The sequence below is a fragment of the Thalassophryne amazonica genome, chromosome 3, assembly GCF_902500255.1.
Source record: "Thalassophryne amazonica chromosome 3, fThaAma1.1, whole genome shotgun sequence".
NCBI lineage: Eukaryota > Metazoa > Chordata > Actinopteri > Batrachoidiformes > Batrachoididae > Thalassophryne > Thalassophryne amazonica.
Window position 1 is genome coordinate 113597041 of NC_047105.1, and position 139174 is coordinate 113736214.

The window sequence follows — 139174 nt, forward strand, 5'->3', positions numbered from 1 at the left end:
CAAGCAAGAATGGGAAAGAATTCCACCTACAAAGCTTCAACAATTAGTGTCCTCAGTTCCCAAATGCTTATTGAGTGTTGTTAGAAGGAAAGGGGATGTAACACAGTGGTAAACATGCCAGTGTCTCAGCTTTTTTGAAACATGTTGCAGACATCCATTTCCAAATGACCAAATACTTGCACAAAAACAAAAAAATATCAGTTTGAACATTAAATATCTTGTCTTTGTGGTGTATTCAATTGAATATAGGTTGAAGAGTGTGACTGGACCTATTTTTGTGGCCGTGACGACAGTGGGATTCGAACACCAGACTGCTCAGACTGAAGACCAAAACTCTACCAGGTCAGCTAAAGGGAAATTCCCTGCTAGCAGGAACATCTTTTCAATCTGGACTTCACCTTGCTACAAGAGGATTTTCAAATAATTGTATTCTGTTTTTATTTTAATTTCACTCAACGTCCCAGCTTCATTGTTATTGGGGTTGCACTTAAAACGGTCTGATCTTGCATTTAAACACAAGTTGGAACACATTTTACTCGTGAACTGATTCCCCTTTCCCTTCATGATGGTGGAACACACACACACACACACACCAAACGTCGGTGTTGGAGTTAGTTTACTGCTGTACAGAACCAACAGATGTGTTATTTTAGCTTTGTACTAATGCAGTGCCCAGTGAGTGTAAATAATTTTAGAAAACCAGGTTCTTTGCCCAAAACTTTTATTCCCAACAGTGATTGTTCAGCCATGTTTACATTTGGTGTCATGGATCCTGGAACAATCAGAAGCCACAATTTAGAGTTGGAAAATTCCACTTTGACTGGAATGCAGCATCACATTTGCGAACACTTGCAGGTGTTGTCTGTTGTGCAGCACAGTGATGTTCTGGATTCAAAGCATGTTTAGTAGACCTCAGTTTGAGCTTACTGTGCATCCAGAAAGTATTCACAGTGCTTCACTTTTTCCACATTTTATTATGTTACAGCCTTATTCCAAAATGGATGAAATTAATAGTTTCCTCAGAATTCTATACACAGTACCCCATAATGACATTGTGAAAGTTTTTTTTAGATTTTTGCAAATATGTTAAAAATAAAAAAGGAAGAAATCACATATACATAAGTATTCACAACCTTTGGCATGAAGCTCAAAATTGAGCTCAAGTGCATCCTGTTTCCACTGATTATCCTTGAGATGTTTCTACAGTTTAACTGGAGTCCACCTGGGGTAAATTCAGTTGATTGGGCATGATTTGGAAAGGCACACACCTGTCTACATATAAGGTCCCACAGTTGACAGTGCATGTCAGAGCACAAACCAAGCATGAAGTTAAAGGAATTGTCTGTAAACCTCAGAGACAGGATTGTGTTGAAGCACAAATCTGGGGAAGGGTACAGAAATATTTCTGCTGCTTTAAAGGTCCCAGTGAGCACAGTGGCCTCCATCATCTGTGAATGGAAGATCAGATCCACCAGGACTCTTCCTAGAGCTGGCTACCTGTCTAAACTGAGTGATCGGGGCAGAAGAGGTGACCAAGAACCCGATGGTCACTCTTTCAGAGCTCCAGCATTCCTCTGTGGAGAGAAGAGAACCTTCCAGAAGGACAACCATTTCTGCAGCAATCCACCAGTCAGGTCTCTATGGTAGAGTGGCCAGACGGAGGCCACTCCTCAGTAAAAGGCACATGGCAGTCTGCCTGGAGTTTACCAAAGGGCACCTGAAGGACTCTCAGACCATAAGAAACAAAATTCTCTGGTCTGATGAGACAAAGATTGAACTCTTTGACGTGAATGCCAGGCGTCATGTCGTTCGCAGGAAACAAGGCACCATCCCTACTGTGAAGCATGGTGGTGGCAGCATCATGCTGTGGGGATGATCTCAGTGTCAGGAACTGGGACACTAGTCAAGATTGAGTGAAAGATTAATGCAGCAATGTACAGAGACATCCTGGATGAAAACCTGCTCCAGAGCGCTCTTAACCTCAGACTGGGGCGACGGTTCATCAGCAGGACAATGACTCTAAACACACACCCAAGATATCAAAGGAGTGGCTTCAGGACAACTCTGTGAATGTCCTTGAGTGACCCAGCCAGAGCCCAGACCTGAATCCGACTGAACGTTTCTGGAGAGATCTGAAAATTGCTGTGCACCGACGCTCCCCATCCAACCTGATGGAGCTTGAGAGGTGCTGCAAAGAGGAATGGACAAAACTCTCCAAAGATAGGTGCACCAAGCTTGTGGCATCATATTCAAGAAGACTTGAGGCTGTAATTGCTGCTAAAGGTGCATCAACAAAGTATTGAGCAAAGGGTGTGAATACTTATGTACATGTGATTTCTTAGGTTTTTTAATTACCTCCGCAAAGGAGGTTATGTTTTCGGTCGAGTTTGTTTGTTTGTCTGTCTGTTTGTCAGTAGGATAACTCAAAAGGTTTTGAACGGATTTTGATGAAATTTTGTGGCGTGGTTGGAAATGACAAGAGGAACAAGTGATTAAATTTTAGTGGTGATCTGGATCACGATCCGGATCCAGGAATTTTTAAAGGATTCTTCACCATTGCAGGATAGGGGGAATTTTGACATTCTAGTTTCTAACTCCACAAAAACATGGCAGAAAGGCTTGAAAAAAATTAGGGTGTAACATAGTCAAATGTTCTATCAAACAACAAAGTTTGGTGATGATCGGATCCGGATTCCGGATCTGGTAATCCAGAATATGCAAATATATAGGGAAAATAGAAAATGTGTCAGTGTGAGGTGACAAATGAAGCTAGAGATGCACAACTAACACCAAATTGTAGCTGAATCTGTACTGATTCAGTAAGGTGTCATCAGATTTGATGTAGCTTCAAATGTTATGGAGCTAGATCCAGAAGAAAACCACTATTACCGAAAAATCATTTTTATACAATAACCTTTGAACTAATAATAATAATAAAAGTGATTCCAAGTTCTAGTGGTATGTTTTCATGATCAAGGATGTCAAATATAAAGGAAAGAAAAGTGTATGTATCATAGTTTGGGTTGTAACACTGAATTGTTGAATAGATCACTGTGCCAAGGAGGGAATCTCTTTAGGGTCAGTGACCCTATGGCCTTGTTAGTAAACAATGTCAAATACAACACACTGCAAAGAGGAAATCCCTCATGACAAACTATACAGGGCTGGGGAGCACAATGAATTTATTAGATGAAGGACTATCATTTGGCATTATTATATTTAGTGGCAATGAATATCACTATCCAGATTACTTCACTTAGCAAAAGCAAAGTGATGAATCAGCAGTATACTCAGCAGTGGTTAAGTTCTGGTTCAGTGCACATCACTGAACAAAGTACACAAGGTACAAAACCCACTCCCAGGTGTTGATGAATCATGCCTTGGATCCAGAAAACCCAGAGGCTGACATCAGCACCTTACTGTCGCATATATTCTGCTTCGGTGCACTTCACTGAATATATAGAAGGTGCACTTCATTATGTAGCACATGCAACACTTAAAAAATAGTTCTTTTTTAGAATTTGCTGTTATTTATTTAGAGACGTGTTTCATAAATGTTAAAAAATTCATATATTTGCAGTTTAGTTGAATAATAAATTGAATTTTGTCTCTTATTTGTTTTTGTCTATAAGCACATGCAATATCAATATCAGTGCTCAGATGACAGTAGCTTCTGGGAAAGGTGCAAAGTTGCAATAAACTGTGATGCCAAGCGCTAAGGATACATGCTATCCAGTCACAGCAGATGAAACTGTTTTTACTACTGAGAAAACATCATTGTTAGAGTTTTTTAGGTTCAATGATTCCACGGCATGTAGATGTTATGGCGTCAGTGACCTCACAGCCTTGGCGGAGGTTTGCACTCTCTGAGTGCTTCTAGTTTTTAATAAATTTGCAAAAATTTCAAAAAACTTTTTTTTATGTCTTTATGGGGTGTTGTAAGTAGAATTTTGAGGGAAAAAATTAATTTGCTCCATTTTGGAATAAAGCTGTAACATAACAAAATGTATAAAAAGTGAAGCGCTGTGAATACTTTCTATATCCACCGTATTCATATCATGTTCACATTTGGCTCACTGAGCTTCCAAGCTGTGTGTTGTTGTCCATTCAAGATGCCAAAATGACATGTTTGCATTTCATAGTGCTCCTGTTTGTCCATAGCAATGGTTTATGTGGCCTCATGACGGGGAAGCGGCGCAGCTCCACCCACCTTGCTTCAGACTGTTTGCTCCATGTTATGACTGTACAAGCCTGAGATAGATGCAGCATGCAGGGCCTTCCACATACCATTTAAAAACAACAACAAAATACACGCAAAGACACCATGAAATGGTGTTAAAACCGAATTTAAAGGTGATTTTCCTGGTTCACACGTAATCATTTATATCAACTTATTAAACTCACCCCCCCCGCATGAATTGCCGAGTCACACACAGCAGGGTAGTGACACGTGATGTTCAAGTGTCACCGTCAGGGGTTCGCTGTGGAGATGATGACACATATGTTACAAAGCAAAAGCTTTAGGCATTAAAGTTGTTTTTGTTTGAACTGTATTTGATGATGAAGTCTTGCTTTATCAACGTTCAAAATAAATTCCTCCAAAGTTGCCTGATACTCAGATTTAGGATTCATTGACTCTGTCACTGCTTCACATTCGAGAAATTGAGATGTGCAGCAGCCTTCTTTTTAAAAGGAGGAATTGGAAAAAAGGGGGGATGGGAGTTGTACGATCACATGAATCCTTATATTACCTGTGTAGATGCAACAACGGTAATTTCATCAATTAATTTAACTATTCCTCCTAAAAAAAAAAAAATCGCAGAAGTTACGTAATTCCAAAACAGCTCACACTTACCTGACTTGTCAACCAGTTTTTTTTTTTTGTTTTTTTTTTTTTGCTGGTCTGAGTCACATTACAGCTTATTACGGACATAGCAATAAATAAATAAATTGAACATTACAGGATTTAAGTCGCAACTTAAAAAAAAAAAACCCAAATTTGTGAAATTGTTAGAATAGTAAGTCCCTTCGGCTGTTCCCTTGTTTATCTCTCGGGGTCACCACAGCAAATCCAAGGTGGATCTGCATGTTGAATTGGCACTGGTTTTACGCTGTATGCCCTTCCTGATACAACTCCACATTACATGGAGAAATGTGGCAGGGGTGGGATTTGAACCCTGTTAGAATACATTCACAAAAACAAAATCAAATATTTCGGCCGCTGATAATAAACTGGGGCAGGGCTTTCAACAGAATGGGAGCAAATGGATTATTTCAATAATTCCGGTTTTAGTTTAGAGTTTATCTGGATGGTCTATGTTTTAACATATTAACACGGACTCGTCAGTATGCACAGTACTGCAACAGCTTTGCATATTTTTTCATTTTTTTATGGGCTAAAAAGACGTTAGATCACCACAATATAATAGTCTAACGGAAAATAAATAAAATATAGGGTAAACACTGAAAGGGTGTGTTGGGAGAAGGATGCTGAAAATGGAGCTGCTTGGCCAAAGAGGAGGTTTACAGGTGTGGTAAGGGAGGACATGCAGGTGTTGGTGTGACAGAGGAACATGCAAAGGATGTGCGTGAGATGAAGACAGATGATCTGCTGGAATGTGAGAAGTCAAAAGAAGAAGAAATAATTAATGTAAAATTTGTATTTTCAGTTGAAAAATATCACGGCTTTGATAGTCAAAGAACGGCGGCACAGTGGCTCAGTGGTTAGCACAGTTGCCTCACAGTGTGAAGGTCCCAGGTTTGCCTCACACCCTTTCTTTTTGTGTGGAGTTTCATGTTCTCCCCATGTTTATGTGGGTTCCCTCACGGTGCTCCAACTTCCTCCCACATCTGAAGACATGCAGGTGAAGTGGTGACTCCAAAGTGACCGTATGTGTGAGTGAGAGTGTGAATGCATGTCTATATGCGTACCCTGCCCCTCACCCGGTGACTGCTGGGATAGACTCCAGCACCCCTGTGAACCTTAATAGATAAGTGTAAGTGAGTTGGGAATATGAATGAATAAGAGAAATGAGAGCAGTGGACAAAAAAAAGAAAGAAAAAAGAAAGAAAGTAAGACCCTTCGGCTGTTCCCTTGTTTTTCACTCCGGGTTGCCACAGCAGATCTGAGGAGGATCTCCATGTTGAATTGGCACAAGTTTTACACCGGATGCCCTTCCTGATGCTACTCCACATTACATGGAGAAATGTGGCAGGGGTGGGATTTGAACCAGGAACCTTCCGCACTTTAATCGTAATTGAGGTAGAAGTTTGTGATGTTGAGTTGGAGTTGTATCGTCCAGCTCTATAAACAGAATGTTGGCAGTGTTTCTCTGGGTATGATTCAGCATGCAGCGGACTCGGCGTCGAGGGCTCCAGCAGCTGGAAAAGCCCAAGGGGACGCCCACATCTCACCTGGTTGTGACAGATCGGTGGTTCATTTTGGGAAGTGGGGATGGGCTGACCTGACCTGACCTGTGAGGTCTTGACAGAGGCCTTTGATTTGCAGAGTGCTCTCGACATTCTTTTTTAAATTGGGGGTAGGCATAGCAGAGATTAACTCACTCCAGTCTGAGACCCATCTTGGTGCACGTCAGGACTGTTTGAACAGAAAAAAACAATGACACAGTGTTTAAAAGAGTTGAATGATTTGATTAATTTGAAATGCCATTTTTTTCATGGTGTCTGTAAACATAGAAAACTGAATGTGGTGAAATGCCAAAGAGTGAATTCAGCAAAGGAGCTTCGTACAGAATATGGGCAAAAAGAAAAAAAAAGTCTGCTTTTTTACCCTGTTTCCAAAGAAACATCTTATTTCCATCAATCTTTCAGTAAATTCTGGTCGTTGTTGGGGTCAGAACTTGTTCAATACAAAGTGGAGCTGAAAAAGGACATAAAAAGACTTTAAAAAAAACACACTGTGGCTGTACAAAAGTCAGACTGTCCCCTTTTTAAAGTAGCACTTGAGTGCTTTCACATACACATTTTAAAATAATCCTGGAAAGTACTCCCCCTCCCCCCAATAAAAAGATTTGTTTCTACAGAATACAGCAAGCATTATTGTTATAAATCACATCACAATCGCTGTTAGAACAACGTCATGACGGTCATTAGGCTCTATTTTAAGAATTTTATCCCAGAGTTTTACAAAGGTGAGGTTGTTCTCTTCAGTCAGACAGTTTCTGTGTATGAAGTCAGACAAACAGCTGAGCTTCAGCATTTGAGCCACAAACGAGGAGAAAACCTGAAGATCATTGCAGAGAAGCAGCAGGAGGAGTTACGCTTCTCAGTGGAACCGCTGGGCTGCAAATCGTGGACCTTTACTGTCCCGAATTTCAATCTGAAGAAAGAGAGAGAGAGAGAGAGAGAGAGAGAGAGAGAGAGAGAGAGAGAGAGAGAGAGAGAGAGAGAGAGAGAGAGAGAGCATTATGAAAACAGAACATAAAGAATACTTTTCAGCAGGTTTTATTGGTGAATCTGACTGAAGGGATTCAATGGGTCACATTTAAAGACTTTATTACATCCGCCAAGGACGCAATAAAGTTATTGCCGTTTGTTTATTTGTCTGTCTGTCTGTTAGCAAGATTACATCAAAACTACTGCATGGATTTTGATAAAATTTTCAACACAGATACAGATGAGGCCATGGAAGAAATTATTAAATTTTGAAGGTGATCCGGATCTGGATTATGGATCGAGATTTACCTTTATATAGGCTTTGAAGGATTACTTCAAAACTACTTCATGAATTCTCACCAAGTTTGCACGACAGATAGATAATAGGGCATGGAAGACTCAACTGAATTTTGGAGGCAGTCGGGCGCCTTGTGTTTCATTCCACACAAACTCTGCTGCATAAGCGTGTTCAGACACTGGCAATTAAAAAAGAAAGGAAAAAGAAAACAGTCTCCCATTTCATTTACTTACACTTCCATCTTGGGTATTAACTGGTGAATAGCTATGCTGCATTCTGCTGACACAACTCACGGCTGTGTGTGTGCGCACAGTAAGGCACGCAGCAGAACCTGCATGCAGCGCGTACAGATGTGTGTGCATCATCTGACACAGATTACTGTACATGCAGCGTGCACAGCTCGGAGTCTGTAAGGGATGATGTACATCTGTCTTGCACGCACAGGTAGCTGTGCACAGTGGTGGAACGCACAGATAGCAGGTTGTGTGTTGGTAGAATGCACAGCTGTATGCACTCTGTGTGTACAGTTGTTTGTACAATTTGGAAAAACCCTAAATTGCATAGTCATAAAGTTAAGTGGTCTAAATTGGCAATACGCACACATCAATAAGCTGTTAGCAGACATTTTTACACATGCAAACCACATCTAAGTCTTTGAGGTTCTCCTCAACCCCACTGACATGCCCTCCATTGAGGAGGCAGGGATGGAAGACTCAGGCAGGTCTGGTGCCATCACCCTGGCAGAAGTCATAGAGACAGTAAAAAAATTATTTGGTGGCAAGTCGTTGGGGGCAGATGAGATTCGTTCTGAGATGCTGAAGTCTCTGGATGTTGTTGGGCTGTCATGGCTGACATGCTTATACAATGTTGCATGGAAGTTGTGCACAGTACCTCTAGAGTGGCAAACTGGGGTGGTGGACCCCATTTTTAAAAAAAGGGGACTGCAGACTATGTTCTAATTATAGAGGAATCACACTTCTCAGCCTCCCTGGGAAAGCCTATGCCAGGGTACAAGAGAGACTTAGATCGTTAGTCGAACCTGAGGTTCAGGAGGCACAATGTGGGTTGCATCCTGGTCATGGTACGGTGTACCAGCTCTTTACCATAGCAAGGATATTAGAAGGGTTTTGGGGGTCTAAACAACCAATCTACATGTGTTTTGTGGATTTGGAAAGGTGTATGACCAGGTCCCTCGAGATGTCCTGTGGGGGACTGTGGGAGTATGGGGTACCGGAACCAGTGAAATGCACGATCCAGTCTCTGTATGACCAAGGTAGTAACTGTGTCCATATTCTCTGCAATACATTGGACCTGCTCCCGGTGGGTGTGACTCTGCCAGGGCTGCTCCTTGTCACTAATCCTGTTCATGATGTTCATGGATGGGATTTGAAGGTGCAGTCAGGGACCAGAGGGTGCCCCGTTTGGTGACCTCAGAGTTGAATCTTGGATTTTTGCAGCTAATGTGGTTATGTTGGCTTCATCAGGCTGAGTTTGAGGCTGAGTGCGAAGCGAGTGGAATTAGAATTAGCAACTCCAAATCTGAGGCCATGATCCTCTGTCAGAAAGGGTGTGCACCAAAACAATGAGGTGGTCATACGCGGATGTTCCACTTTTGTTAGTGAGCCGCCGATGGGAAAATCATGGACGTTTTATTTTAACGAGGGGAATCACCGACAGTAACATATGGATATTTTTAATTGCAGAGTCACCTCGATTTAAACAGGGAGGACCTTTTTCAAGTGTCTGCACCCCCAATTCCAATGAAGTTGGGACGTTGTGTAAAATGTAATTAAAACAGAATACATTGATTTTCAAATCCTCTTCAACCTATATTCAATTGAATACACCACAAATACAAGATATTTAATGTTCAAACTGATAAACTTTATTGTTTTGTGCAAATATTTGCTCATTTTGAAATGGATGCCTGCAACACATTTCAAAAAAGTTGGGACGGGGCAACAAAAGACTGGGAAAGTTGATGAATGCTCAAAGAACACGATTGGGTATAAAAGGAGCATCCCCAAAAGGCTCAGCCGTTCACAAGCAAAGATGGGGCGAGGATCACCACTTGTGAACAACTGCGTGAAAAAATAGTCCAACAGTTTAACAACAATGTTTCTCAATGTTCAACTGCAAGGAATTTAGGGATTCCATCATCTATAGTCCATAACATAATCAGAAGATTTAGAGAATCTGGAGAACTTTCTACACTTAAGTGGCAAGGCCAAAAATCAACATTGAATGCCCATGACTGTAGCGCCAATGCCTCGATTCACCCTGATTAAATAAATACATTAATGCTGTCTCAACAAAAATCTGAGCTTTCAACTGGAGACTGTGCTTCCACTCTCAGTTGAGAAATTCCTAAGCCATCTGGAGATCTTCAGATAAGTTGGCTCCCGGTTGGCTTCTGGGGTATAGTCACGGTTGGTGACACTGGACGTGCTTCCAGTTTCCACTGCGCCAAGGGGTTTTGTTTGTATGTTTTTTTTCTCCTTTTGTTTTTCCCCCCAGTTTCCGCCCTCAGGGTTTGACTGTGGTGTCCTCTGGGGGGGAAAGGGCTGTGGGTCCATCTAGCCATAGACGGCCGGGGCTGGGTCCGTTGGTCATGGGGGGGGCGTCTCCTGGGGTTGATGGAATGGTCCTCTGGGAGGCGCTGGGAGTCCCCGTGGGTGACGTTGGATCCCAGAGGGACCTCGGCTGTGGTTATTACTCCTGGAGCTGGCGGGATGTCCTCTGGGGGGTGTTGGTCCCTACATGTCATTGGGGGGGGGGGGGGTGTTAGCATTTTTATTTGCAAGCTTAAGTTTGGGTTTTTCTTTTCTCCCCTTCCCGGGGTTTGATGGAACGGTCCTCTGGGGAGGGGAGGGGGGGGGGGGGGGGTGTTAGCATTTTTATTTGTAAGCTTAAGTTTGGGTTGTGTTTTCTTTTCTCCTCTTCCCGGGGTTTGATGGGACGGTCCCCTGGGGAGGGCGGGGGGGGGGGGTGTTTTGGTTGTTTGTGTTTTGTCTTTTTTGTTTTATGACTAATCAGACTGTGAACATGGTTGGACAAAGGCTGACCGCACAGGTTCAAGAAGTCCTGGCCACACCTGTGCTAATTGACTGATAGAAACAAGGGCAAAGATGCAGCCAGAGGAGAAGACATCTACCGTTCTGTTAGATGAAGATTCTGTTGGAAGATGAATGCGGATACGGTTTCCAGCCATGGTCCCTGGAGGGGGGTGTTTCTCCTGGGCCAGGTTTGTGTGGTCGCCGGGAGGCTTCCCGTGAGGGTGGGGTACTGTTGTATGGCTGGGGGGGCCTGGCTGCCTTTTTGTTTCTGTCTTTGTTTTCCTTCCAGGTGGCTTGCATTGGGACCTGAGTGGCTGTGTAGCTGAGTTTATCAGGACCTCACCCTGATCACCTGCGGCTGATCACCTGCGGCTCGTCAGGACTCACAGCTGTGGTGCATCTTCATGGATTGGAACATGGTGGCATTTAAGACTGGAGTACACAGTGTGTATTGCCAGAGACTCGACCTTGTGACCAGACGGGTGAGATCGTCGTCTCGGGAGCCATCTCATCATCAGTGGATGCAGAGAACGTCCAGTTTGATGCATGGGTCTGTGAAAGAGGAGAGGGTGAGGTCTCACGCTCGTCAGCACACTTCCTGAGGTACGTTAGATTTTGTGACTAACATTTATACAGTCAGTAAATGTGGTGTCCCTCACACCTTATTATATTGAGCTGTATGTTGGTCGTTTAAATCAGCTTCCGCTGCAGTGAGTTTGTGAACTGGATGTTCCATGCCTGCAGGGTGGGAAGCTGATTAGTAATTAAGCCAGGAAGTGTTTGCTGTTTGTGCACCTTTGAGCGTTCTCTCTGTGTGTTGAGTGTGGACTCAACATAATGATTCCTTCTTTCACAGACTCGGTTTGTCGCGGCCCACCTGGGGGGTGTCGGGGGTCCTTGGGTCCGAACAGTTCTGGCTCCGGACCGTTAGCGCTGTGGGAGCACACCGCAATCCACCACGCCAGACCGCGCACTTTTATATTTTTTCACAGCACTGTTATGTTCATTAAACTCTGTTATCCTTTGTACGTGCTCTGCTTATTTTATACTGGGTCCTTCAAACGCTGGTCGGTCTCCGGGACTGCGTCCGACAAATAACACATGCATTATTGTTGTCTAGAACACGTTCACGTTATTCCAGTTAGTTTTTCTGTCACTACTTATCTTGCTTTGCCACCACTTGTTTTGCCCTCCTGCACTTTCTTCCCTCTTCTTTGTTCACTAAACCATACCTCCTTCCACACACCTGCTCCACATCACCCTGATTAGTCTGCTCCTATTAAAACCCTCACAGTTCCACAGGTCACTGCCGATTGTTGACTTTGATCACTTTCTCGCCTCTCGTCTTGTCCAGTTTATGCTCTAGTATTTTTGACCTTGCTTGTGTACTCCGTCCTCCGTCTCGCCATAGCCCTGAACTCTGCCTGTTTTTTTCACTCTGCCTTTGCTCTGCCTGCTATACTCCTTGACGCGTTGGTACGAACCCTGCTCGTTTCTTGGCCACGACCCTGCCTCTTCCATGTCTGATACCTCTGCCTGTATGTCTGACTTCATGTGTACCGAATCCACTGCCTGGTCATCAGATAAAGCTACTTATTCTCCACAACCAACCATGTCTGTGAGTTTGCATTGGTCTCCTACTACTTCTTGCATCAAACCATCACTAGCCCTGACAGTCTAATGTGAAAAGTAAAATAAACAAATGCTGCAGTCAGCCAGGCAGTATTTGTTGATAAAGTCAAACAATGCTTCAGTTACTGGATTTACTCAGATTTCATAAACAACATAAAAAAGCAATTACTTCCCTCAATGCAAAAATTAACACAAAGATGCAACATCAACTGATGCAAAACTGTATTACAAGACAGAAGAAACCCATTATGTTTGCAGGAAAATGAGCAATGTGACTACATATAGGAGTCACATGTCTGATCAACATGTCACATGAATGTGGAGAAATTCTGACTTACTCCATCCATCTGCAGAGCAGAGCCAAGGTGGAGCTGAAAAGACACAGGATTTGATTATGCTCCGTTCACATAAGGATGCTTTTTAATGTGTGCTCTTTACAATCACATTCATACAGATGAGCACATTCATGCTGCAAGCTGTGGAGAGTTCATCTATGGATTACACTCTAGATGTTTAAACAGTGGTGGGCCATGCGTTTTACTCCTCTATCTTCAATATTTTATGACCAAAGGTGTGCAAATTTCAAAAAACCCACCTCAAGAAAAACAAACTGCTTGAACATAAGGCCAAGGAGCTTGGGATGACTGCAGAGCAATTAGTTGTGTAGTTGAAATCTCAATGGATGATCTACCAACAAAGCTCACATAGATTTAGAGATGGAGCCTGAGGAACTTCACATTCCTGAAATCCAACATTGTGATTAGGGCAGAAAGAGCTTGGGACAATAACCCCGTCCAATGTCTGTGACATGAAGTGAGGAGCCAGTATCACGTGATGACTCTGCTGTGCCATTAATGTCAGCCAACCCAGAAAAGGGTCCCAGCACCCCACAAACATATGGTCCCACTCTGACCAGAGTAGGACCATATGTACACTGGCAATGTTAATTTAACACGTGTTAGTCTAAGTGCCAGGAAGGGAAATTTGTCATGTTGAGACTGTGGTCTGTTTCCATAGATGTATTTATAAAGAGTATAAAAGGTCATACTCAACAAAAATATAAACGCAACACTTTTGGTTTTGCTCCCATTTTGTATGAGATGAACTCAAAGATCTAAAACTTTTTCCACATACACAATATCACCATTTCTCTCAAATATTGTTCACAAACCAGTCTAAATTTGTGATAATGAGCACTTCTTCTTTGCTGAGATAATTCATCTCCCACCTCACAGGTGTGCCATACCAAGATGCTGATTAGACAACCATGATTAGTGCACAGGTGTGCCTTAGACTGCCCACAATAAAAGGCCACTCTGAAAGGTGCAGTTTATCACACAAGCACAATGCCACAGAGTCGCAAGATTGAGGGAGCGTGCAGTGGGCATGCTGACAGCAGGAATGTCAACCAGAGCTGTTGCTCGTGTATTGAATGTTCATGTCTCTACCATAAGCCGTCTCCAAAGTCGTTTCAGAGAATTGGCAGTACATCCAACCAGCCTCACAACCGCAGACCACGTGTAACCCACCACCCCAGGACCTACCACATCCAGCATGTTCACCTCCAAGATCGCTGAGACCAGCCACTCGGACAGCTGCTGAAACAATCGTTTGCATAACCAAAGAATGTCTGTACAAACTGTCAGAAACCGTCTCAGGGAAGCTCATCTGCATGCTCGTCGTCCTCATCGGGGTCTCGACCTGACTCCAGTTCGTCGTCGTAACCGACTGAGTGGGCAAATGCTCACATTCGCTGGCGTTTGGCACATTGGAGAGGTGTTCTCTTCACGGATGATGCGAAGGAGATGTGTTGCACTGCATGAGGCAAATGGTGGTCACACCAGATACTGACTGGTATCCCCCCCCCAATAAAACAAAACTGCACCTTTCAGAGTGGCCTTTTATTGTGGACAGTCTAAGGCACACCTGTGCACTAATCATGGTGTCTAATCAGCATCTTGGTATGGCACACCTGTGAGGTGGGATGGATTATCTCAGCAAAGGAGAATGCTCACTATCACAGATTTCGACTGGTTTGTGAACAATATTTGAGGGAAATGGTGATATTGTGTATGTGGAAAAAAGTTTAGATCTTTGAGTTCATCTCATACAAAATGGGAGCAAAACAAAAGTGTTGCTTTATATTTTTGTTGAGTATATTTACCTCTGCCACCAAAATTGGAGGAGGTTATACTTTTGCCCGTTTGTTTGTTTGGCCTGTTTGTGAACCAGCCTGGATAGCCCATGATTTTGATATATCATTATGAATTTTTACTGAAGATTCATGTCCTGATAGGCAAGAACTGATTCAATTTTTGAGGTCATAGGTCGAAGGTCAAAGTCAGGAAAAATCTTGGAATTTTGGAATAAATCCCTATTTTTAACATTTAAAAATTTTCAAAAATTCATAGCTCTGTCAAAAAAGATCAAATTTCTTTCATATTTGAGAGTGTTATGTAGGATTGTATCCTTTATCGACTGACATTGTTTGATCTAACCCTAAGCCTAACCCTAACCCCCCAAAAATGCACTCGCCGTGGTTAATGATCACTTGCGTGGACTCAAGCATAATACTAGATATCTTCAGCGCAAATGTCACCATTCTAACCTAAATGTCTTCCATGTTGGGAAAGTGTAGGTACACGGACCCACAACAGGGGGCGCAAATGAACGGACAATGGAGTAGGTCAAATAACAACACTTTACTGTTGTGAATGTGCACAACAAATACAACAGATTACAACAATAGACAAGAGTCAATTCACAAAGGTGTCGTGTGGGCAGGCTCGAAGATAGGAGACGCCTGTCCAAAGCAGAACCGTAACCACACGATTTCCTCCGCCACCAGACCCCGGGAATACTGGAGCCGCCAAGTCCCGAACTCCCAGGTGGCCACTGCCTCCGCGTGTCGGACCTGGTACTGCTGGCGAGGAACAAAAAGCAATTAAATGAGGGCGCGTTTGCACCCAGGAATCCGTACGGCAGGAAAGCTACCTCCACCTCTCGTTGGAAAAGTAGTCCACAATACAACGCACAAAATCACAAAAGAATACTGTCAAACAGTCTGCTGAGGTACGTTACCTTCCAGGTAGAATGATATCTCGGCAAAGAGGTGGAGATGACGTCTTGCTGATATACCGATGCTGATCAGATGAGTGGTGACAGCTGTCATAGGTGATGAGTGTCAGCTGTCACCCCGGCTGCTCCTGTGAGGCGGCAGCGCCCTCTGGTGCCTGGAGCCCGCACTCCAGGCAGGGTGCCCTCTGGTGGTGGTGGGCCAGCAGTACCTCCTCTTCAGCGGCCCACACAACAGGACCCCCCCCTCAACGGGCACCTCCTGGCACCCGACCAGGCTTGTCCGGGTGGCGGCGGTAGAAATCGGCCAGGAGGGCCGGGTCCAGGATGAGCTCCTCTTCACCCAGGAGCGTTCTTCAGGTCCGTACCCCTCCCAGTCCACCAAATACTGGAAGCCCCGGCCCATCCTATGGACATCTAAGAGCCGGCGCACAGTCCAAGCCGGCTCGCCATCGATGATCCGGGCAGGAGGTGGTGCCGGACCCGGAGTACAGAGGGGTGAGGTGTGATGGGGCTTGATCCGGGACACGTGGAAAACAGGATGGATCCGCAGTGAGGCCGGAAGCTGAAGCCTGGACTGAGTACCTTGATGATCTTAAACGGACCGATATACCGGCCCTGCAGTTAAGGGGAGTCCACTTAAAGGGGAATGTCCTTAGTAGACAACCACACTACTTGCCCTGGCCGGTACGTAGGGGCCGGGGTCCGCCGACGGTCTGCATGGGCCTTCGTCCTCATCCGGGCCCTCAGCAAGGCAGAACGGGCGGCACGCCACACCCGACGGCACTTCCGTAGGTGGGCCTGGACCGAGGGCACACCGACCTCTCCCTCAACCACCGGAAACAAAGGAGGTTGGTACCCCAGACACACCTCGAAAAGGGAGAGGCCGGTGGCTGACGACACCTGGCTGTTATGGGCATACTCAATCCAGGCCAGATGGGTACTCCAGGCCGCCGGGTGCGCGGCTGTCACGCAATGCAGGGACTGCTCCACCTACTGATTGGCCCCTTCTGCTTGCCCGTTGGTCTGGGGATGATACCCGGATGAGAGACTCACCGTGGCCCCCAGTTCCCGGCAGAAGCTCCTCCAGACTTGCGAGGAGAACTGGGGACCGCGATCGGAGACAATGTCTGTTGGGATCCCATGCAGCCGGACGACGTGGTGGACCAGGAGGTCCGCTGTCTCCTGGGCCGTCGGGAGCTTCGGGAGGGCCACGAAGTGGGCCGCCTTGGAGAATCGGTCCACTATCGTGAGGATGGTGGTGTCGCCCTGGGACGGCGGGAGGCCTGTGACAAAATCCAGGCCGATGTGGGACCAGGGGCGATGGGGCACAGGCAGCGGCTGGAGCAGTCCCGAAGCTCTGCGATGATCAGCCTTGCCCCTGGCGCAGGTGGTGCAGGCCTGGATATAATCCCGGACGTCGGCCTCTAGGGACGCCCACCAGAAGCGCTGCCGGACAACTGCCACGGTTCTTCACACCCCTGGATGACAGGAGAGCTTAGAGCCGTGACAGAAGTCCAGGACTGCAGCCCTAGCTTCTGGTGGGACATAGAGTCTGTTCTTCGGCCCAGTTCCGGGGTCCCGGGCTTCGTGCCAGGGCTTCCCGGACGGTTTCTCCCACGTCCAAGGTAAGGGTGGCCATGATAGTGGACTTCCGGGATGATGGGTTCCGGTGGATCCGACAACTCCGCTTTGACTTCTTCTTCATGTACCGGGAACAAGGCATCCGATCTCTGGTTTTTGGTCCGGGACGGTAGGTAATCCGGAAGTCAAAACGGCCGAAGAACAGTGACCAGCGGGCTTGCCTGGGGTTCAGCCGCTTGGCGGTCCTGATATACTCCAGGTTCCGGTGGTCAGTGAAAACCGTGAATGGCACGGACGTTCCCTCCAACAGATGTCTCCACTCTTCAAGAGCCTCTTTCACCGCAAGGAGTTCTCGATTGCCGACGTCATAGTTCCGTTCGGCCGGGGTCAACCTGCGGGAAAAATAGGCACACGGGTGAAGGACCTTATCGGTCTTCCCGCTCTGGGAAAGCACAGCTCCTATCCCTGAGTCCGAGGCGTCCACTTCAACCACTAACTGGCGACTAGGATCGGGCTGCACCAGAACAGGTGCAGACGAGAAGCGCCGTTTCAACTCCTTGAACGCGGCATCGCAACGATCCGACCAGGTGAAGGGGACTTTTGGTGAGGTCAGGGCTGTCAGGGGGCTAACTACCTGACTGTAGCCCTTAATGAACCTCCTGTAAAAATTAGCAAAGCCGAGGAACTGTTGGAGCTTCCTACGGCTGGTGGGTTGGGGCCAGTCTCTCACCGCCGCGACCTTGGCCGGATCAGGAGCGACGGAGTTAGGGGAGATGATAAACCCCAGGAAGGACAAAGAAGTGCGGTGAAACTCGCACTTCTCGCCCTTCACAAACAGCCGGTTCTCTAATAACCGCTGCAGGACCTGACGTACATGCCGGACATGGGTCTCAGGATCCGGAGAAAAGATGAGTATGTCATCCAGATATACGAAGACGAATCGGTGCAGGAAATCCCGCAAGACATCATTAACCAATGCTTGGAACGTCGCGGGGGCGTTTGTAAGACTGAACGGCATGACCAGGTACTCAAAGTGACCTAACGGGGTGTTAAATGCCGTCTTCCACTCGTCTCCCTTCCGGATCTGAACCAGGTGATACGCATTCCTAAGATCGAGCTTGGTGAACATTTGGGCTCCATGCAGGGGCGTGAACACTGAATCCAACAAGGGCAATGGGTATCGGTTACGAACCGTGATTTCGTTCAGCCCCCTGTAATCAATGCATGGACGTAGTCAGCCATCCTTTTTTCCCCACAAAAAAGAAACCTGCACCCATCGGGGAAGTGGAATTCCGGATCAACCCGGCAGCTAAAGAGTCCCGGATGTAGGTCTCCCATTGATTCGCGCTCAGGTCGTGAGAGGTTGTACAGCCTGCTGGACGGGAACTCAACGCCTGGAACCAAATCAATGGCACAATCGTACGGACGGTGGGGGGGAAGGGTGAGCGCCAGATCCTTACTGAACACATCCACAAGGTCATGGTACTCCACCGGCACCGTCCCTAGATTGGGCGGGACTCTGACCTCCTCCTTAGCCTGGGAACCGGGAGGAACCGAGGAACCTAAGCATACCCGATGGCAGGTCTCGCTCCACTGCACCACTACCCCGGACGGCCAATCGATCCGGGGATTGTGTTTTAACATCCAGGGGAACCCTAAAATCACACGGGAGGTAGCAGGAGTCACAAAAAACTCGATCTCCTCCCGGTGATTTCCTGACACCACCAGAGTTACTGGTGGTGTCTTATGTGTGATTGGAGGAGTAGGGAGCCATCTAGTGCCCGCACCTGCACAGGCGAGGTAAGCACCACCAGAGGGAGCCCTATCTCCCTGGCCCATCTGCTGTCTAACAGATTCCCTTCAGAGCCCGTGTCCACCAGTGCTGGGGCCTTCAGGGTTAAATCCTCATAAGGATTGTAACTGGGAGTCGTGTGGCAATGTGGTGTGTCCCACGTGAATGTCTCGGCCCACCCCTAGCCAGTTTCTAGGGGCGGGCGTTGGTGTTTACACCGCTCGGGGGCAGTCTCTTACCTGATGCTCTATCGAGCCACAAACAAAACACGCTCCGCGGGCCAGCCTCCTCTGTCTATCTGGTGCCCTAAATGTGGCCCTGCTCGTGTCCATAGCTTCGTCAGCAGGGGGAGCTGTAACCACACGGAGCGTAGGGGCCGTGGAGCGTGGGGAGGGCGGAACGCGGTCAGAACCGGAAGGGAGAGGGACGGCGCGTGCCCGGCCACGCCCTTCGTCTCGTTCCCGACGGCGTTCTTCTAACCGATTGTCTAATCGTATAGCGAGATCAATAAGCCCATCTAAATCCCGCGGTTCGTCCTTAGCCACCGGGTGCTCCTTTAGGACCAACGACAGTCCGTTTACAAAGGCGGCGCGGAGGGCAGTGCTATTCCAGCCAGACCTCGCAGCCGCGATGCGGAAGTCGACTGCATAGGCAGCTGCGCTCCGGCGCCCCTGTCTCATTGACAGCAGCACGGCTGAAGCGGTCTCTCCTCTATTTGGGTGATCGAACACTGTTCTGAACTCCCTCACAAACCCATCATATGTCTGAAGGAGCCGTGAATTCTGCTCCCAGAGCGCTGTAGCCCAAGCGCGTGCCTCACCGCGAAGCAGGTTTATTACATAAGCTATCTTGCTGGCATCAGTCGCGTACATGACAGGACGTTGTGCGAAGACGAGCGAACACTGCATAAGGAAGTCCGCGCACATCTCCACACAACCTCCGTACGGCTGTGGAGGGCTTATGTATGCTCCCGGGGAAGGTGGGAGGGGTCGTTGAACGACCTGTGGAACGTCACTGTTACGCACAGGGTCGACAGGAGGGAGAGCCGCAGCAGCGCCCTGAGGGCGCGCTTCCGACCTGCGCGGCGAGAGCTCCACCCTGCGGTTAAGGAGGACGTTCTGCTCGGTCATTAAATCCAACCGAGCCGTGAAAGCGGTGAGGATCCGCTGCAACTCACCGATCATTCCTCCTGCGGACGCCTGTGCGCCCTGTTCTTCCATTGGCCGTTCAACAGCCGGGTGACGCCCTTCGGGATCCATGATGGTGGCCGAGATATCCTGTTGGGAAAGTGTAGGTACACGGACCCACAACAGGGGGCGCAAATGAACGGACAATGGAGTAGGTCAAATAACAACACTTTACTGTTGTGAATGTGCACAACAAATACAACAGATTACAACAATAGACAAGAGTCAATTCACAAAGGTGTCGTGTGGGCAGGCTCGAAGATAGGAGATGCCTGTCCAAAGCAGAACCGGAACCACACGATTTCCTCCGCCACCAGACCCCGGGAATACTGGAGCCGCCAAGTCCCGAACTCCCAGGTGGCCACTGCCTCCGCGTGTCGGACCTGGTACTGCTGGTGAGGAACAAAAAGCAATTAAATGAGGGCGCGTTTGCACCCAGGAATCCGTACGGTAGGAAAGCTACCTCCACCTCTCATTGGAAAAGTAGTCCACAATACAACGCACAAAATCACAAAAGAATACTGTCAAACAGTCAGCTGAGGTACGTTACCTTCCAGGTAGAACGATATCTCGGCAAAGAGGTGGAGATGACGTCTTGCTGATATACCGATGCTGATCAGATGAGTGGTGACAGCTGTCATAGGTGATGAGTGTCAGCTGTCACCCCGGCTGCTCCTGTGAGGCGGCAGCGCCCTCTGGTGCCTGGAGCCCGCACTCCAGGCAGGGTGCCCTCTGGTGGTGGTGGGCCAGCAGTACCTCCTCTTCAGCGGCCCACACAACATTCCACCTTGCATGCTATTCTGGACTATAAGAATGCACTACTGGCTACAAAATGGGCCGATTATTCTGATTCACTCAACCAGAGCACGCATAATTCAGTTCTTGTTTGAAACTGTAGTGACACCTATTCAAGGACAACCACCTGTATGCCGCTTTCCCTTTACTGCCCAGGATTTCTTAGATTACTTTGAAGAGAAAATAGACAATAGTTGGTCAAATATATCCCAGCATGTCTGATACCCCCGTCACACATAAGCCGATTGAGGCCGAATGGTGTCAGAATGACACATCCGACCACAATCGGGAAGTATTGAGGTGGGGTCTGAAGATGTACGGACGGCAGTCTGTGAGCATCTAGATATTGGTCCCATTCACTTGGCTGTCCTGAGTGTGTTGCACATGTTCAAAACACTTTTGGCGCCATCAAGATGGAACGCACATCTGACGGAGGTCTATGTGCAGTTTTTTCATCATCTGATCGCAGTCTACATATTCTGGTGGCATCAAAACAACATCTGAAACAATCAGATCGTGGTTGATTGCACTCTGAGATGGATCAGTCACAGCAAAGCCTGCCGGCATGTTGTGCCACAGATGTCCACCTCCACTGGACCCCGGCCAGGGAGGACAAAGGAAATGTTGATAGGTAATAACATGTATGTGGCACACATTCATCATATACAGTAGTGTTCAGAATAATAGTAGTGCAATGTGACTAAAAAGATTAATCCAGGTTTTGAGTATATTTCTTATTGTTACATGGGAAACAAGGTACCAGTAGATTCAGTAGATTCTCACAAATCCAACAAGACCAAGCATTCATGATATGCACACTCTTAAGGCTACTCAAAACCTGGATTAATCTTTTTAGTCACATAGCACTACTATTATTCTGAACACTACTGTATAGTGGGTGTGAACAGAGTGCAATCAAACCGAAAGTACCGTGTTCCGCTGCACCTCTCTGTGTTCTCATGCACAGTAATGCATCATCGCACGTCAGAGCTGAACGGATCTCACCGCTGTAATATACATATTATTACCTGATCACCATCTAAACTCTGTAGGAGGTGTGAGTGGAAATGTATCCCAGGCCATGACAACGTTATTAAACATGAAACTCACCTCCAGCACAGAACCAGGACCGCACAGAGAACACAGGAACCAAACCACAGCCTGTAGTGAAAAGACTCTCACCAGGTGGCTGTGTGCTGCAAATAACCACGGCAAAAATTAAATCCCATGTGATAATCCAATGGACATCACGGTGTACAGAGTTGTGTTGTGCTCCTGAGGTGAACAAAAAAGAAAAAAGAAATTAATGTTTACTGGAAAGGCTGCATCTGATGCATGTTGTGACTGCTGCAAACTTTCAGTAAAAGTGTCCAGTGGTGCACACACGTGTGCCCTGCACACATGCACGCTGCTCACTCACATGGGGCTGGAGTGATCACTGTGTGTGTGTATGTGTTCATAACGGCTGCATGAGCCACTAAGCGTGTACGTAGGGCGAGCGTGCCACTGGAAACCTTTGCTGAAAGTTTGCTGGCAGTGGGCCAAGCAGTCACACCATGAGTCAGATGCAGCTTTGACACATATGGTGTGAGTCCGGTCCATACGTTGGTTGTACTCTGGTGTCCAGTACCGGAAGGGACCGTGCAAAGGGAGGAACAGAGCGCTGCCTCCCCCTACGGCAAACACGGGACATCAGGCATTCTTCAGTGTCTTTTATGGCCGTCTGTTGGTAGTCTGTGTCATCTACCCGTTGTCCACATATGCGTTTGATGCCATCGTGCAGGTGTGGACAAGGTAATCTGGATGCATTCTGACACGGCTGACCACACCTCTTTTCCTCCAGACTGCATCCAGCGATGGTAATTTTTGCTGTTTCAGCCTCGTTCCTGCACATTCTTGCTATGTGTGATGGAGGCTTTAGTCTCACCACTGAATCCTGCTACTGATGTGGATGGTATCTCTGATAAGATGCAGAGACTTACAGAATTTGATATTATTCTGCTGGGTGCACTGATGAAACTTGTAACTTCTGTTAAAAGTACAACCTGTCTCTTTGTCCTGATACCAACTAAACTGTTTAAGGACCTGTTGGCTACACTTCAGCCTACTGTGTTGAATTAAATTTATTGAATTCATTGACTGGCTGGGTTCAGTATGACAATGATATGACAATCAGTACTGAAAGACAGTAAAGGGAGACATTCAGGAATATTTTCCAGTAGAGATGGACACAATTACAACTAGTCCAGGGATTCAAAGTAGAGCAACTTCCAGATTAAAACCTTACTTCTGTCGTATTGTGGTGTCACACTTCTCCAAATAATAGGACATAACATGACATAACATGAGTTCAGGTGGACATTTGTTATGCAAGTGCATATAGTGCAACCCCAATTCCAATGAAGTTGGGATGTTGTGTAAAATGTAAATAAAAACAGAATACAATGATTTGCAAATCCTATTCAACCAATATTCAATTGAATACACCACAAAGACAAGATATTTAATGTTCAAACTGATAAACTTTATTGTTTTTGTGCAAATATTTGCTCATTTTGAAACAGATGCCTGCAACACATTTCAAAAAAGCTGGAACGAAGCAACAAAAGACTGGGAAAGTTGATGAATGCTCAAAGAACACCTAATTAGAAACAGGTGAGTGTCATTCACAAGCAAAGATGGGGTGAGGATCACCACTGTGTGAAAAACTAGTGCAACAGTTTAAGAACAATGTTTCTCAATGTTCAGTTGCAAGGAATTTAGGGATTCCATCATCTACAGTCCATAATATAATCAGAAGATTCAGAGAATCTGGAGAACTTTCTACACATAAGTGGCAAGGCCTAAAACCAACATTAATGTCCATAACCTTCGATCCCTCAGGCGACACTGCATTAAAAACTGACATCATTGTGTAAAGGATCTTACCGCGTGGGCTCAGGAACACTTCAGAAAACCATTGTCAGTTAACACAGTTCATCGCTACATCTACAAGTGCAAGTTAAAACTCTACCATGCAATGTGAAAGCCATACATCAACAACATCCAGAAATGCCGCTGCCTTCTCTGCGCCCGAGCTCATTTGAAATGGACAGACGCAAAGTGGAAAAGTGTGCTGTGGTCTGATGAGTCCACATTTTAAACTGTTTTTGGAAATCATGGATGTTGAGTCCTCCAGACAAAAGAGGAATAAGACCATCCAGATTGTTACCAGAGCAAAGTTCAGAAGCCAGCATCTTTGATGGTATGGGGTATGTTAGTGCCCATGGCATGGGCAACTTACACATCTGTGATGACACCATCAATGCTGAAAGGTACATCCAGGTTTGAGCAACACATGTTGCCATCCAAGCAACATCTTTTTCAGGGACGTCCCTGCTTATTTCAGCAAGACAATGCCAAGTCACATTATGCACGTGTTACAACAGCGTGGCTTCGTAGTAAAAGAGTATGCGTACTAGACTTGCTTGCCTGCAGTCCAGACCTGTCGCCCATTGAAAATGTGTGGCACATTATGAAGCGCAAAATACGACAACGGAGACCCCGAACTGTTGAACAGATAAAGTCCATTTCAAAATGAACAAATATTTGCACAAAAACAATACAATTTATCAGTTTGAACATTAAATATCTCGTCTTTGTGGTGTATTCAATTGAATATTGGTTGAAGAGGATTTGCAAATCATTGTATTCTGTTTTTATTTACATTTTACACAACGTCCCAACTTCATTGGAATTGGGGTTGTAAACGTCGGCTCTCTAAGGTCTTTCATTGTGAGTGAGGTCATGTCCCCGTACTTAACACAGGCCACATTTGAGCCCTAAAATGATGTACAGTCAACTTTTCTATGCTTTATTCCTGAATGAGACATGTTTTAATCATCCTTAAGCTCATACACACACATGCATACAGACACATTATGACATGTTTAAACTATAACAGCAATAACAGTGTGAACTTACCCTCGGCACAGTGAAATCTGTGAAGAAAAAAAAAAGAAGAATATTGTTTTATTTAGCCCTTAGCTCTCCTCCATCCTGGGCAACTTTTCATCATAGTTTTATTAATAGATGTTAACTTTAAAAGTGTTCTCGACAAATATATGCATATGTATATATGTATATCAGATTCAGAAAGCTAAGATTGTTAGAAACATTGTGATATGCAACACATGGGCATTGTACTTAAAGAAAGTACCTTAGGGCCCGGTCCCACTGGGGAGAGGATTAATTGCGCATGAATTGAATACACAAATTATGGGCATTCGTTGTCGTCCACAACAAAAATGGCTAAAAATGACAAATGTCCCAGTATGAATTATGGATATATTAATAATGTATAGCGAATATATGATGAACAATCATATATATAACGCATGTAGTGAGGAAACGGATCCGACGCATTATCACGGCAGTATTACGGGTGTATTATGAATGCATCACGCACGTGTTTGCACATGCACGGCATCTGCATTGTGGTCATAAAAGAAGCGCACTTGCTCCTTTCGGCATCACTATTCACACCAACATTACAGCCTCTGGAGCAATTGCTGGACTTGGACAAGTTGATTGGAGTAAAGAAGCAGTGAACAGGGCGAGTGGTGACGTCATTGGATCGCATCAGAGCGCAGCTCATCTGAACAATTATAACAAGAAGTTAAATCTGTTATAAACATAGGAATAAATACTAACAGCTGCAGACAAGAAGGAAAAAACACGCAACTGTTTTATCAAGCCTTGACAATGTAAGCAAGTCAAATAATTACCTTTTTAGACGGCTCAAAATGCTTTCTGCAGCTGGAGCCATTCACGAGCGCGTGAACAGCCCAGCTGCAGCTTCCCCTGTGATTCAATTAGGTGATTAGAGCCATTTTCAATGGCCAATTTGCAGAATAAAATGATTAATCCGCCATGATTAATTATTTTATATACACAGCGTCCAGCGCAGAGCGCGTGGCAGCCGGTAGACCAAAGAACGCCGTCCAGCTGTGAACACAGCACATCTGGTTTGCATCCGCCGCAATTCAGATGCAAAGCAGACGTAATTAAAATGCTTTATTCGTGGCCAATCTGTATGCAGTCGCTACAACTTATTTTAGTCATGATTTGGACATGATGGGCACGCAAAATATCCATTTTACACACTGTCCCAGTCCGCTGCCAAGCTGCAAATCACTGTCAGTTGCGGATATCAGCAGATGACGGCGAATATACAGCATATAGATTGAGTATGTTTGTGTATGTATGGAGTATGTATGGAGTATGTAAGGCGGATGTCATCCGCAGCCAAAATTTTGTGCAGCTCAAAAATCCTGCAAACGGAAAAACATGCCTCTGCAGATAATTGCGGACGTGTGTGGGTGTCAGTCAACTCATACAAGCATGTTTCACGCATATTGAAGATGTTAAGCGAATATGAACCAATTTTGTGCGCAATCCATACGCAAATCCTCCTAAACGCCATGGGACCGGGCCCTTACAAGGGGAATTTCTTACAGTATGGTAAAACTGAGAAATATCTTAGGGCTCTAAGGGTTAAAATAAAACTGAATTTCAATCTACCAATACACAGGACATACCCTTGTTGTCCATATGAGTCACTCTGGTGTCAGACAAAATCACTTTCAAACATGAAAGGTAACATAATGAAACGATCGATTACATTAAAAAAAGAAACTGAACTAGCAAGTAGGTTGTTTTTGGTGCTGCAAATTAAACTCATTTCTGTTTAGATTTTTATTTTGCACTTGTTTCTCCATTCTCTTGGGTATTTCTGCCTTGCCAAAGGATTCGTTTTCAGTTGCACATTGATGAATCCCAGTTAAGTGACAGCTTAACACCACATCACCCTCAGTTGGTTTCCAACTGGGTGACACCGGGCCTCATGTACAAAGCATGCTTATGCACAAAAACCTGGCATACGTCCGTCTCCACGCCAGTGTTCAGATGTATCGAAAGCGATATGACCGTGGAAATGCTGAGGTGCGTCACTCAAAAATCCTGGCTGTGTACGCACGTATCTACAGCTATTGGTCCACTGGTGCCACGTAGTGGTGATGCTGGGAAACCGTTAATAGTGTGAAAAGTCATCAGAGTGATGTGCACATCAGAAACACAGTGATGAACAATTAATACTCCCACACATTTGCAATTATGGATGAATATAAAACCATGCGCAAAGGGATGCATAAAATGGCACTAACAATGGCTGCGTTAGTGTTGTTAGAGGACTTTGTAAATGGTGCAATCTGACGGGAGCGTGTATTCAGGAAACGCAAGGATTTTAAATGATAATAATTGGCTTGGTAATCAAATCAATTTGATTACGAAGGCCACTGTTACTGGAACTGCACACAGAAATGCAGCTGTCCCAGAGAGCAATACGGCAAGTAGCCAGGCAGATGTCTCTGCCCACACAGGTGCTGACCACAGTGCGGTTCCTGGAAACAGGGGTATTCCAGCGTGAGCTGGCCGATCAGTCAGGAGTGTGCTAGTTAACCTTGAGCCGAGCCATGTCAGCTGTGTGGAACCCACTCATCCGAATATCATCAGATACATCACATTCCAACATTAAAGCACCATTTGCGGTGAGAACCGATTTCCCTAATATAATCGGAGTTATTGACTGCACACTTGTTCACATCATATGTGATGCGCAAATGCGCATCAGGCTGGTGGCTGGCATGGTGCAGGATGGCAGCTGCTTGCTGTGTAAATAGTTTATTCATCTAATTGTTTTGAATGAAAACCAGCACGGGCACATTTGGGCATGTGCACATTCAAATATATTTATTATTATTAATGTCTTTTTTTAACTTTTGCTTGATGATGAGATCTGCAGAGCTTAACAGGCTTCCTGTGTTCAGTATTTGTAAATAAACGTGCGTGTAAGTTGTGAACGTCACACTGTCAGTGGAGATGCACCTCACCTTTTTAAGCTCATAGTGTGCCGGCGTCACACACATGTTCCGTCGCTCCCACAAACATTCGCAGTTTCATGATTAATCTATTTACCAGCACACTGAATAAACTATCCCTGTGTGTCTCCATGTAATTTCCAGTCATCTATAGTATAATTTCTTTTCTGTACTCATGTTGTCTGATGTGATGTTGTGGGGAATCCCTGCTCAAAGGGCCTATTTACATGAAATTGCACATTTAAATGGGGCATGGCCAGGGAGGAGTTTGGTTCCACGTTCAATTCCACATTCAGTGAGATGTACAAACGGAACGTGCTTGGATCCATGCCTACGTACACTTTGATATATCTGAATATTTCTGTGCTTACACCAGTTTCTGGGTTTTGTGTACGCAATTTTTTTAATAGGAAATCCACGCAAGTCTTTGTACATGAGGGGTCTTAGTCTCATGGTACAGTGTGAACAGGGACATTTCATCATTGTGCTGTGGTGTTGCTTCAACTGTGGCTGAATCTTCAGTGAGTTTCAAAATTTCATCTTCTGTCGAGGCATTCTTATGCAGAAACTCCAGGTGTGCTACGGTGTCTATGATTATGCCACTGTCACTATTTCACACATTGCATGGTACAAGCATGGGTTGTTACATCATTACACTGTGCGTTAGGCTGACTTGTCACATCATCAAACCATGCACCAGCTCACATCCTGGGCAACCATGATCTTCACTCACCAGATTATCATGGTTAAAGACCGTGAGCTTTGACCGCGCATATTCATGACAGTGGAGCTTAATGTCATACCCGAGACAGACCTTTGGAAAACTTTCTACACAAGCTTTTTGTTGATTAACTGCAACCGTTGGTTCAATAAACTAAATAAGCGAGCATACACGCCCAACCACAACCGACCAATGAGTGTACTTGTAAGCTCACTTCCGGTTTCAACGCGGGAGGGAAAAAAGGTGGATATTTTTTCGCCGGCTGTGGGAGGGTTTGTACCCAATGGAGGGGCTGTGATCTAAAGCGGTTCTGTTTGGCTCATCACACCCAGGGAACTGTGTCAAACTAACACCATCTTACAGCCAACAAGCAGCATTTTGTTCAAAAACTGTTTCGTCGTCGTTAACAGGCTTCCGTTCAAAATGCTTATGAGGTTTGTCTGTTTTGATCCATTGTGGTGTTTTTGCAGTAATTAAAGACGGCGCTGTTAAATGTGTCAAACATACACCACAATAGAGCCTTACAACGTGGTGTAAAAAACGTAGTTTAGATTCGCAAAACGTGTCAAATACACGATCACGATTGGGCGAATAAGATAAGACATTATATTTATCTGCCCAACGGCTGGGCATGTAATGTTCAATGTATGACTTATCTGCCCAACGGTTGGGCGTATAGCCTTTGCCTTTGGTAAAAGAAGTGTCATATTTTCAGTGATGGGCACAGCTAACCAAAAAGTTAGCTCTGATAACCGCTAATCTGCTAACTGAAAAATTAACTTTTATAGCGCTAAAACCGACAACTGCTAAAAAGAATTTAGCGGAAGTTACAGCTAACAGCTAACTTTTAGTATTGCCTCGGTACACTGTCGGCTACTGATAATCCAGTTTCAAGTTTAAGCACTGCAGGGGCTTCTAAGTAAATTCAAAGACTATCACAAACCCACAATGAGCCAGAGCTTTTGTCTTTATGCACCCTGCCAGCTGCTGCAAAGAAATCTCACTTACTTTTCGCACACAACAACACATACGGTGGCAGGAGACATCAAACGGAAGGTACTTTTCACTCATGGTTTCATTTATAAACAAAACTAATTCCTGACCATTTATCGACATTAACGGCAACTCTGTCATTTTTACAAAGTGAAAATATCACATATCTTTAAAAAGTAATGCGCTAATTCTGAAGGTTTGAACGTCAACTGACACATACGCCAAAATGCATTATGGGAAATGAGTCTCCTCTCATCACTTCCCTCCCCCTGTCAAAATGAATAGAACACTGCCATCGACTGGATGGGAGTTTCAATAGACCAACATATTTGTGAATCTCAAATGCAGTTTTGCGCTCAGAATGTCTCAATACTGCGCAAGTGAGCAAAGTGGTGAATATGTGTTTTTGTTATTAATTCATTCATTAAATAATTTATTATTATTGAGACAATTTATCATTATTGAGACAGTGGATTAGTGAAACTGTGCCCACCACTGCATATTTCCAAACCTCACCTTTGTTCTCAGACTGGAGTTCCTCCTGCAGGAAGTCACTCTGTCGATTTCCCAGCACGAAGGCCAGAAAGGACAGAATGAGGGCATCCAAGATGCCGATGATAGCCAGGATGTAGGCCCAGCGCACTGAGCAGTTCCCCAGAGTGTACTTAGCGGTGTCCTCACCGCACATGTCCTGGATCGTTTCCGTGTCCCAACCATGAGGGAAGACCAAGCAGCCGAGCACCAGACACACGGCTGTGGAGCAAATAGACACATACGGGTGAAGGAACGAGGACTTATGGAGAGAGAGAGAGAGAGAGAGAGAGAGAGAGAGAGAGAGAGAGAGAGAGAGAGAGAGAGAGAGAGTACAATAGATCTCAGACTGGGGCAATGGTTCATCTTTTAGCAGGACAATAACCCTGAGCACACAGCCAAGATATCAACGGAGTGGCTTCAGGAGAACTCTGTGAATGTCCTTGAGTGGCCCAGCCAAAGCCCAGACCTAAATCCGATTGAACATCTCTGGAGAGATCTAAAAATGTCTGTACACCAACGCTCCCCATCCAACCTGATGGAGCTTGAGAGGTACTGCAAAGAGGAATGGACAAAACTGCCCAAAGATAGGTGCACCAAGCTTGTGGCATCATATTCAAGAAGACTTGAGGCTGTAATTACTGCCAAAGGTGCATCAACAAAGTATTGAGCAAAGGGTGTGAATACTGATATACATGTATTTTCATAGTTTACTAATTTCAATAAATTTGCTAAACCTTTTTCATTATGGGGTGTTGTGTGTAGAATTTTGAGGGGGTTAAATGAATTTACACCATTTTGGAACAAGAAAATGTGGAAAAAGTGAAGCAGTGAAATTGGGCCTCTTGAGTACTGCAACAGATTGTAGCCCCATCATCTGGAGACAAACTTCAGCTGTCCTGGACACCCTCATGTGTAAGCAGCATAGGAGGATATTATTTATTTATTCTGGCTGCTAGAATGTGGGGTCTGAGCAGCCCATCATCCGTCTCCACCTCACCTGACTTGGAAATATGGAACTATGATTTCTGTTATCTTTATACTCCAGATGGCACCGTTATATCCCCGGTATTTGGTAATGGATAAGTGCATCATGTGTGCAGGTCTGTGTCATGAAGTGCAAATGTGTCATCACAGCAGGAAAGTATATTTATCTCCCAGTACAATAATGTTATGCTTTAGCAACTTTGAATCAAACCCAAATATGCAGGCAGAGTTTGGGCTGATGGCAGGTGCAGAACAAGGTGATTTATTATTTTCACAAATCCCCCTGTAGTTACAAAACAGTAAACAATGTGAACGAGACATGAACAGCAAAAATCTAGAGAACAATCAAAAATGAAAACTAACATTAAGGGCCACAGCAAAAATGATCAAATACCAAAAACCAAATTAAGAAACAACAAGTAAAGACAGAGGAACACAAATTACTCACGGGTTTACTCACGGGGGAACCAAATGAAGGAACTTGCAACAAACAGGAAAAAAGGTGAGGGCTTAAATGCAAAATGACTAATCATAACAGGTGTGTGAAAAGAGAACAGGAAACAAAAAAACATGTGGAAGTATACAGAACACAAAGTAAAAAAAAAAAAAATCAAACAATTGCCGGTGTCACAGGCCGAATGGTCCCCCCTAAAAATCGGTCTGCCCTGCCTTCACTGTGCATGTGTCATCAGCTGCGGTTCACTGATTATAACCTCGTTTCTGCTTCAAACTGCACTCCAGTCATCATCTATCTCAGCGACAGATATCTGAAGCTTTTGTACAACAATCATTTCCACATATATTCAGCATTATGTCATCAGAAACAGGGTTGGCAACTTTGGGATCTTGGCTGCAGTGACACTGCGTGCGCATGGCACCCGTGCCAAATTTTTTTGTCACCCTAACCCTAATTTTAAAAAAAAGTCCATCTTTACTAATAGAAGTAATAATAGAAGAGAAACTGTGTTTGATTCTTCTCCTCTCCACGTCCATGATCCTTCCTTTTCCCAAAATATTTCAGTAAGTTCATCTACAGGGATGTAGGAGGCAAATAATGAAAAAAAATGCTTAAACTGGCTGGGGGTGACGTGGGCCCTGGTTGGAGGGTCTGAGGGGTGAAGCTCCCCAGAAGCTGAAGGGTTTTAGCCATGCTAATGCTCCCCAGAACCATTTTCTGCAGTGAATTTGCAAGAAGAGTTAGGGAGGATGGAGGCAGCGGTTTATCCAACTTTTTACAAGCTGGACAAAATCTATCTTCATATGCCAGCAACTTCTGTTCCCAATTAAATTTTCAATTCAATTTCAATTTATTTTCATTTATATAGCACCAAATCACAACAGAGTTGCCTCAAGGCGCTTCACACAAGTAAGGTCTAACCTTACCAACCCCCAGAGCAGCAGTGGTAAGGAAAAACTCCCTCTGAGGAAGAAACCTCAAGCAGACCAGACTCGAAGGGGTGACCCTCTGCTCGGGCCGTGTGTGAGGAACACACACCTCAGAAATGATCTTGTTTTTAAATAAAAACCTTTGAAGTCCCCAAATCCCTTTCATTTTGTATAACTATGGTCATAACAGTCCGTAGCTGAACAAACATTTCACAATTTATATCTTTATTACATACAGTATGTTATGACAGCACAATCACATTATAACGCAAGTATATTATTAATGTCTTTAAACACCTGACTGTCATCCTAGTGAATGACAATGCTGGTAAAATAAAATTATGAGTAAATCCTGTGTAAAATATATTGGTACTGACTTAGATCAGATCTTATCTTGTGATCTTTTAGCTGACAAAGTGATCAGCAAGTCAAATGCAAAATTAAAGTTCTCAGACAGGCCAAAGATTTGGATTTGCAAATGAATATAACATCTTACATCAGCCTTGATACAGTGTCACATGGACTCTGCCAGTGTATCCTGGTATTCTGGCCTGACCAAGGAGGTTGCAGATTATGCAGAACAAGATCATTCGCTTTCTCCTCTCTAGGGCTGTCACAATTAGGAATTTCTGGAGACGATTAATTGTCAGACAAATAATTGCGATTGACGAATATATTCTCTATTTTTTTTCTTTTTTTTACTTCTTTATATTCTACTATCGTAGTATAATTACACAACTCTGGAAGAACGTTTGGCTTCTGTGAGTGGAGAAACTGGGAATAGTGCAACATTTTTATTTTTATCTTCATTTTACATACAGTCCCAACTTTTTCTGATTTGTGTTTGTTTCTGTTGCATTTTTGAAATTGTTTCTCCTCATCAGTCACGTTTTGTGCTTAAACACTACATTAAGCTCAAAATTGAACAAATAAATACCTTTGGAAAATAACAGCTGTTAAAGTTCAGAGTTCTCACCTGCTTTTTGTGATCTGTGCATCTGAACATCACCACAGCTTCTCCATGTCAGGTTTTTTTAACTTGTGTATGCATATTTTTTTGCTCAGTTCATTCATATATTCTCATTTTTTAAAATACGTTTTTAAAGATATTTGACCGTTTATTTCATCTCATGCTCTCATAAATTCAGTATACGACGCGCACATGGTGTGAACAGGACGGTAACGGAAGAATCACACCGGGAGAGAAAGTCAGAGAGAAGTAAGGCAGCTCCACGGTTTGGTTTGTTTGTTCACTCGAGTTAAAATCCTCTCTCTGCTTCGTGCTCGCTGTGTGCACTGATGGTTCTCAGACTGTAACGTGTCGTGTCTCCATTCAGGAATCTCCCTCCCTCACCCACCCCCTCCCTTGCAGTCTGTTGACTCCGCGCGCAGACACACACAGACACACACGCCAACAGCTCCTTCAGTAAACTCTGCATTTTAGACGGCTTTGAGAAGACGGCCACTGTTTTAATCGGCCGTCTTATCCAAACGGCAGGACGGATCGCTCCTCACCCTCCATGTTATTGTCCTGCCTTAAGACGAGAGCGAAACAGAGTGAGCAAGGCTGCAGCACAATGACATCATATTCTGAGTCGTTTTATGCTTTGTGGATAAAAATGGCAAATATTGTAATAATTGTGACAGCCCTACTCCTCTCTGCACAACCCCGGACCCACATAGGCCTGACCAGAATTAGAATGGTCAGTATGTTGGCTGTTGAGCTCAGAGTTCAACAATTAAAATGAAATCATATGTTTAATATAGTGAATAAGCAAGCCCCGAATTACTTGATCACTTCCTTCCCACTGTCGCCAAGTGCTTGCTCACAGGGGGTCGTTTTGACCGTTGGGGTTTTTACGTAATTATTGTATGGCCTTGCCTTACAATATAAAGTGCCTTGGGGCAACTGTTTGTTGTGATTTGGTGCTATATAAATAAAATTGATTGATTGATTGATTCTTTTAAATTTACAGCTGCGCAGCACAATATTAATACTCGGCTGAGTACCTTGTCTCGGGTTATTCCTCAGGTGAAGACCTGTGGGGGGTCGTCCTTCAAGTACACTGGAGAAAAGCTATTTTATGCTCCGCCTCATCGAATTAGAATTTGTGAATTGCAGCTTCTTTTTAAAAACAGGGTCAACAGTTTTTAATTCCAAGAATTGTCTCAACAAGAGAACAATCAATTTATTTATTATTGAGAAAAAAAACTATATATTTTGATTTTATTAACTATTATGGGTTTGTGTATGTATGAATGTACGAGGTCTGTCCGTAAAGTATCGTACCTTTTTATTTTTTTCAAAAACTATATGGATTTCATTCATATGTTTTTACGTCAGACATGCTTGAATGTCTATCTCGGCTTTCAGTGCTTACCAGTCGAGTGAGTATAAAAGAACTTGTGGAGAGCTGGACATGTCCCAACTTGTCCTCTAACACGCCGAAACGGAGGTGTTCCTTTGTCTCGCTTCATCAGCGAATCGGTCGTGACGCGCGAAGCCTCCGTGCGGCTTTCCATGACAAAATCTCTTGTTAAAAGTGAAATCTGCCGGAAAATGGCTGATGTCCAGGTCTTGTGATAACCAGAGAAAGAGCACACGACGGTCTTGTATCCACAGAGCCATCAGCTTAGAAATGATCCAGTGGTTTGTGCCGCATCGTCGCAGCTCGCAGCGCGGCGCACCGACCGTCCTTTAAAGGGGTCCTTAAACCTGTAGTTAAAGTCCTTATTCTCTGTGAAGCCCGTAAAATTTTCACTGAAAGCCAGATAATTTTTCGAATGGTTTCCAGGTGCCAGTCTCTAACAGCTTCTGAAAAAATTCTGATGGAAAAAAGTCCTTTTCATTCCGCCATTTCCAGACAATGAAAATCCGACGAGGGGGCGGGACCACTCCTTCCACAAGGCGTGCTCACAGGCGAATGACGTCACCGACAGGCGTGGAAAAACTCACGCATGCGCACGAGGGTTCAAGCATGTCTGACGTAAAAACATATGAATGAAATCCATATAGTTTTTGAAAAAAATAAAAAGGTACGATACTTTACGGACAGACCTCGTATTTTTGCCTGTGAGTATTTTGTTGAGCCACAATGGATACAAGCTTTTTTTTTTTTTTTTTTTGCTTTTTTGTGTTATCCTGTGTTTCGTGTATTTATGTGTTCAGTTAATGTATTTATTTATTTTTTTTGCATGTTTACGTTTTATACAAACTCAAATTGTTCCAGGCAAGTGCTATGTTAAAGATTGGCCAGCAGATGTCGCCATATTTAATTGCTTCAAACAACCATTTCAACACAATTGATTCATATTGATTTAATGCTTCAAAACACTTCAGTTTAATTATCAATAAAATGCATCAACAACCACGTTTTCAGAGCATGTGCACGAATAGACTTACAACCATTAATACTTGCTAACCAGGACATTAAATAACATACCATATGTCTTTTAAATTACCTAGTTTGCAACTAGTTGAGTGGCCGACTGTCTCAACACACAATTAGTCTGATGAGATTCCATCTGTATCGGCAGGGACCCAAAATTAGATTTTTGATGGGCTTATCTTGTTATGCAAAAATTTTTAATGCCGCCTCAGTGGCTGACTCAGAACCATAAACTCCGAAGCTTTGTGCAAACTCTAGCTAAAGTTTTGACGAGGTAGCTGATGTAGCAGGTAACAGGTTTTCAGCGAATCAGCGATCACAGAATACTGCACTGAGAATGTTGTCAGCAGATGTTAACAGCTGTTTTGGGTGTGTGCCTTACACTCCTCTCTTTTCATTACGAAACAATGTGCCATGGTCTGGTCTGGTCTAATCTCGTCATCAACAGAAAATAAATGGGAGATATTTTTATTTTGGCGTGACATTTCTTATACTTGAGTGTGAGAGTATGAGATTGATGCTGAAACCATGAGTGTCACGCCAGATGCGTGAGAGTTGGCAACCCCGCATAAAAGGCGGACAAAGCAATCAAAGCGCCACAGCTGTTGCGTTCACTGCAGGCAGGGCAGACCAGTTTTTAGGGGGGAACGTTTGGTCTGCAACACCGGTGATAAATAACATAAAGGACATGAAAGGGTGAGTGAAAAATAAATCATCACAATAACCAAACATAATCGAAGAAGAAGAGAAATCAAAATATGGAAACTAACATAAAACTCAGAGGTGAACAAAGTGTAGAAACCAACATGAAAACTAAGAACGAAATCAGGAGGTGATCCAAACACAAATGAAAATCAGACAAGAACCTAAATCCAGAACTACAACCCCAATTCCAATGAAGTTGGGATGTTGTTTAAAATGTAAATAAAAACAGAATACAATAATTTGCAAATCCTCTTCAGCCTGTATTTAACTGAATACAATGCAAACACAAGATATTTAATGTTCAAACTGATAAAGTTTATTTTTTTGGTGCAAATATTTGCTCATTTTGAAACACGTTTCAAAAAGCTGGGACAGTGGTGTGTTTAACACTGTGTTACATCACCTTTCCATCTAAAAACACTCAATATGCATTTGGGAACTGAGGACACTAATTGTGAGTGTCATGATTGGGTATAAAAGGAACATCCCCAAAAGGAGCAAAGATGGGGTGAGGATCACCACTTTGTGAACAACTACGTGAAAAATAGTCCAACAGTTTAATAACAATGTTACTCAATGTTCAATTGCAAGGAATTTAGGGATTCCATCATCTACAGTCCATAATAGAATCAGAAGATTCAGAGAATCTGAAGAACTTTCTACACGTAAGCGGCAAGGCCGAAAACCAACATTGAATGTCCATGACCTTCGATCCCTCAGGCGGCACTGCATTAAAAACTGACATCATTGTGTAAAAGATCTTACCGTGTGGGCTCAGGAACACTTCAGAAAACCATTGTCAGTTAACACAGTTTGTTGCTACATCTACAAGCGCAAGTTAAAACTCTACCGTGCAAAGCAAAAGCCATACATCAACAACATCCAGAAATGCTGCCGCCTTCTCTGGGCCCGAGGTCATTTTAAATGGACAGATGCAAAGTGGAGCAGTGTGCTGTGGTCTGAGTCCCCATTTCAAATTGTTTTTGGAAATCATGGACATCGTGTCCTCCAGACAAAAGAGGAATAAGACCATCCAGATTGTTACCAGAGCAAAGTTCAGAAGCCAGCATCTTTGATGGTATGGGGTATGTTAGTGCCCATGGGATGGGCAACTTACACATTTGTGATGGCACAATCAATGCTGAAAGGTACATATAGGTTTTGGAGCAACACATGCTACCATCCAAGCAACGTCTTTTTCAGGGACATCCCTGCTTCTTTCAACAAGACAATGCCAAGCCACATTCTGCATGTGTTACAACAGCCTGGCTTCTTAGTAAAAGAGTGTGGGTACTAGACTGGCCTGCCTGCAGTCCAGACCTGCCGCCCATTGAAAAGTATGGCACATTATGAAGAGCAAAATATGACAACAGAGACCAACTGAAGTCATAAATCAAGCAAGAATGGGAAATAATTCCACCTACAAAGCTTCAATTATTAGTGTCCTCAGTTCCCAAATGCTTATTGAGTGTTGTTAGAAGGAAAGGTGATGTAACACAGTGGTAAACATACCACTGTCCCAGCTTTTTTGAAATGTGTTGCAGGCATCCATTTCGAAATGAGCAAATATTTGCACAAAAACAAAGTTCATCAGTTTTCTTTGCATATTAATGGTTCGGAATCATCTGCAGCTATGGTGTTATGTGGAGTCCCACAGGGTTCAATTCTAGGGCCACTGCTTTTTTTATTGTACAGTGGGGAAAATAAGTATTTGACCCCCAGTCATTTTCCCACCTACAAAGAATGGAGAGGTCTATAATTTTTATCATAGGTACACTTCAACTGTGAGAGACAGAATCTAAAAATAAATAAATAAAAAATCCAGTAAATCGCATTGTATGATTTTTAAATAATTAATTTGCATTTTATTGCAGACCCCCCAGGAAAACAGAGCTTAACAACTGGTACAGAAACATTTGTCTGCCATTACACAGGTCAGATGTTTCCTGTAGTTCTTGACCAAGTTTTCACACACTGCAACAGGGATTTTGGTCCACTCCTCCATACAGCTCTCCAAATCTTTGGAGTTTCAGCTCCCTCCAAAAATTTTCTAATGAGTTCAGGTCTGGAGACTGGCCAGGCCACTCCAGGACCTTGAAATGCTTCTTACGGAGCCCCTCCTTAGTTACCCTGGCTGTGTGTTTGGGGTCATTGTCATGCTGGAAGACCCAGCCATGACCCATCTTCAATGCTCTTACTGAGGGAAGGAGGTTTGTTTGCCAAAATCTCGCAATACATGACCCCATCCATCCTCCCTTCAATCCGGTGCAGTCGTCCTATCCCCTTTGCAGAAGAGCACCCCCAGAGTATGATGTTTCCACCCCCATGCTTCACAGTTGGGATGGTTTTCTTGGGGTTGTTCTCATCCTCTAAACATGGTAAGTGGAGTTGATTCCAAAAAGCTCTATTTTGGTCTCATCTGACCACATGACCTTCTCCCATGCCTCCTCTGGATCATCCAGATGGTCACTGGTGAACTTCAAACGGGCCTGGACATGTGCTGGCTTGAGCAGGGGGACCTTGCTGCCCTGCAGGATTTTAAACCATGACAGCATCATGTGTTACTAATGTAATCTTTGTGACTGTGGTCCCAGCTCTGTTCAGGTCATTCACCAGGTCCTCCTGTGTAGTTCTGAGCTTTCTCAGAATCATCCTTACCCCACAAAGTGAGATCTTGCATGGAATCCCAGACCGAGGGAGACTGACAGTCATCTTGTGTTTCTTTCACTTTCTAATAAATAATCATAACAGTTGTTGTCTTCTACCAAGCTGCTTGCTTGTTGTCCTGTAGTCCATCCCAGCCTTGTGCAGGTCTACAGTTTTGTCCCTGGTGTCCTTAGACAGCTCTTTGGTCTTGGCTATGGTGGACAGGTTGGAGTGTGATTGATTGAGTGAGTGTGTGAACAGGTGTCTTTTATACAGGTAACAAGTTCAAACAGGTGCAGAATAAGAGGGCTTCTTAAAGAAAAAATTAACAGGTCTGTGAGAGCCAGAATTCTTGCTGGTTGGTAGGGGGTCAAATACTTATTTTATGCAATAAAATGCAAGTTAATTATTTAAAAATCATACAATGTGATTTACTGGATTTCTTTTTTTTTTTTTAGATTCTGTCTCTCACAGTTAAAGTCTACCTGTGATAAAAATTACAGACCTCTCCATTCTTTGTAGGTGGGAAAACCTGCAAAACTGACAGGGGGTCAAATACTTATTTTCCCCACTGTATTTACTGCGTCTTAGATGGCATGGGATTTTATTTCATTGCTATGCTGATGATTACTAAATTTATCTTCCCTTAGGGTATGTCAGTTCCATAAAATACAGTAGCTCTTGGTATGCCTAGAGGACATTAAAGCTTGGTTGGCCTTGAACTTTTTAAATTTTAATGAAAAGAAAACAGAGGCGATGGTGTTTGGATCCAGTGGTCCCTGTGAGTCCTCCTTTGCCTTAGGACGTTTGGAGGTTTACTTTAGACCTGTTATTAATGGTCTTGGTTTTAAGGTGGACAATGATTTTAAACTGGACAGCCAAATTAAAGCTGTGGTTAAGTCTGTTTTTTATTTTTATTTTAATTTTTTTTATCATTTACGGCGGTTAGCAGCTGTGAAATCTTTTTTGTCTAGACCAGTGGTGTCCAAATTATTCCAGAAAGAGCCAAGAGGGTGCAGGTTTTCTTTGCAGCCACTGACTTCAGCTGATTAACATCCCTTTGAACAGATGGGATGAGTTCATCAGTGAAATCACCTGCTGGAGTCAATGGCTGCAAGGAAAACCTGCACCCTCTTGGCCCTTTCTGGAATAGTTTGGACACCACTGGTCTAGACAGCACATTGAAACAGTGATCCATGCTTTTATTTCATCTCAGCTGGATTATTATAATGCATTTTATGTGGGAGTCAATCAGTCATTTTGACAGTCATTTGATAGCGACAGCTAGCTAGCGGAACACCCTGAAAATTCTTCTTGGAGTGGAATAAACTTTACCCTTCCGTGGAGTGGTGTGTTTCAGCAGCAGGATTGTTTTCCACCGGCGCGGCTTTACCGAGGCCCGAGGCGCCAGCGCGGAGTTATCTGACCATGGGTCCGAAGAAGGCACTGACGGCGGAGGAGGGAGACGATATCAAAAAGTCCCTGGACTTTTTGTCTGAGGAAATCTCTGTTGTTAAAATGCAGCAGAAATCCATTATGGAGCTGGTGGAAGAAGTGAAGGCTCTCCGGATCCAGAATGCCGAGAAAGACCAGCGTCTGGTGTACCTGGAGAACCGTGTTGCGGAGTTGGAACAGTACACAAGGATGAACAACATTATTATTACAGGAATTCATATTAAACCTCGATCCTACGCACGGGCGGTGTCAGAAGACAGCAGAGGGGAGGCCAGTGAGCAGGAGGCCAGCTCAGTGGAACAACAGGTGGCAGACTTCCTGCAATCTAAAGGTACTCAAATGGACTGTAATAACATTGAAGCGTGCCACCCCCTGCCCAGGAGAGAGGATGGAGACAAGCAAGCAGTTATAATGAGGTTTGTCAACAGAAAACATAAAATGGCATTGTTAAAACAGGGACGGAAACTCAAAGGAACAAACGTATTCATCAATGAACATCTGACCAAAAGAAACGCAGACATCGCCAGGAAAGCTCGTTTCTTAAAAAAGCAGGGAAAAATTCAACAGACATGGACATCCAACTGCAAAACATTTATCAAATTGAATGGAACACCAGAACAAGCGAAGGTTATGGTAATCAGGAACATCGAGGAACTGGACAAATACAACCAATAAGGTATGAGGACACAAACACATCACAACACCATGACACAGACCAGAGGAACCTATTCATCTACTACATCATCTACATCTGGAGACAAGAAGGATATAACTCAAAGGATTGCTGATCATGGAAAAGTAGAACTGAGAACATTTAAATACACAGACCACAATGTACTGGACTTGGAGCACGATATAGACCCGGACAATAATTTCTTCTCAAATGTCAGTGACAGTTGTTGCTATTATACAGATGAACAGTTTAATCGGATCATTAAAACGGATAACAAATTATCAATAATCCATTTCAATTTAAAAAAATATTTAACATAATTGCTATATCAGAAACATGGATCAATGAAGATAAAGGAATGGATTTTGAACTGGATGGATATGAATTTAATTGTGTAAACAGAAAGAATAAGAGTGGAGGAGTGGCTGTGTATGTGGATAAGAACAGGGATTATAAAATAGCAGACAATATGACAACTGTGATTGATAACTTATTAGAATGTATAACTATTGAAATATGTGAAGAAAAAAGCAAAAATGTATTAGTCAGCTGTATATATAGAGCACCAGGATCTAGTATTGAAACATTCACTGACTGTATGGGAAAAATGTTCTCAAAAACTAATCAAAAAACTGTGTTCATTTGTGGTGACTTAAATATTGATCTGCTCAATCCAAATAAGCATAAAATAACAGATGAATTTATCAGTATAATGTACAGTATGAGTTTATATCCAAAAATCACCAGGCCAAGCAGAATTACATCCCATAGTGCCACCTTAATTGATAATATATTCAGCAATGATATTGAGAATAACACTGTGAGTGGATTATTAATCAATGACATTAGTGATCATCTACCAGTTTTCATCGTTTATAATAGAAACCATCGGCGGAATCAGCCAGAGGAGAAAATAAAATACAGGCGAGTGCGGACAGAGGAAAACATGAACACACTAAAGAAGGATTTACAGGAGCAAAACTGGGAAAAGGTATACAGTGAAAGTGATGTTGATAGTGCATATGAAACTTTTTTACAAATATTTACATCATTATATGATAAAAATTGTCCAATTAAACAAGACTACAGAAAACAAAACATCCAAGCTCGACCATGGATGACGAAAGGGTTACGAAATGCATGTAATAAGAAAAATACACTGTATAGAGAATTCATAAAACTAAAGACTAAAGAGGCAGAAAATAGATATAAGAAATACAAAAATAGATTAACTAATATTATACGGGTATGTAGGAAGGAATATTATAGTAACATATTATATAATAACAAAAACAATATTAAAGGAATATGGGATATATTAAATAGCATTATCAAAAATGGTAATAAAAAACAGAGTTACCCTCAGTATTTCATTGATAATAATGTCAAGAAGGAAAATAAGGATGAGGTAGTCAACGGTTTTAATAATTTTTTTTGTAAATATTGGACCAAGCTTGGCAGAAAAAATTCCCAATTCCCAACCTGAGGATTGGGATAATAATCTCATAGAAAGAAATCCCTGTTCAATGTTCCTCACAGCAGTGGATGGAAAAGAAATTATAGACATTGTGAATAATTGTAAATATAAAACATCTACCGATTTAAATGAAATTGATATGGTGGTGGTAAAACAGGTCATTGAATGGATTATAGAACCATTAACATACATCTGTAACTTATCATTTCAAACCGGTAAATTTCCCAATCAAATGAAAATAGCTAAGGTTGTGCCGCTGTATAAGACTGGGGATAGACACCACTTCACAAATTATAGACCTGTTTCTTTGCTTCCACAATTCTCCAAATTATTAGAAAAGTTATTCAATAATAGATTAGACAAATTCATAAATAAACATAAATTACTTACTGATAGTCAATATGGATTCAGAGCACATAGTTCAACATCACTTGCATTAATAGAATCAGTTGAGGAGATTACAAACGCCATAGACCACAAATTACATTCAGTTGGAATATTTATAGACCTTAAAAAGGCTTTTGATACAATCAATCATGACATATTAATCAGTAAACTTGAACAGTATGGGATTAGGGGGTTGGTGTTGCACTGGGTGAGAAGCTACTTAAGTAACAGAAAACAGTTTGTGAAGTTGGGGGAATATACATCATCATGCTTGGACAATGCTTGTGGCGTCCCACAGGGGTCAGTATTGGGTCCAAAACTGTTTCTAATTTATATAAATGATATTGTCAATGTTTCCAAAATATTAAAATTAGTATTATTTGCAGATGACACAAGCATTTTTTGTTCAGGGGGGGGGATTTGCAGGAGTTACTGAGGAGGATCAGTATAGAAATGGGAAAATTGAAAATATGGTTTGACAGAAACAAATTATCATTAAACTTAAGTACAAAATACATGTTATTTGGCTATTGTAATACAGACATACAGGTTCAGTTACAAGTCGAGGGGGTAGATATTGAAAGGGTACATGAAAATAAGTTTCTGGGGGTGATAATAGATGATAAGATAAACTGGAAGACTCATATAAAACATATACAAAGTAAACAAAGCAAAGTAAACAAAGCAAAACATATTCTGGACCACAACTCACTCCGCATTCTTTACTGCTCACTGGTTTTTACCATATTTACAGTACTGTGCAGAGGTATGGGGTAATACTTATAAAGGTACAACACAATCACTATCAGTAATGCAGAAAAGAGCTATAAGAATTATTCATAATACTGGCTATAGAGATCATACAAATCCACTATTTTTACAATCCAAATTCTTAAAATTCACAGACTTGGTTCATTTTCAAACAGTACAAATCGTGTATAAAGCAATACACAATTTACTTCCAGCAAATATTAAAAATATGTTTTTTAACAGATCAGGGGATTGCAGTCTGAGGGGGAAATTTAATTTAAAGCATCAGTGGGCACGAACAACATTAAAAGGTTTCTGTATTTCTGTCTGTGGGGTGAGGATGTGGAACAGATTGGGAGTGGGGCTCAAGCAATGTCCAAGCATGAACCAGTTCAAACAGCGGTACAAAAATATGTTTTTTTCTAGGTATAGGGAGGAGGAAGGGTAATGAGGGTTAGGGTGTTTTTGTTTTTTGCTTCGGCTTGTAAATATATAGTATTTTGTATGTAAGTAGGTATGTGTAAGTGTATATTTATGTTTGTGTATATGTGTATATATGTATGTGTATGTATATGTGTGTGTATGTTGATGTATATATATATATATATATATATATATATATATATATATATATATATATATATATATATATATATATATATATAGATATAGATATAGATATCAATTTAGGTGTGTAGGAATCTATGTGTATATGTGGCAAAGGGTATTACTGGTTGTGGGGAAGAAGGGGTAGGGATAAATAAGCTGATGCTTCACCCTACCCCTTTTCGGACATGTTGGGTACACAGTAGGAACTTTTTTGTTGTTGTCTTTACTGATCTATCTTGTAATTGTTGTTGTATCAAATGTTCGAAATAAACAGTTTTCATTCATTCATTCATTCAGTCATTACCTTCGCATCTGCAGTTGGTTCAAAATGCTGCTGCACGACTTTTGACAGGAACTCGAAAGTGAGATGATGTATCTCCTGTGTTGGCCTCACTTCATTGGCTGCCTGTATGTATTGCCCTGCCTTACCTCTCTGAGCTTCTTCATTCTTATGTACCATCTTGGTCTCTTATGTCAGCTGACCAGCTGCTCTTGGAAGTACCGCAATCCAGAAGGAAACTATTCCTTTTTAAAACCCTATTAACGCAACCAATAAGTGGCATCACTTTTTTAACCAAAATTTTGCCAACTTTTGACCCATGCACAAACTGACTCTGATCTTTGTCACCATTTTTTGTGTTTTTACCCCATAACTCCATGGAATTCAGTCATAGATAGTCCAAACTATACCTTTTAGGAATTGTTATCAGACAAATAATGTGGTATTGCTTTCAACATGACTGGAGCATTTTTTAAATTTTGACCCCTGTGTAATTCTTCATTTGACCCTTACCTGGCTGCCTATTGAAAAATTAGGTGGCTAACATGCTTTTACAAAAGAGTAATGTCTACGCAGTATGTGTGCCAGTTTTGGTGCTTGTTTCCAGAAATTAACAATCGTTACAGTTATCTGCCGCACCATACAGCCCGAGCGTGTTTTCACCGAGCGGCCAGTCACCGAAGTACAAATTCTCACCTTCGGCTTGGCCACTTCACCAAAGTGTCGTGGCACCAACCTCGAGAATATTGCCTACCTGCCAATGTGTCTTTAACCCCATCGCTTGGCTGGATGCTCTGACTTCCTCCCACATCCAAAGAAACTTTAAATTGACTATTTATATATGGCTTTCCCAAGAATCAAAGCATTAAACAAAATAAAATCCAATAATGAAAGAAAAACAATACCATTACTAAAAAATTACTGTGCAATAATAAAAATTACAAATTAACCCCTTAAACCCTAGAGCCTATTTCACCTAAATCACATACCCATACATTATGATTTATTTCTCAGCTTGTACAAGGTAAAAAATGCAAACATTTGGATCAGCTAAAAGACAGGCCCTAGGGGATGTTGTGGATGCAAAAAAATTGAAAGTAAATAATACTTGGTAGGAGTAAATGAGTTTTATTTTTCCAAAAAATGAATTCTGATTTATGTTTTTATTTGCTTGGCGTTTCAGCTGTGGTTAGTTGATATGTGATTGAAGTGGATACCTTTGTAGAGGAGACTTCGCTTGACATTTTGATGTATAATAAGTGTATGTTGGTGTCAGCATTGGTTAGTTATGAGTGTTCAAATGTTCCAAAACAGGGCATGTCCCCAAATTTGGGGACTCTATACAGAAAAATGTGCAATGTATATGCCAGTGCAATTAATGTATGTTTTTGTATCTTCAAGAGGTATTTTCTGATGGGTGCAACTTGTACACTGGAAAATATGTTAAACACTTCCTTCATCTCTTCTGTTGTACTTGTTGTGATACAAGAGTGTGTCACAGTCCAGTCTCCATTTTGATGGTGCCTTCCCTAATATGTTTCTTTACTTCCACTTCTTTGCCTGCTTCCTCATTGATTTGTTTGCCCAGTAATGAGTTATTCTGCTGCTTAATCCCTCATGGTTACTTTTGACTTACTGGTGTACCTCCTGTGCATTTTGATCTTGGGCCACTGAAAAAAACTCTGAGCAAACAAATCTGGACTAACCACTGTTGTTGTCTTTGCATTGGTTTCAACAGTTGCTGGATCAATACAGTGTCACCTGACTGCAGCCAATTCAAGTAGTCATACTCTTTCAATGTGCTGCACAGGCAGTTGTGTGTGTATTGGGGGGGGGGGGGGGGGGGGGGGGTGCAAGACAATATATCAAAAATCCTCTGCTATATTTGATTACTCGTAATTCTTTTCTCTGCATCAACAAGAGGCGATGCAGACATGCAGGAGTAAAAACCAACCTCTACACACATCTGCGTTCATACACAAATATACACAGCTACAGACGGGTTGTCTCTGATGCTGATGCTACCTATCATACCCGGGAATACTCTGGTCTCCGGATCCACAAATATATTTAGTTACATTCCACAGTAAGTGACAGATTTCAAACTGTTCGCAAAGCTGTTGTTTAGTGTGTGTGTGTTTGTGTGTGTGTGCTCCCATAAGGCTTGAGGGCTCTCTTGCTTACTCTGGACCCAACTGAGTCCAGGCTGTCATGAACAGATGGGTCCCTAGATGCCTCATTTACTGGACCACTGCTACTGGCCAGAGGTTTGCACAGACCAGATGATGCACGGCCTCAGTGTGGACAGGGACAAACAGTCCTGGAAGCTTGAAATACACATGAAGGACAAGAAATCCCTGCAGGACTCCATCCCGTTTACTCAAAACGGGGCAAACCTGAAAACCTTGAGACCGTATGGTGCACACCAGTTATACCCTGATTCCACAGAGCGCCATTCCCTCCCGTTTCATCCTGAATAGCAAATCAAGGTGCATTTTTGAAGCATCACTAACTTCTTGGTCCATCTTTTTAAAATTTTTAACAAACTTGGTATACGTAGTAGTTACTGCCATCATCGGCACCAGTTTTGAAATCGGGGTGAAATTTTGAGCTGTTCAAAAATTTCATCCCGATTCACCAAATCTCCGTCATTATGTGGCCACTTCCAAGTGTTTGCAGTTTTAACAGCTTCAGTAATGTGTAAACTAGGGATGCACCGATCCTAATACCAGTATCGGGTACTCGTACTTGTAATCAGAAAACTAGTCCGATACTACGACACCCGATACCCCTTTACAGCAGCGTGATGTCAACCTCTCAATGACGGATTTTCACACACATGCTCCATAATTTCCGAACTATAAGCCACTATTTTTTTCATACATTTTGAACACTGCGGCTGAAACAATGATGTGGCTAATTTATGGATTTTTAAAGACTTTCATGTAATTTACTCTTAAGTCGAAATACGTCCATCAATGCTGTCCACTGATTGACTGAAAGCCGTAGTCTATCATGGAATTCATCATCATTCATCTATTGTAGAATTCTTTATCACATGATCCTGAAGGAAAATTATCCACATACAGCCTCCTGTGTTTGGAAAACAACATCTGAAAATACTTTATTTCCTTGTCGTGGCTGAAAGAAGTTCCTCTTTGACTTTGGGACTTCGCACCACAGTTCCTCTATCAGAACTAGATCATGGTTTCAGTGGTAGAGGTTGTCCATCAAGTTGGTGAGTTTCAGCCCTTGGTGTGGCTATCGAGGCTCGGTCCGCTACAGGTGTAATCCCTTTGTTGGATGTGGCGCAGTCAGCAGAACCTTCCCACGAGCCTTACTTTTGTACCAGAAGTTGGAAGAGTCACTGCGTGCCTCATTCATTAACAACTCATTTACCACAGGCAACAGGCTATTCTGTGTGCACGTGATGAAATTATACCATGATCACAAAGGAAAAAAAAAAACTATAAAATAATGTTAAAATGACTCCATTTTGCCTCCATGTGGTGCGGAGATACTGCGTAACACCGTGTGTATGTGTGCATGCGATGCCGTGCTCCTCCAATATTTACATGTTCCACCCTTGGGGAGAAAAAAAAAACATGCGGTTTGTATTTGTGTATGTTACTGGTACATATTTAAGTAAAAGTAAAAAAAAAAATAGTGCAAAGAGTGAAAGGCTGTTTAGCTCAGTGTCACACACTGTAGATAAAAACAGAAACAGGCTCACAGCTGATAATGCAGGGAAACTTCTTTTCATCAAAAATAATCTGTCACTCACATTTTCAAAAAGGATTTTAGTCCTCATAGACATAAGTAAATTTAGTGATGGATGGTTTCAGTTCAGTTCCTGGGCTTGGTTTCATAAAACAACCTAATCTTTCAGTCTACTAAACTTTCTTAGTGGACTAGAGTTAGTCACCCAACATTATCCGTCTAATCATCGTTTCACATCGATGGCTAAACTTGAAGATTAGCTGTCTTACCTTAGTTGACTGTTTTCACAGGCATAACGGCCTCACACCTGCCGTTGCCAAGACACGGCTCCATGCGTGACAGTTTTGTTTACTTCTGGGTTGGTTGTTGTCAGGAACTATTCAGCCTTTGTTTTGTTAACTGGCTTTATTAATATTTACGGATCCATACAAACTGAAAACAACGTGCATAGCACTTAGCCTAGCAGTTTCACTCTTCAGTTTCTTCTTCTACACTTTCGTCAAGCTTTTTGTGCGCACAACACTGCTCAGTGTAACAGTGACGCCCGGTGGCTCGTGTGAGAACTGTCACAAACACATCATGACAGTCGTCTGCTGCAACCATGGCCAAAAGCAGAGGAAGCTCTCTTTTTGAAGGAATACGAGCGATGTAGGGGTGCTTTTGAGTGCTCCATCAAGTGGGGGTACATGATAGCTGCCATTTTTTGAGGTAAGACCTTGACGTTTTATCGACTAAAATAAGATTAGCCTCCTCTGTACCAGGCTAAAAAGTTTAGTTGGGTAACATGAAACTTCAGCCGACTAAACTCTTTGTGCAACAACTAACTAGCAACTAACTAACTAGTCAACTATGTGAGTTTATTTGACTGAACAAGATTAGACTGCTTTATGAAACCGGGCCCCGGTGTTGTATATTTTGTAGTGCTGAAGTCCACAGGTGAGATTTCAGTGTGGTTTCTGGCAGTGTCATGTTTGTTAAGAAACACGATTAATGTTAAAGGACAATTTGTTTTAGTCAAAAAGTGAAGTCACATGATTTAAGTGAAATATTTGTAAATAAAAACAAAGCTAATGATATTGTACCAGTTACAGTCAAAAAGTAAGGAACAACTGATGAATAAAACATGTTTTCAAAGTAATCATAAAACTGTAATGGTATCATTAAGTATTCGTATCGGTACTCGGTATCGACAAGTACTCAAATGTATCTACACGTACTTGTACTCGGTCTGGAAAAAAGTGGTATTGGTGCATCCCTAGTTCAAACATATTTAGAAACGGTAGTCTGAGTGCGTACAGCTTGAAACCTATTTAACTGTGCTCCACTGGGTTAAAATGCAATGTCCACATTGCATTTTGTTAGGTGATCATTCAGATAAATGTCTGAACCCTTCAGCTAGTTTCCTTCTGTTCACAAGCCTTATAATGTTAGCCGGCTTAAATCGGTCCAGTTTTTTGGTGGAAGTGGATGACATACATCTATGTTGTTATTGTCAGCTTCAGTCCCCATGGACTGAAGGAAAGCTGTTACCTGCTGTTCTACAGAGAGAGATTCTCCTGCTCGCTGACTTCCTTGCTGCTCATTCTTGGCATAACTCCAGGGTTTTGTCTCCAGTCCACAGATTATGATGTCGTTCATCCGTGTGGCCTGTTCCAAATCGGGCACTTGATTCTCCAGAAAGATGATCCTCTTTTCATTTTCTGCATTTTTCTGTCTCAGTGCCTTGACTTTAACTAATATTGCCAGTGTTGCTTTCTGTTGCAGTCTGATGGCTGTAACCAGCTCTGTGAAGAAGTCAAGCGACCTTTTAATTTTGCTGATTTTTTCAGTGGTGGGGCTCTTTTTAGGTTCCATAGTCATGCGCCCTTTCCAAAATAAACAGTGGATGGTTTAACTTCTTCCAACTTCTTCAAATGGATTGGTGTCTTACCATTAGTACAGACTGTAGTGGTCAGCAGCGAAGGCCCAAACTGTGCATTAGTTGATAAGGGTGAGCAGTGGAGATTGAGGCTGCAGCTGGGGGTAGGTGGCTGGTAATGGTTAGATGTGAAGGTGGAAACCTAACAGCTAGCTGGGAGATCCTAAAGCTCCTGCTAGAGTGGGTGTGTGGTTTCTCTATCATCGACCAAGATGGTCTCCTCAGACACGGCGGTATATGTCTCCACCAGCAATAGTTGTTAGCTTGTGGCCTGATGCAGTGTTGTCAGAAATGCATTTAATGGTCTTCCACTCAGCAGCCTCAGGTGACCACGGCAGGTTTGGATGTCTATCGTGACATTATGGCCAAGTTCATAATAATTACACTGGTTATTTTTCAGTCAGGTTGCAGAGCTTAGCTTCAAGCCACATGTCACCCATTGGTTGTGGTGGAAGGCATTTCTATGGATCCCATCATAAAAGTTCCACTCAGGCTTTGCAACTTTATATGTTGGCCTTCCACTGTTCTTCACAACATGACCTGAGATCCAAACACCTTCATTTCTGCTATACAAGATCTATGTTGTTACCTGCACATGGAACAATTTTTAGCTATTTGGGCCACATTAGTGCTTCTGTGAAAAACGAGACAATACACCAAAGACTGATTTATCACCACTTTATAGATTAGCAGGCATTAGTGGGGGGGGGGAAGAGCACGATGGTGTGGAGCAAAGACACAGTGTATGAAGAGGACAAAAAGGGTGAGGATGGAGAGAAAGCTCGGCTGACAGAACTAGATGAAGTGTGTGGTGTGGAGAGGAAAAGGTAGTGAGGATGAGAGGATGGAGGGATGTGGTTGCATAAACGGGGAAGATGGGAAGTGGGTTGTCATGGCAACTGGTAGGACCTGTGAGGCAGCAGGGTGGTGATGTGGGAGAGCTGGAGTGACTAAAACATGTATCTCTGTTTTCTCAGTCGCCCCTCATAGAAAAACAGTAGATGCAGATTAATATCATCTGTAGTGCAAAAATAGATCATTCAGGGCCGATTTACTAAGATCCCAGATAACGCATGCTGAATTGTGTGGGAATTCCAAACTTTTCCACACTGGGGTGGAGACAGTTCTCTATGGGTGATAATCCTAATCACAGTGCTAACCGCTAAGACACTGTGCCACCCACAGATGCTAACAACAGGTGTATTTGTGAGTGCAGTGGTGTTTGTGCACATTTTTAAACACGCAATCATTTGTAAATCAGGACCTAAGAGTTTTCAAAAATGATTTTTATTCCCCTCTGACTTCATTGCACTATGGCATTATTCAGAAAATGCATAGAGAGAGAGAGACTGACACAGACATCAAGACACTTGATTGGATGTGGGTCCTGATCTGTCATAATTATAATTCTATTACTGATATTCTCAGGACATGAATTAGATTGGGATTATTCTCAGATACTCAAGGTTTTCTAATACTGACTTCAACTTCCATTTGACAGTTCAAAATATCAGTCACTGGCTCGATGGTGCATCATTCATAAATGCAACATGGATTTGATTGTCAATGATTATCAAAAGTCTCTGAAGACAAATGAGTATCCAGTTTAACAGTCTTACACTGTTATTATACAGTTGTATGCAAGTGTTTGGGCACCCCTGATAATTTTAATGATTTTCTTTTTATAAATCATTGGTTGTCTGGATCAGAAATTTCAGTTAAATATGTCATACAGCAGACAAACACATTGATATTTGAGAAGTGTAATGAAGTTCATAGGATTTACAGAAAGTGTGCAATAATTATTTAAACAAAATTAGGCAGGTGCATAAAGTTGGGCACTCTTGTCATTTTATTGATTTGAATACATTTAGCACTAATTATTGGAACACAAAATTGGTTTGGTAAGCTCATTGACCCTTGACCTCCTTACACCAGTGAATCCATTCATGAGAAAGGGTATTTAAGGTGGCCATTTGCAAATATTTCCCTTCTTTGCATCTCTTCTAATGAGTGGCAACATGGGAGCCTCTAAACAACTCTCCAATGACCTGAAAACAAAGATTGTTCAATGTCATTGTTTAGGGGAAGGATACAAAAAGCTATCTCAGAGATTTCAGCTGTCAGTTTCCACTGTGAGGAACGTAGTGAGGAAATGGAAGACTGCAGGCACAGTACTAGTTAAGGTCCCAAGTGGCCAAGAAAAGTGGCCAAGAAAAATCTCAGATAAGCTGCACAAAGAAATGCTGTATGATGCTTTAATTCACACCACAAACAGATTTGCTTGAGTTATGCTAAAGTACATTTGGACAAGCCAGCTTCATATTGGAATAAGGTGCTGTGGACTGATGAATCTAAAATTGAGTTATTTGGACATAACAAGAGGCGATATGCATGGCTGAAAAAGAACACAGCATTCCAAGAAAAACACTTGCTACCTACAGTACCAACCTTGAAGTTGCGCCGGGGCTGTGTCTTTCAACAAGACAACGACCCTAAACACTGCTCAAAATCTACTAAGGCATGCAGAAGAACAAGTACAACATTCTGGAATGGCCATCTCAGTCCCCAGACCTGAAAATTATTGAAAATCTGTGGTGTGATTTTAAGTGGGCTGTCCGTGCTCAGAAACCAACAAACCTGAGATGTTTTGTAAAGTAGAATGGTCCAAAATACCTTCAGCCAGAATTCAGACTCTAATTGGAAGCTATAGGAAGCATTTAGAGGCTGTTATTTCTGCAAAAGTAGGATTTACTAAATACTGATGTATTTTTTCTGTTGGGGTGCCCAAATTTATGCACCTGCCTAATTTTTTTAAAGAATTATTGCACGTTCTGTAAATCCTATAAACTTCATTTCACTTTTCAAATACCACTGTGTTTGTCTGCTATATGATATATTTTACTGAAATTGCTGAACCCAACAACCAATGATTTATAAAGGAAAATCATGGAAGTCATCAGGGGTGCCCAGACGTTTACATACAACTGTAGGTCAGGTTCAGGTCTGGGAGCAAACGCTGGTGCTGTGTGTCACCCACGGACTGTATATGGTAAATGGACTGCATTTATATAGTGCTTTCACACTCAAAGCACTTTACAGTGATGTCTCACATTCAGAAATACACACACACACACACACACACACACACACACACACACACACACACACACACACACACACACACACACACACACACACACACACACACACACACACACACACACACACACACACACGTCAGGGTGCCGTCATTCAAGATGCTTAACTGCACACCATGAACAAGCTGGGGATTAAGAACCTTGCCCAAGACGGGGTCTGATGGGGATTTGCCCCATGCCACACGCCCACCACTTTAACTACACAGAGCGAAAAACCCTCTATGATGTCATCCATTGGTTTTCTGAAGAGCGATGTTGAAGCTCTGGATGTTGCCAGCTTGGCCGTGCTTAAATCTGCCAAACTCTTGACCAACCAATAAAACAAGCAAAGAGGTGGAGCATGGGCAAGACTGGGGTTGGTGACGAATGAACCCGCCCCACCCAAATGCAAGTTCCCAAGCAAGCGAAGCTACAGCTACCAGGTTAATTTTGGTTTGGGCATTTGATGAGCACATTTTTTGTGTGTGGACTGGGTGGTGGTTTTCATAGTGAATGGCTTGGGTGCAGGAATGACAACTTGTGGCCGCATTTGTCTCAGTAACTGTTGGACCATCAGAGAACCCAATGTCACCAAGCTACCTGCTAATTAGCGCTACACTGGTGCTAACTGTGTGGAAAAATATCAACCAGTATTCGAAATTTTACAACCACGTCTAGAAATGTAGTTTTAAATACATCTGGGTCACACAGTGTAGCTTAAAGTAAAATTATATGAGCGACGGGTGTCTTAAACAGGAAGTGCCAAAATTCAAGTCCACAGTAAAACAGGAAATGTTCAAATGTCAAACACTTCCTGGATTGACAGACGAGATCCCATGGAATCTCGTGGGAACTCAGTGGCAAACAGGAAGTCCTGAATTCTCAGTCACAGTGAAACAGGTAATGTTGAACACTTCCTGGAATGGGTGGAGCTAGAGTGGAGCCCGGGGTTTCACTGGACTCCCCTGAAATCTGATTGGACACAGATGATTGACATGTTACGGCACCACGTGTCTGGTTGAAAGACCTGCATTTTCAAATCAGTGAGTCACATTGACTGGTAGGTTCCTCCTGTCCAGTGGTTAGTGCTGTGTACCACAGAAAGTTCTAATCCACCTTAGTAGAAAAAGAAAAATGTTTGCTTCAGATTTTAACAGAACACGTCGTTGCAACTATGGACTTCTAATCACACCAAACTTATATTGGTGAGTAAACGACCATATTTTATGTCAGAAATGAGGTCCAGGTTGTTAAAAGCAGTATTTCTCTTTTAATTCAGGCTGTCATGTCTGTCTGTTAGCTGTTTAAGAGTGCAAACATGTTTAAGCTAACAGACAACAGCTGGTTCTCTGTTGGCTTATTAGTGCAGCAGATAACTGAAACAATCCTTCAAGTGGTGATACAAGCATCAAATACAGCACAAATACAGCTGGAAAATAATGGAGCAACTTTAACTTTTGACCCCTGCACAAACTGGAACTGACCTTTGTCACCATTCTTATCATTTATCATTCTTATCACTTATCATATTTCCATCCCCTGACTTGTCTAAAGAAAACTGGCAATAAAACTGATTATTATTTACAGGTTTTATCAAGTTTTAGAGATTTGCATCAAATCATAGTCATATCGTGTATCAATCATATTGATATGAAAATTCAGTAAGGTATATCTTTTATTATACATTCCAAATCTAAGGAGCTCCCCCAGAAGCTACAAGGTTTTAGTCATGCTCATGCTCCCAAGAACAATTTTACTGAAAAAAGTCTGAAGGACCTAAATGACATGGTTAGATGGCAAGGAGCATTTCCAGGCATGTGAGAGGCAAATAAAGAAAAATGCTTAAAAAGGCGGGTGGTCTGGGGGACCTCCCCCCAGAAGCTGAAAGGTTTTTGCTATGCTAATGCTCTGCTGAAGCATTTACTCAAAATAAAGTCTGAAGGACCTAAATGACATGGTGAGATGCTGACGAGCTTCGCTCATTCATGTCCGTGACATACGTCTCGTATGCATTTTAAGACTGTTGAAAATCCACAGCGATACACTAGGCTTTCAAGATAGGGTCCATTATGTTTATCTCAGGTTATGAAGAAAAAGTGTGTATAGAGGGGGGCGTGGCTGACTACTGTCAATGAGAAGAAAGCTGTGGCACAGTGCCAGTGATCAATAGTTAATTGACTGCTGGCACTGGTGTTTGTGATGTGCCAGGGTTGACAGTCACACTACACCATGAAGCTAAATGGAGCACAAAACGCCACCACCTACAGAGGATATTAAGATCTGGCCAGGAAATGAGAGAGAGAGAGAGAGAGAGAGAGAGAGAGAGAGAGAGAGAGAGAGAGAGAGAGAGAGAGAGAGAGAGAGAGAGAGAGAGACATCTAGTAAATAACTGTGGCATCTCTCCATTGTTTTTTCTTCTTTTCTGAGCTCTGAGTAAATTGTGGCTTTTGAGCAAACATCATCTTCCTCTGTTTGCAGCACACTGAATCAACACATTTTACATTCAGTCAAACTTGCTGCTTGAGTTGAATCCAGTTTATAAGCTTTGATTCTGTTTATTGAGGCCTCACTCACAACTCGCCGTATGTGGTGCTACGGCCCGTCTATGGGGGAGAAAAATGGCAAACCCGTGTGTGAGACATGCCCGTCATGTACACGCGTGCAGCGCTGTAGAAGGTCACAGACTGCCCGTGGAGACTTTTGGTCCTGCACTTGCAAATTCTATGGGTCTAATAGAACACATACAGTACGTATGGGGCAAGCATAGCATGCAACACAAGTGGCAAGACTCTGGTTATATATAGTGGGGAGATCATTTGGCGTGTTGCATTGGAGAAGGGAAGAAGAGGGCGCCGCCAGGATTATATTCCATAGTACACATCAGAGCCCCCTGAGTAATCTGAAACATGGGTTTTTATTTAATAAAGAAAGGAGATGTGATCAGACGTGATCCTCTGCGGTGATGAGTGTTGAAGCGCTGCGCCATAATGCAGCACAGACTTAACAGTGGGTATTTCCACTCTTTCAGTACCTTGGACAGCGGTGCAGCCTCGAGGTTCCTATCAAAATGATGCGTTGTGTCCACACAAGCTATTTTTATTGTAATATTGAATGATTTTCATGAATAAAGCTGTGCATGAAATGCAGGCACAATGCATACAGGACTACGGCTGATGGAACCAATGGTTGAGGGCATTGGACCTCCTCAGGTGGATGATAGAATTTGAGGGGAGGCACAAAGTAATATTGGCTGTGCTAATACAGGAACACAGGCATCACAATGATAGCCGGCAGAGGCGGTGGTGGGCCTCCTGTTATACGCACTCCTGTCAGGAGTGCGTATAATTTTGCACCGAACGCTCTGAGTGCTGCAACAGAAATCAGGATTACACAAACAGGTAGTTAATATAATGTACAACTTGCTTTAGTGTAGCAGATAAGAGAATATTAGAGCGGAATCCTGCAAATGGTGATAAACACATCAAATTCGGCAGAAATACTCCTCAGAAAAATCCTCTTATAAAAACCGATTGGCCACTTGAATTTTCAGTTGGAGTTCAGGTAGGGGTCAATTGAAGAATTACATAGGAGTCAAAATTAAAAGATGCTCCAATCATATTGAAACCTATGCAACATTACTTGCCTGATCATAAAGATTCCAAAAAAGTATGGTTTGGATGGTCTGCAACTGAATTCTATGGAGTTATGGGATTAAAAAGTTGAGTTAACACAGTTTTAAAAAGGAATAGTTTGAACCATGTATCATCCTTACTTATCACGTTATGGGGTAACATAAGTCACATGTCATAGAATCCAATAGACGTAGACCTTGTTTGACCTTTACTTTGGAGACCAAGCATTCAACACTGTCAAAACTATTCCATTTATTAATCCTATTAGCTCAACCAATAATTTGCAACACTTTTTACCAAAATTGGAGCAACTTTAACTTTTGACCCCTGTACAAAATGAAACTGACCTTTGTCACCATTCTTACTGTTTTTATCCCGTAACTCCATAGAATTCAGTCACAGATAGTCCATCTATACCCTTTTGGAATCTTTATGATCAGGCAAATAATGTGGAATATTTTTCAATATGAATGGAGCATCTTTTAATTTTGACCTCTGTGTAATTCTTCAATTGACCTCTACCTGAGCACCGGTTGAAAAGTCAAGTGGCCAATCATTTTTTTCAAAAGAGGAGTGTCTAAGGAGTATTACTGTCGAATTTGATGCTTTTAGTCCCAGCAGAAGACTGCCCCTCCCTGAGCCTGGTTCTGCTGGAGGTTTCTTCCTGTTAAAAGGGAGTTTTTCCTTCCCACTGTCGCCAAGTGCTTGCTCACAGGGGGTCGTTTTGACCATTGGGGTTTTTCTGTAATTATTGTATGGCTTTGCCTTACAATATAAAGCGCCTTGGGGCAACTGTTTGTTGTGATTTGGCGCTATATAAGTAAAATTGATTTGATTTGATTTGATTTTATCACCATTTGCATGATTGTTTCAGTTATCTGCTGCACTACTTATACACTGTGAGCTCTGAATGCAGAACACCAGGATTTTTCAACCTGGGTTGTAATTTTGGATGTTTTTCGGTTCACCTTTTCACTCATGACAAAAATGATATTATAATAATTAGTCCAGTATTGATTTAGAGTGCTAACACCCTCACAGGTTAAACAGCTATACAATAGTATGACAAGCTAAAATCCTTAATTTAAACCCCTTGTTGTTCCAAACAAATAGGCCTAAACATAAGTAGAAGTGTTTGGCAGCATGCCGTCATCTTAGCAGTGCCTGACTCTGCCTAACTCTAAGGGCACCCCATGAAAGGGTGGCGTGGGGCGCGCTAGCATTGCTCTGAGGGGAGCACTTTTTTTTTTAGGCCAGAAGTCCGATTTAATCATAAAAATTTGAACTGCTGAATATGCAGTTATAACATAGTTTGAAAAGGAAAGAGCAATCTTCTCATGTCTGACTCATGAACAAAGCGCAGGGCTGTAGCGTAAGCGCAGGCTAAACGCATTTGAGCGCAGTTCAACTGCACCTCTATTATGGGGCTACTGAATAGGATTTAATAACTTCATGCACCTCCTTTATATTTTATTTTTAAACTACAAAATTACAATTGTTAGTGGGGCAAACTCAAAGACAAAGTAGTGGAATCAACACAACAGACCAAGAAAGCAGTAACACAGCAGCTTGTCCGTGCACAGAGAGAAAGAGCTGAATCTCAGCAAGGAAATCAGGTGAAGTACATCTAAAGTGACTGGGTGCCATAAATCTGCGATGTGATGAGACGTTCTCACAACAACTGAATGCGGTTTGCAATCCAGCTGCAGCCACATCCCACACCAGACTGGAAAGTTTGAGTTCAGTGGTATTTTGCACAGAAAGTAAACACCTAACAATAAACTGATGGATTTTATCCCAGAGTCTTTGTTGACTCAAGCCGACTTCCTTGACAGTGTAACAAACTTCCACTTTATCTGGTTTTCCACAGCTTGTCACTAGTGGCCATAAAGTGTCTTTTTGCTGTGATTGTATTTTATGGTGAAATATGCACCAAAATGCAGGAAATGGCACCTAAATATTTGTTCACGAATGCACGCGCCCAGTTACAAAATTCTGGATCTGCACCTGGATTTTCACAGGGACTTTTGATGTACAGGTACAGACTGTGACTTTTTGAGGTCATGTCAGATCATACAGATGTGGATTTTTTATTTTATCTAGCTCTTATTTTGTGCAAATATGGATTTTGTGGGGAAAACTGCACAGGGAAGAATTTATCACTGCAAAACACTTTCCAGCCTGTCACAGTTTTCTGACGTGAATGAGCTCTGACATGTGCGTGCATGCGTACATACGTGTTTCTGTATACCACAAAGAAATTGTTTTACTGGAAAAAACACAGGGTGCACGGACATAGTCTGATGTCCCGAGGTCATCCTAGAGCTGTCCCCCCCTGCCTGAAGTCCTCTATTATTGTCCCGCTCCCTAAGAAGACCAAGGTCAGTGGTTTGAATGACTATCACCCGGTGGCACTAACTCCCATCATTATGAAGTGCTTTGAAAAGCTAGTCCGGGCCTACATCACCTCCTGCCTCCCCCCTGAGTTTGACCCTAACAAGTCTGCTGATCGTGCTGGCAGGTCCACAGAGGACGCCATCATTACAGCTCTACATGTGGCTCTGTCCCACTTGGAGCAGCAGGGGAGCTATGTTAGGCTGCTCTTCGTGGACTTTAGCTCAGCATTTAATACCATCCTTCCAAGCAGACTGGTGACTAAGTTGTTGGACCTGGAGGTGTGCCACTCCATCTGCTGGTGGGTCTTGGACTTCCTCACGGACCGCTCTCAGAGGGTGAGAGTTGGCCCTCACATCTCCTCGGCCATTAGCCTCAGCACGGGTCCTCCTCAGGGCTGTGTGCTGAGCCCTTTGCTCTACACCCTCTATACCCACGGCTGCACCCCCTCTCACCCCAGCAATGATATCATCAATTTTGCTGTTGACACCACTATGATGGGACTCATTTCTGGAGGGGAAGAGACCACCTATAGAGAGGAGGTGCAGTGGCTGTCTGTGTGGTGCAGGGAGAACAACCTGATCCTGAACACCTCAAAGACAAAGAAGATGGTGGTGGACTGAAGGAGGAGGAAAATGAACATTCAACCACTGGTCATTGGTGGGAACTGTGTGGAGAGGGTTTCTAACTTCCGGTTTCTGGACGTGCACCTGAGGGATGACCTGACTTGGAGCACCAACACAATGGCTACCTTCAAGAAGGCACAGCAGAGACTCTACTTCCTGAGGTTTCTCAGGAACAACCATCTTCCACAGAGACTGCTGTTGGCCTTCTATCGCTGCTCCGTAGAGATGATTCTGACTTACTGTCTGTGTGTGGTTTTCCAGCTGCACGGTCGCAGACAGGAAAGCTCTCCAGAGGGTTGTCACCACAGTCCAGAAGATTACAGGCCTGCCTTCACTAGAGGAACTGTACACTTGTCGCTGCCTCAGGAAGGCAAAAGGCATAGTCAGGGACCCCTCCCACCCTGGATATCATTTGTTTGAACTGCTGCATCAGGCAGATGGTACAGGCCATTGAAAACAAAAACAAACAGACTGAAAAATAGCTTTGTTGCAAGAGCCATTTGTGCACTAAATACCGCTGTACAATGAATTTTTTTATACAATTGTCGCACTGTGTGAGGATGAATTTATGTGTGTTTTTAGTCATAGTTTTATTGTAGCAATTTTAGTATCATTTTAGGGTTTATTTATTATGTGTATACTAGCTGGGGTACCCAGCGCTGCCCGGGTTAACCTGTTTTAGACATAAGCCAAATGCCAATCATTTTAATCAAAACAATTGCCAAACATTTGTTTTTGTAATGCTGATGTCTTATAAATATAATAGTTAATGGGCTAAAGTTTGTCCGGCAGAACTATAAGGGGTGGACTCCCCAAACTAAGTGGAAATACTCGGTTAAAAGACAAACACATTTGAAGTCCTTCATGCAGACTTTGTTTTGCAATTATATTTAGAACAAAATTACACACAAAAGGTAGGTAACAGTAAATATAAATATCAATGAATCAAAATTGAGGTAGTGGTGTATTTCACTGTTTTTACATTTCAATTTTACAAACATAAAATGAATGTATTAAGACAGGAAGGCAAACTGGGTTGTACAGGACAGTCAGGTGCTTAAGGAACATAAAGTAGCTGAAGGAAGGGATTAAATAAACAGAGATGACCAACACATATACAGGGCTGGAAATGTGAATCTGCCTGGTCATACCCACAGCCTCAGCCTAAGCATGTTGTTGTTTTGCTGAGTGTGCTGTGGCTGTGCTGTGCTGAGTGTGCTGTAGAAAGGGATTAAATAAACAGAGATGGCCAACACATATACAGGGCTGGAAATTTGAATCTGCCTGGTCATACCCACAGCCAGCTTTCAGTTCAACTTAAAAAAAATGGTACGAGTTTGTTCCCCATGTCATGAGGATATAGTTTTTAGGGCTACATATTATAGTTTTTTGAGTTTATCCCGGAGAGACAGAAAGACAGACAGAAGTGGCAGCATGAAAAGCACATGGTACAACACTGTATGGGCTTATATAAATGGCTATTTTGGGGGTAATTTTCAGTTCAACTTTTAAAAACATGGTACCAGTTTGTTCCCCATGTCATGAGGATTCAGAATATATATAGTTTTTAGGGCTACATATTATAGTTTGGAGTTTATCCTGGACAGACAGACAGACAGATAGACGTAGCCCTTTATGTATACAGATGCATCCTGAGGGAAGATTGCACTTTTAATTTTGTTGTGTTCACATGCACAATAACAATAAAGACATTCTATTCTATACAATAAAATGTGGTGTTTTTTTATGGTGTGTGTTTTTTTTTTCTCCACAGCAGAGGCGCAATGTGGTGCAAGAAGTTCCAGCTGCCCACACTGCTTGAGTGCGTGCACGAAACCCTCGCCGATGTATCGTGCACGCCTGTGCGACTGTGCGTCCTTCACGACAGCAGGTGGAATGTTTCGTGGTTCCCCATTTCATGTTTGGTTTGTGGATTTTCTTCTGGTTTCTGTGTCTTTCATGTTTTGTGTGAAGGGGCCCTTAGTGAGATGTAGCAGCTGAGCCCACGGCTCCTATCTGTCAAATATTTTGTTAATAAAACACCATTTAAAGGTGTGCCGTCCTTCAGCATTCTGACAGTCTTGAGCGGTCATTCATCAAACTGTAGATTTTGGAACTTCACCACTGGCTTTATTTGTCAGCAATGGAGGTTATTGCTTCATTACAACATTATGGCTATGTGATGTGTTTGTCTGTGCATGGTCCAGTGCACGTATGCCTTAGTGCTGAGGACCACAGCTACTAGACTAGGTCAAGGGGATGCCCCTGTATTACATGACTGAAAAAATAAGAAAAAAGTTCAATTTTTAGGTTACCATCACAGCTATAATGCCAATTTTTATATGACCTTGTGCAAATGCCAAAATGCTGTTGGGTCTTTCAGTCCAGTAAATGAATGTCAGTCACATGGAGGCCTGCCTACGACAGTAAAACACCACATAATTGCATTCTGATATTCGGCTGTTTTTTGTAGTGTTATTATTATTAGGCTGGTTTTAATCGGATGGTTGACTGGTTTTGTCACTGAGGTCTGGTAACCATGCTAGTATACTGCAGCATGCACACAGATATGCAGTGGCACACAAAATCTGAATTTGTTCAGGCCCGTTTGAAGTTCACCAGTGACCATCTGGATGATCCAGAGGAGGCATGGGAGACGGTCATGTGGTCAGATGAGACCAAAATAGAGCTTTTTGGAATCACCTCCACTCGCCGTGTTTAGAGGATGAGAACAACCCCAAGAAAACCCTCTCAACCGTGAAGCATGGGGGTGGAAACATCATACCCTGGGGGGCTCTTCTGCAAAGGGGACAGGACGACTGCACTGTATTGAAGAGAGGATGGATGGGGTCATGTATTGCGAGATTTTGGCAAACAAACTCCTTCCCTCAGTAGGAGCATTGAAGATGGGTCATGGCTGGGTCTTCCAGAATGACAATAACCCCAAACACACAGCCAGGGCAACTAATGAGGGGCTCTGTAAGAAGCATTTCAAGGTCTTGGAGTGGTCTAGCCAGTCTCCAGACCTGAACTCAATAGAAAATCTTTGGAGGGAGCTGAAACTCAAAACCTGAAAGATCTGGAGAAGAGCTGTATGGAGGAGTGGACCAAAATCCCTGCTGCAGTGTGTGAAAACCTGGTGAAAAACTACAGGAAATGTCTGACCTCTGTAATGGCAGACAAATGATTCTGTACCAATTGTTAAGGTCTGTTTTTCTAGGGGATCAAATACTTATACTTTCATGCAATAAAATGCAAATTAATTATTTAAAAATCATACAATGTGATTTTCTGGATTTTCTTTATTCTGTCTCTCACAGTTGAAGTGTACCAACGATAAAATTACAGACCTCTCCATTCTTTGTAGGTGGGAAAACCTACAAAACTGACAGGGGATCAAATACTTATTTCCCCCACTGTATCTGCAGAGAGAAAACTGGACTATCATGTGAAATATAATAAATGGAAGAAAAATAAAGAAATTATAATTAAAAAGTAGAATTCTCACAACCTTTTGTGAATTGTTATACTCCATGCTTTTAAGCATAAGTCAAATGCAGAAACGTTGCATAAACTGTTGAAAAATGTGACATTTCTCTACATTTGCTTGTGTTTTCACAGAAGTGTAAAACTAATGCATCAGAAGTGTGTTCTCAGCTTCACACCTCTGAAGATGCTGCCAACTGAGCGACAAAGGGAAATGGCAACAGGATCTAGGAAATGGATGGAAGGAGCCCCTTGTTTTTACACCTAAGACTGAATTAAAATGTTTTGTTGAAGTACCTATCCTGGATACTTTCTGTAGGGGCAGAGACTTTTGTCTTTGAACATTATGAAACAATGATTTCCTTTGTTTTACCATTTTGGTTATTATTAAAGCCCCTTTCACAGGCCAATGTAGAGCTGCGTAATGTGGCGTACCGACTACGCCGAAGTTATGCAGCCCTACATGGCAATATGCTGAGGGACACAAAGGGGTCCCCGAAATGAATGCAAAAAATGAAACATGTTTAAGTTTTGCGGATTTTTGGCGTAGCGCACTGGACGCAGTGGTGCGCGCAAGTCTACACAACACTCCGCTACTGTATGCAAGTCTACGCAACACTGTGCTACTGTACACCATGCCTTCGCAATTGTGCACTACCCTACGCCAGTCCGGCAAAAAAAATCCTTTTTGGATTTTTATCAGTACATACATGCATTGCTAGATTTTATTCATCCTGCTGCACTCTACTGAACTTTGCTTGCAGTAAAGCTTCAAAACCACAGAAGAAGAAGAGGAGTGCCAAGCTTCCCCCTGCGCACAACATAAGCAATCATTCCTGTGTAATAGATACACAGCACAATGCAACTCTACACAGGTCCGGTGTGAAGGGGCTTAAGATTTGGACACTTGTACCAAAGTAAAAGCAACAGAAATGCAGAAGTCTGTCTTCTGTTTTTAACAGTGATGAAATATCACAACATGATAGTGTGATTGTCTTCAGATTGGACAGAACGTATTTTTTTATTAAATATTGAATACAACAAATAATCTCTCTCACACACACACACACACACACACACACACACACACACACACACACACACACACACACACACACACACACACACACACACACACACACACACACACAGATATATATATATATATATAATAAATCTGAATTGTTCATGTGCTCCTCATTGTTGACAGATTACACATTTTCAGAAGTACATGTGCCTGACATTGGGAAGGAGAAGTCAAACATTCCTAATATTTCCTAAAATTGTTTGCATTACTGCTGCACATTAAAATACACTGAAATAGACATTCCCAGGTTCAGTAGAAAGCAAATGAATTTTTTTATTTAATTTTCAAGAAGAGAGGCTTTAGCTTTGTCTAATTTAGGCCTCAGTCACACCAAAGAAAGCAGTAGGGGTCAGCGATATGGATTTTTAAGGACTGATACCGATTATCGACAAGGTTTGGAGGCCAATACCTATATTTGCCTGCAGTAAAAAAGTGCCAAAAAGGTGTCAAAATGTAGTATAACACACTCTTAATACAAAACCTTTCAACATGACCTTCACACAAAAAGCACAAGGAGCTATGGGCGGAGCTTATGACCAGGCGTAGCCCCCTTTATTAGGATCCTGAACAAAGGAACACTCTCTCTTACTTTTTCTTCAACCATTTTTGGCTCACACTTTTTTCTCTCCTCTGCCATTTTAAGAACTGTTTTTGGGAATCTCTAAATCAGAACTCATGGCTTTTATTTCATTCTCTTTTGTTTCATGATTTCTTAGTGTTCTTTTGTTCCGTAACATTCGGTGTTCATAACTTTTACAGCTTGAGTGAAGTTCTCTGCATTTTAAAGACTGTCATGCCCTGCCCAATTCCAGGCTTCAGTCCTTATTTTCCCTCTTTATTTGGTTCTGCTCCTTCTGCCCCAGCCTTGTTTTATTAATTGCCATTGTCATCATGTGTTTATTCTATGTACTATTTTTGCTTTGGCATGTTCTTTCTTTGTTACTTTTATTCTTCAGCCATGTTCCAGTTCCGTTCTAGTTTTGTTCTATCAGTCTGTGTTTTCATGGTTTATCATTTAGTTATTGTTTGCCTATTTTTTGCTGTTCTAATTTCTGTTATGTAGTACTGTTATGCCAGGTTTTGTTATCACTTAGTTTCTATTTTTCTTATAGTTTTGTCTGTCTGTTCTGGCTTAGTTTTGTCAGTGTTTAATTTCCTATTATTCTGTTTATCATCTTCTGGTTTGCTTTTAAGTCCTGTTCGAGTTTAGATACCTGTTCATGTTTTCCTTGTATGGTTTTAGTTGTCTTGTCGGTAATCTCTTCACTGCTCACCTGTCTGTCTCATCCTGTCCTCCTCTGCTCTGTCTGCACTCATCTCAGTCTCACGTGTTCACACCCATCTTCATTTTTATCAGTCTTCTGATCACGGCACTCTCTTTCTGCACCTGCACTTTCTCATCACTGTTGGCCACGCCCCATTTGTCTGTCATTTACTTGCCCATTTGTCACCGCCTTTCTGCATCTCTTTTGCCGCTTATTTTACACCTGACCACGCCCCCTTCCAGGCCCGTCCTCCACCACGTGCACCTCATTATCCTATTACCACCTGTTCTTATTTAAAGTGCTTCAGTTCACTTCCTCCCTGCTTGTTTGTTGAGTTCTCTCACTTACCAGCACTCTGTCTCCTTCTGTTTATGCCAAGCCGTGTTTTTTGATTCTGCTCTGTGTACCGGATCCTGCTTTTTGCCTCAGCCCTGATAACTCTGTTCGCTCGTGTACTGACCCTGCTTGTTTTTGACCACGTCTTCTGTCTTGTCCCTGCCTGGTACATTTGCTCCGCGGACTGCCTTCCTGTTACTGAACCCAGGCCTGAATTAAACCATCCTTTAATCATACGTCCTGTTGTGAGCCTGCATTTGTGTCCAGCCTCTGTCTGTGCCTCGCCTCCGCTCAGTCCTGTCAAAGAAAACTTCCTTGACGAGTTTTTAGATGAAGAGCGAATCTGCAAAATCTACAAATTCTATTTTCCGCTCAATGCTAAAAGTGTTTGTTAACTTTAATTTCCTCTACAACTTTCTTTACCAAGCCTTGAATATTTTCTAAATTGTTACAAAGACTTTAAATCGATCTTCCACAAGTTTTTGAAGCCACCAGAGCATTTGAGAACAAACACCAAAACCTTCAACTTCGACAGATTCACAGAAACATCGTTCGGTCCTGCCGGCAAAATGAGCCAGCTCCCACCTGTGGTTACCTTGAAAAACTGGCAATTAACCCCCAACATAGGCAAAATGGGCCACAATGGCCCATCAGGAGATTGGACCTGACCAACACTCAACAGACCAACAGACCCAGATAAGTGAACCAGTGTGTTCTGGCGGTCTTTGTTGCCAGTGATGCAAAGTGGCTATTCATTTGGTAATTTTCGTAATAGTATTAATTTGTGAACCCAAATTCACCATTAAATTACAACCAGATTTATTCTCATTAACATTTTCCATTTTATCCTTACACTGCTTTATCTTTCACATCTCATTATTAACAGATCATCACTGTAATAAAATTATGAATCATTATTCCTATTCTCAAAATGTCATTCACCTGTGTTTATCCCTGTACATATGTAAATATATGTATAAATATTACACCAGTTGTTTTTCTTGAGTCCAGTTGAAGACAGATGTTTGATCAATTGTATCTAGAACTTCATATTAATTAGTATGAATATTTCTATGGTCTGTGGCATCACTTGTGCTGAACATTGGCTCCTTCATGAGGAAATGCTGAGTCAGCTGTTACTGCTGAAATGAGCTTTATTCAACTGACAGCTCTCATTTACAGTGTTGGATAATGGCTTGAAACAACATGAAGCACTACACAATGCCTCCAAGACTTGAGGATATGAAAACCAGCTCTGACTGAAGAGGAAGGACAAATAATTAAGGGCCCTGTCCCACTGGCGTTTAGGAGGATTTGCGCATGAAATGAGGAGACAAAAGCTGAGCGTCCGCAACAAAGGTGGGCGGAAATGACAAATGTCCCGGGGTGGATCAGCGAATACATGAGGAAGAAAAGCGGATATAACAGGGAACAGAAGCGAAGGGACCGCGGAGGCGCCCCCATGAGGGGCACAGCGGCCGTGATGCACTCGCTCCATCCGTGCCCACTCTGTCTGCAGGTGCGACATACCATTTGCGACCGTGATGTGGCCGTGCTAGGCACGCGTCATATCTGTTTTGCACGCTGTCCCGGTCCGCTGCCAAGCCGTGCCAACCCGCCGGTTGCGGATATCAGCGGATGACAGGGGATATGCAGCGCGTTGGTTGTGTATGTCCTGTGTATGTCTTCAGTATGTGTTCAGGCAGTGATGCGGATCTCATCCGCAGCAGGATTTTTGAGCCGCTCAAAAATCCTGGCTGTGGACATGCGTGCCTCTGCGGATGATCATGGACGTGTTCGGATGGCGGCCGACTCATACAGGAATGTTACACGGTTATTGCGGTTGTTTGGCGGATGTGGGTCACTTTTGTGCGCATTCCATCCGCAAATCCTCCTAAACGCCAGTGGGACAGGGCCCTAAGCTGAAGATTAAATTGTAATTCATAGGAACATGGCCGTCACCGTCAATGAATTCTTAACATAATACGCAAACATAACACTGTTTTCATTAATTCTTTGAACCCGTGCTAGTTTTCACTCTGCTTTGTACAGTATTCACAGTATCTGTGTATAGGCTGGCTGTGATGTCCAGCAACTTCTTGTGGATCCCACAAATTCCTCCCCTGAATGCCCACAGGGACCAATAAGGGGAGGATTTTGCAAAATAAAGTCCACCTTTGTTACGCTCATGTTGTGCTTAATAAAACTGTTTGTGTCCACTGTTTGTGGTTCTGATTGGATGGATCTCCTGTGTGAGAGAAGTTCTTCAGAATCCAGACCTGTTTTTACGTGTGACTTTGAATAAATTTAAAAGTGCGTAATAGTTTGACTTTATACTTTATGAGGGACAGTATTACAGTAATGCTGCATTTACACATAACAACGACAAGTCACAAATGCCACGAAATATATATTCTTGGCTGCTGATCACGAATGTGATGATTTGGGGCAGAGGCATCAGGTGTCCTCAGGAACTTGCGTGGCGTGATGCTATCTTAGACTATAAGGATGCATTATTGGCTACAAAGCGGACCTATTACTCTGATATGAGCAACAAAAACAAGCATAACTCAAAGTTCTTGTTTGACACGGTGGCAACACTTCTTCATGGAAAACCACCTGTAGTTCGCGCTCCTTTTTACAGCACAATATTTCCTGGATTACTTTGAGAGGAAAATAGAAGACATTAGGTTAAACATATCCCAGCATGCCTTAACCCAGCCACTACACCATACTATTGAGCGTGCCATTACTGAGGTATTACCTAGATTTACAGAATCTGAGAGTATCTCTCTAGGCATGCTGACGAAACTCGTAACGTCAACAAAAAGCACAACCTGTTTATTTGATCCTATACCAACAAAACTGTTTAAGGACCTGTGGCCCACTCTTGGGCCAGCTGTGCTGGAAATGATTAATCTTTCTTTAACGTCTGGATCTGTTCCTAAATGTGTCAAATCTGCAGTAATTAAACCATTACTTAAGAAACCTAATGTTGACCCCAGTGTATTGAAAAACTGATATCAAATCTATCATTTTGCTCTAAAATTCTGGAAAAAGTGGTTTCACAGCAGCTCGTGGACTATCTTTCTGAGAATAATCTCTTTGAGCCACTGCAGTCTGCTTTTAGAAAATACATATCATTCCACAGAGACGGCTCTCACTAAAGTGGTGAATGATCTTCTGCTTGTAATGGATTCGGACACCACTACGGTTCTTGTGCTGTTAGATCTCAGTGATGCATTTGATACAGTGAATCATCATATTCTACTTGATAGGTTGGAAAATCATTTTGGGATTACTGGAAGTGCCCTTGCATGGTTGACGTCATACTTGACCAGTTGTTCTCACTGTGTTTTGTACAGTAACACCACCTCTAACCATAGTGAGACAAAATTTGGGGTTCCACAGGGATCCATCTTAGGCCCCCTGCTTTTATCCCTTTATATAGCACCCCTTGGGCACATATTGCGGCATTTTGGGATTACCTTTCACTGCTATGCTGATGATACTCAGTTATACATGCCGATAACTGCTGGTAATCTCATCCACATAAAATCCTTAGAAGATTGCCTTGTATCAGTGAGAAGCTGGATATCTAGAAACTTCCTACTTTTAAAGTCTGATAAGACTGAAATGATGGTTCTTGGTCCAGTGAGACATTGGCATCAATTTGACCAGTTAATGCCTAGGCCCGTGTGTCATACATCACACAGACAAAGTGAGGAACCTTGGGGTAATTTTTGATCCTACATTGTCCTTTGACCTCCACATTAGAAATATTACGAGAACTGCTTTCTTCCACCTGCGAAATATAGCCAAGATCTGTCCCATCCTGTCTATGGCTGATGCTGAGACCCTGATCCATGCGTTGATCTCTTCTAGATTGGACTTCTGCAATGTTCTATTTTCTGGTTTACTGCAGTCTAGCATTAGGGCTCTCCAATTGGTTCAAGATGCTGCAGCCAGACTTTTGACATGAAGCAGAAAGTTTGACCACATTACACCAATTTTGGCATCCCTTTACTGGCTTCCTGTCCCAGTGAGATCAGATTTTAAGGTTCTGCTACTAGTCTATAAAATTGTTCATGGACTGGCACCTCCCTACCTAGCTGACCTAATTAAACCTTATATACCGGCCTGGGCTTTGCGTTCTCAGGGTACAGGACTACTTTGTGTCCCTAGGGTGAAGAAGAAGTCTGCGGGTCATAGAGTTTTCTCTTATCGTGCCCCTGTTCTGTGGAATGATCTCCCGCGTCAATAAAACAGTCAGATTCTGTGGAGATTTTCAAGTCCAGACTTAAGACGCACTTATTTTCCCTTTCATATGGCTAGCATACTGGCATAGTATAGTTCTACGCTTTTTACTCTTTTAATTAATCTTATTAGGAAACAGCGTGCCGTGGCCTCAACTTTACCTAAATTCTAGGTCTTTTAGTGAAGCTTAGGGCTAGTGGCCGGTGATCACCTTAGTATTTCCTGTTTTTCTTGTTGTTTAATGCTGACAAATTATGCTGTATTTCTTCTCTTTCTGATGCCTGCTTCTGTTTTTTCTCTCTGTTTAAGGTGCAGCTCCATCCAGAGATGGGTGTCATATTTGTGCTGTAAACCCTCCTGTCCTGTGCACCAACAGCATTTCCTGTATATTCGTTTTAAGAGTTGTTCTGTAATTTATGTCTGTAGCATGGCCCAAGCAGAGGGTCACCCCTTTGAGTCTGGTCTGCTTGAGGTTTCTTCCTCAGACAGAGTTTTTCCTTACCACTGTTGCTCTGGGGGTTAGTAAGTTTAGATCTTATTTGTGTGAAGCGCCTTGAGGCAAATCTGTTGTGATTTGGCGCTATATAAATGAAAATAAATTGAAAATTAAATTGAAATGTGGGGAGGTGTAGGGAACCTTCTTGTGCATGTGTAGTGGCTTGTTCTGCATTGTGTTTTTGACCCCTCCCACTCTCTCCCTTCGGATGCGAACTCACGATCTGTGGTTTACCCAGTTGGCTAAAACCCAGGCTCAAGAATCCTTTAGCTGTTGGGGGAGTGAGGTCTCTTGACTACCATATCCACAGCAACTCCTGCTGGCCTCCGTCACACATGCGTGAATTTTTTTTCTCGTCCACAGAGCACATCACTTGTTCACAGTCAGCCTTAGAGTGAACACGTGCACTGAACACTTGTTGGATTCTCTTTTGCTATAATGTGACGGAATGACTTGAGCAAAGGTATTGCATCCAATTTTGACAAAAGCTTGGTGATACCCAAGTGGAAACTATTCACAAGATTCAGCAGGTTTCTGATGATGAGATCATGAGCATAACGCAAATAAAAGAGTGGTATAACTGCTTCAAAAATGGGCGCACATCAGTGGAGAGCAATGCACGTTCCAGTAGGCCATCCACAAGCCAAAATGACCAAGTGATTGACAGAATACAGACTTTAGTCATGGATGGCAATCATGTCTCCATCCAAGAACTTGTGGACAACGTGGAGATAAGCACAGGTTTGGTACATTCCATTTTGATGGAGGATCTGGGCAGGCAGAGAGTGTCGGCAAAATTTGTGGCGAAGCTGCTAATGGCAAAGCAGAAGCAACTGCATCTGGAAGTCTCGCAGGACACATGGAAACAGTGATCCCGGCTTCCTGAACACCGTCGTCTGTGGTGATGAGACATGAGTTTACAGGTATGACCCGGAAGCCAAATTTCAGTGACCGCAATGGAATCCTCTAACATCATCAAGACCAAAGAAAGTGTAGCATGTGTGCAGCAATGTCAAAGTAATGCTCAACCAAAGGTCGGATACTGTATGAGACAAGTTTTGATTGTTGTTTCTTTTAGGTTAAGTTCAAGACGACATATTTCTTCCTTTATTTTATATTCAGCATACATTTAGAATTATTACGCTTCTGTTAACCCTTTATCTACGGTGATGGCGCCCACGCCATATTTTCCATATGCGTATTTTTTTTTACCGTAACTCCGCCATAGTTTGTCCAATCCAAATGATTCAAAGTGCATTGTTAAGCTAACACCAAGGGCTTTCCATTGATAAACGTAAGCCTGTGATGTCATAATGCAGAGGAAAAACACGGAAGTTTCACTAGTGCGCCACTGATTCTCATTACCGTAAGTTCTCATGTAACACTGACAGCAAGCCAAGAACTCGTGCTTTCCAACAGTATGCTATATGTTGCATATATTATGATAAAGTGCATTCGGTGACTTTTGAAAAGAGAGAAGAGTATGAAAAAGAGCGCAAAAGTGACAGAAAAGTACAGAGACAGACAGCAAACATAAATGTAGTAATTTTTGAGGAAAAGGCAGGGTGTTAGTGTCATTTGTGAAGGTGTGTGTGCATGTTTGTGTGGGTGTGATGCTCCATCAGCCACAAGCCACTGCCCGGTGCCAACAAGCAGTGGAAACCCAACTTGCCAGCGATCCACAAAGGGGCGGCGTTCTTGCAAGGTTTGCAAGAGGTCAACCTGCTGGATGTGCAAACTTTGTAAAACTGGCCTCTGTCTTCAGCCAGACAGAAACTGTTACAAACAGTACCACACTGACAATGGACTGATGTAGTTTAGATCTAATTTTGATTCTTGGTTATATATTTGTATATAGTTTGACACTTTATTGTTTTATTCATATTGTATAATTTTGCACAAAATGAGTGATCAAATGAGTGATTTATTACACATTTTAATAATACAGATAATAATTGATATATTTATATATAGTTTTGCACTTTGTTTGTTGTTATTCATATTGTTTGGTTCTGCACTTTAAAATTGGTTACTTTTTGCATATTTTCGCCTTGTAAAATGTTTACTTTTGCACTGTTTCTGCGCTGTTTCTGAGTTCTAGACACACAAAATTAATTATTTTGATTGTAAACACTTACAGCTTCCTGTTAAAAATGTGAAATCCAAACTTCCTTTACATAATCATTTTTCACTAAAAAACTGAAAAAAAAATCAAGTTCGTTTTTGTGTTTTTTCTCATTTTAAATGCTAAAACTTACAAATAATGTGTATAAATAGTTAATCAGGTGTAATATAATTGAAATTCAGGTACTCTTGGAAAAGGGTACCAAACACACAAACATAGAACATTATTTCTTAATTTTATTGCTATAATAAAAAATTATAATAAATCGTCCATTTATAGCCTCAGTAGGTAAAGGGTTAATAATAATTGATTATTGCTACAGCTAAAAACTTTATTTTTGACATAATGTGTAATTACAGTTATTTAGTTACTGTAGCTTTAAGAAAGGACTTTGTGAGGTTGGTAGCTTTTTTTTGCAGTTATGCAGGTCAGTTGGAAGCTTACAGCTGTGGAGTCACACGGTTTTTGTACCGTGCCAAGTGTCTATGTCCTGCACATACTTTGCATGAACCTGAGGTAATAACATTCATCTAAAGACTGCTGTGACAGCCTTTTTGGTTTTTAGAATAAACGTTTTTGTATGTTCAACTGGATTGGATCAATGCTACATAGACACGAGGAGACACGTACACCAGGACTACCAGCTAGCGAAAAACGGTTTTGACTCTTACTTAGATACTTTTTGAAAGCACCTCATATAAGGATGCTGAGTGTGATTAAATTATAACTAGGACATTTAATTCCACTTACTAGCACATGCCACATATACAGGTACTTGGTCATAAATATGATCCTGAGCCATAATTATTCCAGTGTGACTGCTCCAATGTTAAATACATAAGCCGATGTAGATCTAAACCACACGTTAGTAATCAGCGCACTGCAGCTGCAGAAATGTGAAAGATGAAAAGTTCCATTCATTGAATGGAACATTTCATCTTTCCCCTCATAAAATATTCTTTCCATTGCATGAATAATAAAAACTTTCATTATTTGTTTTATATAACGCCTATAGATCGTTGTGATCCTTATAGAGCCTTGTGATTTGATATTTTATTAATTTCTAAACAAGAGAAAATGAACTTGTCACTGGTCCTTTGAGGTCAAGAGGTTCCAAACAGTCCAACACAAACTTTAAATAGCAATCCAATCCAGTCCTAAATTGTTCTCAGTCACCTTGCAAAAACAGTTCAAAAACAATCCTGACGATGTAGTCCATACCTGATGCCACACATTGACTTCTTCATGTACAGACTGTCGCCAGCTTTCCTCAGTCCAGACAAATCATGACAGAAATTTCTCGAGCTCTTCACCCGTCAGTGTTTCTATTTCAGCTCCAGATGTCCCAGCGAATACTGCAACTGCCTCCAGATGGCTTATGGTGTAGTGGATTTGTGTTTTTGTGTTAGAAGAATGAGCACCGTCAATATCCTCATTCAAATCAGTGCCTGTCACCAAATCAAACCCTGCCATGTTTGTTTTTAAGTTAAGTGCCATCGCCACTAGTGTGAGCACACGGTGGGCACAGTGTGCAATGGTACAAGACATATAGAAAATGGAACCAAATTTGCACGGTAAATGGAACAAAATGGCAAATGGGACGAATGATCAATATCACGTGACATACGTAGAAACCACCAAGCCTCATTCACACGGTGACCGGTATAAAAAAAAAGCAGCAGCACTTATTTCTGTTTTGTTTTGTTGAGAGACAGCAGTAAACGTACTTACCACATGTGTCGTTATCATAAAGTCTCACGTTTCTTTGGCTCATTCACATTACGGGTCTCTCTGTTCTGAACTATGATTCTGCAGCCACTGAGCAAAAACATGAACTCCAGAAATATGCATGTGCATTATAACAATAAACATAAATTCTTATTTGAAAATATTCCTTGAACCTGTTCACATTACAGTGTTCTGGAGGCTTCTTTGTGACAGCATGCAGCTGACACAGCTCCTTAATTATGACATTTTATGTGAAACAGCAAATGCGATTTCACTGATCAGTAAAAAATTAATTTGGAGAAATTTTACCACAATAATCCGTATCACCTGTAGTGAAGATACCCTCATTCAGAATTAATTCCTATAAAGTACACTAATTCTCTTCCCCAAAAGTGCTGATGTCTCAAACTGGAAGGAGTGTTGTTACACTTTTGACAGTTCTGCAGTTCCAACTAGGGTTGTCTCCTGAAACACTCCCATCAACCACATTCCAGCAGAGTGATAATTTAGTTTTCTTCAAAGGAGTTCCTGGAACCATATCAGGCAGTGTAAGTTATCAGACAGTTTAACTGCCACAAACTTTCCAGACCAGTTAGAATGTCTCTCCTCAAAGATAACAGGACAATAAACTCAGAACCTTGACAAAACCACAGCTTCTCCTACAGGTCAACAGTGGGAAGAACACAACCACTTTGTGTTGCAAATAACATATTTTATCCCAATAGAAAAATAATGTTAATGTCTGCAATAATTGGAGAGTGTTAGGAAAGTGAATGAACGGACCCACGTTGGGGGGGGGGGGGGTATAATGAATGGTCAATAGACTATCCAACAAATAATTTATTATGCAAGGTGCAACACAGAACCAAATTATGCTGAGTCCAATCAAACACAAAGTGACACGTGGGCAGGCCCAAGGATAGGAGATGCCTATCCAGAGAAGAGCCGGGACCCACGAGGTTCCACCGCCAGCCGGAGGTCTGCAGCACCCCAGAACCGCCAAGTCCTGGTTCCCCTGGTGGCCACCGCATGAAGCTGTCCGACTGGTACTGCTGGCAGGAACAGAAGAAGGTTAAATGTGGGTGTGGGTACACCCAGCAAACAGTCAGTAACTCACAGTTATCCTCTTGGAGGAATAGTCCAGATACTCCCAGAGTGCAGAGGAAAAACTGGAGGACGTGCGGTGTCAAATGTTATACTCAGTAGTTAGAAGTGAGGAGTGGAGACGCCAACTCCTCCAACTTCCACAAACTCGGCTACAAGCTGCAAGTATAAGTCACAACTGCAAAGACTTCAGTTTCAATGAATGTGCCTACGGTACAAAACAGCTGAGTATGTTTACCTGTCAGGTAAGCTGTAACTCGGCAGAGTTATGGTGTTCTTCCCAGGCTTTTATGGTATGAGTGATGATGATGGACCACAGCTGATGACAGCCTCCAGGTGCGCCTCCAGGAGTGTCAGCAAAAGGCCAGTGCGCCCTCCAGAGGCCCAAAGGTGCCAGTATGGCAGGGCGCCATCTGGTGGTGGGCCAGCAGTACCTCCTCTTTGGCGGCCCACACAACAGAGAGTGGGTTGAGAGTGAAAGAGTGTACGCAGCAGTGCCACTGTGTTTGGTGGATCAGCACCGTGTTGCTGTTTGTTTGCTTGTTGTCATGGTCTGTTGTCACCGCCACCGGGCTGGGACCAGGCTCCGGCAGCCAGCCAGCTAACATTGGGATGATACCGATTTCCAGTGGCAGCCAGCCAGCTACCACTGGGCCGTGACCTGGCTCCATTGGCTGCCATCCAGCAAAACTCTGAACCGAGACCAGGCTCCAGTAGCACCCAGCTATCACCAGGCTGGGCCTGAGCTGTAGCGGCTCCAGCGGCTGCCAGCTAAAATCGCAGCTATTGGCGCAGTTGTCAGTTGTTGGACCAGGCCGGTTTAGCTGCCAGGCCCAGCGGTGGCTAAACATCATAACGGACCCTTCACTGTTCGATGGTGTAGTAGCGGGTCGGTGGGATGAAGTGGGAAAAATCGGGAAAAACCACCCTCACAGGTAAAACTTTTCTTCCTAACTGCTCATCATGCGGAAAAAAGCTATAAGTGATGAAGACTTGGATGAAATTAAACTGTCTTTGAATTCCATGTCTGAGGAGCTCAGTGGAGTGGTAAAAAACAAACAGAACTGCTTGGATTATTGAAGGAGGTATGTGAGAGTACTGCAGGAGAAAGACAATAAAATACGGAAAACCGTGCAGATGAATTGGAGCAGCATATTAGGATGGAGGAGTTGACTGTATCTGGACTAAATATTAAACACTGAACATATGCCAGGGCTGTTGCTCTTGGTAGCGGTGTGGATGAAGACACACCGGGTATCAAGACTGGTAAACGGGTGTGACAGGATGCAAATGCTGGACTCGGACTCAAGGCTTAGTAGACAAAAGCAATTTACTTGGCCAAAAAACAGGATCTGGCACACAGGTAGGCAATCCAACAAGGCAAACAAGAGCAAGAACATCAGGCAGGTGCGTGGTCGAAAATACAAGCGAGAAGTCAAAAAACACGGAAAGCAACCAGGTCGAGAACGAGACAAAGAAGGCTGGAGAGAAGGCATAGAGTGCATCAATCTGGCGAGGTATCAGGGCAAAAAGAGGATCTTAAATACACCCAAGTGATGAGGTGTAGATTGGGAGCAAGTGTGCGTGGAACTCACCAGAATGAGGGTGTGGCCAGGGAGAGGGAAACACCCACCACCAAGAGACAGGAGATACAACCAAGAGAGACAGGGACAGTAAAACCCACGCAGGGAAAAACCCCGACAAGACAATAAGACCACACAGAAGCAAACAATGCGAAAGCATGAAAACAAAACCAGGCAGAACCTCACATCCTGACAGTACTCCCCCACAATGGCCAGCCCCAGACGGCCCTGGAGCAGCAGGATGGGCAACGTGAAAATCTCGGATGAGACCGGGGTCCAGGATAAAACGGGACCTCTCCCAATCAACCAGATACTGAAAACCGCGACCCAGCGACATGAAGCCAGAAGCTGCCGCACAGAAAACAAACTGGGTGGGAGGCCAACGAACCTGGGAGCCAGCTTGCGCAAAACCCCACGGAGTGGCAAGTGACGGGTGGACAACCAAGCCTTCTGTCCTACCGAGTAGGTTGGGGCAACCGACCGTTTACGGTCAGTGGCCCCCTTATAAAGGGCCGAAGAGCGACCCAGGGCCCGACGAGCCTGCTCCCAGGTTCGTTGGCACCTGACAATCAGACTAAGGGCAGACGGAACAGAGGAACGAAGGATAGAGGAAGAGAAGAGAGAAAGTTGATGACCGTAAACCACATGAAAAGGAGAAAACCCGGAAGAAGCTGACAGTAAACTGTTGTGGGCTAGTTCAATCCAAGAAATCTGCAGGGACCAGGTTGACGGATTCTGTGAACATAGAATTCTGAGACCCTTTTCCAACTCTTGATTAAACCATTCAGACTGACCGTTTGCCTGGGGATGGTACCCGGAAGTAAGGCTGGAGGAGGCCCCGAGGAGACGGCAGAACTCCCTCCAAAATCCAGAAATAAACTGTGGACCCTGGTCAGAGACAATATCCTGCGGAAAGCCATGGAGATGAAAGACATGTGTAAGCATTATTTCGGCAAGTTCTTTAGCAGAGGGCAGTTTCAACAAAGGTACAAAATGACACATCTTCGAGAGGCGGTCCACAACAGCTAAAATCACAGTATGATCCTTTGAGGGCGGAAGACCGGTGACAAAATCAAGAGAGATATGAGTCCAGGGTTGCCGAGGAACAGACAGTAGATATAATGAACCGACGGGAGGACGAGTGGATGTCTTAAACATGGCACATACTTGACAGGCGTTAATAAACTCGGTAATGTCAGCAACCATTCGTGGCCACCAAAATCGCTGTTGAACTACAAATAAGGTTTTCTTGATACCTGGGTGGCAGGAAAACCGGCTACTGTGACCCCATTGAATAACTCCCCCTCTTAATGCGACTGGAACGAATAGCTTCCCCGCCGGACAGCCTGCCGGAGTAGCATCATTACCGTGAGCATTTCTAACCTGTGACTCGATGTCCCACGTGAGGGCCGAAACAAAACAAGACGCCGGGAGGATACTACCAGGTTCTGCAGGAGGGTCAGGGCCATCAAACTGTCTGGATAACGCATCCGGTTTGCCGTTCTTAGTCCCGGGTTGATAAGTAAGGACAAAATTAAGCCTACTAAAGAAAATCGCCCACCGAGCTTGACGAGCATTCAAGCGTTTTGCCGAGCGTAAATAAGCCAGGTTCTTATGGTTGGTATACACGAGAAATGGTACTTGTGCTCCCTTGAGCCAGTGTCGCCACTCCTCCAAGGCCACTTTGACCGCCAGCAATTCGCGGTTGCCGATGCTGTAGTTGCACTCCGCCGGAGACAACTTACGGGACAGATAGGCACATGGATGCAGCCGACTGTCTGTGGGACTCATTTGAGACAAGATGGCACCCACACCAATATCTGAAGCATCGACCTCCACCACAAACTGCTGCGTGGAGTCAGGAAGGAGTAGTATGGGGGTGGCTGTGACCGCTGCTTTAGGACCCTGAAGGCCTCATCGCATTCCCATTCCATTCCCAGTCCATTTAAATGCCCGGAGAGAGGAGGTCACATTGTAAATGGGTGCGGCAACAGAGCTAAAATTACGAATGAATTTACGGTAGAAGTTAGCAAATCCTAAAAACCTCTGAACCTCTTTCTGGCTACTGGACACTGCCCAATCCCGCACTGCTGCCACCTTGTCAGGGTCCATCTGGATCCTTCCCTCGGAAATAACAAAACCAAGGAAGGAAATTGTTGACTTATGAAATTCGAATTTCTCCGCCTTGACATAAAGATTATTTTGTAGGAGGGTCTGTAATATGGTTCACACGTGTCGGGTGTGGGTTTCAAGGTCTGGCGAGAAGATCAGAATATCATCCAAATAAACAAAAACAAACCTGTTAAGGTATTCACGTAACATGTCATTAACTAGGTTCTGGAACACTGCTGGCACATTGGTAAGCCCAAAAGGCATCACGAGATACTCATAGTGACCAGTGGGGGTATTGAAGGCAGTCTTCCACTCATCTCCTTGTTTGATCCTGACTAAATGGTAGGCGTTTCGTAAATCTAGCTTGGTGAATATTTTTGACCCCTCTAACGATTCAAAGGCGGACGACATCAGTGGCAGTGGGTAGCGGTTCTTGACTGTTAATTCATTCAATCCCTGATATTCGATACACGGACGCAGAGTCTTGTCCTTCTTTTCAACAAAGAAAAATCCTGCCCCAGCTGGTGAGGAGGATGGTCGTATCAGGCCGGCATTGAGTGACTCCTGGATATACTCCCGCATGGCAGAGCGTTCTGGGACAGACAGTGAATACAATTTACCACGAGGTGGACTGGTTCCGGGCAATAAGTCTATTGCACAATCGTAAGGACGGTAAGGCGGGAGCGATTTAGCTTTAGCTTTGCTAAACACGGGCGCTAGATCATGATAGCAGATAGGAACCTCCTGGAGGTCCAAAAAAACAGGTTGTTGCTGGGATTCACATTTGATTAAACATTTCTCAGAACAGGAGGAACCCCACTCCTTAATCTTTCCCTTAGACCAATTGAAATTGGGGCTGTGTTGTTGCAGCCAGGGATGCCCCAAGATCACAGAGTGAGTCATTTGATCAAACACATGGAAGCTAATGGTTTCAACATGGTTGCTATTTATTGTGAGACAGACAGGCTGTGTTTTATGTGTTATTTGTCCTAATTCGTGGCTGTCCACTGCCCTGACCACCAGAGGGCGACCGACGTAAAACAACTTAAGGTGCAGGGACCTGGCACCACTGGATAACATTAAATTGGCATCTGAGCCAGAATCCACAAAGACATGCACATCCTCGGAACAATGATCAGATTCCAATGTAGCAGTAATAACATTCTGGGATATTGAGGAAGAAACTGAACTGTGACTCACCCGCACTGATGCCTGAGACCTCATTGCGGCACCCCTGACTGGACAACTAATTACCACATGCCCTGATTGTCCACAATAAAAACAAAGTCCTTCGTCCCATCTGCGGCGCCGTTCCTCCTGAGACAGCTGTGTTCAGCCCAGCTGCATGGCGTCGAGTTGCCTCGACGTCTGCATGGTGGGTGCTTGGTGGTCCAGAATTTGGCGTAACGGAGCATTGAGGAGCGTAACGAGGCTCGCGGCACGAGCTCTCCGATAAGCGCCAGGCGATCCGGATGGCAAGGGCGATCAGATCATCCAATCCCTGGGGCAGATCGACAGAAATAAGCTGATCCTGGACATCGGGAGGCAACCCCTGGTAGAAGGCGTCCAGGAGGGTGGCAGGATTCCACTCACTCTTGGTAGCCAGGACCCGGAAGTCAACAGCGTAGTCTGCCACCCGGCGAGTGCCCTGCTTCAACCTTAGAAAGGAGCGCGCTGCCTCATGTCCCGGAGATGTGTGCTGGAAGACCTGCTTCAAGGCTGTAGTGAATGCTTGGAGGGAGGAGCAAGATGGCGCCTGATGGCTCCACTCCACTGTAGCCCACGCTGCAGCCCGGCCTGATAAATGTGAGATCATGTAGGCTATCTTGGTCTTGTCTGATGGGAACATGGTGGACATTAATTCAAAATGTAGTTCACATTGGGTTATGAACGGCAGAACATCACTGGTCTCCTCGGAGAATTGCTCCAGGCGGAAGAGCTGAGTGCAGAGGGCAGACTCAGCTATGGAAGCCTGTAAGGTGGCCGGTGGATCAGGTGGCGGCTGGCTGGATCTCGCCAGGGCGGGGCCGGCCTGAATGTCGAGCTTAGACAAGAGAAGTTCCATTTGGGAACTTACAGATGACATGAAGGCCTCTTGTCTTTGTGCAAGCTCACTAAAACTAGCACTGAGAGCTGTGAGCCAGTCTTCTTGCTCTGCCAGTTGCCTACTGTGGTGGAGTACAGCATTTTGGAATGGAGCCGAGCCCGCTGCATCCATCATTGGCCAGATTGATCTATCAAGACTGGTAAACAGATGTGACAGGATGCAAATGCTGGACATGGACTCAAGGCTTAGTAGACAAAAGCAATTTACTTGGCCAAAAAACAGGGTCTGGCACATGGATAGGCAATCCAACAAGGCAAACAAGAGCAAGAACATCAGGCAGGTGCGTGGTTGAAAATACAAGCGAGAAGTCAAAAAACACGGAAAGCAACCAGGTCGAGAACGAGACAAAGAAGGCTGGAGAGAAGGCATAGAGTGCATCTATCTGGCGAGGTATCAGGGCAAAAAGAGGATCTTAAATACACCCAAGTTATGAGGTGTAGATTGGGAGCAAGTGTGCGTGGAACTCACCAGAATGAGGGTGTGGCCAGGGAGAGGGAAACACCCACCACCAAGAGACAGGAGATACAACCAAGAGAGACAGGGACAGTAAAACCCAAGCAGGGAAAAACCCTGACAAGAGAATAAGATCACACAGAAGCAAACATAGCGAAAGCATGAAAACAAAACCAGGCAGAACCTCACATCCTGACACCGGGAGAAATTCACTCCTTGGAGCAACAGGTTATTGATTTATTTTTTCATCTAAGGACATCCACGTTAACAGTAATGATAATGGAGACTGCCATTCAATTCCAAAAAAAAAAAGATAAAAAGTCTAAACTGGTTATTATTATCCGGTTTGCACACAGGAAATTTAAGAATGATTTGTTAAAGCAAACAAAAGTTGAGAGGAACTGAGGTGTATGCAGTGGTGGGCACACTTCCGATAATCCGATAACAGATAATTATCGAAGATAATGTTTTCAGTATCTGATTATCTTTTTAGATAACTTTAAAAAACATTATCGGACCAATTATCTTCCGATTAATTTTTATCCAATAACTTTTAAACTGATAAACAAAATAAACAAAGTTGAACAGCGACAAGCATTTTTAAAATTAGTTCAGCACCCACCTGTTAAAAGTTTTGTAACAGACGCATAGTTATAACCTTTGCAAAGAGAAGAGAACTGCTTGTATAAAAAGCATCTCAATCCTCTGCAAACAAAAGAAAAACAGCCCCAAAAGGAAAAAGAAAAAAAAAAAACATTTCCTTTAATACCATACCGATATGCCCACAATATGACCTAAGTCATCCAGAGGCATACATTTTTAACTTATGGTTCAAATTTTAACCAAACTAATTTTGGACAAGTTTAAAATTTAAAATTACTGTCATGTCTGAAGTTTCATAAAGTAAAAATATCAGATATATGTTTTAGTTTTAAAGTAATGTGCTAATTTTTAAGGTTTTGTGAGCACATGCTCTGCCCCGCAGTGCATTTTGGGTAGGATGATGTAATCTCAGTACGTCACGACAGGACAAATGCATTTCAGACTCTCTGTTCAGGCTCCACGGACAACAGCATTAAACTCTAGTGCCTAAAACTCTCTTGAATATATTCTCTGCCTTTACAGACGTTGATTTTTTTAATTGCGTTTGTTAAATTCCACGCATTTTAAATGTGAGCAGACAAGGATTATCTAGAATTTGTTTTGAAAGCCTCTACTGCCATCTAGCATCTGCTGGCCAGTAGTGTTCATGGCAGTGTCTGGGAACCAGTAGATGGCAGTGTTCTATTTATTTTGACCCCGGTTATGTCAGATGATTGTCAAATCAACTTTTTTTGCTTTGCAAATGGCTTTTTTTTTTTTTTTTTTTACAAATGAAGTTTAAAAACAAAACAACTGCAAAATAATAATAATAATAATAACAACATTATTACAAGACAGCTCTGCAGTGTTTGCACAGGCACAGTGCGAACGGTTGGATGCTGCTTGTAGCTTTCAGCAGCAGGATAACCTCACAACAGCCAACCACAATAATATATCAAACAGGTTTGATTCTCATTCGACCATACGATCAGCGATCAGGAGGTGGTCGTCAGATGTTGACTGCAGCTTGATACTCCATGAACACTACACGATGCAGGATGCACGATTAACCTTAAACTTGGTCCAAAAAATTCCTGCATGAAAAATCATCTCGCACACTGTAAAGCATGTTTTACAACATCAAATGAATGTTGTAAAGAGAGAATGTGGAGAGAATGTGCGCAAACATGCGCACATTCTCTCCACATGCAAAAAAATTTGCGATGACACTTCCAGGGCTCTGTAAAAATGCCTGTTTTTACAAATAAAAAAATGGAATATTTTACAAAAGCACATTTAAACACCAACACACGACAGACGTCACATTAACGTGTTGGTTTACATAATGAATGACTGAACCAATCAGTGTTTAGCAGAGGCGCGTTTACCCAGAATCCTTTGCGATCTGTCTCTTTGTTACAAAACGTCAGAATTAGTGCATTATTCAACATTAAAAGATATATGTTATATTTTAACTTTGTACAAATGACAGAATTGACATTAATGGAGTTATTCTATCAGTATTAATGTTATTTATAAATCAACACCATAACTCAATATGACTTTATTTTTCAAGACCTCCGCATGACCGGAGGTTTGTCATTGATAGAAAGCTGGTTTTACGGCTGCTCTGAGGGTGCCTCTGTGTTGGGAGGGCTGCAATAAATAAGAGCTTCCAGCAGGGGCCGAATGTTGAAGAAAAAAGTGTGGTCTCATTGTTTGGGTTTCGGGGTGCGTCTGTGCTCGGAGTGCTGTAGTAAACAAGAGCCTCGAGCAGGGGCAGACTGTTGGAAGAAAAAAGTGTGTTCTTATTTTTGGGTCTGTTATTTTTAATATTATTAGAAGCTATTAAATTTGTTTTACTAGTAGTTGTAAATGTGCCAGAGATAATATTGGAATTTATCTGTTATCGGTTATCTGTAACTTCCAATACATTTTTGGGTGGTTTATTGTTTTATCTTTATCGAAGATAACTTTTCAGTTATCTGATTATCTGTTATCGAAGTTAATTTTTTGGTTATCTGTGCCCACCACTGGGTGTATGTAAATGAACATTTTACAAAGAAAAATTCAGATATTTCAAGACAAGTCAGAGCTCTAAGAAAACAGAAAAAAATACAAGCAACTTGGACCAGGAACTGTACAGTGTGGATTAAATTAAATAGCAGCTGGACTTTGCCACATTTTTAGTTTGTGGATTATAGTTTTTTTTTTAATGTCAGCCGATTCTTTCCAATTTGGAGCTTCATCACCTTGATATGCTCTATGCTAGCAGACTGAGGAAGAAGGCTAGAGACATTGTAATGGACACAGCACACCTCAGGAACTCCTTGCTGAAACCGCTACCGTCTGGGAAGCAGTTCAGAGCAATAAAGGCCAGCACAAATTGTTTGAGATACAGCTTTTATAAAAATTATAAAAATTTTTATAAAAATTAATTTTTATAAATAATTAGTTTTAATGTTAGCGTGCATGCACCAGGAATGCAAATCAAGCAAGTGGGTCAGTATATGAGATCTTATGGGAATTCTGTGGAAAGTTGAGACTGAAACAGGAAGTGACAAATTTTGAGTCCACAGTGAAACAGGAAATCTCAAATGTGTTTAACTTTGGAAAGTTTATATATATATATATATATATATATATATATATATATATATATATATATATATATATATATATATATATATATATATAATTAATTTTTATAAATAATTAGTTTTAATGTTAGTGTGCATGCACCAGGAATGCAAATCAAGCAAGTGGGTCAAGTCAAAGGTAACCTTAAAACCTTCTCTGCATGATGCCATAAGAAAGAAAAGAAAATATTTGTTATGGAATCCCCCCCCACCAGACAAATATTCTTTTTATTAAGGAGAGGTGATGGTCTTGTGGTTAAGCATTGGGCTTGAGACCTGAGGATCCTTGGCTCAAATCCCAGCCTGACTGGAAAATCACTAAGGGCCCTTGAGCAAGGTCCTTTATCCCCTAGTTGCTCCCAGTGTGTAGTGAGTGCCTTGTGTGGCAGCACCCTGACATTGGAGTGAATGTGAGGCATTATTGTAAAGCGCTTTGAGTATCTAATGCAGATGGATAAGTGCGATATAAATGCAGGCCATTTATCATTAATATGAGCTACAATTTTGCAACACGTTACAAAAATAAATCTATGAAGCTTGGATTTCTATAGAAACTAAATTTTGTCATATAGCTTTAATGTTTAAAATACTATTCATAGGACTTTTATGGTGATTAGATGGACTCATTCATTCATTTAAAATGCATGTTTTCGCCTTTACTGCAGATACTGTTACAAGAAATTAATAAGGAGCCCCATCAAGATAAACCTCTGGTGCCGCCAGTGTGGCCCTAAAAGCTTCATGCCCTGACTGGACAAATGGTCAGAGTATCAGGTCCCACCGTTTCTCCTGGAGACTTTCCTCCCAAACACAACATTTGCACCCTGCTGCGACCAGCTGACGCCCATAACAGACACAGAGCGCAGCTCCAGAGACAACTGATTCTGCCAACATCTGTGACAAATAGAAGATCTAACACAAAAGGCAGGAATGTCTCTCTCCTCCACCTCCCCCACCCCCTCAAAATCAATCAATCAATCAATCAATCAATCAAACCAAATCAAAGCCTCCAACGCGTCTTCCTTACCGCAGAGCAGCTGCATCCAGGCGCACGTCTTGTAGACGGTGGCGGTGTTGCAGAAGAAGAAGAGGGTGAAGCAGCCGATGCAGCTGATGATGAGCACCATGGACATCAGCACGAAGAAGGTGGCCACCTTGAAGGCTCCGGACGGGATGGAACCGAAGTCGGAGAAACTGCCGTGACACACGAGCTCACGGGTGGACTTGCCGTTGTCCACGCAGGAGTGGAACAAGCCGAAGTGTCCGGCTTGGGGCGTGTTGGCGCTGTCTCCGATCCAGTAGGGCTGGGTGAACACCACCACCGTGATGATGGCCAAGCAGATGGTGAAGATGGCCCAAAGCACTCCGATGGCCCTGGAGTTACGCATGTAGTTGTCATGGTAGATTTTGGAGGCTTCTTGCGAAGGCAGCATTTTTCTTCTCCCACCCCCTCCCCAAAACCCCCGAACCTCCTCCTCTCGCCTTCTGTCTTTATGTGGAGATAAAATTCTGGTACAGAAAGAAAGAAAGAAAACACTCCGAGCCCCTGTTTGTTCGTCCTCTTTAGCTGATCCACATCCTGCTCTTCTTTTGGATCGTGCATCTGAACGCCATCCTCCATCGCACAATCAGTTCAGCTGTGGAGCGTGATTCCACTGACGGGAAAATCCTCCTCCTCCCCTTCCACTCAGCGCGTAAAGACGCGCGATGGAGCGAACCGCGCGCACGGAGCCAACCAGCAGAGATCCAGGACGGTTCGGAGGGCTGGATGTCAGCTTTCTTCTTTCAGCACTTCTTCACTTTAACGACATCTGCTGGCAAGTTTCCACATGAAGCTTTTCTTCCGCAAACCAGCTGAGATCGGAAAGAAAACGACGCGCGCAGCGTTTGGTGCACAGACTGATAACCAAAAATACCTCCTGAGATCCCCGTGCGCGGTCATGCTCTCTCCTTGTGCGTGCAATCAGATGTTGTGCTGAATTCAGCACCACTGCCGTGAACAGCACCTCTTCGCGGGAACGCGCATTCGCCTTAAACTCACATTTAACTGCACAGATACACAGTTTGCGCGGACAAAAACGTGCACAAATCAATATGATTCTGATTACTTTCTCTCCAGATTCGTGGAAGTGAAGAGAACGTGTTCCTATTTACGAGAACTTGACTGCTTTTGTTCAGGAGGAACGAAGCTTCTGCTATTGTCATATTTATTTTATGAGGTTTCCTCACACATGATGGTGCTTGTTTTAGTATTTATTTGTTAAAATTATTTTAATTTTATTCATTGATGTTATGGATGAATATCTAGCTTGATTCACTGTGGAACGTTTGACGACCCTGTTGGAATCAGACTCAGTGTCCATTCCTTGTTGTGTCTGTATAAATATTAAAACTGTCTGTATATAACGTATAAAATATTTATTCAGAATATCCTAATAATCATTATCATTAATATGCATATGTCACGGACATGAATGAGCAAAGCTCATCAGCATCTCACCATGTCATTTAGGTCCTTCAGACTTTATTTTGAGTAAATGCTTCAGGGGAGCATTAGCATGGCAAAAACCTTTTTAAGCATTTTCCTTATTTTGCCTTTCAGCTTCTGGAGGAGTTCTGCCCCCCAGACCCCTGCCTTTTGAGGCATTTTTATTTTTTCTTTTCAGCTGACCCCCTAATTCCAGCCCTCTTAACCACCTGCCACTTTAAACATTTTTTTAATGCAGATGTAAATTAATATTCAACGTTTTCAGCTAGTTGACAGTAGGGCTGTACAATATGGCCATATTATCGTATCTCAATATTGTCATATAAATTGTCATGTAAATGCCACTTATATACATGCTGTTCATATTCTTGAGCCGTTTAGGTGGGTAGGGAGAGTTCCCATGGGATAAAAAAGCTTTTCAACCTACCATCTCTGGTTCTCAAGACCAGGCACCGAAGTGGCCTCTCTCTCTCTCTCTCTCGTTTTTAAAGATATTTAGGTGTACGTTAGTAAACACTAGTAGAGTTCCACCTGAGATTTGTAATGTATAATAGAAGATACACCTTCCTGAATTTTCATATCAATATGATATATGATATAACTGATTTGACACAAAGTGCAGCAACAGTGAAAATTAAACATTCTTAAACAAAACAGTAAAAATACCACACTCATTTTGCACTCATCATAAGGTTAGGATACTGTGCCCTCCAAAAGTATTGGAACACTTGGCATTTCACACATTTTAACTTGTTTATGCCATTTTAAAGGCAAGAAATACACACAAAAAAAGAATAAACATTTCTAAAATTATCTTAAACTCAAACTGAAAGCAAATCTCTAAAACTTGATAAAACCTGTAAATAATAATCGGTTTTAGTGCCAGTTTTCTTTAAACAAGTCAGGGGTGTTATGTGTCGACGCGGTTTGAGGAGCGGACCTGAGTCTGACAGAACCCAGCGGTAAAAATAACCAGAAGGCGGTTCCCAACAGAAACAATTTATTTTTCACCTGTGCTTACAAATGTAAAACATAAAAAGCGTCCCTCTGGTGGAGTGATAAGTGGCACGTTCTCCAGCGCCCGCAAGGATTAAAGCCCGGCGCTCCTGGACTCACTACCACCGCCAAACACCCCCCAGGTGGACACGACGAACCGATTCTCTGTGGGGCAAAGAGAAGGTGAGGTGAGTCAGCAGATACAACTCTATCTTTCGCATAACACACGCTATCAGCAACACACTCAGGTCAATGTTTCTTTTTAACTTTATACAAATGAGCAGCCTCTCACAACAAGTGGAGGATCCCTTATCCTGCACGCCACCGCAGTGAGAAGCAAGCTGCACAATTCTCTTCACAATCTCAGTTTACTGTGTAACAAAACACCAAGATACTATCAACAGTTACTTAATCACTTAATTACCTTTAGCGTGTGCTGACAGCATGTGTCCTCACCCTTCCCTGCTTCACGGGCTCGATATGTCAAACCCAGGCATGGTCCTCAGCATCTCACAAACGAACGTCACAAGGTCGAGTTCCCGGCAGTTCTGCTCAAATCACACATGACTTATATGCAGAACGCCATCCAATTATCTGCTTCAGCTGCAAGTCTTCAAGGCCGCACGTGAGCCCTTGCCACAGGTGTTCCACATGACGCTAATAAGGGTGAGGACTCTTCAGCCAGCACTTTCTCCACAGACAAATCAGCCCTCATGCCACCTGGAGAGCAAAGAAAAGAAAAGAACACCAACACAGCCAGCCACGCCCCCCCAACACACAACAGTACCCCCCCATCAACGGGAAGCCTCCCGGCGACCGAACCAACCAGGCCCGAGAACAGCACCCCCCTCCAGGGTCCACGGCAGAAAGCAGGACAGGCACCGCAGCAGGAAGGCCGGCTGGAATCAACAAAAGCCCCCAAAACATTACCCAAAAACAAGGTCACTCACACAGAAAAAAAAACAACATAAAAACCCACCCAACAACCTCCCCAGGGGACCGTCCCATCAACCCCGGGAAGAAAAGAAAAACTCCCAAACGCAAAACCCCCAACACAGTCCCTCAAACACAATACAAACGAAAATGCATAAAAGAAGAATAACAAACAACCCCCCCAGAATGACCTGCAGAGCCCAACCCCCCCCAGAAGGCCTTCATTGCCAGTTCCAGGAGGAACAGCCAAAACCATAAGCCCAACAAAGGTCCCCAGGTGCACATGGAGCAACACGGCGCCCCCCCCAGGGGACCGTACCATCAACCCCAGGAGGTACCCACCCCACAACCCCGGAACCCCAGATTTGGTCATACATGGCTGGGCGGTCCCAAGCCAACTCCCCCCCAGGGGACCGTCCCATCAACCCCGGAGGTGGAACCCGGAAGGAAAACAAAACGAAATCAAAAACCAACCCCCGGAGGACAACCAAAAACAACCCCGGGGGGATATAAACGACCATAAATCCCGTTACCCTCCCCAGCACCCCGAAAGACCCCAGGTCCCTCCCAGAGCCCCCCGGCGGCTCAATTTTGGCAAACGGCCCAAAAATAGTAAGCCGGAGAAGGGAACAAGGAAAAAACTAACCCAGCTCAACCCCAAGGCGCAGCAGAGAACTGGAAATGCGTCCAGTGCCACAACTCGACCATACCCCAGCCTCTCGGGAGGGGTGGAACTGCCAAAATGGCAAACGGCAACAGATCGGCCCACCCCTCCGACTGAGGTAAGTCTCCGCTGCACCACACACCAGCAACACCAATGACGAACGGTACAAAGGCTCACCGAGGCTGGAGTGGAACCGGGCCCTAACCAAACCAAAGAAACGCCTCTAACACCCCCCCCCCCCCCCCCCCAGGTGCAGAGGTCTTCTGAGAATGCTCAGCGTGACCAACCTGCACCACCCCACAACCCACAAGACGAACGGTCTTGGGGCAAGTGAGGTCGGGGTTAGGGATGTAGAGAAATAAAAAACAACAAAATAAAACGACCCAACAACCCAAACGAAAAATACCTAAACCACATACAAACTTGACAATTAAGTGAGCCCATCAATCACTCCACCAGATACGCCCCTAACTCCCCAAACACTCATAACCCCTAATTAAAGAAAACAAAACGTTTACTTGTGCTGGAATTTTTTTTTCTTCTTTTTTTTTATTGTGTTATTTTGCCTGTCCCAGAACACTTGGAGTTACGTCGCCGTTATTTCTCTTGACGCTTATGTGTCGGGGCAATACAGACATCTCTACTCGTCCGAGCTGCATGGGCTCGTCAACAGGAGGAGCTGGAGGTCCCGTCGGAGGAGCCTCAGTGGGGCGAAGAAGAGGCGGCCCAGACCTGTGTTGGGGAAAGCCCCGAGACAAAAAAAACCGCTCTGATGGGCGTCCTCTCTCGCGTCCACGCTCCCTCATCCGATCATCCAGACGAATCACCAACGATATTAGCTCATCTAAATCGTTTGGCTCATCACGGACCGCCAGCTCGTCTTTTAGTGCCTCATTTAACCCGACTACAAACACGCCCCGTAAAGCTACGGCATTCCAACCGGATTGAGCAGAAAAAATCCGAAATCCACGGAATACTCCGCCGCACTCCGCCTCCCCTGCCTGAGATTCAGCAACCGTGGGCACCGGTATTCGTTTCACCGGATGGTCAAAACCAATCGGAACTCCCGGGAGAAATCCTTAAAGGACCCTAACAATGGCGAGTTGTTACTCCACAACGCAGTGACCCAAGCCAAGGCGTCGCCCCGGAGCAGATTTGTTACATAGGAAACACGACTTCCATCAGAAGAGAAGGAAGCCGGTCGCTGAGTAAAGACCAAAGAACATTGCATCAGAAATGAAGCGCAAGCTTCGGTGTCTCCCGCATAAGGCTCCGGATGACAAATAACCGGTTCGAACACCGAATCCCTGGGTGACGGAGTTATCTGCCCCGGTATCGATGATGCCACAGCTGGAGCTGCAGGAAGCAGAACGGCTTGCGCTGCAAGCTCCGTAACACGGGCGTCTGTTTGTTCAAGTCGATTTGCGAGATGCTGTAATTGCTCCCATATTTTCTCCAAGTGTTCTTGCACCTTTTCGGCAAAAGGAACCGCCTCTGCCGCTGGGTCCATTATGGAATGGCCGGGAACTACTGTTATGTGTCGACGCGGTTTGAGGAGCGGACCTGCGTCTGACAGAACCCAGCGGTAAAGATAACCAGAAGGCGGTTCCCAACAGAAACAATTTATTTTTCACCTGTGCTTACAAATGTAAAACATAAAAAGCGTCCCTCTGGTGGAGTGATAAGTGGCACGTTCTCCAGCGCCCGCAAGGATTAAAGCCCGGCGCTCCTGGACTCACTACCACCGCCAAACACCCCCCAGGTGGACACGACGAACCGATTCTCTGTGGGGCAAAGAGAAGGTGAGGTGAGTCAGCAGATACAACTCTATCTTTCGCATAACACACGCTATCAGCAACACACTCAGGTCAATGTTTCTTTTTAACTTTATACAAATGAGCAGCCTCTCACAACAAGTGGAGGATCACTTATCCTGCACGCCACCGCAGTGAGAAGCAAGCTGCACAATTCTCTTCACAATCTCAGTTTACTGTGTAACAAAACACCAAGATACTATCAACAGTTACTTAATCACTTAATTACCTTTAGCGTGTGCTGACAGCATGTGTCCTCACCCTTCCCTGCTTCACGGGCTCGATATGTCAAACCCAGGCGCGGTCCTCAGCGTCTCACAAACGAACGTCACAAGGTCGAGTTCCCGGCAGTTCTGCTCAAATCACACATGACTTATATGCAGAACGCCATCCAATTATCTGCTTCAGCTGCAAGTCTTCAAGGCCGCACGTGAGCCCTTGCCACAGGTGTTCCACATGACGCTAATAAGGGTGAGGACTCTTCAGCCAGCACTTTCTCCACAGACAAATCAGCCCTCATGCCACCTGGAGAGCAAAGAAAAGAAAAGAACACCAACACAGCCAGCCACGCCCCCCCAACACACAACAAGGGGATGGAAACATAAACATTTCCAAGTCACTGAATATGTCTTAGACTTTATTTACATCAGTTATGAAGAAATACAAAAGTTTCTTTCACCAAAACATTAAATCTAGGCTTTCATCTCAAATGTACTTTCTGTCAAATTGTAGCTGAACTTTCAGGTCTTCTTTTTAAGAAAATCCTCCTCTACACCACTTCACCATGAAGCTGGATTTATATTTTTAATTAATTTATATGAAGTTGTAGAGATTTGCTTTCAGTTTGAGTTAAGGAAGATAATTTTAGAAAAAAATGTATTTGAAATGGAATAAACAAATTAAAATGTGTGAAATACCAAGTGTTCCAATACTTTTGAGGGCAACTGAGAAACACTGAGGAGCAGCATCTTACATCTCATATACGAGGTCTGTGAGAAAAGTATCTGACCTTTTTATTTTATGCAAAAAATATATGGATTTGATTCATGTTTTTACGTCAGCCAAGCTTGAACCTTCGTGCGCATGCGTGAGTTTTTTCACGCCTGTTGGTTGCGTCATTTGCCTGTGGGCAGGCTTTGAGTGAGCACTGGTCCATCCCATCAGCTTGGCTGACGTAAATACATATGAATCAAATCCATATATTTTTTGCATAAAATAAAAAGGTCGGATACTTTTCTCACAGACCTCGTATAGTGCAGCAGATAAGAGGATATTTAGAGTGGAATCCTGCAAATGGTGATACAAGCATCAGATTTGGCACAAATAACCCATAGACATGAACTCTTTAAAAAAACTGATTGGCCACTTGAATTTTCAATAGACAGCCAGGTAGGGGTCAACTGAAGAATTACACAGGGGTCAAAATTAAAAGATGCTCCAATCATATAGAAAACTACCACATTATTTGCCTGATCATAAAGATTCCAAAAAGGTCTAGTTTGGACAATCTGTGACTGAATGTTATGTAGTTATGAGGTAAAAGCAGCAAGAATGGTGACAAAGATCAGTTTCAGTTTGTACAGGGGTCAAAAGTTAAAGTTGCTCTATTAATTTTGCTCCAGCTGTATTTGTGCTGAATGTGATGCTTGTATCACCATTTGAAGGATTGTTTCAGTTATCTGCTGCACTAATAAGCCAACAGAGCATGAACCAGCTGCTGTCTGTTAGCTTAAACATGTATATAAGGCAACCCAAATTAAAGGAGAAATGCTGTTTTTAACAACCTGTACCTCTTTTCTGGCATAAAATAAGTCATAAAATTGGTTTACTCACCAGTATAAGTTTGGTGTGATTAAAAGTCCATAGTTCAAAAGACATGTTCAGTTCAAATCTGAAGCAAACATTTTTTTTCTTCTTCTACTAAGGAGGATTAGAACTTTTTGTGGTACACAGCACTAACTACTGGACAGGAGGAACCTAGCAGTCAATGTGACTCACTAATTTGAAAATGCAGCTCTTTGGGTCGTGCCTTGACATGTCAATCATCTGTGTCCAATCAGATTTCAGGGGAGTCCAGTGAAACCCCGGCCTCCGCTCTCGCTCCACTCATGCCAGGAAGTGTTCAATATTTCCTGTTTTACTGTGACTGAGAATTTGGCACTTCCTGTTTGAGTGTGAGCTTGCCACTGAGTTCCCGGGAGATTCCATGGGATCTCATTTGTCAATCCAGGAAATGTTTGACATTTGAACATTTCCTATTTTACTGTGGATTTGAATTTTGGCACTTCCTGTTTTGGCTCCGCTGCATGACGCTTCGCTCATATATTATGAGGATTGCTATTGTTATTATTATGATAAAAATGTACACAAATCAATGGTTGTCATTCCATGTTACTTCATCTTCTAATACAAAAGAAAAGTGAAAATGTGTATTTTTGGAAATGTGTGTAAAATATATTTTCTGTCTAACTAGTTACATATGGAAACAGATTTATTGGGGGAAGGCTGACGGCAGTAGCGGTTCCACACTGAATTACTCCCCATGTGAGACGTCATCCGAGTGCCCCCCCCCCCCCCCCAAAAAAAACCCCACACAAAATATTGCCTAAACAGCCATTTTTAAAAATTATTATTTTTATTATTTTGGATGTGCACCTACAATTGCAATTGAAATTGACATCAAAAGACCGCAGGCTACAATATAACTCATACAAAACATCCATGAATTGCAAATTTGAATAAACACACCCTCACATGCTAAATATCTGTCATTAGATGCTTTATTAGTCTGTCTTTCAGGGAGGAACAATTCGCTCTTTTATTAAGGTGCATATTCAACATTTAGCTATATATTTAACTTGATGTTTGTAAATATTAGGCTAAGTGTGCAAATACTTAGCCAGAACTAATCTGCAAAAGTTTTGACAGCAATATGATAATGTAGTGTTTGCTTTTTTTTGCTCTAATCTTTTCTCTGTTCTGTACACCTGTTCTGTGTGTGTGTGTGTGTGTGTGTGGGGGGGGGCATTTTGCAGCAATCCAGTCTGCCACGAAATGCACCCTCTCCTACACCCCCCGAAGGTGTCATGTGATGAAATTTGCTGTACCTATTAGTATCTGTACTATGAATTTACTACTAAAAGTATTTCATGCTGGGATTAACAGAAAACAAAACAGTTCAATATAGGAGTATTCATTTATGGGCAGTACAGTGGCTTAGTGGTTAGCAATGTTGTCTCACAGCAAGAAGGCCATGGGATCGATTCCCACCTGCTTACCTATGGCCTTTCTGTGTGGAGTTTGCATGGTTCTCCTCGTGTCTGCATGGGTTCCCTCCGGGTGCTTCGGCTTCCTCCCACATTCAAAGACATGCAGGTTAGGTGAATTGGAAACTTTAAATTGTCTGTAGGTGTGCATTCAGGTGTGAATTTGTTGGTTTACTATATGTGGCCCTGCGACAGGCTAGCATCCTGTCGGGGGTGTACCCCGCCTCAAGCCCTCTGCCAGGCTACTGCCCCCATACCGACCCTGATCCTTAATTGCTGTAAGTGGGTATAGACAATGGATGGATGGATGGAGTTTTCCTTCAGGGAGGAGATGGGAGGGTGTGCATTTCATAGCAGACTGGCTTGCCGCAAAATGCACCCCCCCCCCCCCCCCCCAAAAAAAATCCTTCTGTCCAGTCCAAGCATGAAATACTTTTAAGAGTAAATTCATAGCACTTAAATTAATAGGTACAGCAAATTTCATCAACATGACACCTTCCAGGGGGGAGATAGGAGGGGGTGCATTTCACGGCAGACTGGCTTGCTGTGAAATGCACCCCCCTAAAAATATCCTTGTGTTAGTCCCAGTGTGAAATGCTTTTAGGAGTACATTCATAGTACAGATACTGATAGATACAGCAAATTTCTACAACATGACACCTACTTATGTTTTATATACTTTAAGGATGCTAAAATCCATGGTCAGTTTGACCGAAGGAGGCCAAGGACACTGGTAAAATAATAATAAAAACAATAAAAGTAATAATTAATAATGACATTTAAAATGAGGCTTAGCTTCATAATTAACTTATTTGATGGAGAAAAAGAATCACATTTGAATTCACTGGCATGGGAATGCTGGTAACATTTCAGTTTAGATTTTATTTTGACACTACACTACAGTATCACATTTCTGTCATACATTTTTAGATTAGCTATTGCTAAGTATTTACACATTTAGCCTAACATTTACAAACATTAAGCTATATACGTATTTAGCTAAATGTTGAGACAAATATGCACATTAATAAAGAGCTAATTGTTCCTCCCTGAAAGACAGATTAATAAAGCATCTAATGACAGACATTTAGCATGTAAGGGCATGTTTTTTCAAACTTGCAATTCATGGATAAGAGTTATATTGTAGTCTGCTGGCTTTTGATGTCAATTTCAATTGCAATTTCAGGAGTACTTCTAATACAATTGTGCTCAAAAGTTTACATACCCTGGCAGAATTTTTGCTTTTTCTGCCATTTTTAAGAGAATATGAATGACAACACAAAACCTTTTTTTTCACTCATGGTTAGTGGTTGGGTGAAGCCATTTATTGTCAAACAACTGTGTTTCCTCTTTTTAAATCAAAATGACAAGAGAACTACCCAAATGAACCTGATCCAAAGTTTACATACCCCTGTTCTTAATACAGTGTATTGCTCATTTAACATCAATGACAGCTTGGAGTCTTTTGTGGTAGTTTTGGACGAGGCTCTCTGATGGTAAAGCTGCCACTGAATATGTCTTGGACTTTATTTACATCAATTACAAAGACATACAAACAATATGGCACTTTATGGTAAATCTGCATGGAGTAGACAGTTCTCAAAAACTGAGTAACTTGTGCAAAAAGAAGAGTGAGGAAAGCCACCAAGACACCCAGACAAATCAGGAGAAGTTATGGGCTTATGTGGCTGTGATTGGAGAAATTGTGCACAGTGCAAGCTTTGCATTTTGCATCACTCCTCTTAGCTTCATAGTGGAGAAGAGCAGAGAAGGATTTTCTTTCACCAAAACAGATCAAATCCAGGCTTGCATCTCAGATGTACCTTCTGGTAATTTGTAGCTAAACTTTCAGGTCTTCTTTTTAAGAAAATCCTCCTCTATACCACTTCATCATGAAGATGGATAACTGGTGATACAAAATGCAAAGCTTGCACTCAATTCAATTTCAATTTATTTTCATTTATATAGCGCCAAATCACAACAGAGTTAACTCAAAGCGCTTCACACAGGTAAGGTCTAACCTTACCAACCCCCAGAGCAACAGTGGTAAGGAAAAACTCCCTCTGAAGAAGAAACCTCAAGCAGACCAGACTCAAAGACCCTCTGCTTGGGCCATGCTACAAACATAAATTACAGAACAATTCACAGAACAATTCACGGACGAATATACAAGAAATGCTATTGGCGCACAGGACAGGAGGATCAACAACACGAATACAACTCCCATCTCTGGATGGAGCTGCACCTTAAACAGAGAGAAATAACAGAATCAGGCATCAGAAAGACTAAAAAATACTGTATAATTTGCCAGCATTAAACAACAAGAGAAACAGAGAAATACTTAGGTGATCGCCAGCCACTAGCCCTAAACTTCACTAAAAGACCCAGAATTTAGGTAAAGTTGAGGCCGCAGCCTGCTCCAATTACTAATAAATGAATTAAAAGAGTAAAAAGGGTAAAAGAAAACTGTACCAGTATGCTAGCCATATGAAAGGGAAAATAAGTGCGTCTTAAGTCTGGACTTGAAAATCTCCACAGAATCTGACTGTTTTATTGACGCAGGGAGATCATTCCACAGAACAGGGGCATGATAAGAGAAAGCTCTGTGACCCGCAGACTTCTTATTCACCTTAGGGACACAAAGTAGTCCTGCACCCTGAGAATGTAAAGCCCGGGCCGGTTTAATTAGGTCAGCTAGGTAGGGAGGTGCCAGTCCATGAATAATTTTATAGGTTAGTAGCAGAACCTTAAAATGTGATCTCACTGGGACAGGAAGCCAGTGAAGGGATGCCAAAATGGGTGTAATGTGGTCGAACTTTTTGCTTTATTTCAAAAGTCTGGCTGCAGCATTTTGAACCAATTGGAGACCCCTAATGCTAGACTGTGGTAAACCAGAAAATAGAACATTACAGTAGTCCAATCTAGAAGAGATAAATGCATGGATCAGGGTCTCGGCATCAACCATAGACAGGATGGGACGAATATTCACTATATTTTGCAGGTGGAACAAAGCAGTCCTAGTAATATTTCTAATGTGGAGGCCAAAGGACTGAAGGATCAAAAATTACCCCAAGGTTCCTCACTTTGTCAGTGTGATGTATGACACACGAGCCGAGGCTGAGCGTTAACTGGTCAAATTGATGCTGATGTCTCACTGGACCAAGAACCATCATTTCAGTCTTATCAGAGTTTAAAAGTAGGAAGTTTCTAGACATCCAACTTCTCACTGCTGCAAGGCAATCTTCTAAGGATTTTATCTGAACGAGATTACCAGCAGTTATCGGCATGTATAACTGAGTATCATCTGCATAACAGTGAAAGGTAATCCCAAAACACCGCAATATGTGCCCAAAGGGTGCTATATAAAGGGAGAAAAGCAGGAAGCCTAAGTCAGACCCCTGAGGAACCCCAAATTTCATGTAACTAAGGTTAGAGGTAGTGTTACTGTACAAAACACAGTGAGAATGACTGGTCAAGTATGATGTCAGCCATGCAAGTGCACTCTCAGTAATCCCAAAATGATTTTCCAGCCTATCAAGTAGAATATGATGATCCACTGTATCAAATGCAGCACTGAGATCTAACAGCAACAGAACTGTAGTGGAAACCGAATCCATTGTAAGCAGAAGATCATTCACCACTTTAGCGAGAGCCGTCTCTGTGGAATGATATTTTCTAAAAGCAGACTGCAGTGGCTCAAAGAGATTATTCTCAGTAAGATAGTCTACGAGCATTTCTTGTATATTCGTGACACCACTTTTTCCAGAATTTTAGAGAAAAATTATAGATTTGATATCAGTTTTTCAATACACTGGGGTCAAGATTAGGTTTCTTAATTAATGGTTTAATTACTGCAGATTTGAAACATTTAGGAACAGATCTAGAAGTTAAAGAGAGATTAATAATTTCCAGCACATTTGGCCCGAGTGGGCCACAGGTCCTTAACCAGTTTTGTTGGTATAGGATCAAATAAACAGGTTGTGCTTTTTGTTGCCATTACGAGTTTTGTCAGCATGCCTAGTGAGATACTATCAAATTCTGTAAATCTAGGTAATACCTCAGTAATGGCGCCGACCTCAATAGCAGGGTGTAGTGGCTGGGTTAAGGCATGCCAGGATATGTTTAACCTGATGTCTTCATTTTCTTCCCAAAGTAATCCAGGAAATCTTGTGCTGTAAAAGGAGAGCGAACTACAGGTTCAGGTACAGGTTGTCCATGCATAAGTGTTGCCACCGTGTCGAACAAGAACTTTGAGTTATGCTTGTTTTTGTTGATCAAATCAGAGTAGTAAGTCTGCTTTGTAGCCAATAATGCATGCTTATAGCCTAAGATAACATCACGCCACGCAAGGTGACACCATTTCCGTTCTAGACCTCTTGCTTTATGCTTGAGGTCACGCAGATAAATGGTTTTACCCAACCGCTAACTATGAGTGACAAAAAAGTTTTTGTGTTGTCATTCATATTCTCTTAAAAATGGCCAAAAAAGCAAAAATTCTGCCAGGGTATGTACACTTTTGAGCACAACTATATATAAATGGCTGTTTGTGCAAATTTTGTGGTTTTTGTTGGGGGGGGGCTCGAAGGGGGTCTCGCCTGGGGAGTAATTCATTGTTGAACCGCCACTGCTGTCCCCCTTCCCCACCAATAAATCTGTTTCCATATGTAACAAGTTAGACAGAAAATATATTTCACACACTTCCAAAAATACACGTTCTTTTCACTTTTGTATTGTATTTGGAAATGAAGTAACATGGAATGACAACCAGTTTTGTGTACATATTCTTCTTATTATTCCTCTTATTATTATTATTAATCATCATCATCATCATCATCATCCCGAGTCACACTAACTGCCAGAACGCTCGTAGCACGGGCCGAGGCGGAGGATTAGCAGCAATCTTCCACTCCAGCTTATTAATTAATCAAAAACCCAGACAGAGCTTTAATTCATTTGAAAGCTTGTATCTTAGTCTTGTCCATCCAAATTGGAAGTCCCAAAAAACAGTTTTATTTGTTGTTATCTATCGTCCACCTGGTCGTTACTGTGAGTTTCTCTGTGAATTTTCGGACCTTTTGTCTGACTTAGTGCTTAGCTCAGATAAGATAATTATAGTGGGCGATTTTAACATCCACACAGATGCTGAGAATGACAGTCTCAACACTGCATTTAATCTATTGTTAGACTCGATTGGCTTTGTTCAAAATGTAAATGAGTCCACCCACCACTTTAATCATACCTTAGATCTTGTTCTGACTTATGGTATGGAAATTGAAGACTTAACAGTATTCCCTGAAAACCCCCTTCTGTCATGGAACCAAGGTGACTGTGATTTGGGGGAGCACGGTTTTAACACAGGTGGTGCAATCATGTCGAGTGTAGTTTTGAGCACTGAGTTTAAACTATCCACAAGTCTGCCTACTGACTGGGTATTTGTCAAATGTGAAGCTAAGACATCAGGCAGTCTACTTGTAGCTTCGAGTTCAGTCTTAGTTGAGGAGTTGATGCATCGCCGTAATGATATATAAGGTTGTTGTTCCACTAAACATGGCAGCAAAACTGTAAACTTAATAAGTGAGTGATCAGACACCACTGATGTAAGAGACATGATGTCAATATTCGTGACAGTAATACCACATGCGAGAACCAGATCCAGGGTATTTACACTAATGTGCGTTGAATCCCGAATGCATTGCCGAAATCCTAATGCATCCACAATTTCCATAAATGATTTGCAGAGGGTTTAGGGGTGGTTCCAGAGTAGCATATATAAGATGCCTAGAAGTAGCTTTAGGTTTAAGACATTCCACATGCATTGTAGGTAGCAGACACGAAATCTTTACTATTGCTGGAACAACCACTGGGCCATCCTCAATTTCAACATCATCCAATATAGTAATGGGTATTAAGTTTGGAAAGCAAATCCCTCTATGATTTTTATGGACACGACTACGGAAGCAGGCCAGAGTCTCAACTTGTTGAAATTCCTCCCTGGCAAATAAACTGCACTATCACCATAGTGGATTTTCTGCACTAAATTCCCCGCTAATGGATTCCACACCCACATTTGTCATAAGCCTTGCAGGATCTCTAATCACCTGCTCCGTGGCCTGCTGTAGATTCCTAATGTTACCCTCCCTGTAGAGCTCTATCTATGTTCGCAGACAAGATGGCAGCGCCTTCCCCAGTAGGGTGGAGGCCGTCCGGCATCAGCAAGCCATGGTGGCCCCAGAACGAAGGCCAGTTATCAATAAAGCTAAAGCCTTGCTGTCTACAAAACTGCGCCAGCCACCTATTTAACGATTATCAGCCTGCTAAACGCCTCATCAGTACCCCAGGAGGGGAGGGGACCAGAGACTATTAATCGATGCCGACACATCTTTCTGGCAAGGTCACAAGTCCTCTCTATGTCCATTTTTGTGACCTCTGAGTGCTTCATCCTGATATCTTTGGTGCCAACGTGAAGAACTATGTGACTATATCTCATGTCATGTTCCTTCGTCTGGCTTCCCTTCTGCAGCGTCAGCACCCTAAGATGAGGTGCAATGTCGGGAGCTCTGGCCCCAGGAATACATTTAATGTCAGCCGGCGTCTGTAACTTGACTTTGCGGGTGATAGAATCCCCTATCACTAAAGTCTGGTGTTTCGGCCTGGAGACAGGAGTGGAAGTCACTTGTGGGCTCAGAGAATTCACATCTGGCAAATCCAAGGGGGAGAACTGATTCACAGTTCGCACTGGCGAGTGTGATCAGGGTGCCACAACCGGGCACCAAGCCCTACGGGGCTTAGTCCGCCTAGCCACAGTCCGGAAGCCGTCCTCCACAGCCGGCATTTCTAAGCTGATGCTAATGGGCTCGCTAGCCGGCCCAACACTAACCTCATCTGGCGTGCCCGTAACATCTAACTCCACTGAGCTAAGAAGCTGCTCTAACTTATAGACACAGCTCTCTAAGAGAGCCACCCTATCTTCCAACATCATGCAGGATTTATGGAGGGTGTAAAGTAGAATTAATAGTGTACTTGTGCACTAAGAAATTCAAGAATGTAGCCAAGCAAACACAAGCTAACCAATAATGGATAAGCTAACCACTCCTAAGGCTCACACAGACGCAAATAAATTTATTAAAATTCGCAGCAGTTACACTGAAAAACTAACAGAAATATTAAACAGGTAAAAAAAAGCAGCAGCTATAAAATACACTAAACAGTTAATTAACTAACAGGAGTGTAAAAAAATGAAATGAAAAGATGATGACGGGGGTCCGAAATAGCTAACGCTAGCTAACCGCTAGTGAAAATGCTAGCCGCTCCTAAGATTTTACACAGGAGTAAAATAATTACTTAAAATTCACAGCAGTTTGACTGAAAAATGAAAAGAAGTATTAAACGGGTAAAAAGGAAACAGCTATAAAAAGTAACGATGGAGAGGGGAGGGGTCCACCTAGCTAGCGAAAGCTAACCGCTAGCGAATGCTAACCACCAGCGAATGCTAAAAGCTAGCGAATGCTAATCGCTAGCGATTCACAACAGGACTGTTGTTAAATAACATTCAGAGTAGCTACAATTAATAACCAGAAGAGTGCTAAACAGAAATAAAAGAAGCGTATACAACCGTGTGAAGTTCAGAGTGGCGTCACAGCAACAAACAATGCACTGTGCATAATTTCTCCAATCACAGCCACGTAAGCCTATAACTTCTTCTGGGTTGTCTGGGTGTCTTGGTGGCTTTCCTCACGCTTCTACTTCTTGCTGTCACTCAGTTTTTGAGAACTGTCTACTCCATGCAGATTTACCATAGAGTGCCATATTGTTTGTATTTCTTTGTAATTGATGTAAATAAAGCCCAAGACATATTCAGTGGCAGCTTTACCATCAGAGAGCCTCGTCCAAAACTACTACAAAAGACTCCAAGCTGTCATTGATGTTAAAGGGGGCAATACACAAGAACGGGGGTATGTAAACTTTTGATCAGGTTCGTTTGGGTAGTTTTCTTGTCATTTTGATTTAAAAAGAGAAAACAGTTGTTTGACAATAAATGGTTTTACCCAACCGCTAACTATGAGTGACAAAAAAGTTTTTGTGTTGTCATTCATATTCTCTTAAAAATGGCCAAAAAAGCAAAAATTCTGCCAGGGTATGTACACTTTTGAGCACAACTATATATAAATGGCTGTTTGTGCAAAATTTTGTGGTTTTTGTTGGGGGGGGGCTCGAAGGGGGTCTCGCCTGGGGAGTAATTCATTGTTGAACCGCCACTGCTGTCCCCCTTCCCCACCAATAAATCTGTTTCCATATGTAACAAGTTAGACAGAAAATATATTTCACACACTTCCAAAAATACACGTTCTTTTCACTTTTGTATTGTATTTGGAAATGAAGTAACATGGAATGACAACCAGTTTTGTGTACATATTCTTCTTATTATTCCTCTTATTATTATTATTAATCATCATCATCATCATCATCATCCCGAGTCACACTAACTGCCAGAACGCTCGTAGCACGGGCCGAGGCGGAGGATTAGCAGCAATCTTCCACTCCAGCTTATTAATTAATCAAAAACCCAGACAGAGCTTTAATTCATTTGAAAGCTTGTATCTTAGTCTTGTCCATCCAAATTGGAAGTCCCAAAAAACAGTTTTATTTGTTGTTATCTATCGTCCACCTGGTCGTTACTGTGAGTTTCTCTGTGAATTTTCGGACCTTTTGTCTGACTTAGTGCTTAGCTCAGATAAGATAATTATAGTGGGCGATTTTAACATCCACACAGATGCTGAGAATGACAGTCTCAACACTGCATTTAATCTATTGTTAGACTCGATTGGCTTTGTTCAAAATGTAAATGAGTCCACCCACCACTTTAATCATACCTTAGATCTTGTTCTGACTTATGGTATGGAAATTGAAGACTTAACAGTATTCCCTGAAAACCCCCTTCTGTCTGATCATTTCTTAATAACATTTACATTTACTCTGATGGACTACCCAGCAGTGGGGAATAAGTTTCATTACAGTAGAAGTCTTTCAGAAAGCGCTGTAACTAGGTTTAAGGATATGATTCCTTCTTTATGTTCTCCAATGCCATATACCAACACAGGGCAGAGTAGCTACCTAAACTCTGTGAGTGAGATAGATTATCTCGTCAATAGTTTTATATCCTCATTGAGGACAACTTTGGATGCTGTAGCTCCTCTGAAAAGGAGAGCCTTAAATCAGAAGTGCCTGACTCCGTGGTATAACTCACAAACTCGCAGCTTAAAGCAGATAACCTGTAAGTTGGAGAGGAAATGGCGTCTCACTAATTTAGAAGATCTTCACTTAGCCTGGAAAAAGAGTCTGTTGCTCTATAAAAAAGCCCTCCGTAAAGCTAGGACATCTTACTACTCATCACTAATTGAAGAAAATAAGAACAACCCAAGGTTTCTTTTCAGCACTGTAGCCAGGTTGACAAAGAGTCAGAGCTCTATTGAGCCGAGTATTCCTTTAACTTTAACTAGTAATGACTTCATGACTTTCTTTGCTAATAAAATTTTAACTATTAGAGAAAAAATTACTCATAACCATCCCAAAGACATATCGTTCTCTTTGGCTGCTTTCAGTGATGCCGGTATTTGGTTAGACTCTTTCTCTCCGATTGTTCTGTCTGAGTTATTTTCATTAGTTACTTCCTCCAAACCATCAACATGTCTATTAGACCCCATTCCTACCAGGCTGCTCAAGGAAGCCCTACCATTAATTAATGCTTCAATCTTAAATATGATCAATCTGTCTTTATTAGTTGGCTATGTACCACAGGCTTTTAAGGTGGCAGTAATTAAACCATTACTTAAAAGCCATCACGTGACCCAGCTATCTTAGCTAATTATAGGCCAATCTCCAACCTTCCTTTTCTCCCAAAAATTCTTGAAAGGGTAGTTGTAAAACAGCTAACTGATCATCTGCAGAGGAATGGTCTATTTGAAGAGTTTCAGTCAGGGTTTAGAATTCATCATAGTACAGAAACAGCATTAGTGAAGGTTACAAATGATCTTCTTATGGCCTCAGACAGTGGACTCATCTCTGTGCTTGTTCTGTTAGACCTCAGTGCTGCTTTTGATACTGTTGACCATAAAATTTTATTACAGAGATTAGAGCATACCATAGGTATTAAAGGCACTGCGCTGCGGTGGTTTGAATCATATTTATCTAATAGATTACAATTTGTTCATGTAAATGGGGAATCTTCTTCACAGACTAAGGTTAATTATGGAGTTCCACAAGGTTCTGTGCTAGGACCAATTTTATTCACTTTATACATGCTTCCCTTAGGCAGTATTATTAGACAGCATTGCTTAAATTTTCATTGTTACACAGAGGACACACACCAATTAGCTAAACTGCAGGATTGTCTTACAGACATAAAGACATGGATGACCTCTAATTTCCTGCTTTTAAACTCAGATAAAACTGAAGTTATTGTACTTGGCCCGACAAATCTTACAAACATGGTGTCTAACCAGATCCTTACTCTGGATGGCATTACCCTGACCTCTAATAATACTGTGAGAAATCTTGGGAGTCATTTTTGATCAGGATATGTCATTCAATGCGCATATTAACCAAATATGTAGGACTGCTTTTTTGCATTTGCGCAATATCTCTAAAATTAGAAAGGTCTTGTCTCAGAGTGATGCTGAAAAACTAATTCATGCATTTATTTCCTCTAGGCTGGACTATTGTAATCCATTATTATCAGGTTGTCCTAAGAGTTCCCTGAAAAGCCTTCAGTTAATTCAAAATGCTGCAGCTAGAGTACTGACAGGGACTAGAAGGAGAGAGCATATCTCACCCATATTGGCCTCTCTTCATTGGCTTCCTGTTAATTCTAGAATAGAATTTAAAATTCTTCTTCTTACTTATAAGGGTTTGAATAATAGGGTCCCATCTTATCTTAGGGACCTCATAATACCATATCACCCCAAATAGAGCGCTTCGCTCTCAGACTGGAGGCTTACTTGTAGTTCCTAGGGTTTGTAAGAGTAGAATGGGAGGCAGAGCCTTCAGCTTTCAGGCTCCTCTCCTCTGGAACCAGCTCCCAATTCGGATCAGGGAGACAGACACCCTCTCTACTTTTAAGATTAGGCTTAAAACTTTCCTTTTTGCTAAAGCTTATAGTTAAGGCTGGATCAGGTGACCCTGAACCATCCCTTAGTTATGCTGCTATAGACTTAGACTGCTGGGGGGTTCCCATAATGCACTGAGTGTTTCTTTCTCTTTTTGCTCTGTATGCACCACTCTGCATTTAATCATTAGTGATTGATCTCTGCTCCCCTCCACAGCATGTCTTTTTCCTGGTTCTCTCCCTCAGCCCCAACCAGTCCCAGCAGAAGACTGCCCCTCCCTGAGCCTGGTTCTGCTGGAGGTTTCTTCCTGTTAAAAGGGAGTTTTTCCTTCCCACTGTCGCCAAGTGCTTGCTCACAGGGGGTCGTTTTGACCGTTGGGGTTTTTCTGTAATTATTGTATGGCTTTGCCTTACAATATAAAGCGCCTTGGGGCAACTGTTGTTGTGATTTGGCACTATATAAATAAAATTGATTTGATTTGATCATCATTAAAATAAAAATGATGATGATTGGGATATTCTGAGTAAATTAATATATTATATAGAAATATAATACATATACAGACACAACTAGGAATGGACGCTAATTCCAAAATGAAGCTGGCTTGTCCAAATGTGCTTTAGCATACCTCAAGCATCTCTGTTTGTGGCATGTACGCAGAAAAGGCTTCCTCTGCATTACAGCATCATACAGCATCTCCTTCTGCAAAGTGCGCTGTATAGTTGAATGATGCACAGAGACACTATCTGCAGCAAGATCATGTTGTAGGTCATTGGAGCAGGTCTGTGGGTTGAGTATGACTGTTCTCACCATCCTTCGCTTCAGCTTATCTGAGATTTTTCTTGGCCTGCCACTTCAGGCCTTAACTAGTACTGTGCCTGCGGTCTTCCATTTCCTCACTATGTTCCTCGCAGTGGAAACTGACAACTGAAATCTCTGAGATAGCTTTTTGTATCCTTCCCCTAAACCATGATGTTGAACAATCTTTTTTCAGGTCATTTTTAGAGTTGTTTAGAGGCTCCCATGTTGCCACTCATTAGAAGAGATGCAAAGAGGAGAAACATTTGTAAATGGCCACCTTAAATACCCTTTCTCATGATTGGATTCACCTGTTTATCTGTGTATACACACACACACACACACACACACACACACACACACACACACACACACACACATACAGGAACGGCTCATCCAGGAAGCCCGCAAAAAAGAAAAAAAAAGTAGTGCACACACATTATTTGAACCGAGATTAAGTTAGCATAATATTCGATATTCAGACATTTGGTGAGGGTACAGTGAAATAAATCATCATTCAGGCCGTCAGTGAAACCCAAACATCTCGTACATGACGTGAAAGAAGTAAAGTAAACTTAGGCTTCACAGCTCTTACTTTAGATAGTTTCGCTTTTGTTTCAAAGTGCACAGGGAAAAACGATCTGGAGATGCACGGAAAACACCAACAATTGTGAACACAAGCGGTCACTGATTTAGGGACCATTGAACAATTGCGTATCAACTGAAAAATATGGAATCTTGATCATGTCTCATCTCTTGCATTAACACAACAACTAAACTTAATGTCGTTGCCAAGAAAAGAGCACGTGTTCAGCTAAAAACAGGGCATCCTGTTTGGAATACTGGACAAAATATATTTTCTTGATATTGATGTTATATTTCCCTGTTACCAAATGAGAAATGTATTTCCATGTATATTCAACTCAAATGTGACTTGAAAGCGACTTTTTCAATGTGGCTGATCTTATATGTCTTATATGTCTTCATTTGTTTCATGAAATTTTATTCTTGTCATAAAATGGGCATTTTATTTATTTATTTATTTATTATCATCATTATTTACTTTTTAGTCTTGGGGTCAGATTTATTAATCAAATTTGTCCATGATGTTTCTTTTTGGGTACAAATCCTGACATTAAGGGCAAATATGTAACCTGGGCTGAGGTTTTTCAGTTTCTTTTTTAATATGTACCATTTACACCTACAACTTTATTGTCATCCATTTCAATGTGGCCACCTTTCACAACCTTTATTATTTAGAATATTTCTAGAATCATGGGCAAATATCCAGCGTGGGCCAAACGTTTTCAGTATCTCCTCAATAGCATTTACAATTTTCATCCAAGCAACAGGCAGATAGCTTTAGTTTATCTACAGCTGCGTGCCCACCTTTCATAACCTTTCTTTCTGGGAAGAATTCTAACATCATGGGCAAATATGCAGCCTGGACCCAAATGTTTCAGTTTTTCTCAACAGTTTTCCAATTTTCATCCTACCTCTGGGGAAATTTCTTTATTTTAATCTGGGGACATATCCTCTCCTTCCACAACTTTTTTTTTTTTTTTGTTAATCCCTACTTTATGGGTAAATGAGGTGCCAGGGGCCCAAATGTCCTGTTTTTCCTCAATAACTTTTTCAGTTGTCATCCTGTCTCTGGGGAAACTGCTTTATTTTAATCTGGGGACATATCCTCTCCTTTCACAAACTCTTCTTTTTGGGGAAAAAATCCCAACATTAGAGGTAAATAAGGTGCCAGAGGCCTAAATTTCCTGTTTTTCCTCAATAGCCTTTCTAGTTTTCATCCTATTGCTGGGGGAATTGCTTTATTTTAATCTGGGGACATATCCTCTCCTTTCACAACCTTTCTTTTGGGGGAAAAAATCCCAACATTAGAGGTAAATAAGGTGCCAGAGGCCTAAATTTCCTGTTTTTCCTCAATAGCCTTTCTAGTTTTCATCCTATTGCTGGGGGAATTGCTTTATTTTAATCTGGGGACATATCCTCTCCTTTCACAACCTTTCTTTTGGGGCAAAAATACCAACATTAGGGGTAAATAAGGTGCCAGAGGCCCAAATTTCCTGTTTTTCCTCAATAGCCTTTTCAGCTATCATCCTATCTCTGGGGACATTGCTTTATTTTAATCTGGGGACATATCCTCTCCTTCCACACAACCTTTCTTTTTTGAAAAATCCCTACTTAATTGGTAAATAAGGCGCCAGAGGCCCAAATTTTCTGTTTTTCCTCAATAGCTTTTTCAGTTGAACTCGAAGCTAGACTGCCTGATAGCTTAGTTTCACATTTTGAAAATGCTCAATCAGTAGACAGTCTTGTGGACAGTTTAAACTCAGTAATCAAAACTACACTCGACATGATTGCTCTACCTATATTAAAACCACGCCTCCCAAAACACAGTCACCTTGGTTCAATGATTACTTGGATGACCTCAAGCATAAGGCTAGAGGTCTAGAACAAAAATGGCGTAGTTCAAAATTAGAAGTACTCTACCTTGCGAGATGGGGGCTGAGGTTGTGCTGTGCATGCCCAAGAGGAGTTTGGGTTTTTCACTTCTGGCCTTTTGCTCTGCAGCCAGTGCTTCGTGCACAGGTATTATAAACTCCAATATTCTGTTGGGAATCGATGATATCAAACATCACAAAATAAGGTTAAAGGTTCTGATCAACTAATCTGAATAATTTACCAAGCCTTACGTTTTGTATCTGTCCTGATTATCGCTCACAGTCACACTGCTTTCAAAATGAAAATACTTAATCTGTGCCACACTGTTATTGCTGTGAAGGTTTGCAAACAACAGGTTAGGTTGAAAGATCAAGATATAACCCACATATCCCACACACTGGGAATTATTCAGCTAACATATATCTTATATAAAATGTAGTTCTTGCAGTCGATTAGCAACAAGCCAAGTTTTAAAAGACAGTTAAAGGTAAGTTTATTCAGTCAGCTAAGGGAAGACGATCACGCCACCTTTTTATTTATTTTTATTTTTTAATGTTATTTCTGGTCCAAAAGACGAGCTTATCTTCTAGTCCATTATTTTCTTGTCCAAAACGTGACACTAAATTTGTTGTCTGCACTTCTACAGGGATACAGTTGCTATTTATTTTAATTTATTGAGATGTTATTGTTTTCTATTTAATTTGTACTTATTTTATTTTATTGATATCCCAGTGTAAATTGTATATATATATATATATATATACACACACACTTACTGCTACTTACATTAACTGATGAGATTATAATGTCTTTGCAATCTTTACACGTTTAATCGAGCTCCTCAGTGTTGTCAAGTTTTAGCCTCACATGGACCACAGTGGAAATAAGTGTTTGTTTTATTGTGTCATCCTTGTATCATTGATATATTCACCTTTCTGTGCTAATATTGATTTTACAAAATCAACTCAATCAGTTCTGTAAATACTGATGATTTTTGTTTTACTCTAAATACCATTATATCTGAGGAAACAAGGCTGTCCTTGTTGCCAGAGTGAGAACTGCTCAACTCAGCTTCCAAGAGTCAACTGGTGGTCTCCTGTCACCTGCGTCATCCTGTCAGCTGCCGTCAGGTAGAATGCCGCCTGTGAGGCCTCATGGTTGATCCCAGATATCCTGGACATCTTCATGATGCAAGAACGTAGATGCTCAGAACTCATGTTGCTGTTGGACTGACTAAAACTGACCCCCCCCCCCCCCCCCCCCCAGTATATACAGTCCAATAGCAACATGCAGAGATGTGTGCGATATCAGAAGCCTTATACACACACATCTCTCTCTCTCTCTCTCTCTCTCTCTCTCTCTCTCTCTCTCTCTCTCTCTCTCTCTCTATATATATATATGAATTTTTTTCAGGCCATATTTTTTTTTCCAAAATAGAGTTTATTTATGTTTGAGAGGTCACGCTCACATTTTTGAGGTGCAAATTTGCAGATATGATATTTTATGTTGTAACTTTGTGGAACAGCCTCGCTCATCGTGTGTTAAATGCTCCAAGTGTTATTACTTCAAAGGAATGCTGATTATTTTATGGTGTTTGATTTTTTTTTTTGATTGATGATTTTATATTATGGTGTTTGATGACTTTTACTGTGCTGTTTATGAGTTTTACTATGATACTTTTTAAAATGATGACATTTTTCTAAACGTTTTATGAATAATTATTATTGACCGTGATTTTCTGCCACAGTTGCTGACAGTCTGCATGTCCCACGAGAAACGTCTCTTAATGCGTAAAAGCAAAGAGCTCTCTCAAGATCTGTGCAACCTTATTGTTGCAAAACATACTGATGGCATCTAAACTTCTGAACGTTCCACTGAGCACTGTTGGGGCCATAATCTGAAAATAGAAAGAGCATCATTTCACCATAAACTGGTTGTGACCAGGTGCTCCTCCCAAAATTTCTGAATGCTGAGTGAAACACTTGCTTCAAGAAACAACTTTACAAAATGTTTACAAAATGCTTGAACCACTAAATGAAACAATTGCTTTAAAACTGAATTCAGTGTTTCAGTATTACTCAAAATGCTATGATGGAAACACGTTGTAGATAGCAGCATTCAAAGTGGTTCGCTCCTTATCACCCAGGCAGGGTTAGTTACTGTAATACAAGACGATGTATATACACCCAGGAGCAGGCTCTATGTTCCGAGCACATCACATGACTGGTGGCACATAAGTTAATAACTAACATCCAGCTTGTAGCAAATAGAAGTTATAAATGAGATATCTACAGACATATTTGAATCAGACAAATAATGTGTTGTACTTCTTGAGATCACCGGATCATTTTTAAATTTTGACCCCTGTGTAATCGTTCATTAACCCCTAAGTGACCCTGGGATGGTTTTGCCATCCTAGGTGCTTGTGACATGCCCATTTTGAGGGGTCTGGCCCTAGGTCTACAGTAGGTGTACTACTTACTTGAATTATGACCTCATGGCCATGTGACTAGGTATCCTCAGCATGATCCTTTGCATATGTGCAAAGAACGAGACCAAAACGATGCAGCAGGTGCTTACTTTCAGAAAACAGGGATAGACTGCTGGTCTCCCTGGACAGTTTCCAACTCCACTGGGTGGAGACACTAGCACATTTTTCTAGACCTGTCCTAATCAGCACAACCAGACTATGAGCTCAAGAATAGTCTAGCAAGGGGTTGCAGAGTCATGAATTTGCTGGACTATTGGCTAGAGTACAAAGGTCCAAGTGTTCAGATTCCGAGCACTTCTGGTTTTATTTTAAGGTTTTAACCTAGACTAACCCGTGACATAAATTGACAAGTAGAGGTATTTGGCACTCAGATGTCAAATGTGTCAAATGAACAATTGCTTATAGAAACCCATATGAGGTGGACTACCTGCACGCTGAAGAAGCATCAACTGGGGCACTACGGCACCATTGACTGAGATTAACCCAGGGTACAGGTGTTTCAGTGCTGAGGACCCCAACTAATGGTTGATGCCAAGGGGATCTCCCCCCATGAATAGGTATGGAATACTGTTCTTCCTGTGAGGTTACCCAGTCATAATCCGGGGAGATTCCGTAGGGTGGTGGCCAAGAATGTGCAGTAACAGGACGTATTCCTAAACCTGACCTGACATTCTCGTTACTGTTTTTTGCTGTGAGACCTTGTTTCCAAAATTCTTACACACTGATTGCTGACCATGATGACCTGCTGATCATGAGCTTTGATCTTTATTATGCATCTTTGATCCAGCCATTTGATCTTGAACTTTGATACTCATAGCTTAGCTTTGATTTTTGAACTTCACCATAAAGTTTCTATTTTTGTTGCTGTTTGTGTGTAAACCCTGCTTTGATCCTGATCACTGAATCAAAGCACTCAAGATCAACAGGTGCACACTGACCTTTGATCCTGATCACTGAGCTCATCACCAACCCTGATTACAGGATCATTTGAATCAGATTTTAAAGATCAAAGGCAGGTTCAGGATTAAAAGAATCACAATCAAGAGATGAATGCTAACCTTTGATCCTGCGTGCTTAACTCATTACCAACCCTGATTACAAGAATTTAACAAATTGCTCATGACCCAGTGTTTGCAACGCCACCAGGACCCTGTTTACAGGATGAAAGTAATCTGATCTATGGTTATAAATCTCTACAGTCATAAATACCAGTATTTATGACTCTGCAGTAGCCAGTGTACGAACAGTAGTGTTGTGTCTACTGCCTGACAATCAGCCACAAGCACACAATTACCATGTGCTGACCTGCACTTACGTGAAGAGGTGTACAGTAGAGCACTGAATAAACACTTGACCCAAAAACTGTTAGATGCAACTATTGCCTCACTCAGTTTTTTACTACCGCCCTGCATCGCTCACACATTTGTACTTCTACACTTTCGAGGGCTCATCCTCATCACATATCCTCCTGTAATGCCAATCCTAACCCGTTGCAACCCTCTGAAACCCTCCTTTAAAAACAATCACCCCAATTTGTTTCTCTTGGTAAACGAAATCGGACAAGGTTGATTTCAGCAGGAATGTTCACAAGAGCAAGCGACAGTATCACAGCTCATCAGTTATGCTCATAGTGCTGGTATTTTTAGCTGGAGGATTCACTCTGTGGACCCTCACAGGTATTAGACTGGATGGTTAATGTTGACCCCGTCCTCCAAAGCGTCACTGCCGCTCAGAAAAATGTCTATCTGTCGTTCACTAATCTTGTTTCCCATGTCTTATCTCCAGTCTCTCGTTTTGTTTCCATTTCTAGCATGGCACAATGTCTCCCACTCGGTGTACCTGTAGGTTTGTTTTCATCCGGTTGTCATGTATGACGGGAAGAAGAACCCAGTTTCTTTTTGTGTGTGTGCATCACTTCAGAAAGGTTGTGTAGGTATGTAGATCCTCACTTGTGCTCTAAGCATCTTTAGTTTCCACCAACTGCCAGATCATAAAAACATGCAAGTGGGTGCTCTATGGTTTTTCCTTGGGGTTCTTCTCTAAATTGTTTTGATACTGATTGCTGACCTGCAATCCTCACTGCAATCTTTGATCTTGATTATCTTCTAACTTGTCTTTGATCCTAATTGTAAATCAGATTACTTTGATCCTGTAAACAGGGTGCTGGTGGCGTTGCAAACCTTGGGTCATGAGCAGTTTATTTAATTCTTTGCATATCTGGATGAAGAGATGGATCTTGACTTTGATCTTGATTTCCTTGATCCTGTAATAAGGGTTGGTGATTAGTAAGCTCGCAGGATCAAAACTTAGCATTCATCCCTTGATCATGATTCCTTTAATCCTGATCCTGCCTTTGATCTTTGAATCTGATTCAAGTGATCCTCTAATCGGGATTGGTGATGAGTTCAGTGATTAGGATCAAAGGTCAGATTGCACCCGTTGATCCTGATTGATTTGATTCTGATTAGGATCAAAGCAGGGTTTACACACAAACAGCAACAAAAACAGAACCTTTATGGTGAAGTTCAAAAATCAAAGATCACTTATGAGTATCAAAGATGAAGATCAATGCTCAGCCATCAGTATTTAATGACTGGATCAAAGATGCATTATAAAGCTGAAAGCTTGTTAATTAAGATCAAAGCTCATGATCAGTAGGTCATTGTGGTTAGCAATTAGTATGTAAGAATTTTGGAAACAAGGTCTCACAGCAAAAAAGAAAAAAAAAAAAAAATCAAATAACCAAACAAAAAACAGAAAGATGTGTAAGGAAAATCCACAAAGATGTAAACACAGGGGTGTTGGACTTTAGTTGAGGTGTGAACTCAACTGGTGATTCAAACTGGTTTAAGTGAGGAAAAAAGAGCATCTACAGAAAATGCCACATGTCCAATAAATTTACCAACTACATTCTAGAAGCATATAATACCTAAAACCCCTGCAGGCGTTGCTACAGTTAAACCAGTTAAACTCGGTGTTGAACTTGTAGCCTAGACAAGTTGTCTGAGTAAATTGTATCGATTCCTGGTGAAACCCGACGATCCAGTTTCACCAGTAATGTGAGCATCATTCAATTCCCGAACAAAGTCATCAGACAGTATTTTCGAGCAGTTGATGATGTAGTATGACATAGATTTTGGATAATATCCAGAAACCTGTTTTATGATAAATTCATGTTAACATCTTTCAGCAACACAACAAATCCCAGTAAATTTTTATGGTCAAATTATTTACAAGCAAGCAAATTTGGAAAGTTAATTGCATCAGCATACGTCAGAATGAATGCATGTTTTCAAAAGACATGGGTTCTGTTAATCAGTTTTATAGACCTTTAAAATAAGTGCTCTGCATTGTGCATACCTTGGGAAAAGCCAAGGTGTATATGAAATACTGCTCTGATGGGAAAAGAGGTTATGAATTAATAACACAAAAATGGTCAGAAACTGAAGCTTAACCATCGCAGTGGCCAAAACCAAAGTCACCCACAACTCAGGCATCAGTAACCACTTCGACTAAAATTATTAGAATTTATTCTTGTTTTGAACAATGAAATCTGTAACTCAGTAGCCACTGAGGCTGCAGTGCAGATTTTGGATTTCCCACTGATGTGGAATTTCAGCCCTAATCTTACTCTTTTCCCCCACCCTAACCATAACTACCCCCCCCCCCCCCGCTTCACTTTTAATTTTGTGCAGCCATCACAGAATGAATGAGAATGAATTTGTGCACACGTGATGAAAATGAGGAACTTTTCATCACAATATCACAAACCAACAGATTAATGTATATTTCATGCTGCTGAAGCACAACTTGCTGTGAGACCAGGTTGAGAATTTTGTGTGTCTCTGTATGACTTGGTCCTATTCAAACATCTGGGCAAAAAATTTGGGCCATGTCAGAGTTGTTCAGAGTTGGACCTGAAAAGAACAACTCAGTTAACACAGAAAATTATCACGCAGGAGGCACTGAATTTTTTTTCCTGATCAGGAGAGAGCAGAACAAGCTTCACCCTTGTCACCGACCATCCCATCAGCTCTGAAGGGCATCGCCCATCTGCCTCCCATATTTATTAGAATAAAGTTACATACAAGCATATAGGAACGACAAAATACAAACACATAAGCGACACAAAGTCTGGTTTCACGTCGATATGAAATTGTTATGGCTTTAACCCTCCAGTCTCACGAAGTAAACAGCGTAACCCTGAACTAATACACAGGTCACACCGCTCTCTGCTCAAGGCTGGACTGTTAATTAAAACGTACATCTGTGCTCAGCAAAAACATGATCTCAGCAAAACAGTCTGCCCTCTCACTGAGCCAAAGTTCATCTTCTCTTGTGAGCAGTTTAATGATTACTTAAACAGTTCACTGAATATAGTGAATATGTATGTATCAATCAATCAATGTAGTGAATATAACCACTTTAGCAATTCAGTGATTAACAAAGAGAGTAATATTAAAATTAAACACATTATGTAATTGAAACATGTATATAAATGTGTATATAAAGAATGAGATCAAAGACAAAATCAAAGACAGCAAATCAAAGTAAAGGCAAAGTAAAGTCATTCCTGACAGGCCATTTTCAACAAATTGCTACTTTTCACTTGGTGACATTCAAACCTGTCTCTCAGTAACCACTGAAACTACAGAGCAGATTTTGGTGTTAAATTAGTTAGTGAGGTGTAATTTTGTGTATCACTGTGATTTCATGCTACCCAAAGTTCAGCCAGATCCAAGCACAGAATTCAGGCCATTTTCAATATATACATTTCATATTCAATATACTAGGGTCTAGATTACATGTCTTAAGTAATGGTTTAATCACTGCAGTTTTGAAACATTTAGGAAGAGATCCATATATATATATATATATATATAAAAGAGTGGGAGACAGGTCCTTAAACAGTTTTGTTGATGGGATGCAATGTATATGTATCCCAGGCTTGATAATTACAGAAAAAGAACGATAAAATACACCCACTTACCCTTGCGGGTTATTGAAAGTTGCTGACACTTCATACTTTTGTTTGTCTCTCACATTCTGGAGGAAAACTTCATAGTCCTCTTGTACATCAAATTTGAAAACAAAATAATCCATAGCATTATGGATCTCATTATCATCGTTTGGATGGGTCAGCTGAGGAAGGACTTCCTGTTGCTGGAGTACTTCAAGTGTGAAGTACTGAGGTTCTTCCACATTTCCATGAAAGGTATGCTTTTGAGCCCTCACCCATTCAAGACCAGCTTCTGCACCCTTGACAGTGTAACATGTACAATATCCAACTTCAGCACATTGGAAAAGAAAGTGGAATTGGTTTACATAAGGTATAAGATCTTTATGAATGAGATGGTATTCACCCCCAGCAAAGCAATTAAGCAGAATGTACAAGCAAGAGAATAAAACAATACAACAGAAAGAGAGACAGCAGAGTGGAAGAAATATACTTACATGAAACAAGACAGACATACCTGTGTTTTGAGTTTCTGTGGCACTTCTTGCTCCTGGACCCATTTCCGTTGTTGCTTGCGGTCGGCCATATGGCTTCTGATGTGCCAGAGTGGTCCACGTCATATTTTAAGGTTCTGTACTTTTGTCTTGGCCCAACACACCAGCCACAGTAGTGATCGGATATTTAGCTGTGATCTGGGTCTCTGTGTGTGGATGGTTATGTGTTTGTGGCCGTCACTACAATTCGTTTTTCGGTGCTCTCAAGGGGATTAGAAACAGTCCAGCAGGTAACAATATTCATCATGTCCATGACTAAATATACTAAAACAAATACATCACAATTGTACACATATCACAGTTGTGATATGTGTACAATTGTGATGTATCTGTTTTAGTATATTTAGATTTTGTTGTGATTTTGTTGTGATTTGCCGATTAAATTGAAATTGAATTGAAATTGAACACTTTATTGAGTCTTAAAGTAAATAAATGGAAACTCCAGAAATCTATTTCTGGAGTTTACATTTCTGTGAGTTTGAGCAAACTTATTTCAAGGGAACAGTTTAATTAAATGGTGTGGTCAAAGATTAAGATTGCTCGTGTTTGTAGAAAATGCCATACTAAAGGCATATATTGTCATATCACACCGTCTTACCTTTAAAAAGCCAAGAAGTCACTTTCACAAGTAGTCAAGACCAATATGAAGAGTCTGAATGCAAAATGTTCCATATCCATTTTTCTTGTTTTGACTTTGACCTTTGCCATAACAAACCCTTTAAGGGCAATTCAGGTTTTGACTGTGATCCACATTGCAAGTTTGGTGGAAATTGGCCCAGCAGATCACACGGCAAAACCTGACTTAATATAATTGACTTAATATTGTTATGTGTCGGACGCAGTCGGAGAACCGACCAGCGTTTGAAGGACCCAGTATAAAATAAGCAGAGCACGGTACAAAGGATAACAGAATTTAATAACATAAAAGTGAGTGCTAATAACAAACAAGTGCGCGGTCTGGCGAGGTGGAACAACGGTGCGCTCCCAGCAGCACAAACGGTCCGGAGCCAGAACAGTTTGGACCCAAGGACCCCGCTGACACCCCCCCAGGTGGCCGCGACCAACCGAGTCTGTGAAAGAAGACACCATCATGTGAGTCCACCACTCCACACACAGAGAGACCACTCAAAGGTGTACATAAACAGCAAACACTTCCTGGCTTAATCACCAATCAGCTTCCCACCCTGCAGGCATGGAACACCCAGTTCAATTCTCCACTGCAGTGGAAGCTGATTAAATGACTAACATAACAGCTCAATATAATAAGGTGTGAGGGACACCACATTTACTGACTGTACTCATGTTAGTCACAAAACCTAAAGTACCTCAGGAAGTGTGCTGACGAGCGTGAGACCTCACCCCCTCCTCTTTCACAGACCATGGCATCAAACCTGGTACAGTCTCTGCATCCATGATGATGAGATGGCTCTCTAGATGACGATCTCACCCGTCTGGTCACAAGGTCGAGTCTCTGGCAAATACACACTGTGTACTCCAGACTTAAATGCAACCATGCCCCAATCCATAAAGATGCACCACAGGTGTGAGTCCTGACGAGCTGCACATAACAAGCTTCAGGTGATCAGGGTGAGGTCCTAATAACTCAGCCACACATCCACTCAGTCCTGAACGCATGCCACCTGGAAGGAAAAACAAAAGACAGAACAGAAGACAGAAACAAAAGGCAGCCAGGCACCCCAGCCATACAACAAATATAGTAGTTTGTAATATCAGCAAGAACAAGCAGGCAGATGAACTAAAATTTTGATCTTTGCCCCATATTACCTTACCTTTTGCCAAAACAAACCCTTTATGGCATTTCCGACAGTATCTCCAGATTGTGTGCTGAAAGACTTTGCAGACCAGCTTGCTGGGATTTTCACCAAAATCTTCAACCCGTCCCTGACACAGTCTGCCTGGTCATTCCTGAAGACCTCCACCATAGTCCCCTACCCAAGAAATCCCCCATAACTAGCCTCAGTGACTACTGGCCTGTTGCACTCACACCAGTGGTGATAAAGTGTTTTGAAAAACTGGTTAAATATGTGTGCATGTCAGGGTAAGTTTAATACTTTCCTTACAGAATTTAATGTAAATTAATTTTACTGGCTCGATATCCACGTCAGAATGGTATTTTAGTATATATTTTGCAAGCTTTTTTCTGTGTGTGTTCACTCGCATGTCTGCATTGAAAATGGACATGAAACATTTAACATCTGGGCACTTCATCAATATTTTGCCCAGTTGGGAGGTGTCATGTCGCTTTCCATGAATGGACATTCACGTTTAATAGGCAGCATTGGGAGTGCGGCGTCTAGTTCTCATATTGAGCTCTGTGTATTGTCCTAACAAAGCTCCTAGAGAGCAGAGAGCCTTGAGAACCGTCTGCCCCCACTGAGTCCATGTCGGCCAAAGTATTCTGTTCGGAAATCCAAGAAATGGACAGTTGGACCCAAATGCTTAGAGGCCAGGGATAAGGCACAGAAAGAGGCAGAAGCACTGGTAGCCAGCCAGGGTGTGGTCAGACAACTGCCAAGTGCTGGTGGGCATCATTGGAGCTATAGTGGTGGCAGGGAATCTGGAGGTTGGAACAAATGGTAACAAAAACACAGTTCAAGAGGTGCAAAGAATATTCCACAATAAAGACAGGTTATGTAGCTCACAGTACCATTAGGTAGACTGAATACTCTGGCATGGAAGGGGTGAAAGACCAGGACTGATATACTGCTGAGATTAGTACAGTCAAGTTACTCATTTTAAAGATCCAACCCACCACTAATTGCAAAAAATGTTTCACGTGGGATTCTCCTCTACCCCAGAAATAGCATATTAAAAGTAGAGAGCAATGGAAGGGATGGAAGGGCCCTGATAGTAACCCAAGGAATGTCTGTACAAAATTTCAGAAAAGGAAAGTGAATATTTTTGAGAAAATCATCCATCCATCCATCCATCCATCCATCCATCCATCCATCCATCCATCCATCCATCCATCCATCCATCCATCCATCCATCCATCCATCCATCCATTTTCTTCCGCTTTATCCGGAGTCAGGTCGCAGGGGCAAGCAAAGCCGCCCAGACCTCCTGATCCACACACATCTCCCCCAGCTCCTTCGGGGGAACCCCGAGGCGTTCCCAAGCCAGCCAAGAGACGTAGTCCCTCTAGCATGTCCTGGGTCTTCCCCGGGGCCTCCTCCTGATGGGACGTCCAGGGGGCATGCGGAAAAGATGCCCGAGCCACCTCAGCTGGCTCCTTTTGATGTGGAGGAGCAGCGACTTGACTCCGAGCTCCTCCCGAGTGACCAAGCTCCTCACCCTATCTCTAAGGGAGCGCCCAGCCACCCTGCGGAGGAAACTCATCTTGGCCGCTTGTACTCGCGACCTCGTTCTTTCAGTCATGAGCCAAATCTCATGACGATAGGTGAGGGTCGGAACGTAGATCAATTGGTAAATCAAGAGCTTTGCCCCCTACTCAGCTCTCTCTTCACCATGACAGTCCGATACAGCTACCGCATCACTGCAGACGCTGCACTGATCCGTCTGTTGATCTCAAGCTCCATCCATCCCTCACTCGTGAACAAGATCCCGGGATACTTAAACTCCTCCACTTGAGGCAAGGACACCCCACCGACCTGAAAAGGGCAAGGCACCTTTCTCCGGTCGAGAACCATGGCCTCGGATATGGAGGTGCTGATTTTCATCCTGGACACTTCACACTCGGCTGCAAACCGCCCCAGTGCACGCTGAAGGTCCTGATTTGATGAAGCCAACAGAACCACATCGTCTGCAAACAGCAGAGATGAGATTCTCTGGTTCCAAATCAGAACCCCTCTACACCCTGGCTGCGCCTAGAAATTCTGTCCATAAAGATAATGAACAGAACCAGTGACAAAGGGCAGCCCTGGCGGAGGCCAACATGCACTGGAAACAGGTTTGACTTACTACCGGCAATGCAAACCAAGCTCCTGCTGTGGCCGTACAGGGACCGGATAGCCCTTAGCAAAGGACCCCGGACCCCATACTCCTGGAGCACCCCCCACAGGGTGCCCCGAGGGACACAGCCAAACACCTTCTCCAGATCCACAAAGCACATGTGGACTGGTTGGGCGAACTCCCATGAACCCTCAAGCACCCGATGGAGTGTGTAGAGCTGGTCCAGTGTGCCGCGACCAGGATGAAAACCACACTGCTCCTCCTGAACCCAAGGTTCGACTATCGGTTTAATTCTCCTCTCCAGTACTCTGGAATAGACCTTACCGGGGAGGCTGAGGAGTGTGATCCCCCTGTAGTTGGAACACACCCTCCGGTCCTCCTTCTTAAACAGAGGGACCACAACCCCGCTCTGCCAATCCAGAGGCACTGTCCCCGACCGCCACATGATGTTGCAGAGGCATGTCAACCAAGACAATCCCACAACATCCAGAGACTTAAGGTACTCAGGACGGATGTCATCCACCCCAGGAGCCTTGCCACCGAGGAGCTTTCTAACCACCTCGCTGACTTCGGCCTGGGTAATGGATGAGTCTGCCTCTGAGTTCCCAGTCTCTGCTTCCTCTTCGGAAGACGTGACGATGGGACTGAGGAGATCCTCGAAGTATTCCTTCCACCGCCCGACAACATCCCAGTCAGGGTCAACAGCTGAGAAAATCAGCCAACAACAACTTTTTTACCCTTCTGGGGGGCCATGAGGGCCTTTAGAATAATTCAAGGTCAATCAAAACCTTTGTATAGGTTGACTTCGATTCAAAGAATCTATATGCAGAATTAAAGAAAAGGTCACTCAGCAAGTTTTCAAAATGTCATTTTGGCCCTTTTGGGGGCCCTTAGAATGATTCAAGTAAAATTGCATAAAGATTTTTTGGAGGCTTCCTACAGGCAAGAAAAATGTGAAATTAGAGAAAAAAAATTGAACAGACGTTGCAGTAAATTTACAATGTGTTTTTGCCCTTCTTGGGGGCCCACAAGGATTCATTCAGAAAGTCCAATTTACCATGAAAACACAGTCCTCCAAGGAGTGCTTGTACCAAATTTCAACAAAGTTCTATGTGTTTTTTTCAGAAAATCATCACATGCAAATCTTGATGGTACATGTCCTATTGGACCTTGATCGAAAAGCCGAAAAATACATTTAGACCCCAAGGGAACATAAATAAATAAATAAATAATTCTGTAATATGGTTGACAATCTGAACAAAGTGACAGCAACAAAAAAGTGCTTGTGAATAAATGCATGTTGTGTGTCTACATGGTTTTGTGGATCTCATACAGCTTACATTTGCAAAATCCAAACACATGGAAAATCCTTGCATCAGTTATTTGCCTGTTTTTGAGTGTGTTTAAACTGCACAAGTTAATCTTCAGTCATGTAATTAATTATCTTTTAACATCAGATGATCCAACAGTTGCTTGGCCTGAGTGCCATGTTACTCCCAGATTTACCTGAATTCAACATCATCTTTACACACACACTAAGTAATAGTCAGCTGTGTGACTCAGTGAATCTTTATACATACTGCTGGCTTTTATTTTTACAGTCTCATGAATACTCCCCCACTATATTACAAACAACAACAACAAAAAAACTGAGACTGTTGAACAAGAATGTTCCAAAATAACTACCATTTGTCATCACACAAAGAGTGATGGTAGGTTGGAGGAAGATTGAAAGATCCGCTTCACTAAAACATGTTATTTACACCTGCAGAAAGGCTTCATTTTCACTACGAATCTGTCCGTTACTTAATCACAATCTTGCGAAAAGAGAGCAGGTTTCTTCCCACTTCCCTCCAGAACAGACACAGATTAGTCAATCACAGGAGTGGCGGTTGGGGAGAGAGAGGTTCATTTTGTTTCTGCGTTTTCAGTGAGGGAGCAGCAGAAGATACCTCACTGTGTTAAACGTCTCACTGATGAATTCCACCTGCGTTCAAACTGTGTAATCAGACGTGACGTCCTGTACAAAATCTCATCTCACTGGGAAATATGTCCCACGACAGAAGGTAGATGCACAAACTGCAGCTTCATTGTGTTGTACATTTATTGCATTTATTTAGTTCTGATTTTGTTTAATGATTGCACAGAGAAGGTGAATAATTCCAGATTGTCATGGACAAGAGGCGGCATACACACTGTGACTGCACAGGTCTCTGATCACTGTAACTGTCACCATAATTTGGCTGTTCCTGTGATTTCACTCGGGGTCACCACAGCAGGTCCGAGGTGGATCTGCATTTTGACTTGGCAGAAATTTTACTGACGCAATGCCACATTACATAGAGAAATGAGGCAGGGGTGGGGTTTGAAATGGGAACCTGTAACTGCCACATTGATTTTAATTATTAAGGGGATCTTCCTTCAAACAACACCCAAATCCATACTAGAACATTCTATGATGTCCATAACCCCACCAAGGCCCCGTAGTCTCATTTAATTTAACCGAAACCAAATTCAAATCCTTAAGGACCAACAGTACATAAAACTACTGCACATTCTTCTTCACCAGGGGCTTCATGTACATGGCTGGTGTACACACGTTTCTACAGCTATTTAAGTTAATTTGCATATTTAAATAGGGGCGTGGAAAGGGAGGGGTTTGGTATATCTGCAGTATGCTCAATTCTACATTTATTGGGATGTGCAAATGGAATGTGCTTGGATCCATGCATACGCACACTTTGACACATCTGGATAGTTTTGTGCTTATACCAGTTTCTGGGTTTTAGCGCTTTTTTTTTTTTTTTTTACTAATTTTCATTAAAGTCAGTCCATTATTATTATTATTATTATTATTATTATTATTATTATTATTATTATTATTATTTGCATAAGATTGTTAAGAAACTAACAAAAAACATGAAACTCAACTTTGTTGTTGGAAGTTATCACTCACTCACTCATCTTCAACCACTTACTCCAATTAAGGGCCCCTTCACACATAGTGCAAAGTTTGGACAAAGTGCGCACTTAGTACGCATGACACAGGAATCGTGTGAAATCGTCCCTGCCTCAAACGCCTCGTACACCTGTTGCTACAACAATTTATGCACACAAGCACCTGAATGACAGTGTGCGCTGTATGAACCCATTGCGCCCTCTCACGGCAAGTGTCAGCCAAATTACAGGTGACACGCACGAACATCTAACAGCGCTTGCGTGGCACTTAAAAAATGTGTGGCCAGTCGCACTCTTGGCACGACAAGAGACTGCAAACTGTTTACTGTCGTACTCGTTATGAAATTTGTCTACGTTCCCCATGACTGACCCCATGACCCCATGACAGACAATTTAATGCTACCAATTGATCTAACCTGCATGTCTTTGGATGTGGGACAAAGGTGGAGCACCCAGAGGGAACCTACGCAAACACAGGGAGAACATACAAATTCCACACAGAAAGGGCCCAGGTGGGAATCGAACCCATGACCTTTTTGCTGTGAGGCAACATTGCTAACCACTAAGCCACTGTGCTGCCCTGTTGGAAGTTATGATGTATGTTGGAGGAGGGTGCTGCTAATTGTAGAAAGTTAATGTTGCTTATAAAAGTTAAACTTTATGGTCATGTGGGAAAGCACTCAACACCACCTGCTGGCACCATCATTGGAAATTATACTTACTGTAATTTCGGGAAAAATAAATAAATAATAAATAAATAAATAAATAAAATTACCTTTGAGAGAGATGAAATCATGCAAGAAATCATCTCAAAGTTCAAAAGATTATTACTGTTATTCTTTTAACTTTTATTAGATTATTTCTGTTGATTATAAATATTACAAACATATCAATCAATCAATTCAATCAATTTTTTTATATAGCGCCAAATCACAACAAACAGTTGCCCCAAGGCGCTTTATATTGTAAGGCAAGGCCATACAATAATTATGTAAAACCCCAACGGTCAAAACGACCCCCTGTGAGCAAGCACTTGGCTACAGTGGGAAGGAAAAACTCCCTTTTAACAGGAAGAAACCTCCAGCAGAACCAGGCTCAGGGAGGGGCAGTCTTCTGCTGGGACTGGTTGGGGCTGAGGGAGAGAACCAGGAAAAAGACATGCTGTGGAGGGGAGCAGAGATCAATCACTAATGATTAAATGCAGAGTGGTGCATACAGAGCAAACAGAGAAAGAAACAGTGCATCATGGGAACCCCCCAGCAGTCTACGTCTATAGCAGCATAACTAAGGGATGGTTCAGGGTCACCTGATCCAGCCCTAACTATAAGCTTTAGCAAAAAGGAAAGTTTTAAGCCTAATCTTAAAAGTAGAGAGGGTGTCTGTCTCCCTGATCTGAATTGGGAGCTGGTTCCACAGGAGAGGAGCCTGAAAGCTGAAGGCTCTGCCTCCCACTCTTACAAACCCTAGGAACTACAAGTAAGCCTGCAGTCTGAGAGCGAAGCGCTCTATTGGGGTGATATGGTACTACGAGGTCCCTAAGATAAGATGGGACCTGATTATTCAAAACCTTATAAGTAAGAAGAAGAATTTTAAATTCTATTCTAGAATTAACAGGAAGCCAATGAAGAGAGGCCAATATGGGTGAGATATGCTCTCTCCTTCTAGTCCCCGTCAGTACTCTAGCTGCAGCATTTTGAATTAACTGAAGGCTTTTTAGGGAACTTTTAGGACAACCTGATAATAATGAATTACAATAGTCCAGCCTAGAGGAAATAAATGCATGAATTAGTTTTTCAGCATCACTCTGAGACAAGACCTCAAAAGTTTACATACCCTGGCAGGACTGTTGTTTTTTTTGGCCATTTTTAGAGAATATGAATGATAACACAAAAACTTTTTTCACTCATGGTTAATGATTTGGTGAAGCCATTTACTGTCAAACAACTGTGTTTACTTTTTTTTTAATCATAATGACAACAGAAACTTCCCAAATGACCAGGATCAAAAGTTTACATACCCCTGTTCTTAATACCATGTGTTGCCCTCTTTAACATCAATGACAGCTTGGACTCTTTTGTGGTAGTTTGTGGATGAGGCTCTCTGATGGTAAAGCTGCCACTGAATATGTCTTGGACTTTATTTACATCAATTACAAAGAAATACAAACAATATGGCACTTTATGGTAAATCTGCATGGAATAGACAGTTCTCAAAAACTGAGTGACTGTGCAGGAAGGAGAAGAGTGAGGAAAGCCACCAAGACACACAGACAACCGGGAAGAAGTTATAGGCTTATGTGGTTGTGATTAGAGAAATTGTGCACAGTGCAAGTTTTGCATTTTGTATCACCAGTCATACAGCTTCATGATGAAGTGATATAGAGGAGGATTTTCTTAAAAAGAACACCTGAAAGTTTAGCTAGTTAGTTAATCATCACTCTAATCCGCTGTGAAGCTGGGATGGCCAACCTCCGGGTATGTAACATCACGTGAAAACACTCTATACTTCCACTTTCAGACAGCTTAGTGCACATTTGGGAGTCTTGTGTCATAGAGGAACTTGTGATTTGGTCCAGTTCCAGAATAATTCTGATTCTGAAATTGGTATGAACTTTTACACACACTTTTTGGTTGGTGTTCACAAATATATTCTGTTGTGCAATATGCCACATGATGTTTGACAAGAGAAAGCAATGGTGATGTCATTATCAAGATGTGGACAGACATATGCGGGGTGACTGAAAAGTTTTGAGCCTGACTCAGAAAAAGAAGGACGTAGTTCTCCATCTTTTGCATTCTGAGAAACCAACATTTCTCTTGAGAATGGATGACATGAGGAAACATGTTGGTTCTCCCCCACTGAAGAAAGCTAAAGCTGTCTCATGTGCTGGAAAGGTCATGGACTCTGTTTTCTGGGATGCTGAGGGCATCATATTAGTGTATCTCCAGTAGGGGCAGACCATCATTGGGGCCTATCATGCTTCTGTTTTGCAGCAACTGCAGGAGAAGAAGTGGTGTGGAATGCTCAGATGAAATGCTTTGGTTCACCAGGACAATTCTCCAAGCCACACCTAGGTCATTGCAATGGCTGCCATTCATAAATGTTGCTTTCAACTTGTTCCACACCCACCTTATTCCTCTGATTTGGCTCCTTCAGATTTCTGTCTGCTTCCAAACATGAAAATGCATCTTGCTTTAACTCATGATAAAACTGATAATGATGTCACATCTGCAGTGGATGACTGTTGTGTGTGTGCTCCGCTGCCCCTGTTTGTGTCTTTGGATGCGTCCTTGTCTGTATGTGTTTGCCTGTTTCCTCACCCCTGTGCGATTTTCTTTGATTCATTTGTCATTCATGTACTGTGTATCCACCCTGGGCTGTTGTGTGTGTGAGATCGTGTGTCTGCTTTCTTGCTTCGTGTCCTTGTCTCGTGTGAGTCCTGTGTGTGACAGTGTGCGTGTGGGCACGCGCTTTCCTTCTGGTGTGTGTGTTCATGCGTGTCCTAGGTCCTGCGCGTGTGTATCTGTGTGGGTGTATCCCTCCTGAGATTTGTGTTGATGTGTGAACACGTGTGTGCCTCCCGAGTGCCTGTGTGGGTGTGTCATTCTAGTAGTCCCGATTGTGTGTGCAAGTGTTTCCTCCATGTGTGTGTGCATCGTGCACGTTCCCTCCATCCGTTCTCAATATGTTTTGGCTCCTGGTCCTTAAGTCTCTGTGTATGGTACTCCAGTTGTGTCTCTGTCTCCTCCATCCTTGGTTTTCCTTGTCTCTAAGGTTTTGGTTCTGTAGTGTCTATTGTTGTACTCATATGTATGCAATGGTCACCTGTTCACTGTTCTATAATTGTGATTTTCATTTTGTCTTTTGGTGAGAATTATCATCCACATCTGAGAGTGTATCATTTATCATGCAGGTTTTTCTATTAGCATTGTGTTTTCATATTTCATGTTTCTTTAGTCCTCACATGTTCTTGCCACTTCCGTTCCTTTGTTAGTTTGCACCTGTGTCTCATTTGGGTTTTGCATTTAAGTCACTCCTGTTTAGTTTTTGGTTCTGGGTCGACTGACATGGTGTTACGGTTTCTGTTCGCTCTTGTGAGATAGTGTTCTTTTCCTTCATTCCCTCTATATATTCATGACTGTAAGTACCTTGTGTTATTCAGCACACTTATTTATTTTTGGTTATCCCCTCATCATTGCACCTGCTGGTTTCCCTCAGTTCCGAGTGTTATTGTTTATGCTGTTTTGCTCACCACTGAATAATTAAAGCTTTTTGGAGTTTGTACACTCAACCCTTTGTGTCCTGGCTGCAGGCCTGTTGCAACAACGCAAGGAAACCAATTAATTGCCTGGGGCCCCAACTTGACCTGGGGTCCCCAGGCAACAACTGGTTATGAATTTGATGCAACAACAATCTGTGTGGGTGCCCCTTTAAATTCTTTGACAATCAATGCAGGAAAGTGCAGCAACACTGTTATTGGAATCCCTCTCAAGGGGGCTGCTCCCACAGCAGCCAGCCACATGATGTAGCTCAGCTCGACGAGTGAGGTGTAAAGGCTGGGGTACAGAGAAATGCGCATGTGCAGCGTACTAGGGTACTAGTTCATTTTGTTGGGACTCAAGACATGGGAAAAATGTAAAACTTCAGCAATCAAGAAGTGGAGTTACTGTATCTGTCAGGAAGCCAGAAAAAGAAAGAAGAGAAAGGAAAAGGAAGAAAAAAAAAACAGGACAGTAGTAAGTGATAATTTACCCTGGATAAATAAGGCCTGTGTGCCAAAAAAAAAAATACAATGTTTATGTTAGCTACCTACCTGGCTGTGTTAAGATAGATAGATAGATTTATTGTCATTACAACAAGTGCTACAAAATTTCTTCACACCCAGTCACCTCAGACAAAAATACAATTAATCCACAATTATTACAAGTTGAATGAAATAATGGCACACATCAGAATTAAAACAACCACACATATACATTTGATTTTTTATGTACGCTAAACTTTAAGACAGTCCGTCATCCGAATTGAGGCAGTGTAAGTGTGAGTGTGTGTGTGTGTGTGTGTGTGGGGGGGGGGGGGGGGGGGTGCGCACAGCAGTGTCCGATGCAGCTGCAAGCTCGGGGGGGCAGGGCCGAGGCAAGGGGGAGTGTTAGGGGTGGGGTGGGGTGGGGGGGGGATCGTGTTTCATGTGTGCAGATGAGATGAGTTTGTATCAGTTTCTGTCAGTGTGTGCATAATATCTGGAGTTGCCTTGACAACCTCAGACTGTTCTGACTCTTCTGGAGGAAAACAGCAGGGCGTTTTGACCTTCAAAGGCTGATAAGCCTGTCATGTTTAGGGTTGAGCAGAGAAACACATTTGCAGCTCCTCTGACCGACCAAATACAATTGATGAGTATTCCCTGGTCTCCGACATCTTCTTTTGCAAGGCGTACATTTGCTCCAAGATGTTATCCAACTTACGTCTGAGTTCAAGGGTTAACGCAGTCTGAGACTGTATCACCTTGCCCAACTCATTAACCCTCTAGGGTCCGAGGGCATTTTTTGGACAGTTCACTCGCCTGGCATAAATGACTTATTATTGCTGTTAACAGCTCTCCCTGCATCCCACAATCAAGTTTTATGTCTCTTTTTTTCAGGACAACCTGTGCTTTCAGAATATATATGTTTTTGTTGTGTTTTATAAGTGTAATAAAGGTTTACAATCAAAAATAGGCAAGAAAAAATAAAGCAAAAATAATTTTCCACACACATTTATTCAAAACACACAGCAAACTATAATAAATAACTGTTTTGACACTTTATAAAGGTAATTTGAGGTTTTGTGTGAAAGACTGTACAACAGAAAGGTTCAAACAATAAACACAAATGCACATTTTGAACGATGTATACTAAAATGGTCTGTGCGTTTTGTTATTTTGATATGGTAAAAAGTACTTTACGCTGAGAAAGTAAGAGAGTTATCCTCTAACATTCACATGCAAACTAGTGGAGCAATCCTGATAGTTACACACTCTTTGTTTGAGCACGTGAGATTGTCATCAGAGGCTCTCTGTCTGCTCCGTGTACTTCACTGATCGCTGTGCGTAATGGCGCAGGGAGCACTGAGTATGGACTTAAAGTATGTATTCATTGGAGCACCCAGGGGGCTATTCAAACGGGCCAACTCGTAACACATCACTCCTGAAAACGATCTTTGACTTTTCACGTGAGGTAAATCTGCCCTACAATTGCATTTTGGAAAACCATGTGACGATGAACCAATTCCGATTGGACACTCACATTGCACACGTCATCACACAGCTTCTATGAGGAGTACAAAGATGGCCGATGGCTGGCTCGAAAGTCCGCGGAGTTAAATTTTTCAGCAAAACAAAAAAATTAAGTTTCTATCTCATATCATTAAAAAGTTATTTATAATTTAGTAAAACTTGGTCTTAGCCGTCGTATACGACGGCGTCGGCTCCAGAGGGTGAATCATGATGGACAAGTGAGGGGTCGTGGTTCTGGTAGCAGCTGTCTTGCCAATTCTCCGGTAGGTCAGGGCAGCACATAAACCAATAAGCACGAGCCCTCCCACATTAAAACCAAATATAAATAAGTCTTTGACATCCTCCACAAAGAGTGGTACCAAGCACGCAACACACCACTTCTGCCAGGCATCAAGAACATAGTCCGCAGGGTAGGTTCCATCTGGGCACGCAGGGTCCCCCAGTCCTGATTTCCTTGTTAAAAAATGGTGTCAATAGCATTCAGAGACCAGCTGATCAATTCCATGGTTAATCCAAATATAGTCTGAAGAATTCAGTCTGGTGACTCTGGGACTTTTGAAGTTTGGAGCAAAGGTAGAAAAGTAGAGAGGGAGAGGAGAGAGGAGGAGATGCGACCGCCCTCACCGGAGTCCCAAGCTAACAGTGTTGCATTTTCATAAATGATTAATGTCAACTTGTGAACTGAGTTTCCCAAAAAGTAATCTACTGAACCACACTCAGACTTCATTCATCCACCCAAGGACTCATGTAGACATACAAACATACTCTCTGCGATGCCACATCTTCTCCACCTTAAGTTAACAACTATACCTGTTCATATTTAAATATTACTTTTGTTATTAACTTAATAAATGTCTATGCGTCTACGGATATAATGTCTATGGTCATGGCCATATAAAAATATTGCTGCTATCTACACAGGCAAGGCAGCAATCAATCAATCAAAATTAAAAACAAGTTCAAGAATAAAATCTGTGAAACTAAAAGCATGAACAGAAGACCAAAAATAAAAACACAGAATACCGTAATAATTACAGAATAAATAGAAGAATAAATGAAGTAAGTAAGTAAGTAAGCTTTATTTATATAGCACTTTTCACAGACCAAGGTCACAAAGTGCTTCACACGATATAAATAGACAATAAAAACAACACATACAAATATAGAACAATAAAATAAATTGACACTAAAATGCCAGTTTAAAAAAATGTGTCTTTAGTTGCTGTCTAAAAACATCCACAGAATCCAGTGAGCGAAGAGAACAGGGAAGCTCATTCCAGAGGCGAGGTGCCACAGCTTTAAAAGATCTGTCCCCTCGAGTTTTAAAACAAGTTCGGGGAACCATCAGCAGGTTCTGATTGGAAGACCTTAAACTCCTGCTGGAAACATAAGGCTGGATCAGGTCCTTAATGTATTCCGGTGCCTGCCCATGTAGAGCTCTAAAGGTCAGCATGAGGATTTTGTAATTTATCCTGTAAAAAACAGGGAGCCAATGTAAAGACTTGAGGACAGGAGTAATATGCATTCTCCTGTGGGCGCGGGTAAGAAGTCGTGCAGCAGAATTTTGCACTACCTGCAGGCGGGCCAGCTCTTTCTTACTGAGGCATGTAAAGAGACTGTTACAATAATCAAGTCGTGAAGAAACAAATACATGCACAATCATCTCTAGCTCATTAAAAACCACCATTTTGCGTAATTTGGAAATGTTTCGAATTTGGAAAAAACAGTTCTTAACGAGCTGCCTGGTGTGATGTTCCAAAGCAGAAGTGCATGCAGGCTCATTTATACCAGCGGAGCGCCGCGCAAGTGGCACAAGGCTCGCTCTATGGTAGATGAAGGCAAAAACCGGAAATCGCACAAAAAATCTCCGCAGTGGGGAAAAAAGCCACAAACCGTTGTCGTAAAAAGCCACAAACTGATGGTAGATGAAGGCACAAACTGGAAATGGCACAAAAAATTTCCGCAGTGGGGAAAAAGCCACAAACCGTTGTCCTAAAGCACTGTAAAAAGCCACAAACCAACGGTAGACAAACATAGACATTATAAAGAAGAGTAGACGCCGCATTGGTTGCTGTGGCGCAAGAAATGCAGCCACTATCTGGGACCAGTCATCGTACTGATTCTATCAGGCACAGTGAAGGTTTGATTTTACAATCTTATTTTCTTTTTTAATCTTTCTAACATAATATGTGTGACATACCAAGTGTTCCAATACTTTTGGAGGGCACTGTATCTTAAGCTTATGATGAGTGCAAAATGAGTGTGGTATTATTACTGTTTTGTAAGAATGTTTAATTTTCACTGTTGCTGCACTTTGTGTGAAATCATAGTCATAGCTTATTGATATGACAATATTGCAATATGATAATTTGGCCATATTGCAGGCAATAAAGAAAAATGCTTAAAAAGGTTGGGGGTCTGGGGGGTGGAGCTCCCCCACAATTTGAAAGGCAAAAAATATGAATATATATATATATTTAAAAGGCGGGGGTCTGGGGGAGCGGAGCACCCCCCAGAGGCTGAAAGGTTTTATCCATGCTCATGCTCCACCGAAGCATTTACTCAAAAAAAGTCTGAAGGACCTAAATGACATGGTGCACCATCTTTGATGAGAAACTGACCTGGAAACATCAAACTGAGTACGTACAGGCCCATTGCAAAAAGATCAATAATTTGCTTCGGTGCTTGGCAGGGCAGGACTGGGGGGCTGCTAGAGGAACATTGTTAAATATTTACCAGTCCTTCATGAGAAGCACACTGGATTTTGGATCTCCTGCATTTATATCTGCTGCAGAATCCCATCTAGTGAAACTTGATAGACAACAAGCACAAGTTGTAAGAACATGTAGTGGAGCATTTAAATCTAGTCCGGTGGCTGCACTCCAAGTTGAGGTGGGAGAGATGCCTGTCAGGCTGAGAAGACTCCAACTGATGATGAACTATTGGCTCAATCTCCAGGGACATGTTCGGAGTCATCCAACTAAAGCTGTCTTGATGGAGTGCTGGGAGCATCAGGAAACTGATTTGTGGAGCTTTGGCTGGGTTGGGAATGCTAAAGCTGAAGTTGTGAATATACACCATCTCCAGTTTTGTCCCCCCTGTGGATTTTTGATTCCCCAAGAGTCGATATGGGTATACACCAGCTGCTCAGCCTGAAGAAAAACATCTCAGAGTGGTTTCATGTACAGAAATATTTTGAACAGTACATAGACTTTCTCTTCATTTTCACTGATGGCTCTAAAAACCCAATTAGTGGCCGCACTGGTTCTGCAATTTTCGTCCCAGAGTATAAAATCAGTATAAAAAGAAAAACATCTGATCACCTTTCTGTGTATTCTACTGAGCTGTGTGCTATCTTCATGGCCCTTAACTGGGCTGAAGAAAATCTGTCGCAGAAGTTAGTGGTTGCCTCTGACAGTCAAGCAGCTCTCCTGAGTATTGAATCTGGGAAATCTTGCAGAACAGATTTGATATACATTTATTACTTGATGTGGAGGCTGCGTGAAAAGGGAGTTTCTTTGTGCTTCCTCTGGGTACCGGCTCATGTAGGGATTGATGGAAATGAGGATGTTGACATCCTGGCCAAACAGTCTTTAAGAATGCAGAGAATTGATTGGGACATTCTCTTGAGTAAGTTTGAAGGAAAGACTCTTATTAAAAGAAAAGTTATGGAGTTATGGCAGGAATTTTTGGACATGCATGATACAGGAAGGCACTTACATCAAATCCATAAAGATGTTTTAGGTAGAATGGATGTGGCTGTTAAGCAGGAAAGAGGAAGTAGTCTTGGCCCGTCTCAGGATAGGCCACACAGGTCCAAGCTGCCTGTCCAGCTGATGGTGCAGTTCTACACGGCCATCATCGAGTCCATCCTCTGCTCCTCCATCACGGTGTGGTACGCCGGGGCCATAGCCAGGGACAGACACAGACTGCAGCGCATTGTGGCCTCTGCTGAGAAGGTGATCGGCTGTAGCCTTCCATCTCTCCACGACCTGCACGTCTCCAGGACTCTGGGCCGAGCAGGTCGGATCACAGCCGACCCTTCTCACCCTGCACACGGTCTATTCAAACCACTCCCCTCAGGCAGGAGGCTACAGTCCATCCGGACCAGAACCTCCCGCCTTAAGCGACGCATACAATAACTAGAAGCACTCACTGTCACTGATGGTCACTGACCCTAAAGAGATTCCCTCCTTGGCACAGTCATCTATTCAACAATTCAGTGTTACAACCAAAACTATGACACAAACACTTTTCTTTCCTGTATATTTGACATCCTTGACCATGAAAACATATCACTAGACCTTGGAATCACTTTTATGTCTTTATTAGTTCAAAAGTTATTGTATAAAAACGATTTTTCGGTAATGGCGGTTTTCTTCTGAATCTAGCGCCATAACATTTGAAGCTACATCAAATCTGATGACACCTTACTGAATCAGTACAGATTCAGCTACAATTTGGTGTTAGTTGTGCATCTCTAGCTTCATTTGTCACCTCACACTGACACATTTTCTATTTTCCCTATATTTTTGCATATTCTGGATCACCAGATCCAGAATCCGGATCCGATCATCACCAAACTTTGTTGTTTGATAGAACATTTGACTATGTTACACCCTAAATTTTTTTCAAGCCTTTCTGTCTTGTTTTTGTGGAGTTAGAAACTAGAATGTCAAAATTCTCCCTATCCCGCAATGGTGAAGAATCCTTTAAAAAATTCCTGGATCCGGATCATGATCCGGATCACCACTAAAATTTAATCACTTGTTCCTCTTGTCATTTCCAACCACTCCACAAAATTTCATCAAAATCCATTCAAAACTTTTAGAGTTATCCTGCTGACAAACAGACAGACAAACAAACAAACGCGACTGAAATTGTGCTGTTTTCAAATGCTCGAACGAAATTTATACGCTTGAAAGGTGGCTGAAAACACACGATTGCAAGGCTCCGCCGAGTCCACCAAAAGACAGAAAGAAGAAGAAATGTGGTTGTAAACCTCCGTTCATTCTACACTATTTTCCCACAGAAAAGAAAGATCCAGATGGATGTAAAAGGACTAAAATTGTACGTTTCTTGCACACTTTTATTTTGTCAATATCCTGAAACAGTTCTGAATTATAATGTGATTGATGGCGCTGTTTTCGTGCATCGGCTCATGACTCTAATGTCGGGCCATGAATGACGTGGCGCGTAATATTGTAACATTAACATGTTCTATAAACGAACTGCATGCATGGACATATCATTGTATGTCTGGCAACTTATCAAAACAAATGTGACACCAAAGAGGTTATACGAGGTCTGTTAGAAAAGTATCGGACCTTTTTATTTTTTTCAAAAACCATATGGATTTGAATCACATGTGATTGCATCAGTCAAGCTTGAACCTTTGTGCGCATGCGTGAGTTTTTTCACGCCTGTCGGTTGCGTCATTCGCCTGTGAGCAGGCTTTGCGTGAGCAGTGGTCCACCCTCTTGTCGTTTTTTTATTGCGAATAAATGTCTGAATGATTTGGAGCTTTGCTGCATCAATTTTTTTCCAGAAACTGTGAGAGACCTCCAGGTGGACACCGGTCGGAAAATTAATATGGCTTTCAGGGACGATTTTGTGGGGATTACACAGATTAAGGAGTGTTACTGCCGCTTTAAGGACGGCCCACAGCGTCTGAGAGCGCGCCGCGCTCCGAGCGCCGATCGACAGGCTCACACCCTGCTGAAACAACCAGATCATTTCCAACATGAAGGCTTTGTTGATCCGGGACGTCGTCTAACTTTCACAAAAAGGCAGGAGATGTGGACATCAGCACTTTTTCGGCACATTCCACTGTTACAGGAGTTTTTTTTCATGGAAAGAAAAGCGGAGGATTGCGCCACCGTGCCGTTCATGGCGCGGGACAAAACCACCTCCGTGTTGGTCTCACAGGACAGCTTCTGGTTGTTTTTCAGTCGTGTGAATATCCGAGAAATTGAGCATGAGCTGGACATGCCCCAACATGCCCTGTGAGGCTTCATCACGGCGTTGCTTTGTGCCATGCGGCTCCACTGCGACGCGCGGAACTCCTTCGCTTTTCTTTCCATGAAAAAAACTCCTGTAACAGTGGAATGTGCCGTTCATTTCTAAATTGGATGCTGTCTTGATCCGGTATGTCATCTGACTAGCACAGGAATTGCAGAAGACGTGGACTTCAGCACTTTTTGAGACAGACGTGTGGAGGAGTTCCGCGCATCGCGGTGGAGCCACATGGTGCAAAGCAACGCCGTGATGAAGCCTCACAGGACATGTTCTGGCATGTCCAGGCTCATCCACAATTTCTCGGTTAGTCACACGACTGAAAACCCACCGACAGCCATCTGAAAGCCATCTCAAAGCCGTCCTGTGAGACCAACACAGAGGTGGCTTTGTCCCGCGCCATGAATGGCACGGTGGCACATCCGTCCGCTTTTCTTTCCATGAAAAAAACTCCTGTAACAGTGGAATGTGCCGAAAAAGTGCTGATGTCCACGTCTCCTGCCTTTTTGTGAAAGTCAGACGACATCCCGGATCAACAAAGCCTTCATGTTGGAAATTATCTGGTTGTTTCAGCGGGGTGTGAGCCTGTCGATTGGCGCTCGGAGCGTGGCGTGCTCTCAGACGCTGTGGGCCGTCCTTAAAGTGGCAGTAACACTCCTTAATCTGTGTAATCCCCACAAAATCGTCCCTGACAGCCATATTACTTTTCCGAACGGTGTCCACCTGGAGGTCTCTCACAGTTTTTGGAAAAAAATTGATGCAGCAAAGCTCCAAATCGTTCAGACATTTATTCGCAATAAAAAACCGACAAGAGGGTGGACCACTGCTCACACAAAGCCTGCTCACAGGTGAATGACGCAACCGACAGGTGTGAAGAAACTCACGCATGCGCACGAAGGTTCAAGCTTGGCTGATGCAATCACATGTGATTCAAATCCATATGGTTTTTGAAAAAAATAAAAAGGTCCGATACTTTTCTAACAGACCTCGTATGTGAGACTCACCTTCCTTGTCGTCATTACGAAGCCGGTGGAGTAGCGATTTCTCATCCCTGCTTAGTAAATATTCTGCAATATCCACAGTCTCAGACCCTGGACTTCGTCTATAACCATCCGTCAGGTGCCTTCAAGGAGTCAGAAATTTGTTTGTCTCCAACTATCAACAAGGACTGGTAGTCACTCATAGTCATTTTCGACAGCAGCTCTCTCTTCTTCCTTTGTCAGCACCAATGGTAGTTTCTGTACCAATGCAGCATATGCAAGGGCAGCCAGCTCTTCTTTCCATTTCTGTCTACTGCCGTACGTAGTCCTGGTTGTAACAGGCAATCCATGGAGCTTACAAAAATCCTTTAAATCGTCAACTTTCCAGCGGTTGAAATGGTCCAAATCATAGCACTCCTCGCTGCTTTCTGCTGTCTTTGAATGTGGATTGGTAGCCGAAAAACTTACCCATAATGCACCGCACGGCCCGAGGTGCACTTCGCTTATTCAGAAGAAGAAGAAGAAGTAAATGACATGGTGAGATGCACCCTGCTCAGAGTGCCGCTCTCATTTGACCAACATCTCTGCTATTTTGGCATTGTGGGATAGCTCGCCCACAGATTTTAGGGAGGTGGTGGCGTAACAGCTTGCACGTTGGACTGGGATTGCCAGCGATTCCGGTTCGCTTCCCGATCGCAGCCATGCTCCCGACTGGCACTCTTAACATCGGTGCTGGGGAGGAGGGAGAGACACGTGCCACGGGCCCTTCTGGAAACAAGTTTCGTGCTTTCGTTGGTTACCCACGTTAAATATGATCCTCTTTCTTCTACTTTATGCACAGGAATTCATCAAGCACGTCAGCCTCAGGCGTGTACTAACACAGAATACCCAGAAACTGGACAGATGTTTGGCCATAACGAGAGCGTCCACTTTTAGCATGCCATAAGCTAAGGTAGTGGCGCTAGTGAGAGTGCGGGAAAGATGCTG

The 139174-nt window shown here is 42.6% G+C and overlaps 1 protein-coding gene across 1 annotated transcript; it reads right to left on the reverse strand.

The window, feature by feature from the left end:
- Positions 1-6788: 6788 nt before the first annotated feature.
- lhfpl4a (LHFPL tetraspan subfamily member 4a) lies at positions 6789-86949 on the reverse strand. Its single transcript, XM_034167338.1, has 5 exons — positions 86538-86949; positions 29962-30198; positions 24778-24794; positions 12720-12752; positions 6789-7339 (listed from the first exon to the last, which is right to left on the reverse strand). Exons 1-5 carry the CDS (start codon positions 86941-86943, stop codon positions 7286-7288), a joined length of 747 nt encoding a protein of 248 aa, XP_034023229.1. The 5' UTR covers positions 86944-86949; the 3' UTR covers positions 6789-7285.
- Between the last annotated feature and the right edge of the window lie 52225 nt (positions 86950-139174).

What these genes read in the sequence shown, in the direction of transcription:
- lhfpl4a (XM_034167338.1), bottom strand. Translation starts at nt 86,943, where the DNA reads ATGCTGCCTTCGCAAGAAGCCTCCAAAATCTACCATGACAACTACATG. An exon ending in CTGGATGCAGCTGCTCTGCG is followed by an intron (nt 30,199 to 86,537) that starts GTAAGGAAGACG and finishes TTTGCTCCACAG; the next exon opens with CCGTGTGTCTGGTGCTCGGC. An exon ending in CTGCTCTGCAGATGGATGGA is followed by an intron (nt 7,340 to 12,719) that starts GTAAGTCAGAAT and finishes CTCTTTCTTCAG; the next exon opens with ATTGAAATTCGGGACAGTAA.